The sequence below is a fragment of the Protopterus annectens genome, chromosome 10.part0 (genome assembly GCF_019279795.1).
Source record: "Protopterus annectens isolate FY-2018-M chromosome 10.part0, PAN1.0, whole genome shotgun sequence".
Lineage (NCBI taxonomy): Eukaryota > Metazoa > Chordata > Ceratodontiformes > Protopteridae > Protopterus > Protopterus annectens.
In genome coordinates, this window is record NC_056744.1 from 696,631,834 (window position 1) to 696,776,012 (window position 144,179).

The window sequence follows — 144,179 nt, forward strand, 5'->3', positions numbered from 1 at the left end:
CTTTTGGTAAAATCTCAGATGCATAGACATACTCTTTATTACAAGAACTCTAAAACTAAACAATTATAAAATCAAAAACAACCAATATAATAAAAAGGCTTTGGAGTGGCCATACACTGAACATGGTATTTGCTTTATCAGTTATCTCTGCCTTCGAAAGGCATTCTTGCTGGATGAGGTTACTGGGAAATTCATTGGAGACGGTCATATTAAGTAAGGCTATGTGGAGAGAAGTTACCTGCATGGATATGTGGAGAACTTTGTTCCCTCTACCTTGTGATTTTGGAGCCTTATAAACTAATACTAAATTAACCAAGTGACTGTAAGCATATAAATATTGATTAAAAAAAAAATCTGCCATCAAGTTCTCTGCAACTCTCAAATGTATTAACCCTACTTGTTTTTACAAACTATATTGTATGTATTCTTACTTTTTAATCTTTATTTGCATTTTGTAACCTATATTGTATTATACTGTTTTTGGAGCTTTTATTCTGTAACCTATATTGTATTATACTGTTCTTGGAGCTTTTCTCCCCGGGCCTCCACTGAAAATGGGCACTTCTTGGCCCAGTGGACTTCCCCGGTAATCAAACTGAAATAAATAAATATATAAATAAATAATACTTACTTGGTAGGATAGGTAAGGAGCCAAGACTTAAAGTCTTTGGGATGATTAGTTCTAACAGCAGTTCTGCCTCAAAGAAACCTTTAAAGAGAGCATCACATGGATAAAAGAATAAAACAACAAATTTGGCAAATAGTTAATATATACAAGTCTTTTAATTTTATTTTTTTTGCTTATTTTTACTAGTTATTGCGTCTAGCAATTTATACATAGCACTGTTTATTGCCTGCTGCATACTTTTTACTGTATTTTATTGCTCTAAACTAATCTGCATGGTTAAACTAGAATTGTCTGCCTTACAGGGCCTGATAAATAAGATTTTTATTGTCACACTGTTTGTAAAGCTTTTTAGCTAGTGTGAAAGGTATTAATGCCAATTTTTTTCTACTTGTTAAGCACCTGTTTGCTTGTTCTGATTTCCTGCCAAGGAGTGTATCATATAACTGATTTGTTTGCAGTTAAAAACATTCTGTAGAGTCTCCTTCCTCCTTTATCTGTTTAAAAACTTTCATTTTGTGGCTCACTGCTGTTCTTTCTTCTGCTGTGATAAACATTTCTGTAGTGTTTACTGTCTAAAAGAGTGTAGACAAGTAGCTGTAGTATTGTTCCCCATCCTCCCTCCATGTTGTTGTCTTGCTGTTATACTTGGTAGCTTTACAGTTGCCCGCCCCTACTGTAAATTTGATCTGGAACACTCCTCCCAGTCTAGTGTCATTAGCTAATTCTACCTAATACAGAGAGAACATTTGAGAAGGCCAACCCACTTAGTTTCATAACCTTGAATTGTCTTCTGCTTCTTCTCCCTCCCTTTCCTTTGCAAAAAAAAAAAAAAAAAAAAAAACTTTGCTAGAATCTCCCTGTGTTCTGCTTAACTGTAACAAAAACATGCACACTTGTTTCCTGCCTTTCCTGTAAGTAGTCTAGTCAGATACAGATTTGCTATATCCAGGACTGTCTGTAAGCTTCTGAGCCCCCCCCCCCCCCCCAAGGCTTTCTGTGTTGGAAGGAATCCTGCTAGCTTATCAGTGGGAGTGGCAAGCACTAGGTAACCTATCTACCACATAAGGAGTGGTTCTGGCCTAGAAATTGTAGTTATTGGTTGTTTGGGCAGTTTTTCCATCTCTCTCAACTTTCTGATTTAAAAGCCCACATTTGCACTTGCCCCCACCCCCCTTTCCTGTAACTAGTCTAGTTCAGATACAGATTTGCTGTATCCAGAACTGTTTGTAAGCTCCTGAGGCCCCCAAGCCTTTCTGTGTTGGAGGGAAATCCTGCTAGCTTATCAGTGGGAGTGATAAGCACTAGGTAACCTATCTACCAGATAAGGAGTGGTTTCTGGTCCAGAAATTGTAGTTATTGGCCGTTTGGGCAATTTTTCCATCTCTCTCAACTTTCTGATTTAAAAGTCTGCATTTGCACTTGTTTCTTTCCTGTAACTAGTCTAGTTCATATACAGATTCTTAGTTTTAGCACTTGAATTTGCTTATTCATGCTCAGCACTTGTTCAGAACTTGTAAACACTAAATAAGCTACAAATTACTACAGCACTCAACCTTTCTCTTTATCTAGAGGAAAACAGTTTTTGTACTTACTTGCTTAGAGAAAAACAGCTCTTGTAATCACTTTCCTCACTTGTCTAGAGGAAAATAGTTTTTTATTCAGGCATAGGTTCATAGGTTAGTACTAGGCTAACTGCCCTTGCGAGCCATTTTAAGCCTAGCCGATTATCCCTTGTGAGATTCAAACCCTGCACCTTGTGTTTGTAAGGCAAACACCTTAACCATTAGGCCACCCTCCCAACCCCATGTCCAAGGATCAGCTCCCAGTGTTCTCTCCTGTCTATATGATGAATCTGGGCATCTTGTGGCAATGTAGCAATTGCCTCATGTACTCAGACAACCCTCTCCTCCTACCACCCAACACTGCAACCTGTGAGAGATGCACTCATCTAGCCAAATTGGAGGTAAAGCTCTCTCCAACCAAGACTGAACTTGACAATCAAGAGGAGAAGGTAAACACTTGCACCACACAGCACTCATCACATAGTCCCACTAAACCTACACCACCAAAATCCACACATATAAATACAAAAATATTTGTGGAGGTTCTCAGCAATAATCTGCTCAAGCAACAGAGACCTCCAAACAAGAAACACAAGCAACCTCCACCCCCCCAACACAACCCAAATGACACATAGCCCACAGACTCAGTGTGCCACTCAACCACAGCCCATAAAGCAAAACAACGCACCCAACGCACTAGTCATAGGTGACTCTGTAGTCAGGCACACTGATGTCCCACTCACCAGGTTAAACAAGGAGAAGGTTACTGTCAGCTGTCTGTTGGGTGCCTGGATCCGCCACATAATGCACGCATTCAGGTCACTCCACAACAAGTACAAATATGACTTTGTCATTGTCCATGTTGGTGTGAATGACCTGAGACATACCTCCCTGGACTACATGAAAAGACCCGCTAGACAGGGGTCCAGGAAAGTAAATAGTGTGGGAAGAAATAGCCAGAGAATTGTTATGGCTTGGCTTGTATAGGCCGTAGGGCCGATAGCCTAGTACCAACCTATGAACCTATGAACCTATAAGAGACAGGGAAGAGTTCTCTGATCTTGTAGCCCAGGTAGGTATGACCCTAGACCTGATTAGCATCCTGCCATCACCAAGAATGATACCGCAATACAAGGACAAAATGATTGATTTCAACAATTGGCTAAGTTTCTGGTGTCATGCTAAGGTGATCCATTGTCTGTCTGTCTGGGATGACATGGTCGACAGACCACGATGCTTTGCCAGAGATGGACTGCACCTGTTACCCCTTGAATTCCAGATACTGGCTAAGGCTCTTGCTGCCCCTATAGTGCCTTTTTTAGGCAACGTTCAAATGACAAATTCACCACCGTAATAGGAACAGGCAAGCAAAAACTGGGGGTAATGCTACTCAATGCTAGAATTCTAAATCTGAAAACGCACTCCCTCAGGCACTCCTTAAAATGGAGAACATTGATATCTGTGCAGTTACTGAGACCTGGTTCAGGGCTCCAGACAGCACCCTACATTACCAGGGTATAACTCGTACCACACTTTTCGGCCATCTAACCTGGACCGAAGCACCAAAGGCGGAGCTGTGTCCATATTTATTAAGGATATCCACACCTCCAGGCTAGTTGCTCAGCATAATGCATCCGAGGTTATCCAAGTGCAACTAACTCTGGGCAAAACTGCAATCCAAATTGCAGCTTGCTACAGATCCCCCAACATGTCCCAGGATTCCCATTCCTTTTTTCTTGATATAGTGGAAACTATTAGGGTTCAACCAAACACCCTAATAATGGCTGATTTCAACTACCCCACCATTAACTGGGAAAACTACTCATGTACCAAATTCTTTGCTCAGCGCTTCCTGGAATTCATAAATTCCAATGCCCTGGATCAACTTATCTACACCCCCACCAGGGGCAACAATATCCTAGACTTAGTCATTACCAACATGAGTGACTGGTGTTCCACACCTGAAGTCAACTCCTCGTTGGTCAGATCTGACCATAAGCTAATCACCCTAGATATCCACATCCCACCCCCACCTCACATTAAGGAAACCATGGTAAAAAATTTCTCCAAAGCTAACTTCATGCTTCTTAAGACAGAAGTGGCGAACTTCATGACACCCATGCAGATGGACAATGCAGTTACAACTGCTGAATCACACACAAATGCATTCTATAAGCACTTAAACGAGTGCATGGATCATGCTATCCCAAACTGAACAAAATTGCTATCCTCCAAAAAAAGGAAGCCAATCTGATCGTCCCCTACCATAAACAAACTCTACAACATAAGGAAGAAACTGTTGCAAAAGAGAGTAAAATCCCATGAGTGGAGGAGTTCCCTGGTCAGCCTCAGTAAGAAGCTGAGATCCCTTATAAGATTCTCCAAAGCTAGCTACAAAAACAAAATTGCCACTGATTCCAGGGACAACCATAAAGCATCCGATAGCTATGTCAAGAATCTCAGTGGCAACACCCAGATCTGCTCTGAGTTACAGCACAATGACACAGAAATTACAGAACCAACTGATATTGCCAAAATCCTGGCAGATAGGTTCAGTGTTAACTTTACCCCCCTCTCACCCCGTAAAGGGCCCATATCTATACAGGAAGAATGCAGAGCCCCTGTAATCACAACTATGCAGGTAAAAGCTGCACTCTCTAAAGCCAAAAACACAACATCCATGGGACCAGACAACATCCCAGGCTGTGTTTTACATGAACTTCAGAACGAACTGGCTCCCCACCTAAGCTCTATGTTCAGTCATAGCCTTACATCAGGCTTTGTGCCCACTGAATGGTGCACAGCAACAGTTATCCCACTCCACAAAGGGAGAGCCACCACTGATCCTGGGAACTATCACCCTGTTAGCCTGATGAGCCTGATCTGTAAGGCCATGGAATGTATCATCATGGAACCCATAAATAAAGACATTGGTAAATTCTGAACATGGACCCCACCCAGTTCGGGTTTGTGAAAGGCAGATCATACCTCCTGAACCTGATCAACTTCTTTGAGGCAGTCACCAAAGCCATAGACAAGGGTAAGGTGGTTCACACTGCCTATGTTGACCTCGCCAAGGCTTTCAATACCATCTCCCTTTCTGGAATTATAGCTAAACTCACTAAACTAGGTATAAATCCCTACATCACAAGATGGGTTGCCAACTGGCTCACTGATAGAACCCACACTGTAAAAGTTGCAGACTCCAAATCTGACTTCAAACCAGTGACAAGTGGAGTACCACAGGGTTCAGTCCTGGGACCTCTCCTGTTTGGTATCTACTTCTCTGAACTACAGGCTAACACAGAAGGCCTTTAGTTAATGAAGTTCACAGATGACTGCAAACTAGGAGCCATAGTCAATTCCCCAAATGATGTGGACATCCTACAAAAGGGCTTAATTGAGGCAGATACCTGGTGTCAAAGCCATGGCCTCAAGCTTAATGCCAAAAAGTGCATTGTCATCCCCTTTGGTAAAAACTCTGTACCCATGAGCTACCACATAGGTGGTAGTCTACTTAACACCGAAAGTGTGATAAGAGACCTTGGGACACAGGTGGACAGTAGTCTCTCCTTTGATAATCACATCTCCACAGTAGTGAGGAAATCCTTCTATGTGGCACACCTCATCACAAAAGGGTTCTTATCCAGGAAAAAAGAGGTCATTGTTTCCCTCTACTCGACACCCATTATATCCATTATAGAGTACAACGCCCCTTTTGGAATGTACCTCACAAGACATCTGCAGCAGCTGGAAATGCCACAGAAGTACCTCACAAAGAGGATTACTGGACTCAAACAGATGCCCTACACTGACTGTCTCAAAAAATTCCAGCTTTACTCCGTAGCATATTGCCTACTCTAAGTTGATATTTTCCTAACATATAAAGCTATGTCAAACCCAGAGCTGTTGGACATGCTACACCTAAGGAAATTCCAATCCTTCTAACCTACATGCTCTAGGGACCTAAACCTTGTCACCACAATAAATAGGACATGCTGGAGGGATTGATTCCTTTCCTAGAGTCTTCCCATACTCTGGAACAAGCTACCCATCTATGTCAAGCAAAGTTCCTCATTAGCACTCTTCAAGAAAAATATTGATGAGCGGATGGGAAATAGGAAATACACCCTGGGGATCACTTCTGTTGCTCTGCTCGACAGGGGCACAGGAAAATAACTTTCTTGGGTGGCCTAAGCCAGGGAACCTATAAACCTATGAATTATTTTAAAAGGATGTCCTTGTCTTCACTGCTACAGTATTCTTAACTATATGGGATTCCTTGCCACGGGAGCCCGACATCTGGCCAGTCTTCCAAAGACTTATTTAAAAGATATGCCAAACATCACCATACGTACCCTGCATAATGTAGGGCATAAAGGTGATGCTCAGGTTTACCAAAACAGAACTGATTGCCCCAGGAGGGATACTAGTCCAAGGAACTCAAGAGGTAATGCATACATCTAGGAAGGTAAAGAACTAGGGGGATGGAGGGAGGAAGCAAATACTGCAGCAGTGAAGGCAGGGACATTTACCGTTATGATAAGATTTTACACAACTATACTATGCCCTTACATTCACTGTTGCAGTATTCTTAACTATATGGAGAGTGCCAAAACTTAAGAGGAAACCAGGGAGGAAGAAGGGGCAGAAGAATCCCCTAAAAAAAATGTACAACTGGACTAGCAAAACCAGCCCTAGCTCTGGAGATACCATCTAACTTGTGCTTGGTAAAGGTGTGTTTTTGTGTGTGTGTGTGTGTGTGTGTGTGTGTGTGTGTGTGTGTGTGTGTGTGTGTGTGTGTGTGTGTTCAATAAACTTTACTGTTTAATTGAAATGAAATGAGGTAACACATTTTTTGCAAATTATACAGTAATATACAGGCATAGATCTCCCCTCAATAGCCTGTAGGACAGAGTATAGGGATAGAGCCTTGAGGCAGTCTAAATGGGACATGTTACTTATGCCCTGTGTTCTTTTAGTGAGGAACCTCTGTGGACATTCCATTTGTTGGATATGCCTGGTTAGGCACATACCAAATGGGGTCTTTTACTTAATTACATGTTTGATGAATACCAAATACAGTGGAATAATGGCTTCCTTGGACCTAGATGCCATACCTTTGTTTACAAGTTGCACAACATAGAATGATTTACTTGCTACTGTAGACACATGATAGTCAAAGGCTAGATTGCTGTCTGTATGTGTTCCCAAGTCCCTGACTACTGGCTCAGCCCATAGGGGTGTGTTGTCAATATGATAGTTACTAGGGGTGGATGACTTCCCAAAACATACTATTATACATTTCTTGGTATTTAGTTTTAGTCCATGGCTCTGACATCAGTTGTTTGTTTGTGCCAGCCCTTCCTGGAGAACATTTATGTCAGTTGAGGATTCAATGACAGCTCCAAATTTGCAATCACCTCCAAATTTAGTCAGCCAGTGGCCAATGACATTAGCCTTAATATCAGAAAAGTTAAGGACAAAAAAGAGAGCTCCTAGGATTAATCTTTGAGGGACTCTGCTTTTGACTGGCATCTTTGTAGATGTGAACTTCCCATTTCTAACTTCCTGGGTCCTGTCTGTGAGCCAGCTGGTTATCTACTGGTTGAAAACCTAAGGATTTGTACCCATTCATTTTGACTTTATCAACAATGCCTGAGTGGGGTATTGTGTCAAATGCCCTTATCCATTGCTTTGGTGACTTTCTCAAAGAGGTCCACCAGGTTGACTAGGCATGACCTGCTTTTGATGAAACCAAACTGGGTTGGATCCAGTGTCTGGAGATTTCCTATGTAATTACTGATCATTTTCATAGGTTCATAGGTTCATAGGTGTGTACTAGGCTAATGGCCCTGGAGCCTTTACAAGCCTAGCCCATAGAAGTACCCTAGTATCGTGCCGCCCAAAGTTAGTACCCAGTGCCTCTATCAAGTAGAGCCACTGGAGTGATCCCCGGGGTGAACTTTCTATTTCCAATCCACTCATCAATATTTCTCTTGAAGAGGGCCAGTGAGGTGTTCTGCTTGCCATGTATGGGAAGTCTATTCCAGAGCATGAGCAGTCTCTGGATTATAAACCTGACATGGGTGCTGTGGAGTTAGCCACCTCTGTTTTTAGGAGCCCAAAGTCAGCTTTGGAGACGTTTTTCATGGTGGTTACCTTTGCAGATCTAACCAGGGAGGAATTGACTATTGGTGTAGAGCAATGGTTGCCCATGTTAGTAACAACCAGGTCAAGGATGTTGCTTCCTCTAGTGGGGTAAGTATGAGCTGGTCCAGGGCATTGGAATTGATGAATTCCAGGAAGCTTTGGGCCAGTGTATTGGTGCATGAGTAGTTTTCCCAGTTGATGGAGGGGTAGTTGAAGTCACCTAGTATGAGAGTGTTTGGTTAGACCCTAATAGTTTCCAGGGTGCTTAGGAACATGGAGTGAGAGTCTTGAGACATGGTTGGGGACCTATAGCAGGCTACAACCTGAATTGCCGTCTTACCCAATGTTAGTTGTACCTAAATTATCTCAGATGCATTATACTGGGCTACTAGTCTGGAGGTGTGCATATCCTTTATGAATATGGAGACACCACAGCTTTTGGAGCTTCAATCCATGTTCTGGGACTGAAAGGTGTGGAATGAGTTATAGCCTGGTAGCACAAGGGTGCTTTCTGCTGCTTTAAACCAAGTTTCCCTTACAGCACAAATGTCGATGTTGTCTGTTTTGAGGAGTGCTTTGAGCATGTGCATCTTGAGATTTAGACTTCTAGCATTGAGCAGCAAGACCCTCATGATAATTCTGTCCATGGCATTGCATATGAGACTACTGAGACTTATGTGTCTGTAGTTTCCAGTGTCTGTAGATCGCCCACCTGTTTGCCTGGGCCCATTGATGCAGTGTTCTTGATCTTACACAGAGCATTGAGGACCTGTTCCCTAGTGTATTCAGGTGAAGTTATATTTGATAGTATTTCCTGAGGGAAGGTTGTGGGGGTGGGGGGATTAAAGTTGGAGCTGAATTTTGTTGACCAGTAGGTTTGTTATATATTCTAGCTCAGTACAGGTGACTCCATTAGCAATGAGCTCTGCACTCAATTATGTATTCCCTTTGAGGTTGTGGACATAGCTAAATAATGTGGTTGTCTTTGGCCTGGGAGGCCAAATTTTCCTCAAACTCACTTGGATAAATATTTTATTTTGATGCTTTTGCATACCTGGACATTTTACTGAAGGAGTCATTTGGGGAAATGTTTCATTTTAGTGCTTGTGCATACATGAACATATTACTGAAGGAGTTGTTTGGGGAAATGCTTCATTTTAGTGCTTGTGCATGCTAGGGGATGTTACTGAAGGTGTTGCTTGGGTGAATGCTTCTCTTTGGTGCTTGTGCATACTGGGGCATGTTACTGAAGGAGTCGCTGGAGGAAATAATTAATTTGTGTGCCAGGGAAGGGCTTGTGCTTACATGGTCAGACTGCAGAAGTGAACACTGAACAAAATAATTTATTGTGTCATTTTAGTGCTTGAGCATGTTTAACACAAATTAATGAACAAGGTTACTGGGTAAATAATTAATTTGTGTACCAGGGAAGTGCTTCTGCATACTTGAACAAATAAGTTCACAGACTGCAACTCCAATATCAAAGGGGAAGCACATGTGTGTACCACAGGGATGTCGGACTATGAATTGCAAAACCACCCCATTAGCATGCTACACTTTACATTTCTTACTTGCATCCATTATTATTAGGCCTTGTGCATTAGTGTAAATGGCCTCTATTAATTGCACCTTCGCTACACTCATTCATAAGGAACAGGAATACCCCTACTACATTTGCGCAAGCAACTATGAATAACACCCTATGACTTTATATATTCATTTTATGACTAATGCTTTCTTAAAATTAAGATATAACACTTCCTATGTACATAATGTACGTAGCATGTCCTCAGGAAGTGTTGAGATAACTACAGAGAGGCAGAAGCAAGAAACAGACTGATCACTAGCTCAATTAGATCAGTTAGCTATGTAATTTTATATATTCTTTTAATTTAATATTCACCGGTGCACACTATTTTTTATTCATTCACATTTGAAATGTGATGGTATACTTGAAAGTTAACAGCACAGCATATTTTATTTATCTGCTCCTTTATTCTTTGAAAAGTGGATGCATTGCCTTGTCATAATGATTTTAATAATGCATGACCAAGACCATACAATAGCTAAAACATTTCAACAATAATTTATTCTTAACAAATTAAAATAAATAAATAATTGTACATAATAATAACACCTGCACAGTGCTATGCTCTCAGCAGCCAGGACTGCTGATATTTTAAGGGCCCTTAAAACCTTTTCTTCCAGTGAGTACACCTACGACATGATTATAGTCCATAATGGAGTGAATGATCAGGAATGAAAACCCATAAAAGACATGCAGAAGGACTTGCTCCAATATGATGTGTATGCTTCCATTAAGGATACATGTTGGTCTTGAGTGGTATCTTCCCTTCACCACAAATGATAGCTAGACTGAAATAAAAGATAATTTTTTCAACAATTGGCTAGGTAGCTGGTGCCATTCCAAGGGAGGTCCAACACGTGTCTCCCAGGACAAGATAATCGATAATCATACTTTCTTTGTCAAAGAAATACTATACCATTTATATAAGAGCTTCCCCACATTGGTCAAAGTCTTTTCTACCCTCATTGTGTCTTTTTTGCCAGAGTTCATCTAATGAACCTCAACCTAACCAACAAATAATATCATAACCTTGACAACATCAGGGTAGGACTTCTCAATGCCAGGAGTCTTATAGGTTCATAGATTCATAGGTGAGTACTAGGCTAATGGCCCTGGAGCCTTTACAAGCCTAGCCCAAAATTTTTTCCTTGACACTGTGCCACCTGATGTTAGTTCACTGTGCCTCTATCCAGTAGGGCAACTGGAGTGATCCCTGCGGTGAACTTTCTGTTACCCATCTACTTGTCAAGATTTTTCTTGAAGAGGACCAGCAAGGTGCTCTGCTTGACATGAATGGGAAGCTTATTCCAGAGTATAGGCAGTCTTTGGGAGATGTACCTGTCCCTCCAGCATGTTCTGTTGATTGCGGTAGTGTGGTTGTGGTCTCTGGAGCGTGTGGCATGGGGGATTGGGATTTCTTTAGGTGTAGCATTTCAAGTAGGGCTGGCTCAGACATGGCTTTGTAAGTCAAGCAGAGATCACTTCTTAGTAGATGATAAGAGACTGAGAACAGCTGAAGTTTCTTAAGTCTGTCCATGTAGGACATGTGGTTAAGATCTAGGATCCTTTCTGTGAGATACTTTTGTGGCCTGTCCAGCTGTTGTAGGTGTCTGGTCAGGTACATGTCAAACAGGGCATTGTATTTGATGATTGGTCTAACGAGGGATGAGTAGAGAAGGATGATTACCTCTTTCTTTCTGGATGCGAATCCTTTGGTTATAAGATGTGCCACTTAGAAGGATGTTCTGACCACACTGGCAACATGTTGGTCGAAGGTGAGGTGGCTGTCGACCTGGGTGCCCAGATATCTTATGGCCCCTTCAGTGTTTAGTGGGCTCCTATTGATGTGGTAATTTGTGGGAGCTGAGTTTTTACCAAAGGGAATGATAATGCATTTTTTTGCCGTTAAGCTTAAGGCCGTGGTTCAGACACCAGTCAATGGTCTCAGAGAGGCCCTTTTGCAGGATGTCTGCATCACTTGGGGAGTTGATAATGACTCCTAGCTTGCAGTCATCAGTGACCTTGATCAGCCAGCATCCTTTTGTGTTGGCCTGGACTTCTGAGAAGTAGATGGCAAACAGGAGAGTGCCCAGGACTGAGCCCTGTGGGACTTCACTCATGACTGGTCAAAAGTCTGACTTGGAGTCCACAACTTTCACTCTGTGGTTCCTGTCTATGAGCCAGTTTGCAACCCACCTAGTGATATAAGGATTGATGCCTAATTTGGTGAGTTTATCAATGATACCCGAGTGGGGAATGGCATCAAAGGCCTTGGCCAGGTCGAGGTAGGCTGTATGCACTGCCTTACCCTTATACACAGCCTTGGTGACTGCCTTGAAGAAGTCAGCCAGGTTCAGCAGGCAGGACCTCCCCTTGATGAAGCCAAACTGTGTGAGGTCAAGAGTTTGGAGATTGCCTATATCTTTGTTGAGCAGGTCCATGATTCCACGATAATGCGTTCCATAGCTCTGCATACCAGACTCTTCAGGCTAATGGGGCTAATAACAAACTTCCTAATCTGGGAGCCCTTATGCATCTAGAACAAGTTTCAGTTTGTGTAATGACTGACACATGGTCCAAATGCAATGACGGCAGCCCTCTCTGCCTGAATTCAGTTGGCTATCATACCTTCTAGCACACTGGGAATGGTGGCAGGCTATTTTCACCAAGGATTTCCTCCTTTCCAAAGTGATACCTAATGAGCTTGCAGCTGAGCTCACTGAACTCCAGTTTACACTAGGTAAGTCAGACCTCAACTTATTTGTTACAGGTCACTTCCTATAGCCTCACATGACCACTATAAGTTTCTAGTATTCCTACAAAAATCACTATTAGAGATGGATCTCTTATTCTTAATGACTTCAACTATCCCTCTATAGGCTGGAGTACTTATACTCTTAATGTCAAGTATGCACAATAATTCTTAGGCTAGGTGAATGAGAATTTCCTGGATCAAATTATCTGTAAGACTACCAGGAGTGGAAATATCCTAGAGTTTGTTCCCACAAACTCATATTCAGACTGATTCCTGCCCATGGTTTGTCCCACAGTTGTTAAGTCTGATCAGAAACTGGTTAACACCACCCTCAGAATACCCTCTCCCATCATTACCAACACCCCTCTATTTAGACTTCAGAAAAGGTAGCCTTCTGCAATCACAGACTTCTTCCATGCTAACCCCAAAATAGAAACACAGGGAATATGCAGACACATGTGCCAAAGATCTTTATGCTCATTTAGATAAATGCACCAATATAGCTATCTATATCAGGACCAAATATTCAATAACACACTCCCTGATAGTTTGGAGATATAAATAAATTTTATAACAGAGAAGCAAGAAACTGCTTAAATCAGTGGTTTTCAACCTTTTTACACTTGGGAATAGGTGAAAATAGGAGAATTATTTTGGAGACTGCCAAGGCAGAAATAAAAAACATTATTTATAAGGAACCAATTAAAACAATCACTGTTTGAGCACTATATGCCAACAAAGTAATGTCACCAATTGAGAACGATATAGATACATAGTGTAACCTTAGAAATTGAGTATAGTAAATGAGAAATGATGATAAATCATTGCCAAGACATGAAGTCTGAAACTTCAGTCCTTTTTATGAGGAACAGACCAAAAATGTGGAGCAAAAATCTGGATATTCAGCAAAAATCTGGACAGTTGATAGGTACGCTACCCACTTACCTGTTTTACACACACACACACACACACACACACACACACACACACACACACACACACACACACATATCTACTTCAGTAGATCGAACTTTTACAAGTTCAAACCACATATGGCCAAGACCATATGTTCGCACTTGTAAAAGTTCGAACACTGAAGAAAAAATAAATAAAACAACAAAAAAAACAAAACTAAACGTCTGTAGCAGGGGGCCTATGCCCCCCCCAGCACCCCCACATCCCCTTATTTAAATATACCAACTCCGAGATCGCACTACATTGTGGAAAAGGGAAATCTTCACGTTCCGCTCTGTACAGAGATCTCTATTCAGTCCGATCAAACTTTTACAAGTTCGAACATATGGTCTCAGCCACATGAGATTTGAACTTGTAAAAGTTTGATCTACTGAAGAGGACCCCACACACAGACCCACACACACACACACACACACACACACACACACACACACACACACACACACACACACACACACACAGACACACACACACACACACACACACACACACACACACACACACGCACATACCTACAGTCCCATAGCTCTCAACCAAAAAGGGACAAATCACAACAGAATCAGGGACAAATTCAGAAATAATCAGAGACACTTTTTATTAGTATTATTAACTTCAGACATTGACAAAATAAAGAACATGAGTGAATATGCATTTTTCTAAAGTTAAAAAAGTCTGTAACTGTAATTATTGTCATTATATATTAAGTGTAATGCATCACCTTTTCTCCAAAAGTCACCACTTTTAGGTGGGATTAAGAGGGACAGAGCTAAAATTTCAGTCAAAATCAGGAATGCCCCTGAAAATCAGGGACAGTTGAGAGGTGTGACCTACCTACCAAACTACCTCCTTCTTACACACACAAACACATATGCCTCCCTCCTTCCTTGCTCTTAAACACACATACCTACATTACACACACACACACACACACACACACACACACACACACACACACACACACACACACACACACACACACACACACACACACACACACACACACACACACACACACACACACACACACACACACACACACACCCCTACCTCCCTCCCTCTAACATACACACACACACACACACACACACACACACACACACACACCTACCTACCTACTTTTTACATACACACACCTATCTACCTACCACTTAAACAAACACACGCAGACACACACACCCACATACAAACATCTCCCTCTCACTTGTCCATTCATGGTCTGCATTTCAAGCATGTTCTAGCATTCAAATTCCATGCACACAGAAGATGAAGACTTAAACAGCCAGTCACACAGATGCGACTGGTGTTGTGCAACTGGACACAAAGCATGTTCTTCTTAAAGAAGGATGCCCTTAAAAAAAATTTAAAAAAAGTCTCCCATTTCACAGACCGGTAGGAAATTTCTGCCAGACCGGCAGTTGAAAAACCCTGGCTTAGATTACCTTTTAAGACCAGAATCTCTCATCACAATAAGAATATAAAACATCTCACCATGAAACTGAAAGCAGATATTAAGGCTAGCAAAACCTCTCATAAATGATCCCAAAATTTGCTTTTGAAGCTAAGGACATCACTATTCAAAAAATATCTATAATTTGCCTTACTTTTCAAATCTTAATGACATCAGCAACATATTGGCTAACAAGTTTGTTACAAATTCCTTCCCTTAAACTATCATCCATATCCCAACCATACATGAACCATCACCCTCCGCAATCTCCAAGGATCATACCCTTGAAGTGCTCTCCAAGATCAAAAATATTCCTTTAATAGATTCCAACAGCTTTCTAGGTTGTCTTATAAACAGTATCAAGTAGTATCTTGCTGATCCCCTCCTTAAGTTGTTCAACCTGATCCTTATCACACGCTATGTTCTCGATCAATGATGCACTGCAGTGATAATGCAACTTCATAACAGTGGCTCCTCCACTGATCCAAATAACTATAGACTTAGCCTTACTAGTCTTGTCTGTAAAACCATGGAATGAATCATCACCGGCCTCATAAGCCAGGACATTAAGAAGTTAATCAGGCTTGACCCACAACAATTCAATTTGTTAAGGATGGGTCATAACTTCTTAATTTTATGCATTTCTTTGAAAAGATCAATGATGAGTCTTTTTATGCTGCCTACCCTGATCTAGTAAAAGCATTTGATATCATACCACACGATGAGATTGTAAAAAAGCTAATAGCCTTAAGCATCGATTCTTATGTGGTGAAATGGATTGAAAACTAGATCAACTACAGAATGCGTGTTGTCAGGGTAGGTGATGCCTTCTAATTTAAGGAAAAGGTAAACAGTGGCATTTCCCATGTGCCCATATTGGGATCACTCTTTTTTTGGAATTTATTTCTCTAAACTCGGCACTGACAGTAAGGATCTCTGATTAAGTTCACTAATGACTGCAAGCTAGATAATTCTCTTCATTTGGAATTATCATGCATTAGTACACGGGGCACTGAGAAAGGATTCAAACTAGATGCTAAGAAATGCAGCAGCATCTCCTTTCAAAGACAATAAATTGCTACCACTTACTGTACCCTGTTCTCTAATGTGTTGGTCATCAGCAAATGGGACATCTGGGTAAATTGCTGCCTCTCCTTTCATCACCATGTAGTGACCTTAGTCAGGAAGTCCATCTACATATCATAATTAATTCCCTATGGCATCTATTCCAAAACTAAGGAAGTTATTGTACTCTGTACTCTACCCTGTTAAGACCCATTCTATAGTATAATGCACCCTTTGCATGTATCGCACTAGACATATCAAAAACCCCATAGATTCACAGAGGCTCCTAACAAAAAATCATTTTAGGCCTCAAAAAAATTGCTGTAAAGAAAGGCTGGAGTTCCTGTCCTTGTGCTCAGTGCAGAACAGACTCTTGAGGGGAGACATAGCCTATTAACTGAGACGTCCTTTTTCTTAATGTGTCAAACAGTATAACCAACACCAGAAAAAGACATCTGAATCTACATCAGATAATAAATAAAACTAACTGGAGAGATTGTTTCATTATGTAGCATCTCATCTTGCTCTAGAATAGAGTCCCCTTGCATATCAAACAATGCCATTTCCTGTCTGCCTTCAAATGTAGCTTAGACAATTGGATGGGTACCCTAACATTCATTTCTGGAATTACAAGCCTTTCTGTTATTGAAAAGATTGGTAGAGCCTGAACATGGTTATTGATAAGGCTATTGTGGCATATGGTCAAAAAGCCTTGTATTTTCTTTGATTAGAAGATGTAGAAAAAGCCACTAGGTAGAATCCACACTGGTAAGATCATTGAGGAAGAGCTCTATGTTTTAAAATAAGTTATGCAGGGAGTTCGAATCACTGGATGAGAAGACCATTCCAAAGCTTTATTAATGGGAATGAGCATAAAGGTACCCATGCCACTGAATACCCAGGAAGACCTCCAATGTAATCTGGTTGGTAGATCTTAGGATTTTGCTGTATCATGTTTTTCCAAAATGTAGCCAATATGAGAGCATATACTTTGCTGAGGAACAGTCCCGGGTCCCAAGGATAAGGGTCCTCTTCTCAAGTAGCAAAAACAACAGCAAAGCAGCAAAGCAAAGACAGCAAATACAGTGAAGAACAAAGACCAGGAATCCAATGAATAAAATGTATTCCTCTCTGACGTCTCGGCATACACTGCCTTCTTGGAGTACACCAAGATAGCAGTTTATGCCGAGACGTCAGAGAGGAATACATTTTATTCACTGGGTTCCTGGTCTTTGTCCCCTTCTCAAGTCCCTGAAAGCAAGTGCAACCTTCTACAGACTGCAGTGTTTTTGTGCAAGTCTAATTAGATAACACATTACTATTCTTAATGGAGTACTTGTAACTGGGCAAAACTATTTCTGAAAACCTTCATAGCTACTGCATTCATGCTGGCATCATCTATTCTTACCTCATGCTAGCACTGCTCCGCTGTTGTGCTCCAACAACATTTTGTTCCTTCAATCACCATATAACTATTCATCCATTCTACTAAGCTTATCCATTATTACAAGTCTCAGTGATTTTATTAAAGTTACTGGAGCTGCATGGAGGAAAACGCAGTTCCGCTTTAGGTAAGATGGACACGTAAAGTAATGAGAGGTGCTCAGGATCAAGTGAGAGGTACACAGAGCAATATATTTCAGAAAAGGAAAGAAGACTGATGGAAATGTCACAGTCTTGGAGCTTGATGAAACTAGTATGAGAAGATAGAGCTTCAACTAGTAATAGAAGAGTTACAAAGGTTAATAATACTGGCTTGGAAAATGGAAGGCATAGGGCACAATAATATAAGGATGGCCCATAACTAGAAGAAAATGGCATGGAGTACAAACAAGGATTGATTGACAAAAAGCTGATGAGGTTAAAGAAGAGATGCAGGGTATAAGAAGGGGTAAAAGAGAAAACCAGTGAGCGGGTAAAAAATGTGTAGGCAGTGATGCTGACCTGTGTTAGGGAAGCTGAAAGAGTGATATCTTCTGCAGAAAGAAGTGGAATTGTGATATATAATATCATAAATCATAATGGGATGCAATTCTTGTGGGATGAACTTATACCCCATCAAATATTTGTCACCATAAGCAGTTGTATGAAAATAAGAGCTGTGTAGAAGGAGGTGATGAATAAAAAGTAAGATGGGATACAATGAATATGGAAAAACTGCAGAAACATAAAGTGAAGTAGATCAGTAGAGAGGACAAAAAACTGGGGATATGATGAGATGTATTACTGGTCTAAAGACTGGGATTTTGTCAGTAGGAATTATAATAGAAATACTACTAAAATAATAAAGATAATTAAGATTAAAAGTTGCCCTTTTCTACTTGAACCTGCCACTGCAGACACAAATATTGTTTATACACAAACAATAGAAAGATCAAGCTATAAACATCACAACGGATGCTCACACTTGTCCTAAATTCAGATTTTTGTTTGACTTTTACTGAAATGCATATTTAAGGTATTGACAACATACTAACTTGTTTTGATTTATGTCAAGTACACATACCCAGGGTAATATTAAAATAAACTGTGGTCTTAGAAGAAAACTCAGAAGTTACCTAGTTCATTAGTTCTTAGTTTGATGCATCACCTCGAGAGCAAAACTATAACCCCCCCATACTCTGCACTTATCTGGCCTGTAATGGAGTAGAATGCCCCATTTGGCATGTACCATACTGAGCACCTGCAGCAATTGGAGACCTCAGAGGTTTCTAACAAGGGGCTCCAGCATATGCCTTACACAGACTAAAGTCTCTGTCACTATACTCCGTATCATATAGACTTGGAGACAAATTGGCCTAATGATCAGTCGGACTCAAACCTAATGAACTTCCTGCATATCTGTAAATCGAATGGGACAAGGCTACCCTTTCCAGGGATCTAAATATGGTCTGCATCTTAAATGGAACATTCTGGAGGGACAGTTGTCTCCTAGCAACTGCCAAGTCTTTGGAACAGACTACCAATTTGTGGGAAGGAGAGCACTTCTGAAACTGTTCAGGAGGAACCTGGACGAGTGGATGGGGCACTCTAAATTCTTACCGGGAATACACCCCACAACCCTCCTGAACATGTGCTTGCATCATTAAATGTAATCTTGGCTACTGACTAGCATTTCCATGGTATTACAGTGCAGTGGGATGAAATGGCTAGGCTAAAAATGACCTCCAGGTTGATAGCCTAGTAATCTCCTGTGATCTTGTGATCCTGTGATCCTGAGAAGGTATTTATTAATTTTTATCAGACTTTACTGTGTCTTGACTGGAAATATTTCATGTACCAACAATAGAGCTAGAATTGAGATAAAGAGCATTATACAGATAATTACGATAAATCTTAGATGATGCAGGATTCATCCCAGTTAATGCAGTTTACTTGTGATAATAAAGACTGAATAGGTAACATTTGCTGGGAGAAGATAAGTACTGTATCATTCACAGCTAGGTAGTTATTAGTGGAGGTATATTTCAGTATATCTTAAAAGGATATTTCTTCAGTTTCTTTAAATGATATCCTTCATTTATCTGCTAGTTTGTTTGCAAATTTTCTAGGCAGGAGAGATGTGGCCCTTAAGTACTGCACATCTATACCTTTTCTTACATCTAAACACATATGTTTACAGATGGTGCAGTGGTGTAGCAGTCACCTCACAGCAAGAGGTTCTCTGGTTTGATTCTTGGCTGGAGTGCCTTCTGTGTGGAGTCTGCATGTCCTCCCTGCATTTGTGTGGGTTTCCTCCGGGTGCTCTAGTTTCCTCCCACGTTTCAAAGACATGCATCTGAAGCTTTTCTCACTGGGCCTCTGCTGAAAATTGGCTTTGTTCTAAGTCAGACTTTCTTGGTAAACAAATGTTAAATAAATATGTTGTACATTGCTTCAGCATACCTTTGTGACATTGATATCCTGCAGTTAAGACACTGTCCATTCTGAATCATAAAGGTAATGTTTCAGAAGGAATGTGCATGCTATTCATTAAGGAGATGTTCAAAGTCTGAAAGTGAGGCTCTGTTTTTAATAATATTTTTTTATGAACTTGCTTCTAGTGAGTTGATAGTGGTCACACCTCTCAAGTATACATCATTATGAGGAACTTCCCATATTTTGAATCTAGAAGACCATATTCCTCACTGTTCCACACTGAAAGGGTCCACACATTCAGTTTTAAGAAATTTTCAAACACACATCCATGGTAAATAATGCTGAATTATATTAATTAATCAATAGAACATTTGCAACTATAAAACAACACATTTTGACCATCCTATGAGCTTCCTGGTTGAAGTTTTTAGTAAGCTGTTAGTATGTGTTCTGCATTTTGCCCATTTGTTCTATATTTTAAAGATGAAAGTTTGAGAGATATGACAGTGGCAAGTTCATCTGTGTTAGCTGCCTGTTGAACAAACCCTTTTGCAGTAGTGACTATGCTTTGCTACCTCTAAAATGAGTCTACCTAGCCAGTTGCTTTGCCTTTTTATAGTCTATTTTTAAAAATGGCATATAATGGTAAAGTCTGTATTGCACTTTACTTGTTTAGCAACTGTGTTCTCATCCATTTGTTATTCAATCTGTACTTAAATCCATTGGCCATGTTAGGCAATCTGATATGGAAGGAGTTAGCTGATAAAAACACAAACTACCACTCACTGCTTGTGATTGTTGAATAGACTATTATCCCACTCCACAAAGGGGAAGCCACCACAGACCCCGGGAACTACTGCCCATTAGCCTAATGAGCTTGGTCTGCAAGGCCATGGAACGTATCATCATGGAACTTATAAACAAAGACATTGGTTATCTCCAAACTCTGGACCCCACTCAGTTCGAGTTTGTAAAAGGCAGATTATGTCTCCTAAACCTGATAGACTTCTTTGAAGCAGTCACCAAGGCCGTAGATGAGGGTAAGGTGGTTCACACAGCCTATCTAGATCTCACCAAGGCTTTTGACACCATCCCCACAGGAGTAATTATAGATATGCTCACTAAACTAGGTATAAATCCCTATGTCACAAGATGGGTTGCCAACTGGCTCACTGACAGAACCCACACTGTGAAAGTAGCAGACTCCAAATCTGACGTCAGAACAGTGACAAGTGGAGTACCACAGGGTTCAGTCCTGGGTCCTCTCCTGTTTGGTATCTACTTTTCTGAAGTACAGGCTAACACAGAAGGTCTTTGGCTAATGAAGTTTGCAGATAACTGCAAACTAGGAGCCATAATTGAAACTCCTAACAATGTGGACATCCTACAAAAGGGCCTCACTGAGACAGATACCTGGTGTCAAAGCCATGGCCTCAAGCTCAATGCCAAAAAGTGCATTGTCATCCCCTTTGGTAAAAACTCTGTACCCATGAGCTACCACATAGGTGGTAGTCTACTTAACACTGAAAGTGTGATAAGAGACCTTGGGACACAGGTGGACAGTAGTCTCTCCTTTGATAATCACATCATCACAGTAGTCAAGAAATCCTTCTACGTGGCACACCTCATCACAAAAGGTTTCTCATCCAGGAAAAAAGAGGTCATTGTTCCCCTGTACTCATCACTCATTAGACCCATTATAGAGTACAACTCCCCTTTTGGTATGCACCTCACAAGACATTTACAACAACTCGAAAAGCCACAGAAATACCTCACAAAAAGAATTACCGGCCTCAAACAGAAGCCCTACACAGAACGTCTCAAACTCCCGCCTCCAGCTTTACTCCATCGCATATCACCTACTCAGAGGTAATCTATGCCTAACATACAAAGCTATGTCAAACCCAGAGCTGTTGGACATGCTCTACTTAAATAAATCCCAATCCCTCCGAGCTACATGCTCTAGGGACCTAAACCTTGTCACCACAATAAACAGAACATGCTGGAGGGATGGATTCCTGTCCCAGAGACTTCCCATATTCTGGAACAAACTACCTATCTATATCAAACAAAGCTCCTCATTAGCACTCTTCAAGAAAAATCTTGATGATTGGATGGGAAATAGGAAATTTGCCCAGGGGATTACCTCTGTAGCTCTGCTCAACAGGGGCACAGGAAAATAATTTTCTTGGGTGGTGAAAGCCAGGGTATCTTTTTGGCTAGGCTTATATAGGCCCTAGGGCCAATAGTCTAGTACCTACCTATGAGCCTATGAACCTATTCTTAAATACTGTTAGCTTACTTGTGTTTGACTATTCAAATTAGCATACATTATATATTGTCTGTATATATCTGTAAAAATTTCTGTTTTAAGAGGGAAACATGTTTTTTCTTGTTTTTGAAGTATGCTTGCATTATCATATGTGTTCCTTCACAGCACATATATACCACAATCATTAAGTAAATAAAATGCTCTTTTTATGAGCACAATATTTTAATACTCACTATCAGAGATATTTTACTCCATGTGAGATGGTTATTGTCCCATTAATAACTGTCAAACTGCTAGCCAACTCTCCAGAGTGCATGAGAAATCTGTTATCCAGATTTCAGATATTAACACAAAACTGGTCTATCTTACAAGACAGAAAACTGAAAATTCCTAAGATGGAAGACCTTTTGCTGGTAATGCTGCTACAGGTTCTTTTGCACTCATATTAACTGACCACTAGTAGATGGCTACAAGCATCAATACCTTTGAGATGTTAAATCCTAATTCAGAATCTTGAAAATACATATTTGGTAAAACATTATTAAACAGTCATTGCAAATGAATGTCTACTAAACAGCAGTTTTTTTCATTTTCACTGTGAGATACTAATTGTTGGTGAAAGTAGGAAAACAGCACTGACCTTCTTAAAACTCTTAAACATAAATCTACAATACCACTAGACATCGATGATGGTGATGTACCAGAATGATTATAACACAGTTATGGAACTGATCATGTCTAATGTAAAGGAGTACAGGCAAGAACCTTTATTTGATATTTATGAAAGTTACAAATATATACCAAATGTGATATATAAGAGGAAGAAGGATGATGGTTAACTTCTTGGATATAGTTATTGAATTAGTCTACCCAAAGGTGTTTTGAGAGTAAGATATTCATAAAACAATATATTTGTCAAAAATGATTTACATACTACAAGTAATCACCCACAGCTTCTGAAAAATAATAAATCTACAGGACAGATAATATGAAATTCCAGAATGACTTCCTTCATACCTACAAAAAGATCTGATATGACCAAAACATTGGTTGAGTTGAAACTATATACAAGAAAACTTAATTTAGAATTTATTTTCTGTGTTGTTAAACAGAAAGAGTATTCTTTGGCAAAGCCGCTAACGTACAACCCATCACTTGCTTTTACTCTACAAGACTTCTAGGATATTTGTGAAAAAGATATTCTCTGCTTTCCAATTAGAAAATGAATATATTTTATAACATTGATGTTTTTATAAAGAAAAGCACTGAATTGCTTTTTAACAAATAGGATTTAAAGTTTGTGCAGGCTAATAAAAGTGGAGGGATGGTGGAGATGAACAAAAATTATTACATTACAGCTATGAAACTCATTGTCTAACATAAATGAACACAATCAAGAACCTTTATTTGATATTTATAAAAGTTACAAATATATGGAAAATGTAATATATGATCTTTTCTGCATGATTATTTAAACCGCCAGGTGTATGAATTTTTCGCTAGCCCTCACCAAAAATAAGGGGTATATTTGCAATACCTAAAATCCATAAAAATTCTACTCAGCAGCCCTTTAGACCTGTACGGGAAGCCTCTGGAAGAATAATAGAATGACATCCTCGGATTTAGACAGCATTTTAATCTGATTGTGCAGAAACTAGCCTTTTAAACTAAAAATCCTTGGATTTTTTTGAACAAAATCATGGATTTTCCCCTAATACTGAAGACAAAACAATACTAATTACTCTGGGCATTGCCTTCCACTTTACTGGTATAGCTGTCACAGCAGGTGCTCACAGTATAGTTATTTCATAGAAGTACGATTGATAAGAGGTTTATGGGTGATTTGCTTCTCATTTGGATGGAAACACCTGCTGAAGCACAATGATTAATTGAACTAATGAACCAGACCACTACTTTCTAAAAATGTATTATAAGAGGAAGGTGGATGATGGTTAACTTCTTAGATATAGTTATTGAGATGGTCTTTGCCCAAGGGTGTTTTGAGAAGAAGATTTTCAATAAAAATACATTTAATAACTATTTGTATTCTACAGGTATTCACTCACATTTTATGAAAAATAACTCTTGGGGGAAGACAGTCTGCAGTTCCAGAATATCTATTCATCAAGACAATTTCATTAGAGGGTTAGAAACCTTGACAATGTTATTTGTAGACAGAGGTTGTAAGGTGGAATTATTAATTTCTTTTACAACAGAAATTTCTATTAGAAGGAATGATTTTCCTTTTATTTTATGAAAAAATATGACATCAAAATCTATGGGTGATTATATATAAAATAAATGTTTTCCTTGAAATGCCAATAGACAGTATGACTATTTGCACCATACTTTCTGCAAATAGGAAGGTAATGTTAGGAAATGAGGATTTGACAAACATAATTGGAAGTTATCCTTCTTTTGTGTATAATAAAAGTACCACCTTAAATCAGATTTTACAGAGAGATAATACTACAGTCAGTTTAACTAAAATTGAAAAAGTAAAAGGCACCTAAAATGTGGAATGCATTCTATCTGCAGATATGTATTGGAAGGGCCATTTCTGGATTTGCCCCATAACAGAAGGAGACATTTTATTTCAAATCACTATAATTGTGACTGTCAAGGTATAGTATAGCTAGATTTGTTCTGTTTTTGTTCAAGTTTTTAAACTGGAATGACTAATGGACAGTTATCTAAAAGAATTAAGGAGCACAACTATGCCATTCAGACAGGTCTGGGTTTAAATGACTTCTGCTATTTCTCAATCGACCTCTATCCAACCATAAATCAACCTTTGTCATTACATCCATTGACAAGACCAGTATCACAGCTGTACCCCATACTAAACTTTTAGGAACCATTATCAATAATGAACTAAAATTTATCCTGCATATCCAAAAAAGTATTAAAAAACATCAAAAACTAGGACTACTGCACAGAAATAGGAAAATTCTTACCCTGACACTAGACACTCACTGGCACAGACACTCCTCCTTCCCTCCCTACTCTGCACAGCCCCAATCTTTACCAATGTACAATCTACACTTTTATCTAAATTAGAATAAACTTACCACAAAATAGCCAAATTTGCTATTAACGTACCTTATAATTCTCACCATTGCCTTGCTCTCAACTAATTAAAATGGCTAGAATTCCCCCAATGTCAACTATCACAATTTCAAATCACATATTATATACTATACAATACAACACAAACCTACTTCCTGCCTTTCTCTCTCCTCCCTTGTATCCTTCTATACCCCCAACCATCCTCTCAGTACCTCTGATCAACAACCTCTAGACATCTATATACATTGGAAAACTACTTTCCAAATACTCTGTAGCCCAAGCCTGGAACAAACTGCCTTCATACATAACAACCATCACCCACTCCTCACACTTAAAAATAGAGAGTAAACAACACCTACTTAACAGTAAGTCTTGCCCCTGTTACTGCCCTACCTAATACCGCACACATCCTTTGTCCCCAGGATCCCTCATAAATACTAGACTCCTCCATTTTTCTTTAAAGTCACACAAACTAGGTCACTGCACTCACTTATAAAGACATAAATGCATATCACTTCTCTTACTATCATCTTTCTTTACAGTCACATTTGTTCCACTTTAATATCCTCACATTAGACACTTCATAAACTAAAACTGTCCTAATTTAAAAAAAAAAAAGTTTTACAAAAAAAAATGTTTTATGTTTCTCTGCTGTGTGGTGTGTGTGTGTGTGTGTGTGTGTGTGTGTGTGTGTGTGTGTGTGTGTGTGTGTGTGTGTGTGTGTGTGTGTGTGTGTATAATATATATATATATATATATATATATATATATATATATATATATATATATATATATAATTGCATAATCTATTTATATAGGCATTGCTTTCTGTGTACATATATTGCTAGATTACTTTCATCTTTACTCAAAAATAGTTTTTGTATTCATAGTGCTATGCTTTTTTTTAATTGTATAATCTCTGTAAGGTTTTCTCCTTGGGTCTCCACTGAAAATAGACTTTTGGCCCAGATGGACCAACCCGTTAACAAACGACAAATAAAAATAAATAAATAAAAAAGTAAATAAATTATATAATAACCAGCTTATGTTTTTATAAACTAAGTCTTTAAAAATTAAAAGGCTTATAATTTGGTTAAATATTTAAATATTTAAAAGGTGTTAATGTTTTAAATTATTTACATATGCATGGTACTTTAATTATGCTAGTATTAGCTGCTGTAATAGTCATGTGTTTATTATCAGCACTGTTATAAAAAAGTGATCTGTAATAACAGAGCTATTTTGAAGAAATCTCTTTCTATTAATTTTCAGTGATTGTCTTGGTTTCCTTTTTGGTGTTATTTTTCTGTTTTGTCATTTTGTTATGCCAGTATTTAACCTGTGCTTTGAATGTGCGAATTTTGTGAATCTATAAAATTGTTCTCAATATTTTCCCCCATTTCAGCTTTCTGTTTCAGCTTTCTCTTCTGCTTTGCTTTCAGTGACTTAGAATTGTAGTGTAACAGCAGAAATGTTTAGGATTAGACGAAAGTTAGTGGTCCTGATTCCAAAAGACTTACTCTCAGTGCAAATCACCACACACATTGAGAGCAGGTGTTTTGGAATATGATCCCCGTATGAAGCCTGCTTATAGGTAGGCCTTACACTGAATTAAGCCACTTCTATTGAGAGCAAGGCTTTTGGATTTAGGGAAGACTTAAACCGAGAGCGACTCTATTGGAATCTGTATCACTGAGTACAACAATAATTAAAGCTATCCAAATAATTATCTAACAGAAAATGTGCATTTTTTCTGATAACAACTATATAGCTGACAGCATAATCATATCTGCACAGGTGAATTTGTATACTTGTATTACTTGTATTCAGGACAGAATTATAGAATCGTGTGGAGTTCAAGGTACTCAGTCTTGTAACCATTATGTCTTGTTAATTCCTACCTTAGACTGTATTGCCCGTCTTAAGGTGGGCTAGGCCATTCAAGCCTGGGGTGAATTTATAAATACAAATACAAATTATCAAGGTCCCATTTTAAAGAAGATGGTGCATCACACTGCCTTAGCTGCAAGGGAAGCTGCAAGGAAAGTATGTTGCAGAAGTGAGGGATGCAATGAGTAGTGAATCTTCTCTCCACCTTGTTTTATTTATTTGAGGAAGCAAGTTTACATTCCTTGTTTTTGTATTTGTGGGACTGTTGGATTTGTGAAGGTACAAGAGCTACTGAATGCCACACGTACCAGTATAATTACATCAGAGTTCATGTAGGTGTAAATGATCTGATTTACACCTCCGTGGACTATATAAAGAGAGACACTATGAACCTTACAGATTCTCTGTCCCAGGCTAGTATGAGCCTTGCATTGAGCAGCATATTACCATCACCAAGGAAGATGCCACAATATGAGCAAAAATTATTGATTTCAACAACTGGCTGCCTTTCTGATACCATTCTAAGGGGATCCAATATTTGTCAGCTTAGGAGGACATGGTTATCAGACCACCATATTGCTTTGCCAAGAATGGTCTGCACCTTTCCCCTCTAGGCTTTTGAATACTGGCTAAAACTTTATTAAGCCCCATTAGTGCCTTTTTAGGCAATGCTAAATTGACAAACCTACTGACATTGCAAAGTCAACTCAACTGAACCTCAATGTGTTTATGCTCAATGACAGGAGCCTAAAAAAAAAAAAAAAAAAAAAAAATACACTCCTTCCAAGCCCTACACACTCTCAAGAATACAGAGATCTGTACAGTTACTCAGATATGCTTTAAAGCAGCATATATTCTCCCAGCAAAGTTTCGGTGCCTTTCACATTTTTAGAACATCAGCTGCATGGACAAGAGCTAAAGGTGATTTGATGCTCGCACCCTGGCCCAGCAATCAAGGAGCCTCATTCCTCACCACTAACACCAGAGAGGGCATCTCATATAAGAGGAAAGGATAACAAATACACACAGTAAAGTACAATTTCCCTTAAGTTCACACAGAGATCACAGTTAGTATGGGGCTGGTTACTCCCTTGCTCCCAAGGTCCCCAATAAGACTCTGCACTGGCACAGCTATAGGGTTCAGATCTCAGCCTAGCTGGCAAGCTAAATCCTCCAGTACCCTTTCTGTCCAACCAGTGCTTTGTGTCCCTGCCCAAGTACCTGACACACACACACACACACACACACACACACACACACACACACACACACACACTTTGAGATAAGTATTTATACAACTTCAGAGATACTCCTGGGAAAGGCTGACACAGATTCTCCAGCTGTGCCCCTTTTACCCAGACTACATGGTAGTAATTACTGCCACCACCAGCTAATAATTATCAGCTACCCAAAGGCCCTTAAAAGGGTGCCCAATTATTACTGTGCAATATTATTATCCAATTGGTAATTGTGACTAATCAGTCAATGCGTATTAGAGTGGCCTTGTACAATAAACTCTATAAATATGCAATGTACTCTATAACTTAACTTATCTCTACACAAACCAGCCACAGGTAAAATGTTTTTAAAATATTTAATAATAAATAATTAAAACAAAAGACAATACTACTACACCACAGTGCTATTCAAGAGTTCAGAGATCACACAGAAGCTTAAAATAATTCCGTAGTACAGTTCTGACATAACAGAAAAATACCTAGTCTAATCTTTATAGTCCTAGTTCTTTCTACAAGAAAACATACTTCTAAAGTAACTTACTTACATAGAGCAAGGCAGTGCTGAGTTGAATTTCAAGACAAAAATGCTTAATAATCTGTAGTTCTCACTGTTTAAATTACTATTGCAGTTCTGATAAAACATTACATCATCTTTTTACACTTCCTGGAGTACCCAGGCTGACACATTAACTACATTGACATTCTTAACATTCTCCATTTTGTTAGCTTGCAGTTGGTCAGGAACAGAGCAATAAAAATACATTTGTGTGTTTAAGTCTAGCAATTTAACTCTTGGTTAAAACAATAGAAATAATTTCTTCATCTAGACTATTCGGCACCACTGTTCTCTTGAAAGGGTCACCACATGCTTTTACTGGGTCAGTAGAGAGCACTGTTGCCACATTTTTGTAACAGCATTTCTTTACATTTAAAACAACAAGCCTGTAGTTTACATTTATATTTACAAATGATAGAATTATCTATAAAATTCTATCTGGCTAGGCTGGCAGCCTTTATCCTTCTCTACCAGTCTTCATACCCCCCCCCCCCGGAGAACTCAAGCTAGTTTTTCAAGTGACTCTTGATAAATGCCGCTTGAGAAGGTTAGGTGTATCTGAGTGTACCTCACCCCATTCCCTGTCTTGAGAGCCCATCTGCATTGGCATTCTACTCCCACTGCAGTGCCGCACTGACATATATGCTTGCAACCCCAGGCTCTATCTTAGCAACTTGACATTTTGCTGGCTGGCTCGGTTTAATCATGTTAGATGGTAGTGATCTGTCATAACAGTGAATTTCCTTCCATACAGATAAAGATGAAGTTTTTGCAGTATCCACACTATGGCTAGACATTCCTTTTCTACAGTTGAGTAGCATTCCTCCCTGGCTTGGAGCCTATGACTGAGTTAAACCACTGGGTGCTCTTCCCCCTCTGAAGAAATCTGGCTAAGTACAGCCCCCTCCCCATGGTTCAAAGCATCCACCTGCACAACAAATGTTTTGCTGTAATCTGGACTGGCTAACACAGGGAGTCCTCCCAAAGCTTCTTTAAGCTTCTGGAATGCCTGCTCACATGCTGGGATCCACACTACCTTATCTGGCCTGTTTTTCCTTGTCAGGTCTGTGAGGGAAGCAGCTATGGTACTATAACTAGGGACAAACATTCTGTAGCACCCTGCTGTCCCCAAGAATGCCCTCACCTGCTTTTTAGTAGCAGGTGCAGGCCATACCTGAATGGCTTCCACTTTGGCAGGTTCTGGCCTTATCTTACCACTTCCCACTCTATGTCCTAGGTATGATTCCTCTGCCATACCCACCTGACATTTGCTCGGCTTAATGGTCATCCCTGCCCTCTGTAGTCTGCCCAGCACCTCCCTGACATGCTGAAGTTGCTCTGGCCAGGAATGGCTGTAAATGGCAATATCATCTAGGTAAGCCAGGGCAAACCCTCCTGCTCCTGCTAGGATATTATCTAGCAGCCTCTGGAAAGTCATTGTGGCATTCTTCATCCCAAAGGGCATCTTTGTGAACTCATACAAGCCAAAAGGAGTCACAAAGGCTGACTTCTCTCTAGCACTGGGAGTCAAGGGAACCTGCCAGTAACCCTTGGTAAGATCAATGGTTGTAAGATACTTAGCCCCACCCAGCTGCTCTAGGGCCTCATCTGTCTTAGGCATGGGGTAAGCATCCGACTATGTGTGACTATTTAATTTCCTGTTGGCCACACAGAACCTTGTGCTGCCATCCTTCTTTGACACTAGCACCACTGGGGAGGCCCAGGGACCATTGGACTCTTGAATCACCCCTATTTCCAACACCTCCTGTACCGCTTCTCTCAGAGTCTGTCTGACTTGCTCAGGCACCCTACAAGGGGCCTGCCTAATAGGCCTTTGAGGTTCTGTATCCACCCGGTGCTCCACCTGGTGCTGCACCAAGTGGGTGAACCCTGGTTTCCCAATGAACATGTCCCCAAATTCCTGCAACACTGCTTGGATTTCTCAAACCTGGGTAGGGGATAGCTGCTGGGACATTGCTACTCCTTCCACTGAGGTGTCAGCCCGAGCCTCACTGAGGAGATCAGTCCCCAGATCTACCTCAGACTCCTCCTGCAATCCACTGCAAATGCTCAGCACAAGGGCCTCCCTATCATGGTAAGGTTTCATCATATTAACATGGTACAATTTGTGTCCCTGCCATCTGCCTAGCAGTTCCACCATGTAGTTAACATCACTTACCTTTCTTACTGCCTTGTATTGTCCCTTCCAAGCTGCTTGCAGCTTGTTGTGTCTGACAAGAATGAGAACCTTGACATGCTGTCTCACAGCATACTCTCTAGCTCAAGCATTCCTTTCATACCACATCTTTTTCTGTTGTTGGGTTTCTGCCAGGTTCTCCTGGGCCAAGCCCATGAGTTCCCTGAGCCTTGTACTGAGGTTTAGGACATATGCCACAACAGACTCCTTGTGAGACTCACACTCGCCTTCCCACTCATCTCAAATTAAATCTAGAGGTCCCCTCACCCTATGCCCATACAGCAACTCAAAGGATGAAATCCCTGTGGATTCCTGGGGAATCTCTCTGTAAGCAAACAACAGATGGGGCAAATATTTGTCCCACTCCCTCTTAAACTGATCTGCAAATGCCCGTAGCATGGACTTGATTGTAGTAATTTACCTCTCAACAAGACCATTAGTCTGGGGATGGTAAGGGGTGGTCTTCATGTGCTTCACCCCACAGGACTTCCACAAACAAGCCAGCAGGTCTGACATGAAATTGGCACCTCTGTCAGACAGTATTTCTTTTGAGAATCCCACCCTACTGAAAATCTCTAACAAAGCATTTGCCACCTTCTCTACCTCAATGGAGGACAAAGCCACTGCCTCAGGGTATCGTGTAGCATAATCCACTTCAAATAGGATATACTCTTTCCCTGTGGAACGTGGGGTACTCAGAGGACCCACAATATCCAAAGCTACACTCTGAAATGGCTCCTCAGTCACAGGCAAAGGCATCAAAGGAGCTCTCACCTTGTCTCCTGCCTTGCCTATCTTTTGGCACTGCTCACAGGTCCTGCAGTACCCTGTTACATCTCTGAAAATTCCAAGCGAATAGAAGTTTTGTATAATATGCCTCTTTGTACGTTTTATGCCCATATGGCCTCCAAAGGGAATATCGTGGGCTATGGCTAGAAGCACCAGATGGTAGGCTCTAGGCACTACCAACTGCTGTACTCTGTCACCTTCCAGCCCTCCCTCAGGGGTCCACTCTCTGTACAGTAACCCTTTGTCCCAGTAGACAGATTCCCCCTTTCCTTGAGAATCAGGTGCTATGATACGAATGTGATATCAAAGAGGGGAACATTGAGAGAGTGTGATTATTTGACTGTTGCCTCACTATATCTCGACATTCTTTTTATTCTTTCTTATTTCTTTTTGAAACATTCTAGTCTTCTGGGCAGGCATAAGAGATGATGCTCTGTTCTGGAACATTCTTATGATTTCAGCAAGTTACATTTGATTATGTAGCATACTTTATTTATTACTTTTGATTATGAAACATGACTTGTCTGGAGTTTTCTACTAATGTACTAAAACTCGCAAGGTTATTGGAATATTCCAATATAGTCTTTGAAATTTGCAGAATCATTGTACTTGGCAGGATTTACTGTTCCTTCTGGGGTGGGTGGCCAAAACCACAGAATGCTCTAGCAAGATCCTGCCTACACTCGGAAAGTAAAGATTCTCATGACTTGTGGTAAACAATCTGGTTACATATAGATGGGATTCTCCACACTCAGGCAGAAACCTCACCTGTGGAATAGAAGCACTGCCCAGGACTATTTTCCTCATGAAGACTCCTGCCTGATTGCAATGGGGCTTCCCAGTCAAGACTGAAGACAGGATGAAGCTTTCCCTTTATCGGTGATGTATAACTTTCTTTAAATGTATTGTCTAATCTTATTTTTTGCTAAACTTTTTATTCTAGTAGAATAGAGTGAAGTTACTTTTCTGTTTCTAACAGACAAATAAAATTTATTAGCTTGTTAGTTTTCTTGGTGTCAGTAGAAATAAAGTTTGTATTAGTTAACTTTTGGTGTATAGTGTTTTTATTTCGAATCCTGCTCATTAGGCAATACAGGTGCCTCTCTAGCTACCTGCCTTAGGCCTTGCAATGTAGGGTTTGAGAGGTGAGCCTGTCTCAACTCTGTCCTGGTAACCCTTCCCAACTCCCCTTCCACAGGAAGTCTGGCATCCTCTGACAGTGGTGCCTCACTGTCAGCCTGGGTACTACTACTCACCTCTACCTTTGCAGTTACCCTTTACAAGGGAACATCAGTACCCACAAGCAGCTGTGTCTCACATTCAGTCTCACTGCTACAAAGTAGCTCCCTTCCTGAAGTCACCACCTCACCAGTCCTGGCTGCAAATATGTGGTCTGTCTGGGTCTCCTCCAGGCTACCAGACTCACATGCTTGTCTCCTAGCCTGGCTCATGTAACTGCATAAGTACATTGTACTGCCTTATCCAAATCCTTCCCTCTCAGGACATCTGCAGGATGGTAGTTTAGTATGCCTGTTGTCTCAACACAACCTACTATTCGGATTTTGTCTTTCCCACTTACTGGCTCCCTCACCTTCGGTTCCCTACCTTGCCTCCGTGGACACCTGCATGCCATATGGCCCCACTGGTTGCATTCAAAACATTTAACCCTAGCACCTGGACATGCGCTTGGACTAGTGGCTTCCCCTGCTACTTGCAGATTCTGTTGTGGCAGTCTGTGCTACCCACCATGGGTTCCTTTACACCCATGAGCAGTACTGGGGGTCCCCTTCCTTTGCAAGGCTGCTGTGCTGGCCAGGTATAGGTCTCCCTTCTTACCCAACCCATCCAAAGTAGCACATTGTCTATCAGCTAACGAGATCCTCATGTCCTCAGGCAAAGTGCTAAGGGCTTGTTCCCTCACCAAAAGGTCTGCCAGCCCTTCAAAAGTGGTGACTTGACATCCACTCACCCAGCTATGAAAATAAGTGCTCAGTTCAGCAACATATTCACATACATGTTTCATCTGCCTTGCGTCTATGCTCACAAAACTTTTTCCTGTACATTTCAGGTGTTAGCTTAAAATATTCTAAAAGACATTTTTTACAGCAGTATAATGAAAACAGAGTCAGGCATTTTTGACAGAAAAGTTACAGCTTTTCCATGGAGTAAGGGAATCAGGAATCGTACCCAGAGCCTCTGGTCAACACTATACAGTTTGCATACCCTCTCAAACATATGAATGAAACTATCAAAATGATTCCCCTCTTTAAATTGCGGAAAAAATTTACTGACCTGTTGTGCTTCTGGGGTCCAGTTACTCCCTTCTCCATTACCTCCATGACTCTGGTGAAGAGTCAGCATTTCCCTCTCATGCCTCCTCTGACGGTCCTTTTCTTCGGCTTCTATCTCCAAACACTTGGCCTCCAACTCAAGTCTCTTTAGCTCAAGCTGGATTTCTGATTGTCCTCCTGGATGATGTTTTCTGATGCAGCTGTAACCAAGGCTTCAATCAGGTCTGCCTTAGTCAGGTTTCCATGCACCAGTCCCCTAGCCTGGCACATCTCCACCAGCTGGCTCCTTGTCAGCTTTCTGTACTCCTTGGCTGACATGCTGCCTGCTCATCCTGACTAACTAAGCTAACAAAAGAAATAACACAATTGTGATCTGAACTCTGAGTATTCATTGCGTGGCTGTTTTAGAGTACAAAACATCTTCAGAGATCACTGTACATAATCTACAGGATTCACTCTACCCTCATCACTACAAGCCAGTTAGTATTTGACAGCTAATTAATATGTGATGTGGATATCCACCACCACCACAAATGTGAAGTGGATCCCACCACTGCAAACCACATGTGATGCCCACACCCTGGCCCAGCAATCAATCCTCACCACTAACACCAGAGAGGGCATCTCATATAAGAGGAAAGGACAACAAATACACACATTAAAGTACAATTTCCCTTAAGTGCACACAGGGATTACAGTCAGTCTGGGGCTGGTTACTCCATTGCTACCCAGGTCCCCAATAAGACTCTCCACTGGCACAGCTATAGGGTCCAGATCTCAGCCTAGCTAACAAGCTAAAACCTCCAGTATCCTCTCTGTCCAATCAGTGCTTTGTGTCCCTGCCCAAGTAGCTAACACACACACACACACACACACACACACACACACACACACACACTTTGAGATAAGTATTTATACAACTTCATAGATACTCCTGGGAAAGGCTGACACAGATTCTCCAGCTGTGCCCCTTTTACCCAGACTATATGGTAGTAATTACTGCCACCACCAGCTAATAATTATCAGCTACCCAAAGGCCCTTAAAAGGGTGCCCAATTATTACTGTGTAACATTATTATCCAATTGGTAAGTGTGACTAATCAGGCAAGGCTTATTAGAGAGGCCTTGTACAATAAACTCTATAAATATGCAATGCACTCTAGAACTTAACTTATCTCTACACAAACCAGCCACAGGTAAAAAGTTTTTAAAATATCTAATAATAAATAATTAAAACACAAGACAATACTACTACACCACAGTGCTATTCAAGAGTTCAGATATCACACAGAAACTTTAAATAATTCCGTAGTACACTTCTGACATAACAGAAAAACACCTAGTCTAATCTTTATAATCCTAGCTATTTATACAAGAAAACATACTTTAAAGTAACTTACTTACATAGAGCAAGGCAGTGCTGAGTTGAATATCAAGACAAAAATGCTTAGTAATCTCTGGTTCTCACTGTTTAAATTGCTATTGTAGTTCTGATAAAAAATTACATCATCTTTTTACACTTCCTGGAGTTCCCAGGCTGACACATTAACTACATTAACATTCTTAACATCTCCCTTTTATTATCTTGCAGCTGGTCAGGAACAGAGCAATAAAAATAAACGTGCATGTTTAAGTCTAGCAATTTAACTCTTGGTTAAAACAATAGAAAGAATTTCTTCATCTAGACTATTCAACACCACTGTTCCCTTGAAAGGGTCACCACATGCTTTTACTGGGTCAGTAGAGAGCACTGTTGCCACATTTTTGTAACAGCATTTCTTTACATTTAAAATAACAAACCTGTAGTTTAAATTTATATTTACAAATGATAGAATTATCTATAAAATTCTATCTGACTAGGCTGGCAGCCTTCACTCTTCTCTACCAGTCTTCACAGGTGGCAGTGTCTCAGTATACATCAATAACATACATAGCTCTGGGATGGTCAAACAGGATGACACTTACCATCCATCCTAACATCATACTCATGGGAGACTTTAATTAACCCTCTATAGTCTGGGAATCCTACATGGCCTCAAATCTATAGGCACAGAGACAGGACAAATGTCTTTGGCCAAATAGTGATTATACCCACAACAGGCTCCAACATATTGGTCCCTAAGCTCACATATATGGGAGAAGGCTGCACACCCCCAATGTTTCAGCCTCCCTGGTATGGTCCAACCATAAAACTTTATCCTTTGAAATCAAAATCAGCTCTGTAATCCCTTTAAAGCCAATAGCAGTTAGGAACTATTCCAAGGCAAATTACCTTTTACTAAGTGACGGTTTGTCAAAATTGAATGCACCTCCAAACCCTCAGAACAGAGTCACCTGTGATGAATTGCTCTCAGAATCTCTGTGCAGTCATGTCAGTGGCTGCATAGAGGCTGCTATACCTACCAGAATTAAGCCCAGGACTAATCCCAGAAACAAACCACCCTTGTGGCATCTCAAATTAAACAGGATATATGACAAAAGAAAAAAATATGACCAAAATCAAGAGGTGAAATTCCCAAAAAGATAAAAACTCTGTTATCAAACTAGTCAACTTTGAGGGCTAATTAGGTGAAGCAAAACCAACTTTGAGGTTAAGCTAGCCTCCCACATGAAAAAATAACCATAAGGCCTTCATTAGCTATGTCAGAAACCTCAAGGACAGCACACAGCAATGTGATGAACTGATGATTAATGGTGCCACATTCACAGACCCTGACACTATAGCAAACCTGAAATTTAGCTCCAATTATTTATTCATCACCTTCAGGGATCTGAACAACATTCAACAAGCTTTCCTTTATCTACATGTGCAATCTATCATCCCTAATGATTATTCAATTATACAATTAATAAAAATCTTTTGCTTCTTTTGTTTCTAATAATAATAGCAACTTTTATACATTTTAAATATATTAATCACTTACTTTTTGATTTAGCCCAACAGGAAATAGTGTATTATAGTTTAAAATTAACTTAGCTTGTAATTCTAATAACTTACTTACATAATCATCACCCCTGGGTAGAAAAGGTTTAGCTAATACTGAAAAGAAGTCAGAATTGACATCCCCATGTGCTTCCATAAAGTGCTTAGCTATAGGACTATTGCTGTTACTGTTTCTGATATCCCCCTAGATGCTCTAATATATGAATTCTGACCCTACATTTAGTTTGACCCACATACCACATAGGCTTTGAACAATTGTAACCTATTATGTATACACCCCGCCTCCCCAAATTACAATTAAAAAATTCTTTGCAATATATTTTCTCCTATTGATTTTCATACCAGATATATTCCTTGTTTTAGGGCACACACTACAATGTCCACAGGAAAACATTCCAACCAGTTGCCTTAAAATACAGCTGGGCTCATACATATAATTCAATATTTCTTTCAAATTACTACTTCTCTTATAAGACAAGGTAATGTGCCAGGGGAATAAATTGCCAGTACCTACATCTTCACTTACAATATACCATAATCTATCACAATTCTCTCCAAGTAGTCAGAAAAAAGTGAAAATGTAGTCACAAAAAATATTTTTTCTTTTTCATTAATATCAACCTGCCTATTCTGACTTGGTTTAAATTCCCCTTAATCATATGTTTTCATTCTTGTATCCCCAAAACACATAGTTGTGCTCTATCAACCTGCTCTTTTATCAACCTGCTCTTTAGTATAACCCCTAACCTTTAATTTGTTTTCCACTTTTTTTAACTCCACCATTTTTAACTTAACACCACAGGTGTTATCAAATATCCTTTTAAACTCCCCATAAGGCAAATAATCTAATAAATGTTTGGGATGCATACTAGTGGCATGGAAAAAAAAATATTAACAGCTGTATGCTTTCTAAATCGTTTGTATTTTACAACTGCCCCTTCCACAAACAGAGTAACATCAAGAACATTTATACTATTCTTATTCAACTCATATGAAAATTTGAGACCATGAAAGTTATTATTCAAGGCCTCAGAAATTCCAATAATTCTTTCACATCCCCATTTACACATCAAAATCAAATCATCTATGTACCTTTTGTAAAATGCCCCATTATTCCCATAAAACTCCATTTGATATATAAATTGTTTCTCAAATTCACCCATATATAGGATAGTATAAGCTGGGGCAAATGACGCCCCCATTGCAGTACCCTTTAGTTGCAAAAAATCTCATTTTTGAAGCAAAATATTTGTGAGTCAAACAAAACTCTAATAGATATAACAAATAAAAAGTATGAGGACCCTCCCTGTCATCTTGTTCACAGCTTTCAAACCCCATCTATGTTTTATATTGGTATAAAATTAACTTACATCAGTGGTCACCCAATAATAATCTTGTAACTAATTTAAGTGTTTATTTTCATTTAACAATTCTTGAGTATTTGCAATATGGGCTGGTACCTTATTTAAAAATGTATTTAAGTGAAAATCCAAAAACCTACCCACATTTTGTAAATAAGACCCTACAACTGAAATAATGGGTGTCCCAGGAGGGTTTTGAAGGTTTTTGTGAATCTTAGGAATTGCATACATAATTACATTAATTGGCTTATTAATATGAACTTAATATGAATACTTTGTGCTTTTTGGTTTTCTTTGTTGCTATCAAAGTTTTTTTTGTTTTTTATTAATATAGCAAACCTGTTAGCAGACAAATTAATTTCCGACTTTACCTCCCCCACCCCAAACTATCCCCCAAAAATACCCTCAAGCATAACCCCTCCAACTATAACTAGGCAGCATGTACTGTCTGCACTTGCTTAAGCCAAGAACATTGCCTCAATGGGCAGTGATAGGATCCTAGGATACCTAATGAACAGTTTAAAATATGCCTTAGCTGGACCTTCAGAGCCATTATTTACCTAGAGTCTTAAAAACAGGTTTTGTATCACATGAATGGAGGACTGCAACGGACATCCCCCTTCGTAATGGAGGACCATCAAGAGATCCTGGAAACTGCAGACTCATTAGTCTGACTAGTCTCATTTGCAAAAAATGGAAATAATTATTATGGAAATTATCAACAAGGACATACGAGAACTATAGACACTGGATCCATTCCAGTTTGGCTTTGCCAAAGGAAGGTCATGCTTACTGAATCTAGTGGACTTCTTTGAAAAGTTCACTAAGGCAATGGATGAGGTGAAAAAGGTGCATACTGCCTACATAGATATGGCTACAGCATTTGATAGAGTATGCCACCCAGACATTGTCAACAAACTTATGCAACTAGGTTTAAACTCCTTTATAACATGCTGGATAGCTGGATGGCTCACTGATAGGAGCAAGGAGGTTAAAATCAGTGAGGCTACCTCCAAAAAGAGGCTATTCACCAGTGGAGTTCTGCAGGGCTCAGTGCTATACCCATTTCTCTTCGGCATCTACTTAGATATCAACGCCAATGTCAAAGGCCTTTGGCTAACCAAGTTTGCAGATGTTTGCAGACTGGAAGCAGCCATTGACCCCCCCCCCCCCCGGATGAGAATGCTCTTCAGGAATTTCTAACACAGGCAAGCACTTGGTGTCAAAGCCATGGCTTAAATTTCAACACCAGGAAATGTATTATAGTAAATATAGTATAGGAAAGTTTGCCATCAATAAAATACCCTTAAATGTTGATTCACTAGTCAGGGATCTGGGAACTCATGTAGAAAGTAACATAGCCTTTGAACAACATATGTCCATGATAGTAAGAAAATCGTTCCATGTTGCTCAACTTATATGCAGGAGCAGCAGGGCATCTAGGTCCAGAGAGGTCATCCTAACACTTACTCGGCCCTCATCAGACCCATCATAAAATATAATGCCCTTTTCAGTACATGCCTGACCAGATAAATGCAGTAATTGGAACATCCACACAGGTTCCTTACAAAAAGAATACAGGGAGTATACACAATGTCCTATGCTGATTGTTTCAAAGCCTTGTCTCTTTACTCAGTACCATACAGACTTCTGAGAGGTGATCTTTGATCTGGTATACAAGGCATCTTTAAACCCTATTTTGTTGAACCTTTTGTACAGCTGCATGACAAACAGCATCAGAACTACTAGACTGAAAGATCTCAGTTTCACTTGTGACATAAATAGAGCATGTTGGAGAAACAGATATGTTTCTCACAGAATTCCCATTCTCTTATTTAAGCTCAGCTTGGACCAATGGATGGGTAATAAGAATTTCACCCCTGGTCTGACAGTTATGTCTCTGATGGACACAGGTAGTCAGTAAATCACCCCCTATATAAATCAAATTTGTGGGTCACATTTGGGTTGTATAGCTAGGCTTATAATGGCACTAATAGTCGTTACCCTAGTAAGAACCTATGAACCTATGAACTACTGCATCTCTGATTGCTCAGAAGGCAAGGCATAGGTTTCCTCTGTGGAGCCTATATGACATAAAATGAAGGACAGTGCTTCTTGATTTTGTGGTAGTTTAAGGATTTTATGCCTATTGCCCTCTTTGCTAAGAACTCCTAGTGACTTTCTAACTGTTTGATATGCTTGGTGAAGTACATCCCAAAGGAGGCATTGCATTCTATAATTGGTCTTATCAATGCTCAGTACAAGAAGACAATGACCTCTCTAGATCTGGATGATACTCACTTAGAAATCAACTGTGCTGAGTAGAAGGAATTCCCATTAACCTTTGTTACATGATTATCAAAGGAGATAGAATTATAACCCATGTTCCCAAGTTTCTAACTACATTATTATTTTGAAGTGGGATGCAATCAATAGTAGTTACATTAAAATCACATTTTATAAAGTAAATAACAAACAGGTTTACACACTGAAGAATCTCAAATATGATGTTGCACACAAGATTAAAGTTTATTCTCCAGAAGTCTGATCAGAATTTGTCAGACAGCAAATTTATTATGTCACTCTGCTCAGTGAAGTCAGCGCCATTGGCTATCAGTTTGGCCCACTGATATGTGCTGCCTTTGAGGTTTTGGACATGACTGTAGAAAGTCTTGTGGTTGTTGTTAACCTCTGAGGCTACCTTGACCTCGTAATTCACCTTGTTGAACTTAATTAGTCCTCTTAGTTTCCTGTTTAGTTTAATTAGAGGTGGTGCTGCAGTAGCGTTGTTGCCTCACAGTAAGACGCTGTCCAGTTCGATTCTCAGCTAGAGCGTCCTCAGCGTGGAGACATGCATGAATGGGCGTACCTTCCTTGAAGGTTGTGCGTCAGGCCTGGCAAGCCAGTACGTAAAACATCAACTGCCAATCATTAGTGGACTGGAGTTCCGCTGTGGTGATCCCTAACTGGGAAAAGCCGAAAGACACAAACAAAGAGAGCTCCTATCATTGTGGGTGTTACTCTTCGTGACTTTAGCCATGACTTTTTCCTTTGGTTATATACCCTGTTAAGGTTAGGATTCCACAAGTGTGGTTTATTTTCAAAGTTTGTTTTGGGCTTACTTGTACTAGGTACAGCAACCTTTATAAAGCCATTTATGTGATTGTACAGGTTGTCTGTGAACAATTCCAAATAGGTTGCTGTGGACTCTGAGTTGGGAGAGGCACTGAATTTTGGAAAAGTATTACTTAATAGGGTGTAGTCTACTTTCAAATAGTTCTTAACTTTTATAGGGTTTGACGGGATTACCGAGTAGATTTTTATTTCACAGGGGACAGCTTTGTGGTCTGACCTCACCAGTGAGCATGTGACAAGAGGGGGTGGGAGTGGGGTGAGAGTGCAGCCATCTCCCAGATTTGTGAGTAGCAGGTCCAGCATGTTTGAACCTCTGATGGTGTGCACACTATCTGGTCAAGGGTACTTGTGTTAATAAAGTCCAGGAATTGTTGTGCCTGCGAATATGAGGCAGTGTATGTTTCCCAGTCAATAAAGGGGAAGTTAAAATCTCCCATTAATAGGGCATTTGGTTTAATGGAAAGTGTCTCTAGTAGTCTTGCTACAAGCTATGGGATTCTTGGAACATAGAGGGTGACCTATAGCTTGCTAGGATATGATATAGGACTTTGTCTATGGTGATTTGCATGTGGATAAATTCCAGGGCATCGTCCTGTTTAACCAACATACAGCTATGCTTGCTGCTAATATAGATTGAATACTTTCTACAGATTTAAACCATTTCTCGGTAATGACTCAGATGTCTATATTCTCCAGGGTGAGGAGAGCTTGTAGGGTGTGAACTTTCTTGTTCAGGTTCTTAGCATTGAGGAGTAACATGTTTAGGTTTCTTTGGGTTTTATTTGGTATGTCAGTAGGTTTGACAATTAGGCATTTCCTAAAAATGGCTCTAAGGGGGTTGCTAAAGTTTTAGCCAATATTTGAAAGCCTGGGGGAGAGAAGTGTAGGCCACCCTTTTAAAAGCAATGTGATCTGTTAACCATGTACTCCTATGCTGACAAATATTGAATCCCCTTCAAAAGACACCAGAAACTAAGCCAATTATTGAAGTCAGTCATCTTTTTTTTCATACTGTAGCATCATTCTTGCTGAAGATAGAATGCTGCTCAGTGTAAGACACATACCTGCCTGAGATACATATTCTGAGAGACCAACAATGTCTTTCTTCATATAATCCAGAGACTTATGTCTCAGGCTGTTAATTCCCACATGGATTATGATAGAATCATACTGGTGCCTGTGGTAAAGTACTTGACTGCATGTGTAACTTGGTGCACACGTTCATAGGTATTTACTAGACTAATGACCACAAGGGCATTTTTAAGCCTAGCCATGCATCCCAAATCTCTGACAAGCTCTGCTACCCTTGATAAGTGTAAGCATGGGTCTGAGAGATTAACCATTTACAGGTTACCTGTTTGCATTAGAGACATAGGTTCCAAACCAGGGATGAATTTCCACTTCCCCATCCAATTGTCCAAGTTGCACTTGAATTGGGTTTAGGGAGGAACTCTGATTTATGTGGATGGGGAGCCTGTTCCATAGATGGGGTAGTCTCTGGGATACATACCTATCCCTCCAGGTCCTATTTATATCACAGGCAAGGTTTAAGTCTTTAGAGTGGGTAATTCTGGTGCTGTTTTTTTTGTGGATATGCAGGAGGTCCATCAGAGTGGGGTCTGACAATGCCCTGTATGCCAGTCATAGATGTCCCCTCAAAAGCCTGGTGGATACTTGCTCCAGATAAGCAACTAACCATTATCTTCTCCATGTTCAGTCTGGTAAGTGGAGCATCTGTATGTTGCACAATACGGTCCCCTATGACAAGAATCCTGGGTAATATGTTGGCTTGCCTTATAGGCTTTGCTCTTGAGACTCCATTGGGTGTAGGAGTATGTGTTGGGATTTGTGTTGCTTTTGGTGAGTGCTTTTGAGATTGCTGAGGATAGGTGTTACAATTTATAGACTTAGGAGGTCTTTGAGGTTTGGGAAGATTACTTTTTAGTGCCTCAGCATAGGTTGCTCTATGTATGTGTGGCAGATGTAGTATGCATATTCTTAACTGCCTTGTTTGTATATGAGAGTTTTGCCTCCAATAAAATTGTGATGTTGCATCTCTGGCATACTGTGCTTGCTTATTTTTTAAGGCTTAGATGGTTGTCTGTGAACATGAGACATTGTGTCAAGATGCTCATATTACCAAGCTGGCTATGGAGAGATTTGGAAATTGCATATCCATGTTGTCCAGACCTGTATTTGGGTGGGATACTATAGATCATGGGCTGGGTTATACAGAGGTCTCCTTCAGTGGTCTCTGGGGTTTGGCACTAAACTAGTTTAGATTGTGCTAAGGTTTGATAGCAGTGTTGTTTAATGTGCAAACTAGCTGCTCTAAGCTTTGTTCTCCTCCCTGTTTGCAAACAAATGAACCAAGTCTGTATAATAGTCTGAGTCTGGTTTTATAACATTAAGAATTCGGAATAACGCAAATGCCACCAATCTGTAATAAACCAGCAGGCGCTCTTTTAGTATCTTCTTCTAACAAACTTACTGATTCTTTTATTACGGAATTAACGATTGCATGTCCCAAAAACTCGTTCTTATAATAGCTACACTTTTAATTCATCACTTAAGAAGACTTTTACTTTATCACCTGAAGGGATGGACAATCAGTATAATCAAACTTTTAACAATTTAACTACTACTGTTAGTCATTTTGAAAAGAAACTCACTAAACTATGTAGTCTGCAGTTGGGCAAAGCCTACTTTTAGGGATACATTAAGAACAAAAGGGTTCTGAAGGGTTTATGCTCTTCAACATTCACAAATAGTATTGAACCAGGCTTGGATTATTATAGAGACTTATGATAAAGTTTTCACCAAGACAGATCAACATTGCCATATTATTAAGAAAAGGCAATACAAAAAATGTATTAGGTGTGCAAAACAATTTGTGGCTAATACTGTCTATCCCCTCCCACATAAAAAGGGCATTCTCCAGAGTGATAATTTTACTAATCAAAATGATTTTAATAATGATATTCAAGTGTGTTTTAATGACACTGTCCCCCAGGGGTCACCCATTATATCATTCGAACCTGTTATTGATCGCAAGATACTGCTTAACTTTGATGACCATTTAGAGTTCCCACCACAAAGATTGGAGAGAACTGTATACCAGTCAGCTTAAGTAAACTGTGTGAGCACATTCTATGATTCCCAGCACCAACCAAGAGAGGGTGCAGAGAACAGGGGGTATTTTAAAGAGGAAAGGAGAAATGGAAGGCGGGGAAAAGGCAGGAGTTACAGCCTCATAAGGGAAGCTTAATATTATATGAATATGATGGCATTTCATTATCTAAAAATGATTTCAGGATATTTAATTAGTCTCTGTTTTGCCTGCTAAAAGATTTGATTTGGTTAACATGTGGTCAAATTTAAACTACTTGTTAGGAAACTCAGCTTAGCGCTACAATTTCAGGAATTAACTCTAGTCATGATAACTTAGTTTTTTTACAGAATACTTTTAAAAGAAAAATCAGTTTTACCCAGTAATTAATCCATTAGTTCAAGCCTTTTCTACTGCTTATGAGAAGGACTTCTATCAGCTTTTTTCCTCTTGTTGTGTCAGCTTGAGATACTATACTAACTAGGGAGAAAGTATATTATTGGATTCCCCTCATTGCAGCACAACAAAACATTAAAAATAAAGAAACAAGGGCAGGGGGAGTTGTAATTTTTGATACAATTTATTATGTTAGTGAAATGTTTTCCCTGTTACAAAATAGTGGGGTTAATTCCTTAGTTTCAAGAAATGAAGACAATATTGTTTATATGCAGATTGATTTATATCTAAATGAGTGCCTTATTCAAGATCAAATTATGCCAAATGTTCACATTTTTTAAGGAATTCAACACCTACTATGCCCACTATATTTGGTACTCCCAAAGTGGATAAAAATATGCAAAAACCTCCGTTTAGACTTATAGTATCAGCCTGAGGTTCAAAATGCATCCTTTAGCAGTAGTTGTTGATAAACTACTTCAACCCATTCAATCACAAGAGACACACATATTAAAAGACTCTTTGGATTTCTAAGCTAGATTCAAATCTGACCTTTCTGAAACAAGTATTCGATTTTTAACAATAGATGTGGTTGACCTGATTTCTTGCATCCTACAACAAAAAGGTGTGGAATTCTTTCACAAAGGTTTATTGGATTGTGATTTCCTAGCAGTTAAGGACATTAGATTAATTATGGAATTTTCAGAAATTGTTCTTACTAACAACCATATTTTCTTTGAGTGTGAGATATACCAGCAGGTAAAGGGTGCAGCTATGGCTGCAGCTTGTGCCCCTTTTTCTGCTAACTTGGTAATGTTTACTTGGGAAAATAAATTTATTTTCACCTCTGGACTTTAAATGTATTGGAAAATTCATTTGTGTTACCTAGAAAAAATATTTATTTTATGGACGGGACTGGAGAGTGAAATGACTCATTGGCCTTTACGTAAAGTACTACCAGTTTTTATGAGATTTACCTTTTAACAAGATGTAGAGGAAAATAAAGTATTTGGGCACAGCTATCTCCATCTCTGATTTAAACAGGAGATTTTTATTTACAGTTTACAAGAAGCCTATGTTTTTCCAGTGCTTGCTTCCATTTTTCAACAATCCTTTCACCCAGAAAAAGATCATTCTCAAAGGTCAGTTTATTAAGCTGGCCTGTATTGCTTCAGATGATAAATTATTTGATGAAGAAAAAAACATTCTAATGTACGTTTCTCAACAGCGGTTACCCATGATTCTTAGTTTTTAACATAAGAAGTGAAATAGCACAAGGACAGTATGAAAACTAAAACTCATAGTGGGTGTGGGTTTATGTAAATGGAAACTGCAGGCTTAAAACAGTGATGGTCACCATGGGGATATACATCCCAAAGTTCAAAATTGATTTGAAAGGGCATTTATACTTCAGTAAACTAAAGGTTCACAGATGGTTAAAGACATAGTTAAAAAATAGGAGAAGAACCACATTTTGTTTACAAAAGGAATAATAATATTAAACACTTGGTAGAACAAGATACCTTTAATAAAGTAAGCAACACAGAAATAAATGGGAGTAGAAAATATGGCTCATGTAACCAGTGTAAATATGTATGTGAAGATGAGTTTCTCAAATTGCAATATAACATGAATTCAATTATTTTTCCTTCCAAAGGACACTGTGGTACTAAGGGTATCTTATATTTTGCTATATGTTTTAATGCCCGGATGTTTATGTAGGCACAACCAAGAGGAAATTCAGGAAATGTATTTATGAGCATTGTAATGACATTCTTAGATCTAATACAATTAATACCTTATGTAGACATTCAGTCACCTAAACAGTTTTAAACTCTTCTCCTTTCTGATTTTGGAAAAGGTTGAAGTCAATCCTAGGGGGTAGCTAATGGAAGAATACAAAAGAATATCAAAAGCTATTGTGGCAATTAAAGCTCAGTGCTAAGACAGTGCCTATTGTTAATGCTGTATGTCCATCTTTCCATTGTTACAACAGAGGTGTGGTAAATAGTGATACATTTTGTTTATCGTAGTTCAGAATTTTTGTGTATTTGGAATCTATTTCAATATTTCTTAGCCACAATATATTAGCCTTGTTTATGTATGTGTATATATATATATATATATATATATATATATATATATATATATATGGATTCACTTCATAACATTGAAATATCAAAATACTGAAACTCAAAACACTGAAACCAAAATACTGAAAGCTCAAAATACTGAATCCTCAAAATACTGAAACTCAAAAACTGAAAACACATATTATGCATAAACTCAGCTTAAACAACATAAATCATAACAATTTCTACCAAATATATGCAGGAGGGCAAGCCCCCCTGCACCCCCCATGTGGGGGGCTGCACCCCACACCCCCTGCTAATTAAATATATCAACTCCAAGATTGCACATAGTGTAGTTAAGTGCAATCTTGGAGTAGATATATATAATTAGCAAGGGTGCAGGGGCTGCCCCCTGCATATATTGGTAGAAATTGTTATGATTTATGTTGTTTAAGCTGAGTTTACGCATAATATGTGTTTTCAGTATTTTGAGTTTCAGTATTTTGAGTATTCAGTATTTTGAGCTTTCAGTATTTTGGTCTTCAGTATTATGAAGTTTTGTCATTTTCAGTATTATGAAGTTTCAGTGTTATGAAGTGAATCCATATATATATATATATATATATATATATATATATATATATATATATGCATACTCTTTACTAATTGTGTAATTATTATAATTTGTCTTGGTGTGAAAGTGTTTTATGTAGATTTATGTATATTTAATATATTTTTTTCAAAATGCATTAATGATTCAGTTTTAAATATTTGTGATCACTTTAATTAGTTTCTAACTTAAAATTTACTGTGTTGATGTTTTATTGTTTTTTTTCCCTATCATGTACTTTTCCATGTAGCTTTTAAATGTGGTAAACTCCAGTTTGTTGCTTATGTTCTAATGAAGTCAGCTATTCAATTATTTGTAGGATGAAAGTGTGTTTTTACTCAACATTTTTTCTTGTGGAGTTATGGTGGTTTTAATAAAGCAGTTTCTGTTGGTATGAAAGCATCTCCCTGCTACTGATCAAAGACGCTTGCAGTACTGAATTGAATTTTTGTTCTCTGCTACAGTGCTGCAAGCCTCCAACTGTTTTGGGTGAAGACAGCTAAAAAAAGTACTGAAACACAAATCCTGGAGCAGAATTCACAAAACTGCCACTACTGCATATACAAAGGTGGTAAGATTTTAATTATTTTTTTTTTAATATGTTCAGTGTTAAGGTAAAGTGTACTGGTTGAGGAAGGGATGGACTGTGATATTTTAATATGTTTACTTTTTTATTTATTTAATTAATTAATCTATGTATTTATTTATTTATTTTCTATTTGTTGACCAGGTGGATGGGCTAGTTTATAGACCATTTTTCAGCCATGACTCAGGTTCACTAGGATCATACAAAACATACTTTAAGTTGTTTTACAATTGTTAGAATAATACAATAGGAGAAAGAGTATTACAAGAGGAAACATTACAAAGGATTTAACAATAATCAGTGAAAATTTAAAGACAAAACAAAGATTGCGCTCAGTGTTTATATTCTTATCATGGTACATCTTTAGCTTAAAGAACAAAGCTTGCATCCAATAAGTAAATTGATAAGGAAATCATTTACCTTATTATCATGTGACACAGATTGTTTCTTAAACAAGGGATGACAAACCATCATCCCTGAAATATTTACAACTAGATTTATTAATAATGTGCTTGTGCAGGGCTTCTTTGAATTCCTTAATTGTTGAAAGTGTGCTAATTTCATTAGGAATATGATCCCATGCAAATATCCAAGTCCTTAGCATGTGTTTTCACTCACTTTATTTTTAAAGGGGGGGGGGGCTGATAAATGTAATATTGTCTTTTTGGCTACTTTTTTCCTAATTTGCCATTTTGATCTTAAAGATAGGTAGTATCCCATATTTAGGATTTTAAAAAGTGAAACAGAAAGAATGCTTTATTTTTAACAGGGAGACATTGCACTTCTTTAATGAGGTTGCAATGGTGTGTGAGGAGATCAAACAAGGAGAATGTGGAGATCTTTTCAGTATGCTGTATTTTATGTGTATTTTTGGAAGAGTGTATTGAAAGTAATGCTAAGCCATATTTATGTTTAGGTAACAGAACATTCTTTGTAATAGCCATCCTGGTTGCAAGACAATGTAGATACTCTAATTAAGGTCCACTTTTTTACATTGACAATTTGAAGATTTTTGACAGGTATGAGGTTCCAATTTGGTTAAGGATGGGCAGTTCGTCACTAAAAGTATGGATTTTTTTAGCAGTTTTAAATCAAGCAAGCAAAGGAGTACCAGTGCAGGAATGTACTGCCCTTTTCTATTTACTTTCATATATAAAAATCACTATTCAGCATCTCAATTACTCAACTCCAAATTCTTATTAAAAATTATACATCAGCTTTCAGACAATGCAAGGATACCTCAAAGATACAAACATAACTTGGCTTCTACTGAGCAAATATTTTTATTCTCAGGATTCAAAGTAAGAGATAATCTCCCAAACAGCATAAAAAAATGTCATTCAGGAGAAGAAATCAGAGCAAAATTGCTTGAACTCCTACAGAAAACTTCTGCATGCATTCATGAAAGGTCCCAGCTCCTCCTATATTATATAAATTTCTCAAACATGGGTGCTCTGCTGATATACCTTTTACATACCCAGAAGCCCAGATGTATATATCATCCATGAGGCCCCTGCCTTCTTCAAAAGAGAACCTTGAGGCATGCCTTTACATTTTCCCATGGAACAGAGACTCTGATAAACAGTTGCATTTATGGAATTGAGCATCTTCTTGAATGAGGGTCAGAATCCACAGCAGGGAGATTATCTAGTGCATTTATATCAGTAGGTTGTCACTGACTTTTAGACCTGCCAAGATAATCTCTGGGACGTTTAGTCTCTATCAGAAATCAGATAGTGATCGATATCCTTCTTACTCTCTTCACAAGATAAGACAAATGGTCTTTGGCTGCTTCATCCTATCCATCCAGCAAGCCCAACCAGTGATCAAAGTTCAGTTCCAAACACCGAGTTAGTAGATGCTCTGCCCTTTTGCTATTGAGCAGTATGCATATTTTGTACATACTAGTTAAATGTATTGATGTTCAAGGCATTGTATATCAACACTGCATATAAATATTATATATATATTATTAATATATACTTGTTAATTATAGCACTGTTCTGTACATTATAAAGGCCAAAAATATTGTAAATGCTCATACCTGAATGCTGCATCACCTTATATTTAACCGTACTTGCCTGGGAATGGACCTCCTTTATCAATATGCATACACTTCTTTATGAAGTGCTGTAGATTTATTTGACATACTAGATTGTATAGAAACTTTACATACCACATTTTATATTTGTAATGTATTACAGGCTTACAGTCATTTTCCCATATTGCACTCAGTCAGATCCACTTGGCGCGAAGTGTGAAATATGAACGTTGAAAATGCCGAATACCAGTATGTCCGACTGACAAATATTGCCCTCTTCTTATCAATGTTAACACTTGTTCCTAGGTTTAGAGCCGTAGGTAGTTTCAAATTCAGGATTTATTTAGGGCATACCAGAATTCGACTTTTCAAGTTTTCATTGAAGCATTACTGTTATGAGATCACTTGACCGAATGCAATTAAGATAAATTAATGTAAACCTTGTTATATCATACTGTATGCATTGCATCTGTATTGCATCTGTTCATTCTCGTAGCTGCATTTAGTGCCTTTCCTAGACAGTGGCTGAAGTGGGTCTATTTCAATAAATTCTCTTCCACGGTAAACATGCTTAATATATACATGCATACATGTGTGTGTGTGTGTGTGTGTGTGTGTGTGTGTGTGTGTGTGTGTGTGTGTGTGTGTGTGTGTGTATATATATATATATATATATATATATATATATATATATATATATATATAAAAGTTTACAATCAAAATTGCGAATGACAGAATGAATTCCATTCATTCCTGTGAATCACAACACTGAAAAATGCAGAGGAAGAAAGGCAGTATATCATATTTAATGTTGATAATTCGAATTTGGCATTACTCAATATACTCCTTCCCCTGCACCTTTCAGAAAAGCAACAGATGTAGTTTTCAGCAGTACATACATACATACTGCACAACCCAGAAGTGCCCATTTTTGCAGGGGGACAGGCCTCCCTGCACCACCCACACCCCCTGCAATTTAAATATTCCAACTCCACGATCACATTATGGTGGAGAAAGGGGTAAATTTCCCAATCCGCACTGTACTATGATCTCTAGTCCAAAGGTCAACCACATATGTGCAAATGCACAGTGCATTCATTGAATCTGGGACATGAATGCATGTAAGTCGGCAACATGGAAGTCAGCCAACTGTTATTCGACATTCCCACATTTGCCGAACCTACACTCATCATTTTGATAGCAAACCTAGATATATATATATATATATATATATATACGTGTGTGCATGTGTGTGTGTGTGTGTGTGTGTGTGTGTGTGTGTGTGTGTGTGTGTGTGTGTGTGTGTATGCATCCCTATCGGATCACCAAAGGTTCAAAACTTCAAACATCATACGGCCAAAACCATATGATCAAAGCTTTGAAACTTCAAACATTTGAAATGGAGATTGCTGTACAGTGCAGAATGAGAAATTTACCATGTTTCTCACTTTTGTGTGATCTCAGAGTTGGTATGTTTAATTAAGAGGGGGTGCAGCGAGGTCTAAAAAAATGTATTTTCATTTTTTTTTTTATTTTAATTTCAAAGTTTCAAAACATTGATCATATGGTCTTGGTCGTATGATGTTTGAAGTTTTGAAACTTCAGTAATACATATATGTGTATATATGGGTCTAATTTTTGTGTTTGAAATTACATTATTTCAAACAAGATACGTACTGCCCCACTTCTGCGAAAGTGCACTTCACCGAATCACGGTACATTTGGGATAAGGGAATATATCCTTTTTCCCACTGTAGTACAATCTCGGAGTTGGTATATTTAAGTAGCAGGGGTGTGGGGGGCACAGCCACCCACATGGGGGGTGCAGGGTGGCTTGCCCCACTACAAAACAATGTTTTTTGTTTATTTTGTATTTGTTTTGCCGATTCGGTGAATCATTTTTTGCGAAAGTGCACTTTTGCTGAAGTGCACTTTTGCAGAAGTCAGGTCGTACTTTTGTTAGTTGAAGTAATGTAACTTCGACTAATAAAAGTAGACCCGTATATACATGCATACATACATGCATACATACATACATACATACATACATACAAATGTTTCAAGCATGGGCATTAAAGCCCTTCTAGCTTGCCAATATGCCAAAACACTTGTTCCCATAATAAATGTCCAGGCTATTCTTAAAAATATCTAAACTAGTACTTGCGTTAATGTAATTTGGTAGTCTGTTTCAAGCATCAGCTACTCTGTCAGAAAACCAATTAGTACACTTTATTCTCTAGTTCATTTTGATAACTCCATAACTCCAAACATTCCCAGAGGTAGTTGTCCCTAAATGTCCTATATACCTGAATAAGATCCCCTCTTAAATATCTATGAGACACTATACAAGTTCAGATATTTTAGTCTTTCATAATAACTTAGATTTTCACATCCATGGATGCCCTTAGTATATTTCCACTGTACTCTTTCCAGTTTATTCATGCTTGTTTTCCTATAGGGTTTCCATATTGTTATCCATACTCAAGTCTGGGTCTAATGTAACTAACAAGCAATTACTTCATTATGTTTGATTTCCTAGACTTTATAAATCTTTTTATACAACCTATAGTTCTATAACTATCATCAGCCAAATGGTTGATATGATTAGAAAAATTCATAGCTGAATCTACTGATATATCCAGGTCCTTAAATGACTCTACAGTTTCAATCACTGTGTGCTGTATTAAATAGTCACCTTTCAGTTTATGTCTCCCAAATCTCATATGCTTAGGTTTTGATGTATTTATCAACATATTATTCTCCTGTACCCAAATGGTCAATTTAGTCAAATTATTTTGCAGACATGCCTTATCTGTAACACTTGTAATCAGTTTACCCAATTTCAGGTCATCAGCATATAGACTGTAGAACACCTCAGATGAAAAAGTAAGGTCTGAAAGATACAATCCAAACAAGTAAGGGCCTAGTACAGAGCCCTGTGGGACACCTTGACTGTAACCATGGATTTCACCTGTCCAGTTGGTGTGTGATACTTGCCATGCCCTATTTGTAAGCCATGCAGCTATCCATCTTATTAACAGTATATCAATACCTAGTTGTACTAATTTATTGATCAGTGTTTTGTGCATGACCCTGTCAAATGCTGAAGTTAAATCTATATAAATCACATCACAGCACAATTTTTCATTCATAGCTGTTATTATATTGTTATAGAACATCATTTTACAGGAGGTAATAGATCTATTTTCAACACATGCATGCTGATATATGGTTTCAAGTCCAAACCTATCCAGTTCTGACAATAACTTATCCAGTATTGCCTTCTCCATTATTTTTGCACAACATGAAAGTAGACTTAAGGGTCTTTATGATTCTGGGTTTGTCCTACCCCCCTTTCCCTTAAAGACAGATTTAATATCTTTAGTTCCTTGACATTTTTCTGTTAATATCCATCATGTCTTTGTATCTTTATAACAGGGTGATGGTGGCATTTTACATATTTAGTGATTAATTCTGGTGGTTATTTTCTAACTTTCTATAAAAAATGAAATATATATATATATATATATATATATATATATATATATATATATATATATATATATATATATATATATATATATTTAAAGATGAATGTGTTTTGTTGAATATTTTAATGGACAGTATCTTTAATCTTATAGTTAACATGTGTTTATATTTATTTTTGAGTGGGGTTTTCTGTATGTAGTTGTTGTAGTCAACTTTTTATATACTGTTGAAATGTAGTGCTTTTTGCTTTTAGTGTTTTGTAACTCACAACATTCTGTTAGTTTATTTGGTGTGTTTGTGGTTATCTTAATACTTTGGCATATAAAGGGTTTGTGCTTAAGTAATAATGTATTTGTGCTTAAGTGTGTTCAGTTACTGATAAACCTAAGAAGCTTGCTGCTTTCTGGCTTCCTAATGGATAATTATTTCTAACAAATAAAGTAGTTAAGCTGTAAGTAACATTTAATGACATGAGCATAATATAATTTCTTTTTTTTTTGTTCAGATAATTTTATTAATTTTTTTTCCAAATAAAATAATGATAAACTTTTACATTTCAAGCAGGAATAAATTATAATGAACTATTTACAAAATTTACAAATGGCCTCAAACCAAATATGAAAAAAGGAAAAACAATCTGAAATACACATACAAAGAAAGTTACGCACTGTTAGAATAGGTAATTTTACTTCTTTTCCACTTAAGAAGGTAAATTGTGTCTGTTTTAAGTGAATTAATAAGGGAGAGAACATTATCCCAAGGATTATTAATCCATTTCTTAGGAAAGATTCTCATTTCCTTGACTCTGATTTCCAATAATATAATTTCTTGATGCTATGATGATGCAGTAATAGTATAAGGAGTATCTTGCTAGATGAAATTGCAATACTACTTAACTGATTTAGAGTTTACACATATGCAGCTCCTATCCATTTAAGTCATACTGCTCTGTTATGAATAGTATATGAGATCAGGTGGAATAGAAATGCAAGAAAGTAGGAATAACTTCTGAAATATTACAGGATATAGAATGAGTATATCAGAAGGCTGTTTACAGTTTAGCATATCTGACTAAATGCTTGTTTTAGTAACAAACTCAAATGATAGGTACTGATATATCTTATCCCACAGGCCAAGAATAACAGAGCTAAGACAACCCCATATTTTGATCTCTGAAAACATTAAGGTCGTGACTGAGGTTTTCCTGATGAAAAAAGATTGATATACTTTTCAAAAAGCAAGACACTCCTGCTGTTGAGATTTCTTCAGGCATCTTCCATTCAGATGCTATTTAAAGCATTGTAACTGCAGATTGATTTAGAAGCCAAATAATCTTGCACTTAAGTAGACCTAGGGTGGGAGGGCACTTGCCCAATAACGATAAGGAGGCTTTGTCATGTAAAGATAATTTAAAGCTAATTTACAAACAAGAGATAATGTGGTTGTTACCTATGTCCAAACGTCTTGAACCAGCAAACAGTTCTAGAATTTATCAACTTCATCTATGTAAGCAGGAGCTCTGCTAACAGCCACTCACCCTATATACCCCTTTTCCATTAAACAAACAGGAGTCCAGTAGCCTTTATATACACGCTTTAGTTGGTAGGTTAATAGCCTTGGAGAGCTGGTAAGGATGCGTAAGAGGGTAAGCTAATGATCTACTGCCACGTCATGCCCCTCAAACATAACACATTGTTCCTGCAATAAATAACTTGTCCTATCCCAGTTAAGCTTGGACAGTATGGTATAAACTAGGTTGGGTTCAGTTGCTTGACATAAGTCTTACACCTGGGAACAGTCCAAACACTTCATTACAGGTACTAAGTTTCCAGTTAAAGAATAGATGGTAAGGGGAGGGAAAGAGCTTGTGGCATACCTGTAAGGATCTCCAAATGTCTTCAGTGGGCAGGCTAACCTTTTCTTTTAAGATATCAAAGGGTGACACTATTAATAAAAAAGCACATTTATTAAAATAAGGGTTTCTTAAAGTAGCAAAACTCATTAAAAAAAAAACACTTTTCTGCAGGGACACGCATCCGGCTTTCCCTAACTTGGGAAATGTACTTTCCTCACCACTGATACTTACAAATTCTAACTCAGAAATTAAACTTTGGGAAAAGAAAACTTCTCAAAAACTACATTCTCAATATTTAAAAACAAAATTTTAGAATTGCACATTAATGACCATCTTAGACTGTCACTCAGAATTGTGTCAGACGTAAGCTTGGGACCTATACATATTTATATATGCATGCATATATTAGGTATAGATACATGCATAAGGTATAAATAAGTGTATGTGTGTGCACAGAACATACACATGTACACATATACCTATGTGTAGTACATATATATGTGTGTGTGTGTGTGTGTGTGTGTGTGTGTGTGTGTACACACACACACACACACATATATATATATATATATATATATGTATATATATATATATATATATATATATATATTTATATATATATATATATATATATATGAGTGTGTGTTGATATATGTATGAATACACACACACACACACACACACACACACACACACACACACACACACACACACACACACACACACACACACACACGTATACTAATGGAGATACAAATAAATGTATTTGTGAATGTAAAATATTCACTTGAATAGCTTGGAATTCAGTTTTATTTTCTTTCTTTAATTTTTTTTTTTTTTTTTTTGGTTTACTTCCCTATTCACTTATTTGTTTATTTCAAAGCCCTGGGTTCCATCCTACCTAGTGCTTATGGTGTGTATTTTCTCACTCTGACAGTTAGAGATGGATGACAGGCCCTCGGACAGCTGTATTCTGGGTACTATTTTTTTTTTGTTACTCACTGCTCTTTAGGTCTGCACTACATGAATGCCAACTTCTCAGATGTTTATTATTGCCATATTCTCACAGAGAGCAAGAAGTGGAAGGCTGATTAACATTTTTTTTATTTATGGTATTATCTGATGCTTCTTCCTTGGCTTCTTTGTGATGGGATTACAACAGTTGTAATTATCCTGTCTGCCCCTTCCTCAGGAAATCAAGCTTGGCATTAGTAGCTAACTGTCTCTTTTTCCTCCTGCCCAACTTTCTTCTATTTAGGTCACTTATTCAAACCCTGGGTATTAACAGTATGGATATGTGCCTTGTTCTGGCACTATCACACTAGTGCTATGGAGGGTGGAAATCAAAACCTGATATCCACATACTTGTTTTTTTATGATATGCTTGGCATCTAATCACTCAGCCTTAATATGTGATAGCAGTTGCAGCATAAATGCCATATGTTTCAAGTTTTATCTGTAGTAAACTACTTACTTTGTTAAAAAATAGGGATACCATTTAGATTGACCTAGAATCTCAGGCTGTTAAACATCTAATAACATTCTAAAGCTGTATTATTTTAATACAAGAAGTTTAGAAAATAAAAATGAGTTACTTCATGACTATCAACAAGAGAAATTGGATATAATAACAACAACTGAAGCAAGGGATACAACTAATTTATTCTTCCATCGCTATGAGAAGATTGCATGTCTTAAGACATACAGAAATGGAGGTGGAGTTATATTTCTTTTAATTGATGGTTTAACACTGGCTTAGAGATCATTTTTTTTATATACATTCCTTTTCTGGAACAGCCACTTCAAGATTAATTTGCTCTTAAGTAAAACCTTCCATGGACTCTAGCACTCAGAAAAGAATTTATTAAATTTTTGGAGTTACACGTTGAACATAGCTTTTGTGTTTTATCTGGTGATTTGGATTATCAAAATATAAATTGATTAGATTATTCTTAAAACAGGAAATTCAAAACTGATTTTCAGGATAACTTACTTCAGATTGATATGACTCAATTAATTTGTACGCCTACTAAAAGTAGTCATATTCTAGATCTTTGTGAGAAATCGACCATCACAAGTTGAAGGGATTAGTGTGGGTGTCACCATTATGCAGTTCTGACCACTGTTCAGTTGCAACCAGTATTTTGTTTTTTCCTGTTTTACAGTCAAAAGTTATTAGGAAATATTAGTATCATGAGATTGACTTTATGGTTACAAATAATTCTATAAATGCAATTGACTGGTCATTGTTATCAAGTACTGGGATGATGGAGGTAATTCTATCCTGGAATCTATTCTGAGTAATGCTATAGATTTTGTAACTTGCAATAAGGCATATACAACTCGTAATTCCATTACTGGTGGTTCACTGAGCTGTGCTGAATATATAAAGAAAGAAGAGACTCTTTCACAAATGAAGGAAAAGACCTAGCCCATATATTAATCTAGATTAGATTTTAATACCAAAAAATGTAAGGATTTATTAAATAGTAATAAACTTGAGTATGAAAACCATTTATCATTTTAATAACTAATAAACTGTTTTATAAATATATTAACTCTGTTACAAAGAGTTGTTGTTGTCTTTCAGATTTTCCCGGTTAGGGGTCGCCATAGCGTAACTCCGGTCTGCTAATGATTGGCAGTAGATTTTCACAAACGTTGAGGTGCCAGCTCAATTTTCAACCAAGGCATGCCCATTTATGCATGTCTTTCGAATGCCCACCCAACCGCGGGGAGGACATGCAGACTCCACACAGAAGGCACTCCCCACACTCCAGCTGAGAATCGAACGGGAGAACCTCTTGCTGTGAGGCAACAATGCTACCGCTGCACCACTGTGGATACTGATTCTATTTCATATTTTTTTAGATGGGGAACTGACAGCTGATGTTTACAGAATTGTTGATGAGTTTAACAATTTTTTCCCTAACTTATCACAATTTAGGTATATAATGACTAATTTAGATTTGGTTTCAGCAACTGATAGGAATTGTCCTACAGTAAATACTGAACTGATTTTTAAAGTATTAAAACGTTAAGAAATGAAACCTGTATGGGTCCAGACTTTATTCCAGTGATGATGATTCAGAGCTTGAGAAGTACTTTTTTGCTACTGTTATATAACATCTTTAATACTTTGCCTTATAAAGTACATTCCAGTACATTCCATTAGGAAATAATAACAATTATTTCACCTATTTATAAAAAGGGAGACAAAAGGGACTTGTGACCCATAAGTCTTACACCGATTTTATGTAAGTATTATGAAACAGTTCTACAAAATCTACTTTCTGGCTCAATAAATCATAACGGATGTATTGCTTTATATCAACATGGGTTTTGTCCTCATAGATCAACACTTACAAATTTAATGGAGTTCAGTGATCAAGTGGCTTGGGTTCTTGAGCAGTCATTAACAGTCAGTGTTATCTTCGTGGATTTGGCTAAGACTTTTGATACAATCACACATAGTTCAATAACTAATACATTAAAGAACTATAATTATATTCCATTTCTAATCAATTGGATTATTATTTGGTTGTCTAATCATTCTCAATGTGTAGTAGTCAAAGGGTGTCACTCCAACTTTCTCTCTGTATTATCTGGAGTACCATAAGGCTCTATGTTTGGCCTCTATTTTTAATGTAGTACATTCAACTAGTCCTAAAAACAGTCAGTATTGACAAGCTATACTGATGATTGTAAGTTTGGATTTATTAATGATAAGGATGGGTCTTCAGCATCTGTATCGACATTTTTGGAATGATTTTCTTCTTATTCAAACAATGTAGGACTGGAATCCATTCCTGATGAGAGTAAAATAATGTATTTTTGCAAACATGGAATAAGACCAAACTTATTTTTAAGTGATCCATTTTAATCTGAAAGCGATTGCTATAAGGATCTGCATATTTACATGTAGTCTGATTTTTCTTTTTTATTTTATGTAACTATTACAAAAAACATTATTATTAATGGAATATGCATTTAGATCTTTATCTATATGAGATGAAGAAAGACTGGTTAATTTATATAACATGTACTGTGATCTGCTTTAGAATATAATAGTACTTTTTGCCAGTATAATAGGCCTCAATTAGTGGGACTAACGCCTGTTCGATGAAAACTTAGTAAACAGATATCCTCAGGTCATAACTTATTTTATTTTGATTGATGCAAAACTTTAAATTTATTTACAGCCCATTATAGGCATAGAAGAGAAAAAGCTATAAGACCATATAATATTTTTAGGGCTGAATTGCTACAGCTTATATATAATATCAAACTCTTTTTAACATGGGAAGACATTGATATGATAATATCAATATAAATACTTTTTATTGTAAAACACAATTCAGATGGAATTATATAACTCAAACAATTCCTAGAATATGGAATCATAAAGAAACCGATATTAGGTTGTTACATAATACTGAGTGTTTCAAATGCAAATTTGCTCACTGGATAGGAGATAATGTGTTTGCAATTGATTTTAATAAGTCAGTGTTCTTTATGGCCTAAGGGCTGGAACACTGAAATAAACCTATGAGAAACTTGTCAAATGCAACAGCAAAAACAGTGCTGTGCCCTCCCTCCTACCTCATAGTGATCCTAACAGTAGGTACAACTTCTTTACCATTTTGTGTGCTGCCACAGCATTGGTAGGTGTAAGAAATGCACTCTGGCTGTCATGGTTCACGGGTCCCAAAATTAAAATAACTGACATTAAACAACTTATCCGCAGTTATGACACTAGCTGCACTTCCCCTATCTCTGTGGGACTGAATATGGAAGCCTTATGTTTATATTTGTTGAAGATGACATTATCAATTCTGCTTCAGTCTGTGAATGGTGACTGGAACAGTAAAATAGCAAATGAAGCAGTATTTAAATGTTATACATACTAGTTAGCCAATGGCATTTATTTTGGCTCTAGATGACTGTCAGTGTTAATGTGACACTCCAACCCCATGTACAAAAATGAGAAAAGGGGTTGTGGGTAGATGGATGAATAGATGGATGGATGGACACACATTCTGTAATGCAGGAAAAATAAGCAAAGGCAGGTAATTCTTCATTTCACAGTTAAGTTATTAACTTATGTGTTTCTATCGGTCCAGCAGCATGAAGAGCACTTCTGTGCAATTTCTAGCTTTCTATACTTGTATGTAAAGCCTCCTTAATTGATGCAATTAGCTTGCAAGTTCAGTAGCAGATCATAGCAGTGCTTTAATGTGTTATTATCGCTGGATTGTTCTTCTTTGAAGTAGGTTGTAAGGTCATGATCCTTTGATGTAAGTATTGCATGATGCTGTAGTAGCACAATGAGTTATATAGCATGTAGTTTCCAATGCCAGATTACAGAATTTTTTTTTTAACTGGATGTTACATGAAGTAATTGTTTCGCTGAATGTTTGTTCAACTTAATATTGTAATTAAAGCTTTTGCTGTTGTTTTTGTTGTTTTATTTGTTTTGTTAATGTTCTGTTTAAAGTAAAAATACCAGAAATGTATGTGATACTCAGAATAGCAACTATGTACATGGCTATATTCTAAGTCTGAGGCTGAGGCACCTTAAAGTATTCCTTTGCTCTAGCAATTGCAGTATATTTAAGAATCATAAGTGTCCCTCATATGACAGGGGGGTTACAAATGAGGGAAGTGCATTTGTAAGAACACTTTAATGTTATTACAGTGAGTTTTCCAATTACACATCAGACTCCATGAAATAGTTTAATTTTGAACAATTGTCTGTTACTTTGTCGATCTGAATTTTTATTATCCGTGTATGCCATGTTTATTTAATACCGTGTACCCAGAAAATTCCTGTTTAGTGATTTAAAGCATTAGCATTTTTAATATGCCTAATGCAATTTCACATTTTGGTGTCCAGAATGTTTCTCCTTCTGAGAATGTTTAACTGTGTGCTGCAGTTACACATGAAAAGAAATGTAGGCATGGCCTTCCATTTAAAAATGTAGATATTAGTCCTGCTTTCTTTATTTACTTTTATTTGTTGTCTGGGTTGGGGATTTGGTAAAAGACATTTTTCAGCAAAGGCCCAAACCATTGACAATCTTTACATGACATAATGTCATAAAATTGATACCTTACCATTTTTAAACATAAGCTAGGTATTATGTCATTGCAGCTAGCAAATGTATCCCCTGCAGATTTATACAAGGTCCCACTAAAAATGTGTCTTATAATTCCCAGCTACCTTATTAAAATATTTAACTTCACATCCATTCAGTATATGTGACCATTTCTAGTTTTGTTATCTCTTATATAATCCCAGCTAAAATTCTAAAGTCATTAAAGTTCAACTTATGTTACCTGCAATAACTAAAACTCACAAATGGATTATAGGGAATGCACCTGAAATTTAGAAAGGGAATATAGTCTCAAAAAAAGAAAAAAATATATATTGGAATACGTGAAAAATACTGTTATAGAATACAGTGACAGAGACTTTAGACAAAGAAACATAAGGCAACATTCATAAAAATCTGATCATAGTATGAGCTACTGTTGACAAGTGTCTTTCATTCCAAAGCAGCACTGTACTGGAGAAATGAACTTGAAATGAGCATGCTCACCATATTCATGAACATAGTACACTCTAGCATATATGGGAGTTGTACTGTGTGACAAGTATGTGGTAAAGCACCAACAAAAACAATGCAGTCAAAGTGATGTAACTGGACAACAAGAACCCAAAGAATAAATAGAGGCATCCTAACCACTGCAATGTATGTGAAAACTAACACATCACTTAATTTTTTTACACAAGTCACCGACTGTTTCCCTAGAAATCTACTATCCGATATCAGAAGGGTAATTGCAGTCTTCTGCTGTCTAATTATCCTGGAGTCAGTAAGTAATAGATGGAGTGAGAGTTGCTATATTTTACAGTGGAAATGGTAGTTGTACATTTCAGCCAGTCTAATAAGGGTGTGGGGCTGAATAGGTGGGGGATTCAGGGCAGTTCTAAATAACTCATGTTATATACTATAAATGCTGAGTTTGGAGAGGGATTTTGAATGAAGCAGCTAATATGACTGGGGAAATCGGAACCCACATAAGAAAGGCAATTATCACATGCAGTCAAAATAAAAAATGGGAAACATATTTCAGACTGAAATGGGAAATTGTAATAATTGTTTAGCACTTTTGTCTTCACCAGTATAAAACACTTCTTCAAAACGAGTAAAATCAACTCCAGACTAGAAAAGAACAGAGGTCAAGTGCCAGCAGAGATATTCATGCCGACAGAACAGCAGACGTACCTGGTAATGGAATAAATGCAGCTGTTGATTCAATGAACAGCAACAGATCTATTGGGTTCAACGTTTAAAATCTTTGAGAAACTGAAAGATCACTTTGATTCCAGTAATAATGAAGACACAATCACTGTTTCAGTTTCTATAACAGATTTATTCGATACTATTAACACATTGGAAAAGAAATGCTTTAAGTATTCAGCCCTTTCATGGGCAACTTATTTTTTAATGTAATAGAATGGTGCAAAAGGGGCAGCAGATGCAAACATTTCCAAATGGTATTATAGCAGTTATTAGCATTTATTTATTTATTTAGTTAGTTTATTTTACATTTGTTTACCAGGATAGTCCGACTGGATACATGTCCGATTTCAGCGGCAGCCCGGCGAGAAAAGTAGAGATTAGTAGCAGCATACATCAGCACTACCTTGAAATAGTGCAGTTATGTTTCTTTGTACAAGGCCCTTATTTATCTGCCAGCTTTCTTGCACAGATTCTAGGCATCAGCTATGTCTTTCACAAGTATAGAACATGTGCACATTTTCTTACTTGCAGACACATATAGCATATTGTGACTGCACACTTTGTGACACTGATGGTGTTAAGAAATTGTCCATGCAATGTTTCCTAACTTATGTTTAAATGGAATGCACATGCTAGTCATTTTATGAGGCATTGCAAGTCTGGAAAAATGTGTTTTCATGAACTTATCTCAAGTGTCTTAATAGTGGAAAGTTAAATTGATTTAGGTGCTTGATGAACAGATGCATTTTACAATGGCAACTTTTGTATTTCATCCCCTTTAAAATGAGTCAGTCTAACCAGTTACTTTGTACTTTCACAGTCTATTTTTAGATATGATGTATAATGGTAACGTCTGTATTGCACTTTCTTTGTTTAGTGGTATTGATAATGGAGTCTTCTGCCCTGTTACCGAATCAGCTTAGGCACCTTGATGGGAATGGAATTAACAGAAATGATCACTCTTTGCTGATGATCCATTAATATTTCTGTCTAATCCAGCGATATCTCTTCTCTTACTCATTTATACATTAGAATGTTTTGATAGCTTGTCCACTCATGCGAGCGCACACACACACACACACACACACACACACACACACACACACACACACACACACACACACACATATATAAATTATATACAGTCCAGGTACAACTGTAAACATTTCCATTTTAAGTGGAATTCTTATATTGGCCTTGGTTATGAGGTACACATGCATCATCATAGAAGAGACTCTACCCACCACACCTATAACAGGATCATTAAACAAATTAAAGGCTCTTTTAGGAGCACAGTATTTTAATACTTAATATCATTGACACCAATGTAAGATGTTGGTTCTCCCATTAATGATATTACCTAAATAGACTGACTCACTACATAATTTACATGGCAAGGAAAAATCCAGAGGCATGCAATGATACAGTTGTTGATAAGTTGATACTAAAACAGAAAAAGGTCTGAATCAGCACTGATTATAAAACTTACTCCTGGCCATCTAATTAAGGTCAATCAATTCAACATCATAGCATCTATTGGAAGCAGTCATTATTCAATAAGTCCCTATTAACTTGTCCAGTCCATGTTTCAGTGACAGTCTTTTCAGCCACCTAACGTGGAGAATGGTTATTCAGTATGGGAATACAGCAGCTTAAAGTACTGGAGGCACCTTCTTACCTCCTTAATGCATTGTGATTTTAATTGATTTAACAAAAACAAGAATAATTTCAGGTCAGATTTGTTCAGATTTCTGCAAGCAAGGAGCTTTCAAGCCTTTCAGTAAAACTAATAATTATGCACCTAATATTAAATACCCAACCCCTTCAAGCACAAGGTAAACATTTAACTACTCTCGAGTTCATAATCATTTTCTTTTCTTTATTTTATTTGAATTTAAGATAAACATGGGGAGATGCTATCTACATTTTACAAAATGTGCAAACACATGATTTCAACATGAGAGTCTGAGGTAAGAACAAATAAATGGAGGTAGAGAAAAAGAGTGGTAGACTTTAGAGAAAAGGGGGGTACAGGCACTACGTGATGCATGAATCCCAGGATAAAACAAGTAATATAACCCCTGAGAGTAGGAGATATATAACATGGGCTTGGTGACTTCTTTATGGAGGAACTTGCAGTGAAATCTTCTTTGAAAGTATGTAGTGACTGAATTTTAACTGGGAGAGAGTCCTAGGTACAGGGTGCGAGGTTATAGAAGCTATGTCGTGAGGGGTAGGATAGGAAGCTATAAAATACTGTCTAGTCCACCCTTGTCTTGCTCTTTATAACTCAATCAAAAACAAGGTAGTTATCTAGATTTTAGACCTTAACATAAAACTTGCCTATCTCACAGAAGAGTGGTAAATTCCAAGATGGGAAATGTTTTGGCTAGAGATGGTTTTCCAGGTTCTTTTACCCTCCTACTGATTTCTGACTGCAATGTTTGAACTGCTATACCTTGAATATATTAAACTGTAGCTCAGAATCTGGTGCACATGTATTTGGTCATATCTTCATTCATAAATGCTTATTAAATTGCTTGATCAATTATTAAACAATTACTATAACTGAATGCCTGTTAAGCAGAGGCTCTTTCTGTTTTCACTATGAGATATAACAGGTTGGTCAAAACAGGAAAAAAAAAACAAGCTTGAAGCTCTAGACAGCAATTAAACAGAAGTCTGTAACACCACCATATACTGACAACTTACTCAATATGTTAAAAATGCAACGCAAATATCTAATGAATCTAGTACTAGATTCCCTAATAGAGACATTCACTCATTTTCATATCCTCATCTGTATTCAGATAAGCATCTGTTGCTGTGTTGTCATCCTTAATTGTATGTGGCAAGGCAGGGCTGGAAATATTAATTTTCAAATCAGGCAGTACATAGCTGTGCAACAAAAGCATGTGCCAAATATGTAAATGTTTTTGAACATTGTAAGAATATAATACATATATCCTGCCTTCAGGATGGCGCAGTGGTAGCATTGTCGCCACACAGCAAGAGGTTCTCAAGTTTGATTCTTGGCTGGAGTGCCTTCTGTGTGGAGTCTGCATGTCCTCCCTGCGTTCATGTGGGTTTCCTTTCCGGTTTCTCCCACATTGCAAAGACATGCATCTGGAGCATTTCTCCCCAGGCTTCCATTGAAAATTGATTTTGTTCCAAGTTGGCCAGTAAACAAATGTTAAATAAATAAAATAAAAAATATATCAGCTTGCTCCATTATTTTTCCCATTTTTCTCCTTTCTACTTTAGCTTTTTTTTTTTAGTGTCTTAACATTTTAATAAAATACATACTGCAGTGGTGGTGCTGTGGTAGCGTTGTCGCTTCACAATAAGATGTTGCCCTGTTAGATTCTCACCTAGAGCGTCTTCTGTGTGGAGACATGCGTGAATGGGCGTACCTTCGATGAAGGTTGTGCGTCAGGGCCGGCAACTCGGCACGTAAAAATCTACTGCTAATCATTAGTGGACCGGCTTTCCGCTGTGGCGACCCCTAACCGGGAAAAGCTGAAAGACACAACAACAACATGACAAAAGCTGAAGAGAAGACAGAGTGCAGAAATAATAAAAGTTATCCAAATAATCACCTGACTGACATGGTGTATTTACTGATTAATAATGCTGTATATAAATGACTGCATAATCATGGGAGAAATTTTAAAACAGTACTTGTATATATATATAACAATATCAGAGCAGCGTCAAAAACAGGTACATATCCACACGAAAGAATTAAGAATGCAGTGTGCCCCACATGGTTAATGCTCATTGTACAGGAATGACATGACTATTATTTTGATATTATGAATAGCAGAACCTTACTCACAAACCCCAGCTTCCAATTAACGTTGGGAAGAATCGAGGGTCTGTACTTGGCCCACTTCTATAATTTTGGAAATGCCAGCCACATGAAGATAATTCCATGATTGCCCTATCCAATAATGTTCCAGAGTCTGTTAGTGTAACCTACAAGTGTGCTTCCACTCCATCGAAAAGTGGCTAATCTTTATCTCTGTTTCAAGATCCCTAAAAATAAGGCCATGCTTTTCACCCCTAAGCCAGTTGCCACTCTTCCAGCAAACAATGACCATTTGCTGGGTACTGTTTCATCTAATAAATACATCATAGATGACACCTGGTTTGTACCATAACTGAAGAATTATCTTTTTGAAATATTCCCAGACTCATTCTTCTCAAGCAGCAACATTTCTAGTTACAGATAAACAACTCCTTAGCTAAAGGCTATGCAAAATTGGACAAACTATTCAAGGTAAAGCATTCCTCAAGGAGGATGCCAGCATCGCCTCAGCAAGATGTTTATATATATGTGTGTGTGTGTGTGTGTGTGTGTGTGTGTGTGTGTGTGTGTGTGTGTGTGTGTGTGTGTGTGTGTGTGTGTGTGTGTGTGTGTGTGTGTGTGTGTGTGTGTGTGTGTGTGTATATATCCTTCCTCAGTGTACTTTCCCCATCTACTGACTAGTGTTCTCCAGCACTGTTACACACTCTTGATCAAGTATAAAACAAAATATTTAGATGTGCTACAGGACATCAGAGTAGAACCCATCTTTGTCAAACTTTATATGACCTACACTGGCTTGAATTCAACAATCATCTGATATCACTTAATTCTTTTTGGCTTACCCAATCCCTTGTACACTCAGCTATCTCACCTTATCATGAATAATCCCTTGGAGGACCTCTTCTCAGAATTTCAAGGCAGTTGTCAACCTTCTTGCCACCATTCCCAAGTTAAGCAATGAAAACAGTGATTCAAAATTCACAGCACCTATTGCCAAGCAATGAAATGCTCCTCTTCAGTATAAGAACTAATCCCAATATGTTTTTCCTCAGAACCCTCTTAAAGGCTTAATGAACATACAGTGTAGACTGACATTATTTCTTTAGTTTATTTTGCACTATCACTCTTTTCAAGCAAATACCCCCCTGTGTATTATTTTGGCGACTTCAACTACCCAAACATAGACTGGGAGCATTACTCTAGCTCTAACACCCTAGCCCAAAGGTTCCTAGAATTTATAAACTCAAATGCTATGGAACAACTTGTTACTACTCCCACAAGAGGGGAAAACATACTGGACCTGATCATCACCAACATGGGGACTCTATGCTCCAGACCAGAAGTGTATCCCTCACTGGTAAGATCAGACCATAAACTAATCTCACTGGATATTCACATCCAGACCCCACCCCCTGCCCAGAAAACCACAGTGAAAAACTTCTCTAAAGCAAATTTCACACTCATCAAAACCGAGGTGGAATCCTTCAAAGCCCCCGGGCCTGTGGAAAATACGGCCCAGACCGCAGAATCCTTTATAAACGCATTCTATGAACACCTTCAGGAATGCATGGATCATGCAATCCCAAATAAAACCAAGACCCAATCCTCCAAAGGCAGACATCCTGTCTGGTGGACCCCAGCCATAAACAAACTATACAATAGAAGGAGGAAGCTACTACATGATAGAGCAAATCCCAAAAAGGGAAGGCATCTCTGATCAGTATTAGCAAAAAACTGTGGGCACTCATAAAATCATCTAAGGCCAGCTTCGAGAGACAAATTGCACAGGACACTAAGGATAATCCCAAGGCTTTCTTTAGTTATGTTAGGAACCTGGGTGGGAATTCCCAGATATGCTCAGAATTAGTCCAAAATGACAAAAAATACACCGAACCAACAGACATTGCCAACATCCTAGCTAACAGGTTCAGCACAAATCCCCCCCCCACCAAAAGGGCAAATATCTATCCCAGCAGAGTGCTGCCCCCCTGACATCTCAGATGCTCAGGTAAGAGCCGCCCTCTCCAAAGCAAAAAACACAGCATCAATGGGACCAGACAGTGTCCCGGGCTGCATCCTACATGAACTCCAAGAAGAGCTAAACCCAAACATAAAACTACTGTTCAATCTCAGCCTTACTACAGGATATGTACCCAAAGAGTGGCGTACAGCAGCAGTGGTCCTTCGCCACAAAGGTGGTGCCTCAACGGATCCTGGAAACTATCGCCCCATAAGCCTGACTAGCTTAGTCTGCAAAGCTATGGAAAGGATCATCATGGACCTCATAAATAAAGATATTGGGAAATACAGACACTGGATCCTACCCAGTTCGGCTTTGTTAAGGGAAGATCCTGCCTCTTAAACCTGGTTGATTTCTTTGAAACAGTCACCAAGACCATTGTCGAGGGGAAGGTGGTCCACACAGCCTACCTGGACCTTGCAAAAGCCTTCGATACAATACCCCACTCAGGCATTATAGATAAGCTCACCAGCTTAAATATAAATCCCTATGTCACTAGATGGGTTGCAAACTGGCTCAAGGACAGAACCCACATGGTTAGAATTGCTGGAGCCATGCCAGACTCCAAACCAGTTACAAGTGGCGTCCCACAAGCCTCAGTCCTGGGACCTCTCTTGTTCGGTATATATTTCTCGGAGGTACAGGCCAACACGGAAGGACTGTGGCTGACCAAGTTCACAGATGACTGCAAACTGGGCGCCGTAATTGACTCTCCAGCCGACACAAGCATCCTCCAAAAGAGCCTCATAGAAACAGACAACTGGTGCCAGAGCCATGGCCTCAAGCTAAACTCCAAAAAGTGTATAGTCATCCCCTTTGGCAAAAACAAAGTGCCCACAAATTACCACATAGGTGGTAATCCATTAAGTACAGAAGAAGTAATTAGGGACCTGGGGACCCAAGTTGATAGCAATCTCTCATTTGACAACCACATGGCCAAAGTGGTTAGAAAAACATTTTATATAGCCCACCTAATCATGAAGGGATTCACATCTAAATCAGGGGAGGTCATCGTGCCTCTTTACTCATCCCTCATCAGGCCCATAATTGAGTACAATGCCCCTTTTGGGATGTACCTTACCAGACACCTGCATCAACTGAAAAGACCCCAAAAGTACCTCACCAAGAGGATCAAAGGGCTCAAACAGATGCCATATGCTGCCCGGTTAAAGAAACTCCAGCTCCACTCAGTGGCATACCACTTGCTCAGAGGCGATCTGTGCCTGACATATAAAGCCATGTCCAACCCAGAATTAATGGACATGCTACACCTCAGAAAATCCAAATCCCATCGAGCTACGCGCTCGAGAGACTTGAACCTCAGCACTGAAATAAATAGGACATGCTGGAGGGACAGATTCATAACCCAGAGGCTCCCTTCACTCTGGAATAAAATCCCAGTCCAGGTTAGGCAGAGTCCCTCATTGACTCTCTTCAAGAGGAATCTTGATGAGTGGATTGGGGATCGCAGATTTACCCCGGGTATCACTTCTGTGTCAATGTTAGACAGAGGCACAGTATACTAACCTCGAAAAAGGGCATAGCAAAATTAATTTAAAATGGGTGGCGAAAGCCAAACACACTCTGGCTAGGCTTATAAATGCCCTAGGGCAGATAACCTAGTATGAACCTATGAACCTGTGAACTTATGAAGACAAGCACCAGCTCTACCACTTCTTTTGTCATCAGGTGTATGTCCATATTATGTGAGTTACCTTGTTCCTAAATTGTTATATATTAAAAAAATTGTAGGTCTTCTTTCTTTTACAGTGAAGTTTTATAATTGTTTTTATTTTCTATAAAATTCTTTATTAATTAAGCCTGTATTAATATGCTGTATATTTTCTTTGTTTTTCTGTCACCAGTATAATTCTGAATCTGCTCCTTGTATTATTTTATAGTATGAAAACGTCTCCATACAGTTCACAGTTGGACATATCGGTCAAAAATGTAAATAAATGCATTCATTTAATACTACCAGCGAGTACAGCTGACCAAGAACAAGAAAAAACAAAACAAAAACTGAATGATGACTCAAGTTTATAGTGATACTCTTCAAAAAATAGCATCCACACTCTGAAATTATCAACAAATACTTGATTATATACAGTTTCAGGAAAAAGGGCCAGAGTGCAGTTCATTAAAATGGTATCTCTAAATGCAGAAGCAACTAAATCTAATAATAACTAAATCTAATAGTACAGACTGACACTGATAGTAACAAGATGCAGAGCATCTGATTATTGGTCACAGGGATTTTTTAACCTATACTGCTATGAAAGGAAGAGAAGTTCAACTCCTTCACAAGCTGACTCTTTTGTAGCCTGACAGTATTATGACAGCATGCTTGGCTGTAAATAGCACGTTATCCTGATTCAGGATCCATGCAACACAGAGAAGGTATTTTCACAGTTTACGTGGGAGTTCACACTGTTTTCCAAACTCAGATCTGCAACAAGATGGTGCAGTGTTAGCCTAGCTGTGACTCAGTGGCCTTTGAACTTTCTCAAGAATGACCAGTGTTTTCTCTGCTTTGTGAAAGACTCATGCCTGTGTATTATACATGCTGACAGCAATGTGTAACTCAGTCCCCCAGATAATTATGACAATCATCTGCTTAAATGTCTTTCTAAATTACTGCTAAGACATTTTAAAAATAGCAGCTGTGTATATTTCTTATTAAAATTAGTATAAAGAATGTAGCATTGTAGTTTATAATATATGTTGGGCATGCCATCATAGATAAGAAATAATCATAATGCACATCTATTCATGAAGCTTGAGTATGTTTTAGTCACGTTATTTAGATTGTCTGCTGTATTCCATGAATTGTGTTTTTCATCTAATCACAGCAATTCAATATACTGGACGTTAGCCAAAAAGCAGTTGACAGTTGACTTAGAAAACAGATTAAGAAACTGATCTTTTGATAAATTTGTATTCTATTCACCTAGACTTTTCTGACTGCAGCACATTGTTATTTTAGGAATTTTAGTAATCTTAAAGTTACAATAGTTAAAGGTTAGATAACTTTTTTTTTTAATTTGCGAGAAAAGGAGCTTTCAGGAACTATTTTCTCTAAGAGTTTGTATGAATAATGGCCATTAACTAACTCATGGAAATCAAAGGTAGTAATGCCAGCAAGTATGTTGAAGGTCTTGGTTTGAATTCAGAATAAGAGTTAATATTTTCCTTTAACTTCTCTGATTTAGGGAAGTCAAGGTAATCAACTTTTTATTCAGGAAAATAATTTTCAATCATGCATCTGTACTAATATTTTAATACGTCATTTGGATTGGGTATACCTGTATGAAGTGTTGTGTAATTTTTGAAAAATGTTAAAGGATCTATATTTTAAAACATATTAAATTCTCACATTAATGCTGCTTTTGTCAAAAAGCGATGTTAATGATATTTATATAATAAATTTTCATGGCATTGCTATGATAACATCACACTAGCAGAAAGTACGTCCTTGATCTACCCCACCCTTCTAACTGCTCCTAACAAATATATACTGACTGAAGGGTGACACTGTATATGAGTGTCAACCATATAAAAAGTTATACAAGGTTTTTAAAATGAGTTTCATTAACTTAATTAGAAGACATAATTTTGCAGAGCTCTGTCCCTTACCTCCAAAAGTAAATACCCATTATTAATTTTTTTAATGTCAAGATTACTAAAACTCAAAAGTGAGTAGAATCTTACCCTTACTGTTGATCAAAATCAAGGAGCTACTACTTCCAACATTTGTGGAGTATTACACAAATGCACATTTTTCAAAGCAACATCTTCTCTTATATATAAACAGCTGCATATGTCTTACGTGGAGACTTTGATTCCAAAGTGATTCAAATTTTACAGCCTTAGACAACACAAGGTAGATATTTAAGGTTAAGGTAGTGACATTTTAATTCTTTTTTTTAAATATGTTCACTTGTGGAGTAGGGTGTACTGCTGGATGAAGGGAAGCACTGGGATATTTTACAGTATTTATTTGTTTGCTCAATGAAATGAATGTTTATTCATGTATTTATGTTTTAGTTGGCTTGGGCAGTAGACTAATTCCAGCCCCAGCCTTGTAGTTAAATCAGTACAAGAAACAGTTGCTCAGTCTTGTACAAACAGCAGTGGTGCAGTACAAGATCAAGATAATATCAGTCAAGGTGCAATGCTTTCATATTGTTATGTTGTGTGTCTGAAGTGTTTTAACAAGTTAGAGGGTTCAGATTGGTTATGGGTGGTAGCTCATCTGTAAAAGGATGGATTTCTTTCTAGGATTTTTAAATCCGGTGAGCAAACTGATTAACAGTGCTGGAGGATACTGTCCTTTCCCTATTTATGTTTATACCTAAAAACCTCTTAAGCAGCTTTTGCACTTCCACAGCCTAAGATACGGTTTATGGATGTGGTGAGAGAGAACACACAGGTGGTTGGTGTGACAGAGCAAGTTGCAGAGGACAGGAAGAAATGGAAACAGATGATCCGCTGTGGCGACCCCTAGTGGGAACAGCCAAAAGAGAAGAAGAAGAAGAAGAAGTATTTTTCCTAACAGTGAGTACAAAAGGGAGACATGGTGAAAGGCAGGAAGTACCAATTAACATATATTTCATGAATAATAATTATTGAACTAGCCTCGTTTAATTATGTAATTAAGTGCTATATCCATTGACTAATCTTAAATATAGTTTAATGTAACTAAGACTAAACTAGAAGGACATACTTCATACAAGCAGTAATATTCATCTATTGATAATACACATAATTCACAGTAAATGAGTAAGCAGTAAGTTGTCAGATGAAATCAATATTGCTAAATTACAAATGCACCATTCTAGTTGTTTGTGCATTTGTTCAGAATGTTTTTAGATGTACACTTTCACCATCCCATTCAAACACCTAAAAGGTTTGTACTGATAAGAAATCAATAAACACCAATCAATTGTATCTGCTGCTTTAAGCCTTTGAAGTACAAACATGGCATTTCTTCTATTATTACAAATGAGCCTGATAACTTGTGAATAAGAACAAGTTTTTCTGAGTTATTTGACTAGATGGAATTTAAGTTAATGTTAATCCTGCATAAGCATCACAAAATTACTTTGTGGTCTGCCGGTAAGAGATAAATACATTGGAAAATGACATCTCAAAACTCTAATACTTTGCTCACCATTATGGAATGATTGATAGCACACTTGAAAAGACCACAGGAATGTAGGGACTTTAATTTTAGGAAGTCTGCTTTTAATAATAATTATTTATATTTTCCTAGTTTCCATTTCAATTTTGTTAACACTAATATCTAGATAAGTCAAATCATTACCAAGTCCAGGTTAACAAAAGAAAATATTATTGAGATGGAATTATTTTGTCACTTGTTAGAAAACAGAGGTTACAAGTGTTAATTACTTGAAAGTGTTGTATCTCAAGTTACTAAAGAGAGAAACAGCAAACTTAAAAGTGTTGTTTGGTTGTGGGTTCACAGGCGTCACTGAAAACATATTAATAATGCAGCTATTGTAATGCCAATTGCTTTTTCTGTAGACACTAATTTTATTAAAAATCCACAATGTATAATTGCAAATGAGATTTTATCTAAGTGTATATGAACAGAGACATAATTTGAGTAAAAAAAAAGAAAGCAATATGAACAACTTATTCAAAATAAGACTCAGTACTAAGTCTGCATGACAAAAATAAGAAGAAATGGAGAGGGAAATGTGAAAATTGTGTATACTGCAAATCTTTTCCAGAAAGTACGTATATAGCTTTATCAGGATTAATTAAGACAGTGCAAGTTAAAGGACATTTTTATTGTGTAACTACTTTTGCAGTTAATCTTGCTAGTTGTTTAAAATACATTTCCCTTTATTTGTTGTGAACAAAAATGCAATTACTTTTATGATGACAAAATGAAATACAGACTAATACAGAAGTTATATAATCACTTGTAGCCCCAGGGAAGGTGATTTTTACTTATTATTGAAAACCAAAGACATTATTTAGCAATTATATCTGGGTGTAGACCACCCACTCAGTGATTATATAACTTTAGAGGGTTATTTGAAATTATGCCCTATGATATGAAATGCAATGTGATTGTTTTTTATTGTTAGATGTTCATTGACATGTGATATTGAAAATGTAATGACTGTTAGAGCACACTTCTTGTTTTTTGAAGAAGTCTCATATGCACAGGGATAAAACTAATTTAAAAAATAAACTCTAAATATGTTCATATCATTAGAATATGTAGTATTTTATTCAGTTCCATTACTTAGGTGTGGTTTGTTTGTCAGTTTATTTGGAGTTTATTAGGTGAATACACTGCATGTAATACAATATATTAATGTACTTGCTTAGTAGTATTTGTCCTTTCCCCAGAGTTGTATAATCACACTGTTAGCATATTTAAGTAACTTCGTAAAGGGGAGTGTCCATCACTGCAAAATGCTATATGGTGTATTATTCATAGGTTCATAGGTGTGTGCTAGGCTAATAACCCTTGAACCTTTACAAGCCTAGCCTATAGACATGCCCTGGCATCGTGCCACCTGACATCTTCTTTTGTTTCTTTATTTTTATATTTTTGTATAGTTTTTTAGTCCCATACCTATAGACCATTGTAATTTGCTACTGGATATTTGTTTCTCTTCATCATGGTTAGACCAATCTGATGAACTGCTGTCACACAAGCAGCCATGAGAAGTGTTTCTGTATGCCTGTTTCTATTTTGTTTAGTTTTGATGGCATTCAGTATTTATTTTGTGATGTTTCTGGTTTATCTACTTAATGATTTGTTGTTTTGACATGAATCCTTCCGTTTGACACAACTAGTGCCAACCAACCTAACAAGTCAAACTAGGTGTCTCTTAAGGCTGTATGATTTGTCCAGTGCTTTTTTTCATTATGCTACATAATATACTTGTCCTGCCCCATGCAGAAGACATGGTCATATGTCAGAGGAAGTCACTCCTTGGTTCTGTCACTAAATGACAATAAATAAATAAATAAATAAATAAAACTATAATTGTTGGGTTTACTATTGAAATTTCAAATCAGCTTTGGTTGACTTGAAATGCTGAATACAAAATTTCGAATTGTAACCCAGACCAAAACTGCATACATTGACCACCATGGTTTGATATATTCCACATAGCAGGAGGTGACGTCATTCACTTCCTGCTATGCACATTAACATACCATTGAACTCTACAGCCAATGGTATGTTACTTCTAGTATTTTGCAGGGGGGCACCCTATGTAGGGGGCACTGCCCCCCACACCCCCTGTACATTAAATATGTCAACTCCGAGATTGCACTACAGTGATGAAATGGACTAATTCCCTGTTCTTCACTGAAGCATGACCTCCCTGGACAATGTCAAACCAAAATGATTGACCTACACTACCCATTCGCTGTAGTGTAAGTCGATCGATTTTGGGTCAACATTCTGCCTACCTGGGAAACCTCCTTTCGACCATGTGCCAGTTGATCGAGGCAGTTTCAACATTGCCATAGTACATGTAATTTTTGGTCCTGTAAAGCATTTGTTTTGGTTTCTTATTATGTTATCCATTACTTCATCACTTGAGCTGCCCTTCACTCAGTGCAACAATTTAAGCACTTAGAATTCTCGCTTCACCAGCAATTCAACCTTCAGCACATTTTAGTGCTGTATATAACTTATTAATTTGTCTTTTTGTTAACCAGAGTAGTGCACATAACTAAGGGCTATTTTTAGTGTGACCATGACCAAAGTCATATCTATACAAAATCAGAATATAATATAAGTCTTTTCTGACAAGACTCAAGGCCTACAAAAATTACAAGCACTGTTGGTCACTCTCTGCTGACTGAGGAAATTAAATCTAATTTTGTCTGTGATTTGTGCAAACTGACCAAGCTGCTTTCTGTTTTACCTATTCCATTTTGTATTCTGTTTTAAGAAATCAGCTTGGCCTGGTGTTTTTGTTCAATGTCATAAATAGCCACTTAAATTCCCCAGGCTATATATTTCACATATTTTTTCATTGGTTAGTTTATTGCTTGAGTGATACTTAAATACACTGAAAATATTTGTGGCTTTGTCTTTTCTGATAAGACTAGAGGCATGCAAAACCTATAATCATTGCTGGTGACTCCCTGCTAGGTGAGGAAAGTATTTATTTTTTGTTGGTGAGTTGCTTACACTGATAGAGCTGCTTTCTGTTTAACCTGTTCCATTTTGTTTTCTATTTTAAGAAACCTGCTTACCCTGGTGTCTTTGTTCTATGTGGAAGTTAGACACTTTAATTACCCAGACTGCACATTTCATGTTTTTTTTCCATTGAGTAATTTGTTTCTTGAGTGATAGTTAAATATATGGAGAATGTCTGTGGCTTTGTTATTTCTGATAAGACTTAAGGCCTGCAAAAACTGCAAGCACTGTTGACACCCTGCTGGGTGAGGAAAGTAAATCTATTTTTGTCTGTGAGTTGCTTAACCTGATAGAGCTGCTTTCTGTTTTACCTGTTCAATTTTGTTTTCTGTTTTAAGAAATTTGTTTGGCCTGGTGTTTTTGTTCTATGTGGCAGAAACTAAATTGCAAAAACTACAAGCATTGTTTGTGACGCCCTGCTGGTTATTTTTCCAATCCACCCTCCCATTCCTTGATTTCTTTTTTAAATGTGGTGATTTTAAGCTGCTCACCCTCACAGTAAATTGAGCTTTATAAGTGTATCCCTTTCTATACTGCTATTTATAGCCTGAATTATTTATTTGCCTTTCCTTGTGCTTATTTTGGAAAAAAAATCATGTTGCCTCTAATTGTCTGTTCTACTGATTTACTTGCTCTGAATTTGTTATCTAGCTAGCTGATGGATAAAGTAGTGTATTCTTACACTCTACCAAGCTCTTGTTTGTGTTTTTACATCAAGAGGACAGGGGATTCCCATCTAGTGGCTGTGGGTGGTAGCCTGGCCTGTATAGGTTGGGGAAACACACTAAAGATTCCTGCATGTAGTTGTTTTATTGAGAGGAGGGCTTATTGTTTTTAGAACCTTTATAAATTCTACCAAATTGAGTGGCTCTTGGCTCATTTACACAAAGTGAAGTACTTTTATTAAATAATCACATTTTTATAAGCTGTTTAAAGTACACTGCTGTTATCCTGAATTACTTATCACCTTTGCTCAAGTTTAAGTTTGTTTGTGGTAGCTTTACTCAGAAAACTCTTTCACTGTGATTTTACATTAGAAGGATTGGGATTATTCATCTAGCGGCTGTAGATATTTACCTAGTCTATATGATTTGGGAAGCACAAAAAAGGTCTCTGAAAATATTTTTTTATTGGCCAAAGGACTCAGTAGTCAGTTTTCTCTATTTCCAGTGCTGGTGTAAATTCAACACATTTATACTGAGCTGCTTGCTGTGTCACTGTTCTGCACATATGCAAACATCTAGAAACAAAGCTTATTTTTATTTTACTATGAAAGTTTACAGTGCTATTTATTTATTTTTTTTGTTTTGCACTTCTTTAAATACATTGTATCTAGTGTTTCTTGGTTAGCATTTAGGCATCTGTTTGAGGTTCCTTAACACTTGGGCTGCCAAACCAATCATTTTACATTAAAAGGGTCAACGTCTGCACTCTTGTGACAGGAAAGGGCTGATTTCACTTATCTGTGCTAGGAATTGCTGGTGGAAAGCTCATTGTGTGCTTACCTTATTGGCCTTAGGGTGTAGTTAGTGTAAAACTTGCTTTTTTTCTGACTGTATATAAGCCTCATATTTTCGAGAAGCTGCTCTTCTTGCAGTGTCTGTTACTGGTGCCTTGTATACGTGCAATCAGCAGAAGTTGAAATTTCCATATAAAAACCACCTCAGAACTTTACCTCAGTCCCGCATTACTCACAGGCAACTAATTTGTGTAGTATGCAGCATTTGAGCATTTAGTTAGTCAATTTAGGTCTACCTTACCTTATTATAGCATGCAGGCCTATTGCTGCTCAGAACATATCTGGTTTCGCTGGTGGGTAGCATCATTGGTTAGGTTAGCTGCAGATTACACCAAGTACACACTATTTCCTCATTTAGTTACAAAAACCAAGCACTCCTATCACTTGCATCTACACATTAGGACCTGCAAGCATGGAGGGACACTTTCCTGCTATCTCTGCATCCAGCTTGGTGGACATGGGCATCCTGAGGCAAAGTAGCAATTGCCTTATGCACACTGACAACTACTCACTTCTCAAACAGACAAATACAGTACATGAGAGATGTAGTTACACATTGACACTGGAAGCTAAAATCTAAGATACAGACACAAAAGGCAACAAACAGGTTGTCAATGACTCACACACATCACTCACTGCATCCAAAAAGGACCACAAACCTGACCCACATATGAACAGGTGCCCGCATGTAACTTACCCAAACCTCAAAGTTTTCTCAAGCACAGTCTTAAGAAACTCTGCATGCACACAAACAAAACAATTCCCATCACAACACAAAGCAACATCACATTGTGTCTCCACTACCAAGCCAATAAGGCAAAACACTCTACAACTCAATTTTCTGGTTAGGGGAGACTCCAGGCTGAATAATGGGAAGGTTACAGTTAAGTGCACACAAAAGTCCTGGGAACATATACCAAGCAGAAACTTGCTATACCAAATAATTCTTTGAAAAATGTTCTCCTTGAGCAAAAGATTTTCTCCTTAAGCAAGTCTTGTAGAATAAAAACACAGCTTTATTACGAAAATGCAGTAGGTAAGCGCTTTCAGGGGACTACATCCCACTTCATCAGGCCATTACAATAGCAGTACTATCCACTTATTTATAAGGCAAGTTAAATTGGTAATACCAATTAAATAGTAATTACCCATTCATTTTAAAGAGATATTAATCTCTACTTGAATCACTTGCATTGTTTCTATTCAAACATTACTAATATAAAAACACATATACAAGCATATAAAAATATAAAATACATACATAAAAATAATAAAATACATACATAAAAATAAATCATTTAACTGTTTCCCATGTCATACTTCAATTTCATCCTAAATATGCATCATTCTATTATGAACTTCATAACTTTTTACGTTAATAAGACCCAGTATGAATAGGAATTATGTTAGTAGTAGTATTAACCATGTGAAATTGAAGTATGACATGGGAAACAGTTAAATTATTTATTTTTATGTATGTATTTTATAATTTTATGTATGTATTTTATATTTTTTATATACTTGTATATGTGTTTTTATATTAGTAATGTTTGAATAGAAACAATACAAGTGATTCAAGTAGAGATGAATATCTCTTTAAAATGAATGGGTAATTACTATTTAATTGGTATTACCAATTTAACTTGCCTTATAAATAAGTGGATAGTACTGCTATTGTAATGGTCTGATGAAATGGGAGGTAGTCCCATGAAAGCGCTTACCTACTGCATTTTCGTAATAAAGCTGTGTTTTTATTCTACAAGACTTGCTTAAGGAGAACATTTTTTACTCAAGGAGAACATTTTTCAAAGAATTACTTGGTATGGAAGTTTCTGCCTGGAATATGTTCCCAGGACTTTTGTGTGCACTTGATTATTTGAGGACTTTTTTCTGGGTTAACATTTTTCCAGTTTGTTTCTTCATTTTTGTGAGTGAAGGTTAGTTAGTTGCCTGTCAGGGGTCAGGATTCCCCAGGTCATGCAAGCACTCATTTCACTCACCCTTAAGTTCCAGTATGACTCAGTCATAATTCACATGAGCGTGAGTTACCTGAGATGTATCTCTTTGGGCTATAGGAAAAGGGAGCTCTCAGAATATGTGTCACAGGCAGGTATGAGACTAGCATTATTCCATTTCCAAGGATAATGCCACAAAACCAGCAGAAAATGACAATTGGCTTATCTACTGGCACCATTCCACTGGGGTCCAATACTTGTCAGCCTGGTATGACATGGTTGACAGGCCACGCTGCATTGCCAGGGATGGTTTTCACCTGTCACCTCTAGGCTTTTGAATATTGGATAAAACATTATCCATCCCTTTGGTGCCTTTTTAGGCATTGCCAATCATACAAACCTTCTAACATAACAAAAGCTACTCAGGAAATCTAAAGGTGTTTCTGCTCAATGCTAGAAGCCTCAACAAGAAACGGCACACCCTGGATGCTGTCCTCACCTTGGAGAATGCTGACATCTGTACAGTTGCTGAAGCATGGGTCAAAGCCAAGGAAAGCACACCAGCAGTGCATGGCTATAATGTCTTTCATATATTCTGACCACCCACTGAACATGAAAGAGGAAAAGGTGGAGGTGTGTCTATCTACATAAAGGACCTTAAGGCTGGTCAAACAATATGACATTCTTAAGCTACTGCATGTCCAACCTACCATGGGAAAAATCCAGTACCATATTCTTGCTAGCTACAGGTCCCTCACCATGAACCAGTAAACCCATACATCATCCCCGAAGTTACTAGAATCACTCATCATAAAGCCCAATATCATACGCATGGGTGATTTTAACTACCCCTCCATTAACTTGGAGGGATACATGACCACTAACATGCAGCCCCAAACATTTCTTGACTTTATAAATTCAAATGTCCTGGAACAGTTAGTCTGCACTCCCACTAGGGGAACAAATATCCTAAATCTAGTACTCACAAATATGGGAGAGTGCTGCACCCCCATACTATGATGTTCTCAGTAGTAAGCTCAGATAACAAAGCTGTCTCCCTTGAAATAAAGGTAAAACTAGTCCCCCCACCTAATCCCTCAAATTTTAAGAGCTTCTTTAATGTAAATTGCCCCCCATTAAGGGACAGAGTAGCTAGTTTCCAAGTTCCCCAAATTCAGAAAACACAGAAATCTGTGCAGAGGCTACACAAAAGCCCTGCATGCCCATTAAAACAATTGCATAGAAACAGCAGTACCAGACCAAAATAAACTCAGGTCAAATCACAAAAACAAGCCAACCTGGTGGACTCCTGGTATTATAGGTTGTACAACAAAAGAAAGAAAATCCTGTTGAGAAGTAAGATGGAATGTGCACAACAAAGCAAAAGGTCCATCATTAGTCTAAACAAGTGAATCAAGGAACCAGTCCAGTCTTTGAAAGAAGACTTTGAAGTAAAAATATCCTCTAAAAGTTAAAGATAACCATATGGCATTTTTCAGTTATGTCAACAATCTTAAAGGCAACACCCAACAATGTGATGAATTAGTTGTAGAAGGCATCATGTATACTCATGCTCAGTGTGCATGCATGTCTGTGTGTGTGTGTGCGTATGTGTGTGTGTGTGTGTGTGTGTGTGTGTGTGTGTGTGTGTGTGTGTGTGTGTGTGTGTGTGTGTGTGTGCATGTGTGCGTGTGTGTGTGCGTGCTTGTCTGCATCTGTGTGTGCATGGTGGTTACACTAGGTTGACTGTATGCATCTGACAGCAATGAGCTGAAATATTGTTGTCTCATTATTTGTACATTTATTCATTCACTTGATCACAATTAGGCACCTGAAATGTATAAAATCAACAAAGTGTATGTGTGTGTGTGTGTGTGTGTGTGTGTGTGTGTGTGTGTGTGTGTGTGTGTGTGTGAGTGTGTGTGTGTGTGTAGTACTGATGAATTAAGCTACTGTAGCCAATTATTATTTTTAATACAATTTGATATCTGAGGTGTACACTGTTGGCAAAGTGGTTGTGATTGATGGGTACAGGTCCTGTCTGTTAATCAAACCTGCTGTCATTTGATCAAGTTGACCTGTCATTATTCTCCTTTGCAGGAAAAATGTGTGTTGTTGTGATGTAATACTTTACTGTGGATAATGTCTGTGTGAATCAAAGTTGAATTGTATTACAATAGCCATTATTTATATCACAGACATCTGAGGTATAAGCAGCTCACAACCAGTGTTGTGCTAGTTACTTATAAAAGTAATGTTACTATTACTAGTTACTTTTAAGTGAAAGTAATGCATTACTATTAATTATTACTTTTCTAGAAAAGTAATATATTACTATTACTAGTTACTAACTAAAGTAACTAGTTACTTTTGAGTTACTTTTACATAAGTATAGTTTATCAATTCTCATATTCAGATTTACTCAAACAGTACTTGTGTGTGGGGAATGCATGCTTACTGCACATGAATACAAGTGTATTAAAGTTATATGCACAGCGTTACAAAAATGATGAATAGCATTTTACAGTTTACAAAGTCCCACAAACTAGTCTTTATAGTCAGGGAGTCACAATTTAATACTTAAACCAAAGTACATACAGCCAGCAACACAAGAAGCAAAAATGCTTACAGAAAATGTCATATAGGTCTAACCAAGTCAACCAAAATATCACTTTAATTAGCTATTCACAATGACTACACAATGAAGCCAGCTTACAGAAAAGTATTTCACAGCTATCAGCTGCTGTGCACATATTTTATTTGTACTTGAATGCACCAGCTACCAAGTTATTCTTACAGGTACAATTATAAAACCATTCAAGCTGTGCAGCACATTTTATTCTTTGTCTGCATGTATCTGTTCCCTCACGCTGCATCTAAAACCCCACATTTTCCCCACTCTAAAGAAGTACACTCATTTGGTGAGCTGATGTTATCATTAGTGAATGACTGCTAAAGACTGGTTTGGTGACATGGCATGATCCATATTTCAGCATCTCGGTGATTTGCATAATGAAACTGAGGACCATCAAAAGAATCTACCTTCTAGTGTGTGCCATTTAAGACAGTAATGTGAAGGATTTGGGGAAGAATAACACATCACATGCAGCCAGTGCTTGAAAATCCAGAATGTTTGTTTATACAGTTCTTTCCACAAATCTTCTGCAATAATGAATTCTGCTTTACCATCCTTTATCGCCCTCTTTGATCTTGTACTTTTTTGTTGAGAGGAAGAGGAATGACAGCTAGGAAACGCCCCTCCTTCATATAGTCCTCAGGCATACATACAAATACATACAGCATATATGCACCACTAACATTATAAAATGCATGAGAAGTGATAAAGGAATAAGTGTAGCTTACATATGTAAAACTTGCATACACTAAAGATACAGATGTAACACCCATCTATGTCAAGCAAAGTTCTTCATTAGCACTCTTCAAGAAAAATCTTGATGAGTGGATGGGAAATAGGAAATACACCCCAGGGATCACTTCTGTGTCTCTGCTCGACAGTGGCACAGGAAAATAACTTTCTTGACTGGCGTAAGCCAGGGAACCTTGTTGGCTAGGCTTACGTAGGCCCTTGGGCCGATAGCCTAGTACCTACCTATGAACCTATGAACCTATGAAAGCAATTAACTCTGCCAGTCATAGTGAACAAATATGTCAGCAGATTGCAGACAAGTTTTAAACTTTTGAAATGCAAATTACTATTCCTTTCAATGTGCCCATATCTTTTTTATATAATAAATTACACAAAACATTTTAAAAAATTATTAGACTTAGCAGAAACATGTTATAGCAATCCAACAAAATATGTTTACCTTAGAACCTTATTAACACTTTGTGATAAGGTGAAGCCTCCATAATAAATTTTACTTATACACAGTATAAACTATGTACTTTTACTGCATCCCCATATGCATTGCACTACTTTTGCAAAAAGAATATTCCTTTAAATGCAAAATATATCCTTTGGCCTTTATTTGGTATCTATTTCTTAGCTGACTGCACAGACATCTTTTATTTCAGGGGAATTTCTCCTAAAGAAATCAAGCCTTTGCAAAAAAATCTGAAACAATCCATTATGACATTCCTACATCAGTGTATCTTATTCAGATTTCTGAAAAAAAAAAAGTACATATTAATAGAAAAATTACATTAAACACAGCTGAGCCATCAGGTATCTTTGTGGATGACACATATTATTAGTTTAGATATGAACATCTATAATTCTTTTTAAGATAACATTTGTAGCAGCACTGAACTAGATGTTAAACTTTAAAGTGCTCTCTCACCAGTTTCACAGTAGTTTCAAACAGCTAATGGAAAAAGGCCATGACTAAAGAGCTTGTGGTTGTGTTATAACTCACAGCATTACTACATGCATCCTTAATTGCACAGTCTTGCAGAAATTCCATTATCTTATTATTCCCGAAGGGAATTTCAGATCTCACCTTCTTTTTTAGGTTGTTTGCCTTGGGTCTGAAATGTCTGTCAGTAAATCTTCTCTTGTAAGTTACATTATCTTGACAATTCCTTAAACTGCATGCAGTAATTCTGCAAACTAACCTTCTACATACACCAGAATAAATATAAAGCAGGAGAACAAAACAGTATTTCTACTTATGCAGCCAGAGTTTAATATATTTTTCATTCAATCAGTGATGACCAGAATGCCTCATGAAAAATAGTGCATTAAATCACAATCAAATACATTTACTTTTTTTACCATGGATCTTAAGTCTGCTTCTTAATTAAATATTCATTTTTTTTCAGTGAAGTCCAGGTAAGAGGTGTGCATATGGTAATAGCATGGCCTGGTAAATTGATGGATGAATATATAAGCTCATCAGTAAATTAATGCCGTCTGCATATGCTTCTTAGTTATACTGTTATTACCAACTACAGTTTTGATGAAACGTTGTACTAATGTGCTCAAGTGGACTTCTTGCTATATAAATCTAGGCAGTTTATCACAGTGCAGTTAAGAAAACAATAATTCTTAAATCTGTCAAAAAAGCATTTATGACTTGCAATACTTGTCCATAATATTCATTCAGTTTGTCTTAAATATTCCTAATTTATAAGAGGTGTAGTGACACAAGAGTGTTCCTTGCAGTAAATAAAATACATAGACGGTGGTGATTATGTATGGAAATCTGCAAAATGATAACCTTTTATGTATTTCTGTGACAACAACACTCAGCAATTGCATTTAGGAAACTTTCTGTCACGTTTCTAAGTTGTTAACACTTCCACACACACACACACACACACACACACACACACACACACACACACACACACACACACACACACACTGCTAGCTCCTAACTGGTAGACATTACTCATCTGTGAATCAGGTGACCTAGCGATAACTCAGTTACTGTTACTACTCTGCATAGGAGAGTCTCATGCTGAAACCTGTACTGAAATTATTAGTAAGCAGCATTCTTATTTTTTCCTGAGCAAGAAATCTTACATTACACTTTCAGAACACTTCTAATAAACAAAACAAGCTTTAACATGGGAAATAGAGTTTAATGTTGTTCACCTAAAATCCCTTCAGATTATGAGCTAAATCAAAGACAATAAGCATAATCCAGACCAAAGCCAAACCCCAAAACAAGTGCACAATGAAGGTGCTGAAGGATCCAAGCTTTTATTGCCAAAGTGGACTATTTGTTGAATATCTACCATTACTGAGGTTTCCTTTGCACAGTCATACTGATTTTCTTCATATAGGATCTCAGTACATGTAATTAATTTCACATGGTCAGAACCCTAGGCATTATGAGGATTAATGAAGGGTAAAGAGCACCAGGTTTGTAAAGTTAAGTGAAATTTGCATGTACGTATTATAGGCTATAGTATGTTCTGAACTGATATATTGCTAAACACGTAGCAGAAAGCACTTCAATAGGACCCCCAGTGATATTTTGCTGCACTTGTAATATTAGGAAATATACTGACCATTCAGTTATGCAGGGTCTTCGTAACAGGTAATCTTGTTTTTCCTCATAAAATAAGCTAAAATGGATAAAACACTAGATATGCCATTCTGCTGTATTTGTGTTCTCACTTTAATATCTCAGCTGCTGCCTGTGACACACACACACACACACACACACACACACACACACACACACACACACACACACACACACACACAGAGTAAAAAAGCAAAGAAGCTAACATGTGATATTGCTGACTGCAATCATACATACTGAGATAGGAGGCAACTACTGAAAGACTTTACCAGAGGTGCCAATGATCCAGCAGAATCAAATGTCTAACGTCAAAGTCTGAATGATAATAGTTTTGACACCTCACAATAAAAAGAGCATTGAAGACAATGGTGACAGCTATCTCAGCACTGTGACTGGCTCCAAACTGGAATAGGAAAAGATAATGGATGTTATTATCTCTTAAATATGAATCCACGCCTTAACACAGTACTTTTCAAGAACTTTACCAACAAGGTTAGGTCTTGAGATAGATTGATAGTTTTCCAAATTGTCATGATCTAAACCCACTTTTTGAGGGCAGGAATCATTAAAACCTCCTTTGGCTGAGTTGGAAATACTTGATCTTTAAGAGAGGTGAGGACAACCTGCTGTACAACTGGAGTTAGGACATACAAACACACTAGGATAAGTCTGGTTGGACACGGATCTAGTCTACAATTAGTAACAATACAGATATGTGACATTTTCACCAGATCAAGAGGTTTAGGTAATGGATTAAGTGAATATGTTTATTCAACAGAAATATTTTAGCATATAGCTATTCAATCTATAATTACGTGCGAGTGATTGAATTATACATATCCAAAACACAGCTTTCTTATGCCTGACAAAACAAAAAAAAAAATCAGGGAGTTCGATGGGTACACTTGGGTTTATCAAGCCATGACACTTCAGCTGTACTATGACACACAGTGTCCACCTTATACAAGATGCAAAACATGGAGTAAAATTATGTTTGCAAACTATTGTACAAAACAGTGCAACATGGTAGTGCACTTACATATCACCAATATCCCTACCTCCAAGACTGCAGAAACTTGGAGAAATGGAAAAACATGAAACCGACCTTTCCCTCTCTTCTGCATCCTTACAACAAAGCACGTAAATCTGACAAAAAAGCTCCACTATATTAATGTACTAACAGCAGCTAAATGCGATTTAAATACGATACCTCAAGATCTGACACTATAACAACAGACACAAAATCAACAGCAGTGCACTCAGCTCTTCTGTATTCAAAGTGAACTCCATCATCTGATTTATATGTGCATACACACACACACACACACACACACACACACACACACACACACACACACACACACACCTTTCCCTGAACATAATTCCAGTTTCAGTAAAAAATAAAAAGGTTTCCTTACCCCGCTCGCTTGCATTCAGTCAGTTAAATCCATTCAGTGCCGTTCCTGCTCGCAGAGCATTTGAACAGCCAGAAATGTGTACACGATGTGAACTCCTTGAGCTCAGTTCTGACAGGCTGGTAGCCCTGACGGAGCTGATGTCATTGCACATGTGATGACATCAGCTCACAAAACACAAAACGCAAAAAGGAAAAAAGAAAAAATAGGAATTTGGAACACTGAGTAATGCAAAATGTAATGCATATTTGCATTACTAGTTATCAAAAAAGTAACATTACTATTACTGCATTACTTTATTGAAAAGTAACAGCTAATATTACTAGTTATTAAAAAATGTAATATGTTACAATAACCCATTACTTTTGTAACGCGTTACTCCCATCACTGCTCACAACACAGCTGTAACTGCTGAATATGGATGACGTCTGTGGATAAAAGTAACTAATACTACAGTCATCTTCTTCTTAAAGAGCAATTATTCTGGCATTGCAAGACTAACATGAATACATCTGAAACAAGTCAGAATACTATACTGTCATTACTGTTTGTATAAAACAAAGTTAAGATGGATTGCTATGGCCATTATTTACATCACAATCAGATCTCTGATGTGTGTAAAGTCAACAAAGTAGCTTTAATTCCTGGGTACAGAGCTTGCTTGCAAATGAACGTGACAGAAACTATTATTAGCTCAAGTTATTCAGTCAGTAGTCTGGCTTTGCAGAACTAATATGTATTTGCCTGAAGACTGTTTCAATACTTTAGTCCAGCTACTGTTTGCATGAAACAAAGCTGAAATGTATTACTGATGATATTTTGTCATACATATCTGATGTGTGATTATAAGTGGTGGAATTGAGGCTGTCTGTGAATACAAATGACTATGCTGTTGTGATCAGGTTAAACATTCCTTTGTCTTGATTTACAAAAGTAGTGTACTTCTGCATGAACAAATTGAAATGCATTACTGGCACTATATTTAAACACAGTCAGTAGTGTGACTGTCATTGATGGGTACAGAGGCTATCTTTGGATGACAATGACTGTATGAGAGGTGTTGAAATGTATATAGAAGTAAGACATTGGCATTGATTTCTTTCACTTTTCATCACACTCAAACACCAGCATTATACACAAAAAGTGGTCTGAGAAGAATGTACGTGATGCAAACTAATCACTAGCATAGTGGTGCAGAGAGTAGTACTGCCATCGCACACTGCTCAGTTCTCTGACTGAGATCATGTCTGTGATACCTTGTGTGTGCTGTTTTCATGACTTTTCTGTCTTTTGTGTAGGTTTTATTTAGGTAGTCTGACTTCTTCCTATTCCCAAAGACATTACATGGGTCAATTAACATTCCTTACATTTCCCTACAGGTTCTCATGCAGTATGAGGATGAGTGTGTGTGTGTGTGTGTGTGTGTGTGTGTGTGTGTGCATGCGCGCGTGTGCTTCCGCATGTGTCAAACTTGTTATTGATCTTGTTTGACAGGAAAAGTATCAAAATGTGTATGCATATTAAACATTTATTACCATCAACGTTGTCTGTGGACACACATACACACACACACACACACACACACACACACACACACACACACACACACACACACACATGCACACACACACACACACACACACACACACACACACACACACACACACACACACACACACACACACACACACACACACACACACACACACCCACACACATACCACACATGCAGTACCCAGTATTTGTTTTTTCATTCAAAAATAAAGAAAAGTTTCATCACAGAACATCAATATCATCACAACTTCGTTGGTCCACCAGGACCCCAGCCCCTCCCCCATACTGTAGAAAAGGATTTTTACAAAGGTTTACTATGAAGGCCCAATCCTCACCCTCTCCTCTAGCCTTCATCTTGTCTAAAACTGGCCTATCTGATAGTGTACACAGACTATTACTACAGCATGCATGGGGGCTTTGGACAGTGTGGTCATTATTTCCATAACTGTCCTTGCAATCAAACCCAAGAGATGTGTACAGAATATCTGCATAATTTGTCTAGGTACTGTGTACTGCCTAACAGAAAGTTGGAGTACATTATGATAATCATTGTTTCAATTTCATCATAGTCAAAAATTAAATGTATATAACGTTGGATAATTTGGGGGTAAGTGTAAGGTGGCATGCTGTGTACATATGTCTGACAGCAACATTATGAAATATATTATTTTCACCATTTCATCTTTCACATTCACACAGGTCTAACATAACAGGGGTACACAGAAGAATGTTGTCTTTCAAAAGTGGGTAATGAAGAAGAACCCGAGTCAGATACAGCAATAGATGACATAGGCAGCATTCTATGGTTTGTGTTGATTGGGGGGGGGGGCTGAGTTGGCTTGGCATCATCAATAAAAAATAAAAACCTCTTCTGCAAATATCATAAATTGGAAGACATCTGTAAACACCACAGGGTGATGTACAATTTAAAATAAAAAAATTAAATTCAATCCCAATATCTCTAATCATTGTAGAAGTAAAATAATATTATGCACACTGACAGGTTTGAAAACTGCTTATGGTAACTAGGGAGAAACCACCAAGTTATGGGACACTAAATGGTTGAGGGGGTTGCTGCTGGGTGAATGAGAGGCTGCTGTGGGGGTTGCTCCAATCTATTACCCTGCATAGGGCCCTATTTGAGTATGATCTACACCTGTGGCCATATGTTTTTTTTTTTTATTTCATCCCAATCTAACTCCAGATCGTAAAGTGACTATTTTGGAGGGATAGGGAAGCAGGCTGTATTCTCAAATATGATGTATGTGTCATTGCAAGTATTTGTCAGCTCATTTTATTGGGAACTGATCTTTAATCAGCTTAGAATATTACAATTTGTATATAACTTAAAAGGAAAATCTAAGACTGAATTTCTTTGCTGACATGATTGTTTTTGCTCAAGCCATCATTAAATCTAAAGGTTGGAAAAAAATCTGAAATGCACTTCAGAGAAACTAGAATCCTATGGGTCCTAAGACCCCTGCTTCATTCAGGTACATCCTTGACAGTTATTACAGTGAGATTGTGACAGTCTGTTGAAAAGATGGAGGAAAATCTAAAGAGTATGGCAAAGTGTAAAAAAAATACTCTGGGTAATGTGGGGAGGCTTGAATGGAGGAAGACCAGGGAAGGGGTTATGCTATGAATGCAAAGCATGCATGTAGGAGGGAGTCACAGAGTCCTTTAACTAGGGCTCCATTTTACCTAATTCTAGTCCTGTTAACAGTAATGAGACATTTCGTGTTTGTATAGCCAAAAAAATAAATGGTCAGAACAAGTGGATACTAAAGTGGTCTGTGGATGAAATTGACTGACTCAGCTATTGCTTGATCACAGGCAAACTGTCATCGACCAGCAATGATTTCCCCTTGTCCTGCAGTTCTCCCTCCACTTTGAAGTCACCAACTCTCAAGAGTTTAATATCTGCTGTTAACCAGTGACATTTCTGATCTCTGAGGTTTCTAAGTGTGCTTGGGAACAATGTTATCTGAATTAAATTGATATGGTTTAAGAGGAAGAATAAAGCAGGATCCAGATATTTTCTTTCAAAGCATAGCCGGCCTTAGGCCTAGGCCAATTAGGCGGCTGCCTAGGGTGCCGCTGTATCAAGGGCGTTTTTTCATTATTTATTTGGTGTAGGTAGACCAGGATGTGGGGCACCAGGTGGTGTGGTGGGGGGTGCCATGGAGCCCTTTTGCCTTAGGCACCAGTTGACCTAAGGCCACTCCTGTTTGAAAGGAAGCTTCAGTCAATGAGCTCCAGTTCTAAAATCATATCATATCAGTTTACACCCTTTTGGAAAGAGACTTGTCCTTTACCATTGCTGACAATGACATAGGTTTTGCTTAAGGTCACATGGCATCACTGGTCAATGGTCACTCAGCTTTTCACAAGGATAGTAGTACCTCTGCACTATCACAGAATGCTTATGATTGTAACACCCAATAATACACCATTGCACTAGCCTTTTGGGTTTGTCAACTATTTGAGTTTGGATAGACAGTGATATAAATTGGTTCATTTGTACTCATTTCATGTCTATCTTGTGCAGAGTAAATTCTCTAGAAATGATGATTGTATTCCTGATCCTGTCAAAGCTAATCTCTTTCATCATCTGTCTAACAGAGTCTGGAACAAGGAAGAGAGTATGTAACCACATCAATCTACAGCTTATGTCTTTCTAAGACAAACTGAACCAGAACACAATTAGGGGGTTCATCACTTGTGGATGTACTTTTATGTGCAATGAAAACTTTTATGTTACCATTCTTTTTTGGTAGAAGGTGGATACCTTCACCTTCCTAGTTCCAGCTCAGTTATCCATGGAATGATTAAGGTTATTCTGTGCACAGCTTGAGAGACAGAGCAAGTTTTTTTTTAAAGAGGGCATCATGATAACTAGAAAGGTTAGGATATGAGAGAGAATCCAAGGGAGAACCGATGGCTTGTCACATCCTACTGTGCCATTAGTTGAAATTTCAAACCAGGAAGACCATCTATTTCCTGTTATCTGCATGGCATTGCTTCAACACTAGCTAAGCTAAGAGAGTGTGAGATAGAGAGAGAGAGAGAGAGAGAGAGAGAGAGAAGGTGTGTGGTGATTGCTCAGACATCAAGGGGTGTGAGGGCCTTTGCCCACTGTAAAATATGTTTTTGCATTTTTTAAGCTTTTGGGAGTTTTGCCAGTTGGAGCTTGTGATCTCTCTAGGATTTAGACCTTTTAGAACATATGTAAATTGAATGGCACAAGGTTATGTGTAGTGGACATAAATCCAAACTTCAAGCATGGGACTGTTTTGAAGCTATTGATGCTTAGGAGATTCTACTCAGATTCCTCTTTAAGCCCCAAAATGCTTGAATAGGGACCTCTTTGGGGCAGGATTTACCTCAACTATCATGGAACTTCTGGAATTTTAAAGGACAGATGTAGAAGGACTACAAAACACAGAGATGTAAACTTAGAGACCTGTTGGCTACCACAAAAAGAATCCCATATACCTACCACCAAAGCTAACTCCATCATCACAAGAGGAGTGCTCATTACAGTCTTTCCGTATAGATGCCCATTAATGACTACTAGTCCTTTATTAATTTCAGTAGGCTACAGGTACTCAGAAATATTGCATTTGCAAACTTATAGTCAAGCTCCACTCCTTCAGCACCACTCTGTGACTCTTGGTAACACAAAGTCATTACCAGTTTCCTAAGCATCTAGCTCAGCCTACTTGTCATTATACTACAGGGTTCTATACTCAACACAATGTTTATTTCAGCTTCCTTCTCAGGAATAAAACATTTACCTGTGTCCTCTGATTTTCATGTTCTAATAAATTCATTTAACTCCACCAGACCATTCCTTAGAATGGCTTTCCAAAGCATTCCCTTCTTTTTGAGAGGATGATAAAGTATCAAATGTGTTTTTACTAAATATCATTTCCCTAATACCATAAGATTATTTTAAATACAAACTGGTTATCCACTATCTCACAAAAAGCTATGAATAGTTGTGAAACATAAGTAATTATTATCCCTAGTCTGGTTAGTCAAGGGAAAAATTATCCTTGTAGGAATTAGATGTCTATTCATTTATCTCAAAGAGTTTTTACTTATCTCTGATGTCTTGTTTGGTCTGTTCCAGTATAACCATGTATGAGTGTTCGCTTAAGTAATGCATTATATGTTCATAGATAAGTACTAAATAAGTACTAGGCTATCTACCATTACACTATGAGGTCAACTAGCCTCTTTTACCAGTATTTCTTTTTGCACTTTTTAGGTGATCGAGTCATTTGGTTCGGTCTATATACCTTAAATAAACAAGTAAAATAAACATAAAAGTTAGTGAGCTACAAACCATTATCTTCAGATTCTGCTGGAGAACAAGCCAGTTAGTATTATCAGTGCTAGCTCTACATGGGTTTGATAAAGGCAGGGGTGAAGGTGTAGCATTCCATTGCCTATAAGGCGTGGATTCACTATATCATCACATTTTGTTAGTATTTTGCAAAGGTTTGGAGTTAGTAGTAGCCATGATGCACTGTGTTTCACTGTGACTGCTATGAGTGCATTGCAAGGATGGTCTTGTTATACCACAGAAACTTGTTTGAGGTGTTCTGGGATGGATTACAGAGTTTCTTGTTGCATGAGTGGCTGGTACAGGAATCTTTTAGGACCACTGCCTCCACTTCTGTGTGATGACCTTGATGATGACACAAACAAGGTTTTGTAATTTGCATTCTTATTTTTCATGCCCTAAGGGTGGTTAGAGTACGAGAGCCTAGTGAATGATATGAGGAAGTTATTTCATTTTGAATGGGCAGGGCGACCATTGATGTAATGTAGTGATGAAATATGTTGAGGCTAAAGTCGCACAGGTATATAAAAACCTTTTAGAGGTATCTCGCTAGATTTATGGAAAGGTAGTCTTTCGAAAGAATGGAGAGATATTTGTGAGTTATTTTCCACTGCAATTTTGGAATGTACATAACACCAGTAAACAAATTAGTACATTTTGCATCATGAATTCAACCTTTCCATGCACTCTCCATACGTGGCATCTTACTCTGTCTCATCTAATTGCTGTATTCAAGGATATCTGCACTGCTATTGAAGGTGAAATCTGGCTAGAACTACTCATTTCCTTATATACTGAGACTGGTCCTCTGGATATGATCTCTGGTCAGTATTAGTCAGGATAATGACTGAACTGACAGATACATTATTCCTATCTCACCTTCTGTACATAATCTCTGTTCAATATTAATCAAGTTAATTGCAAATCTAACTGATATATCATTACCACTCACTTTATCTACCTATTTCCTTGGAATCTTCAGTATGCCATTAAAGTTGTCAAATGAATTGGTACGGATTATTTTACTAATTTCTCAAGTTCCCAAAATTTTCTATTTAATCAAACGGAAGCACTTGTTTGTAGAAGAATTGTGTGTGGTGAAGTATGGCCTCTTAAGAACGATTAAGTAGGTCTTTAAGTTACAGAACAAATCCCCCATCTGATTTATGGTTGGATTAGCATAGAATCATCTGTGGGAATGGAAATGGGGCTGGAGACTACACAAAGTCTTGAATATATCAGTTTTTGAACTGCATATGTAATACCTCTAGTAGGTATGAATATTTCCATCTATTAAGAGTCATTTGCTAGAATACTGGACTATTTTTTTTTTCATTCCACTCTATCAGAATACATTGCATAGATTTCTTTCATGAAAACTATTTATTACTAAATTATTTGATACAATTTAGGAATGACTTAATTTCTATTACCTGTAGTGATAACATTTCTTATGTTACACCATAATGGAATTTATTGTTGTATCTGTTCGGAAATTAGGTTCATAAGTTCATAGGTAGGTACTAGGCTATCTGCCCAAAGGCATTTATAAGCCTAGCCAGAATATGTTGGCTTTTGCCGCCCCCTTAGATTAGTTCCCTGTGCTTCTGTCCAGCAGAGCCACTGACGTGATCCCTGGGGTAAACATTCTGTTTCCCATCCACTCATCAAGGTTTCTTTTGAAGAGTGTTAGTGAGGAGCTCTGCCTAATGTAGATTGGAATCTTGTTCCAAAGCATGGGAAGTTTCTGGGACAGGAATCTATCCCTCCATCACATCCTATTTATTGTTGAGGTGATGTTTAGACCCCTAGAGCGTGTAGCTCGAGGGGATAAGGTTTTCTTTAGGTGGAGCATGTCCATCAATTCTGGGTTGGACATAGCCTTGTATGTCAGGCAGAGATCACCTCTGAGTGGGCGGTATGCAACCGAGTACAGCTGGAGTTTCTTCAGTCGAGCTGCATAGGGCATCTGTTTGAGGCCAGTGATCCTCTTGGTGAGGTACTTCTGTGGTCTTTCCAGCTGTTGCAGGTGTCTTGTAAGGTACATCCCAAATGGGGCATTGTACTCTATGATGGGTCTGATGAGTGATGACTAGATGGGCACATTGACCTCTTTTGATCTGGATGCGAACCCTTTTGTGATTAGGTGGGCCACGTAGAAGGATTTTCTAACCACTTTGGCAATGTGATTATCAAAGGTGAGATTATTATCTACGTGGGTACCCAGATCCCTTATTACATCTTCCATATTTAGGGGACTACTACCTATGTGGTAGTTTGTGGGTACTTAGTTTTTTCCAAAGGGGATGACTATGCACTTTTTGGCATTTAGCTTGAGGCCATGATTTTGACACCAGGTATCCATCTCAGTGAGACACTTTTGGAGGATGGCTGTGTCAGCTGGAGAGTCAATTATAGCCCCTAGTTTGCAGTCGTCTGTGAACTTGGTCAGCCATTGTCCTCCTGTGCTTGCCTGTACCTCTGAGAAGTATATGCCAAACAGAAGGGGTCGTAGGACTGAGCCAAGGGGAATGCCACTTGTAACCGGTTTAGAGTCGGACCTAGCTCCTGCAACTCTCACCATGTGGGTTCTGTCCATGAGCCAGTTGGCAACCCATCTTGTGATGTTGGGGTTTATGTTCAGGCTGGTGAGCTTGTCTATAATACCAGAATGGGGAATGGTGTTGAAGACCTTTGCGAGTTCTAGGTAGGCTGTGTGTACCACCTTTCTCTCATCTATAGCCTTGGTAACTGTCTCAAAGAAGTCCACCAGGTTTAGGAGGCATGATTTGCCCTTAACAAAGCTGAACTGGGTAGAGTCCAGTGTTTGGAGGTTCCCAATGTCTCTGTTAATGAGTTCCATGATGATGCGCTCCATAGCCTTGCAGATCAAGTTAGTGAGGCTTATAGGGCAATAGTTCCCGGGGTCTGTTGTGGCTCCACCTTTGTGGAGCGGCATAACCATTGCTGTGTGCAACTCTATGGGTACATAGCCTGTGGAGAGGCTGCGTTTGAACAGTGTGTTTAGGTGATGGGTTAGTTTGTCTTTGAGCTCGTGTATGATGCAGCCTGGGACACCATCTGGTCCCATTGATGCTGTGTTTTTGGCTTTGGAGAGGGCTGTTTTAACCTGAGTGTCTATGATTTCAGGGACTCTACATTCTTCTGGTATGGTGATGGGCCCTTTTGGGGGTGAGAAGGGGTGAAGTTTGCGCTGAACCTGTCTGCCAGGATTTTGGAGATATTGGTCGGTTCATGTATTTTGTGCCATTCTGCACTAACTCTGAGCAGATCTGAGCATTGCCACTTAGATTCTTGACATAGCTAAAGAATGCCTTGTGTTTATCTTTGGAGTCCTTGGCGATTTTTCTTTCTTAGCTCACCTTCAATGATTTTATGAGGGATCGTAGTTTCTTGCTGATACTGATCAGGGATGTCTTCCCTTCTTGGGATTTTACTCTTTTCTATACTAGTTTCCTCCTGCTATTATATAGCTTGTTTATGGCAGAAGTCCACAAGACTGGTTTCCTTTTCTTGGAGGAGTGAGTCTTGGTTTTGTTTGAGATGGCACAATCCATGCATTCTTGCAGGTGCCCTTAGAATGCATTAGTAAAGGATTTGCAGCTTGGACAGCGTTATCCTTCAGCATGGGGGCTTTGAAACTTTTCACCTCAGTCTTAAGTAACGTGAAGTTTGCTTTTGAAAAGTTTTTCAAGGTGGTTTCCTTGTCTGGGGGTGGGGGCGGAATGTGGATATCCAAAGTGACTTGTTTATGGTCAGATCTAGCCAGTGAGAGGTTGACCTTAGGTGTGGAACACCGGTCATCCATGTTGGTGATGACCAGGTCCAGTATGTTGTCACCTCTGGTGGTAGTGTTGACCATATGAACCAGGTTGTTTGAGTTTATAAATTCTAGGAAATGTTGGGCAAGGGAGTTAGTACTTGAGTAGTTCTCCCAGTTAATGTTTGGGTAATTGAAATCACCCAATATTAGGGTGTTTGGTAGGACCTTTATGTTTCCCAGTGTTTCCAGAAACATGGAATGGGGTCCTGGGACATGGTGGGTGATCTGTAGCAAGCTACAATTTGAATTGCAGTTTTGCTCGTTGTTAGTTGCACGTGGATGATCTCTGAAACATTGTGCTGTGCCACTAACCTAGAGGTGTGGTTACCCTTGATGAATGTGGATAAGCCCCTGCCTTCCGTATTTCGGTTTGGGTTCTGTGGCCGAAATGTATTGTATGAGTTGTAGCCTGGTAGTGCTGGGGTGCCCTCTGGAGCCTTAAACCAGGTTTCTGTTACTGCACATATATCAGTTTTCTCCATACTGAGGTGTATCTCGAGTGCATGCATTTTGAGGTTTAGATGTCTGGCATTGAGTAGCATTACCCTCAGTTTTTTGTTAGTTGTGCTATTTACGGTGGTGGGTTTGTCTTTTGAGCCTTGCCTAAAGAAGGCACTATGGGGGTGGCAAGAGCCTTGGCCAGTATTCAAAAGCCTAAGGGTGACAGGTGCAAGCCGTCTCTAGCAAAGCAGTGTGGCTTGTCGAGCATGTCATCCCAGGTGGACAGACACTGGGTCCCCTTTGAATGATACCATTAACTTAGCCAATTGTTGAAATCGAGAATTTTTTCTTTATACCGTGGTCTCGTTCTTGGTGAGGGCAGGATGCTACTCAGGGTCAGGGTCATACCGGCCTGGGCTATGTGATCAGAGAGCTCTTCCATGTTTCTTTTCATGTAGTCCAGGGAGGTACGGCTCAGGTCATTCACACCAACATGGACAATGACAGTGTCATATTTGCACTTGTTCTGGAGTGACCTGAATGCTTGTGTTATGTGGCGGATTCTGGCACCCAACAGGCAGCTAGCAGTAACCTTCTCCTTATTCAGCCTAGTGAGTGGGACATCAGTGTGCCTGTCTATAGAGTCACCTATTACTAGTATGTTGGGTTTGTTATTTTGCCTTAAGGGCTGTGATTGCATGGCACACTGGTTTTGTTAAGTATGTGTTTCATGGTTTGTACTGGGGGGTGGAGGTTGCTTTTTGTACTACTGGCTGAAATGTATTAAAGATTTTTGTTATTGAACAAAGAAAACACAAGTAAACTTGAAAAGCTATTGCAATGTTTGATGCAACCATCCATATAAAAAGGTCAAATATATCTTATGAGTTACAGGTAAAGGGTTAACTACCAACAAGCAACAAGTAGCAGTGACCCTAGATAGAAAGAACAAAATAGGCTATTATCTGATATATTCTAGAGCATTGAATTATGGTAAGTAAAGCAGAGTTCTGGCAGAAAACAGACTGCCTATGTTTGTTGTTGATTTATATCATTCAACATCTCAGAAAAGAGGCTAGCTGCATATTGGAATGAGCTACAGGTTAAAAGTACTAGATGTTTTCCTATCAGTGCAGTTCTAGGTTTTTCCATGTAATGTTTTTCCATCCTGGGATTGGACATCCTATGGGAAAGGTGGGTGAAAGAAATATGGCAAGCACCACAATTATCTGGCTATCTGCAGATCAGATGTAATAAAAAGGCATGACACCTTTTCTGAATTAGCCCATGTTGAGACAATAACATAGTCATATAAATTTCAAGTATTATAAACCTATCCGGGGCGGCTCATCCCATTGGACTGCAGGACTCAGCCCTCCCAGGAAAAGATGTGGAAGTGGAGACATTTGACATGAATAAAAAAATGTATTTGTGTTATGTTGTCTAACACTATAATAATGTTGTGCTTCTGAGCGAGTCCGCAAAGTCTCAGAACTCGAACTGCGCATGCTCGTCGAGTTCCGGGTTTTTTTTAATTTTTTTTAGAAGAACTTATCTATATGACTGCTGTAAAGGCAGTCCAGATTAAAGAAAAGGCATCAGTGTGATTCCCAGAAGTCTATGCAGTTTAACCACACAGTAAATTAGAAGAGGGTTAGGACTGCCACATCCGCAGGCACGTACGTGACGTGGACGGCTGGATTGCTACTGACTGGTTCTCGCTCTCTTCTCAAAAAAAAGAGAATGAGAAACAATCAGTAGTTCCACAGTACTTTTGCTGCTGCTGCTCAGCTGAAACAGCTTGTTTGCTTTTTGGCTTTTTGCTTTATTACGGAGAGTTCAGTTCAGTTCTCAGAGTTGATTCCTATCCTATCCTAATCCTAACTTCGTGATCGTCAGACAGACAGAGACAGACAGTCACTCATTTTTAACTTAAATTTACAGAGGTAGGTGTCCGACAGATGTATAATGTTTATTTTATAGATTGGAAGGAAGTTCGTTCGGCAAACGCTAATTCCAGTAGTGCTGCTATAACATTTCTATTTCTGACCGTAACTGTTTTAATGGCAGGTCATATCTGCAACTAAAGAGTGTTACTCAATTACATTTCACAGTCTATATTTGTTGGTTTATAACATTAAGAATGAAGAATGGAAAATGATGTGATAGTTTGTAAACGTAACAGTTTATTTTTTAAATAGGATCATTGCTCTCCATCTTCCAGCAGACACACTATAAACAGTTGTGGCCTTAACATGCTGTGTATCTGTGTAGCAGTGGACACGTTATTTTATTTGTGCATCACACTATGCACAGCACAAACAAAACCGTATATTGCTTGCCCTAAAACACAATGCTTAATTTAAAACCATGATACATCTGTAGCTACTAAAAAGAGATTTAGCTTAGATACAATTTGCTTAATAGTGTTATAAAAGAGAATAAGCCGTCCTTCACCACCTTTCTGCTCATGAGTTAAGACAAAGACCGTTTTTCCTACTGTCTTTCATATATGCACAGTTTTGCTATCAACTTTCTGACAAAATTGTCAATTACTGCCTGCTTTCTTTAGCAGTATACCTAATAAGCGAAACAATACCTCTTAACCAAGGTGCAGGCAAAATGTGCTCGAGTTTCTGATAAAACAATCTTCCAGCATAGAAAGTGCATTCGTTAACACGTACAAAAAATGTGATGCTAATAAAAACAATATGATTTAGCATTGTTTACTATGCTTAAACCTGAACGCTGAATGTGTCACACTCTTTATGTATGGGAATTATGAGTTTTAATTAAGTAAAATTAGGAATTGTGTACTCCAAATGAGGTACAGTTGAACTACCAATAAGCTGTCCTCAGTTGCATAAAAAACATAAAGTCATTGTTTTCTGCTGTTGGGGACATTCTGAATGTGTTCTGATGCAGTAACAAAAACTGCTATTTTTGGTTCATATTACATTTTAATTTGGCTGAAGGACCTCTACTAGGAATAACATCTGTGGTAAGACTTCTTTTATTTAAAGTAATACATCAGTTTTAATATAATAATGTCTATAGTATACATTAGGAGTGTAGTTAGGATTTTTGAAATTCTAATCCATACCATCTTCCAGAATGTTGGCTCAATGCTACAATAGGGAATTGCCAGAAATTTCTGATCTGTACAACAGTCGTCTTCTGTGCTGGAGCCACCTACAAACAAGACTTTCTTTTTTTGCCTATGGTCTGAATGAAAGGTGCAGAAAATATACCAAATTATTAAGCTAGACAGGATAGCTAGTAGTGTAACAGGCATATGCTACTCTGGAAATGGATACTTGCCTTGCTGACTTGCTTGTCCTCTTTACATATTATTTATGCATATTTAGCTGAAATATTTGGTGCTCTTATAGTGGATGAGATATTACCCTTTTAAAGATTAATTTGTTCAACGTGGTATAGATGAAATATACTTGGGTGCAGCCACAATATATACATATAAATGTTTCCTGTAAAAAAAAAATTGCTGGAATTTGGGATTACACTACCCTTTACAGCTATGGCTATTCAATATGTTCTGTTTTTGTTTGGTATGTTTTTGTTCTGAAAGCTGGCAGGGAGGACACTGGGAGTGAGGATTCTTTCACTTCCTAGACTGCACATTAATAAGCATGCAGACCAGCATGCAAATTATTATGGTAGGTTAGTAACCCAGCATAATTCTAACCTTTTAAGTATCAGTAGCCATTTGTCAAGTGTACTGTATTGTTTGGGACTAATGTACAGTAGTAGTCTACTTCTTTGTACCATGCTATTTTCTTTCTATTCTGGTAAGTGTGCAAAGTATCTCCCCATCCAAGGTAGACACAAGTGCTGCAGTGTCTTTTCATCCATCCTTGATTTTGCAGAATGTTCTGGTTTTCTGTCATATTTTTATACTGTTGATTTATGCTTCTTATTATTCAGAAAATGTATGTTGTCGCAGTGCCTGTTGCTCTGTGTTTAAGTAGCAGTGCTTTAATGACCATCAGGTAAGCTTGTCTGAGATTGTAAGATGCAAGTAAGCTTTAGTAAGCATACTGTTAAAGAATTATCAACATTGAAAGCCTTTTTGTTGTTGCCATGCAGAGAATATTTACATAACTAGATAAAGTATAAGCCTTAGGTATTGAAATGCATATGACAGTATTTGTAATAAAGGACAGGATTACAGTATTTTCAGAAGCTCATTACATTTGTTTGAGACATGCAGTCATCTTTGCAGGGTTTATCTGTAAACTAAACAGAATGCCAATCTATCGTGTGTGGTCCATAACCTGTGCAGTAATCCTTTAAGCAATTTATCTTGAGCTTGTTTGTTGTTTGCAGTTCATTGTTTGCTTTGATCATGTTTTCCCCATGAAACCATGAAACAAGTAGTTGTTGTCAGGCAGCAGGTCTTTTTTGGAGAAGAAAATTTTTTATAAGTGGGGGTAATCGGTATCACAGAGATTGCTACTCTCAGCATGTTACTTGGCACTTTTATAAAGCTGAATACAAATTATAATTAGAAGTGCAGTGCAAGGAGAAGTGGTTTGAGTTGAGTGCTGCTTGTTTTTTATACTTGATTTCGACTGGCATTCCAGTAATGGATTTAAAAAGTAATTTATTTTTTCATGCCTCACAACCTTTTTGTTTCCATCTAGACATTAAGTAAGCTGTCATGTAGCCAATGCACTGAAATATTTTTTTTCTTCTCCACTTCATTTTGTCTTGATTGGACTCTCATAATAACGGTTTGGCACCCAGGGAAGTGTATATAATTAAAGTCACAGTTTTTGGGGATTTGAGCATAGCTCCACCCCTTTATAGTTGGCCACACCCTTTTCCATTGGCCCCACCCATTCAGCTGTCTCCTGCAGCCCCACTTTGATTTGAAGTCACCAGCTGCCACTGAGACCTATTACTTGATAAGCATTGTGTATAAAATCAAGATGAAAATCATAACCCAGCAAAATGACATAGATAAGCATCGTGAAGTACTCTATATCAAAGACATTAGTGCCAGCAAGTTACACTGCTTCAGCAGAATACTGGACTATATTTTTTCATTCCACTCTATCAGAATATATTGCATGGATTTCTTTCATGAAAATTATTTATTACTAAATTATTTGATACAATTTAGGAATGACTTAATTTCTATTACCTGTAGTGATAACATTTCTTGTGTTACACCATAATGGAATTTATTGTTGTATCTGTTCGGAATTTCTTTCTGTACTACTGGCTAAAATTTATTAAAGATTTTTGTTATCAAACAAAGAAAACACAAGTAAACTTGAAAAGCTATTGCAATGTTCTCTGCAACCATCCATATGAAAAGGTCAAATATATCTTATGAGTTACAGGTAAAGGGTTAACTGCCAACAAGCAACAAGTAGCAGTGACCCTAGATAGAAAGAGCAAAAGAGGCTATCATCAGATACATTCTAGAGCATTGAATTATGGTAAGTAAAGCAGAGTTCTGGCAGAAAACAGACTGCCTATATTTGTTATTAATTTATATTGTTCAACTTCTCAGAAAAGAGGCTAGGTGCATATTGGAATGAGCTACAGGTTAAAAGTACCTGATGTGTTCCTATCAGTGCAATTCTAGGTTTTTCCATGCAATGTTTTTCCAGCCTGGGAATGGACATCCTATGGGAAAGTTGAGTGAAAGAAATATTATGGCGAGCACTGTGACGCCAGTGCCTTGGCCCAGAAATTAAGGAGCCAATGAGGGGCGTCTCATATAGAAGGAAAGGATAACAAATACACACAGTAAATTGCAATTTCCCTTAAGAGCACACAGAGATCACAGTCAGTCTGGGGCTGGTCGCTCCCTTGCTCTCCAGGTCCCCAATAAGACTCCCCACTGGCACAGCTATAGGGTCCATATCTCAGCCTAGTGGGCAAGCTAAAACCTCCAGCACCCTCTCTGTCCAACCAGTGCTTCATGTCCCTGCCCAAGTAGCTGACACACACACACACACACACACACACACACACACACACACACACACACACACACACACACTTTAAGAAGAGTTTATACAACCACACAGACACTCCTGGGGAAGGCTGGCAGAGGTTCTTCAGCTGTGCCCCTTTTTACGAGACTATATGGTAGTACCAGCTTCCACCACCCACTAATATTTATCAACTATTCAAAGGCCATTAAAAGGGTGTCCAATTATTACTGTGCAATATTATTATTCAATTGGTGGTATAGCCCAGGGCTAAAGCTATTGAAGTGGCTTTGTACAGTTTTACCGAAGGCATGCAAGTACTCTAAAGATCTTAAATAATCTCTACAAAAACAGCCACAGTTGAAAGGTTTTAAAATATTTAATAGCAAATAGTCAAAACACAAGACAATACTTTTTACCACACAGTGCTAGTCAAGAGTTCAGAGATCACAGAGAAATACTTAAAATGATTCAGTAGTACAGTTCTGACATTACAGAAAAACACTTAGTCTAATCTTTCTAGTTTCTAGCTATTTCTAAGAGAAAACACAAGTCTAAGATAAACCTACATATAGAGCAAGACAGTGCTGATGAGTTGGATGGTCAAGACAAAAATGTTTAATTCTCTCCAATTCTCTCTGTTTTTAAAATCACATTTTTGGTTCAAATTGCATCATTCATCACACTTCTCTGGGTTCCCAGGCTAACAGAAACTACATTTACATTCTTCACCTCTGGGCAGAAACCAGAGCAATAAAGGACATTTATGCATGTAAATTCTGGCCATTAACTATGGCTTTAAAACAATAGGCAGGATGCCTCACTCTAGACTTACTGACTCCGATTTTTTACATCAAAGGGTCACAACATGCTTTACTTGGTCAGTAGAGTGCACTGTTGATACATTTTTTCCAGTTCCACATGTAGCACTATTTTTACCATTTAAGACAACAAGCTTGTGGTTCACATTAATATTTACAGATGACAGAATTATCTCCAAAATTATATCTGTCTAGGCTGGCAGCCTTCATCTATGTTCACCCAATCTTCACAAGCACCACAATTATTTGGCTATCTGCAGATCAGAAGTAATAAAAAGGCATAACACCTTTTCTGAATTAGCCCATGTTGAGACAATAACAGTCATATAAATTTCAAGTATTATAGACCTATTACTTGATAAGCATTGTGTATAAAATCAAGATGAAAATCATAACCTAGCAAAATGACATAGATAAGCATTGTGAAGTACTCTATATCAAAGACATTAGTGTCAGCAAGTTACATTGCTTCAGCACAGTTATCTTTACCCTACTGCTTTGTATTATCATTAAAGTCAGAAATTGCAGTGTTCATGTGATGTTCTTAACCTAGATTTAGATAATGTAATGCACTTTTGCAGATATATATTCAAACCTATATGGCTAGCCAAACTCCATGCTGTAGCAAAAAAGAAAGAAAAATAAAGCCCTGACAGTGACCCACACTACCTAAGATCAACTAGTGGGTCAATTGCTAGAGGACCCATGAAAGAAGAAAGAGGGAATGAGTGGTTAATGGAGCCTCACTTGTTCTGGGGTCAGGGAATGATGGTTCAAATTTATTTTGTGTGTCACTTGCAAGCAGTGGGTTGCAGGCATTAAAATGATCTTAAACTAGGGGCAACATTTTTGTGCTACTGAACTGGTGATGGAAGCCTTCATTCTGTGCAGACAGAACATCCATATAATGAGGAGGAGTAGATCAATGTGATAATGTGAGTACCTATGTCATCCACCTAAGGCCTAAGGAGTGCTGTTGTGAGTAACTGGAACATTTTAAGATAACCTTCATCAAAAATGATGCAAGTTATTTGGAATACACTATAGTTTAAAATTAAAACATAAGCTCCTATCAGTGCAGTTCTCATTTTGTCCTTGCAATGGAGGAATCCTCCTTGGAATGGACATCCTATGGGAAAGTTACACAAAAGAAATATTGTATTGAGCACCACAATTATTTGGTATGCTGTAGAGCAAAGGTAACAAAAAGGACCAGAAACGGTTAAAGATTACTCTGAGACTTGGACAACTCCACTTTAAGGATGATGAATCTGGCCCCTCAGGCTGTCTAGAAAAGAAAACATCCTCAGGCATAACCACAAACTCCTCCTCACCTACATGAAGGACAACCACCTGCAAATCAGTTCACAATCAGAGCAGTTAGGGTTCCCAGCATTTGAGAATAAATGGGATCAAGATCTCTACAAAAGCCGCTGATGGCTTGCAATCACAGAGGGAGAAATAGTATGGAAAATGACAAAAAAGGGAAAAAAATAAAGAGTGCTATTTTATTTATTTATGTTTTGGAGGATTTTTACTAGAGGCTTAGTATGGCAATTGATTGTGCATTCTCCAGTTTAAATGAATTTCTTCTATTTGGGATGAAATCTGTTTATGTCTGTTTAAATGAAGATTGCAGTGCATTTTCATAGTGGCTTCTATTTATATTTAATGTATGTATTGTAATGGCAAGGTGGATAGTAATTATTTAAATTAAGTGATTCTGTAATTGTTATTTTAACACACCTTGTTGTGCTCATTCCAAGAAGTTTCCTCTGCTTTGATCCTTTTACCATAGAATTCATGAATACTTCCTCAGAATTTGGAATATTTTCTTAGGTTATTCTGTTGTATGTTGTAGGATTTACTAGTGCTGATGATTTTGTGTATTTGTTAATTAGTTGTCTACATACGGTGCTGTTTCCTCCTGCTTCTCTTTTATATGGCTTACAAGCCTTGTCTCTTTCTGAACTGGGTTGCATTATAAATGGGTGGTTCTTCATAAAGGTCAAGCTTTACCTTTAATTCCCTGCTTTAGACCTGTTATTTTAGAATATTATCTAGAACATTGTTAAAATAAATTGCATTAGTATCTATACTAGGCAGGGAGTTTATTATAAAATAATTTTATTTATGATAACCTAACTTCTGATCTACACAAAAGAGATCAAACAGCAGACAATTATTCAAATGTGGTCAAATGTCCCACTCAGTGATTAATAAATATATAAGCAAATGAACGTCATAAAATAAGCACCAGGAAATTACAATACAACAAACCAGCAGTCTGAGTTCTTCCAGCCCTCCAGCAGCACAAAGTTAAAGTCCAGCAAAACAAAGTCAAAGTCCTGGTAGTGCCTTTACTTACATTGTTTGCTAATCAATAAAACTGGTATCATCTTCACGTTTCAGATTACTGCTGTGATATGAAAATGTCATTCCATGGGGTAAAAAATAAATAAAATGCTTGCAAATGATGGAGCCAACACCACAAAAATTCAGTTTAGCATTTTCATTTTATTCCTTAGAAACCTATTCAGAAATGTATGGCTTTTAAAACATAATCTTTAAATACACCTGCATAAATGGATTTTTTCACTTTGCTCATTAATTACAGGAATACTCAAACAGCTTTACACATAATCAGAAAATTAAAATATACCAATTCATATTATACATGTAAAACTCTAAGCACAACATCTTAAAGATTTTGCTTTAAACATACATTTCATGTTGAAAAATTCCCCCGGATTTACTAATCTGCCATGCAGGACTAAACTAGTCCTGCATGTAAGTGGCAGTTTAAGAGGAGGATGGCAGCACGCCATGCATAATAATGAAGGCAAGCTCAAAATCCTACACTGAGCGTGGACAAGTGCAGGGGACGTGTCTGAGAGCAGAGATCTCAGAATAAACATGTCCCTGCAAAGTAGAAAGGAAGAAAGTATAAATAAAGGAGCGAAACCTTTCATAGGTGTCCGGATATCTCCACCAACAGTCCCCATGTGTTCAACAGCAACAGTACATTGAAATAAAACAAATAAATCCTTGTATTTATTTTTTTAAAAACCCCGTGTACAGCTAACCTTAGGTGCGCGGGTTTGCCCATCACTTAGCTACGGTTAAAGCAGCTGAAAAAGCTGAAGAGGATAACAAGGAATATATATGTAAAAGAAGCAGCACAGCAATAGTGTAGTGGTTAAGGCATCCGCCTAATGAACAGGCATTCCCGGTTTGAGTTCCACTGCAGTGCATATCATTTTCCATGTGAAAACTGTATATGAGCATATATTTATATCTTTTTGCTGTATAACCTACATAATAACATTTAAATGTGAACTGGAGTACTGCATGAAATGCACATGTGAAGTGTCAGTGTCATAACGAATAAGGCACTAGTAAGCAGGTTTAAGCACAAATAAGCAGTAGTAAGCATGTCTAAGTGTGTTTGTGTGGGGGTAAGCATTGCCTACACAGATTAAGCAAAGTAGAAGCTAACTGAGTGTAAGAAACTGTATCCAGAGGCTGGCAGTGCTTACCGTCGCGCAAACCCACGCATACCCACTTACAACTGCTTTAAAGTGCCTTAATCACTCTGTAGCCAACGTCTCTTGTTCTGCCCAGCAACAAAATAAACTGCCTCTACAAGGCTCAAACCCAAGACCCTTCACTCCATACACAAAGTAATTTACCACTAAACCATGTCAGATATACATAACCTGAAGTTTTCACAAACATATCATGCAGCACAATGAGTCAACAATACAGAACATGTGTTATTATCATACCACATAACCTGTTAATGCAAGAAGTCTGGACAAAGTATGCCACACTGTGGGTACAAATAGGGATATATGTCAACTAATACTCTGATATACTTAAAATGTTGCTAGTTACACAGTTATATGTATTAGAGCACATATGTAGAAGGAGATGAAGTCTGAAACACAAAAGTGTTGCCACTAGTTACTGAATTCAATGCTGAGATCATCCATGACAATTGCTAAGTGAATGAGGAACAGGCCAAAATATGAGCCGAACATGCATGGACATATGGACAGATTTATATATGTAAATGCAGACAGATAGCTATATGTAGATATATATATATATTAATGTATGACAAATAATCATATAACAGCAATTGTATATAGATACATACAGATGTTCATATGTATGTATGTATATATATATATATATATATATATATATATATATATATATATATATATATAAATATATATATATAGATATATATATATATATATATACATATATATATATCTATAGATACATATACATGGATATAGCCATATGAGATATATATAGGTACATACACATATACACACAAAAGGTATGTAGAAGTAGTCAGTAAGTACTGAGTGCAAAGTATATCCCTCAGCCACAAGCCCTTCAACTGGAACCTGTGAAATGTGTAGTGTGGCAACCATTCCCATCAATGAGAATACTGACATTAAACATATACCCACCCACAGTTCAAAGGACATGACACGACACACAGGTATGCATACACAGATAACCTTTATTCCTGTACTATACAATAATGTATGCCAGTACTGACACCACATAAGGTTTGAATTATGTAATCAGTCATGAATGCAAGGCCCACACAAAGCAGTAGATGCAAGCAATGTGTATATATACCATACTATGCTGTCCAGGCCAAGGCCTTCAGTTAGTACAACAGTAGAAACAGGTTCTGCCTTCAGGATACGTAACAATCAACAATTACAGATGTAGTTCAGCAGCCTCCAATTACACCCTGTAGTCAAGCCCTAGGGGGAAAAGTAGCACTTGTCTTAATGTCACAGTATCTTGTACATAACATTGCTTAACCTAACATCTCACTATCACACTGAATGACCCTCATCTTAACAGTTATTCCCCTGGAAAAGGTGCCATAGCCTAGGTTAATGACATAGAACCCCCCCCCCCCCATAAAAGGCTGTACAAGGACAAGGAACACTGTGTACCACACACTTACCTCTGGAATGTACAAGGGCACATATGTGGTCTCCAGCAGTTGCCCCCATATATATGGACTTGGCCCAACAATTGGTGTGGGAGTCCATGACCTGACTGGGATGATAGCAGTAATGCTAGCAGTAAATAATGATAGGCCATTAACTAACAACCCTTCCTGTATCACAGCAGGACAAAGACTGGCATATATGTGGAGGACAGAGACAGGAACATAGGGCCATATTTGCATTATTGCTGTTACACACCCTGGAAACTGCTGGTGTTATCAGGATTCGTTGCAGCATACCCTTATGCAGGAATATGACATTGAAATACAAATGAATGTAGCCATGTACTGATAGCACTCAACAGACAAAATGCCACAGATATATTTGGGAAAATACCAGTGTGGTGCACAGACAAAAGCTAACAGCCAATACCTCTGGTATAATACATATAGGCCCACAGTTGAGAGCTATGCAGATAGACAACATTCCATGAAAAAGTATCATGTACACAGAAACCCTGTAAGAACAGCAAGATACATTGCACACAACAACACTACTCACGCTGTCTGTAAGTCTGGAACCTTACCCAAATGTGGATTTGGCATATGTCTGCAGGTTCTGCTGTAAGAGGTATTGCTACCTGCTGTCTGTAACACTGATGTCCACACACAGGAAGGATGTCATCCATACTGTAAAGGTGAAGGGACAATACCCACAGAAGGCAGCAATTTATAGTACAGGGTTGCCATGACAGTGGTTATCTGAAGTACTACACAGCAGGCATCATGCAATTAACAACTGGTGGACACTGACTGGTGTAGAGGCCACCACCTGATCATGTGCAATACCAAAAAACGCATGCTGCAATCTATTCAAACCAGTTCAGTCACTTTACTGGAGAGACTGAGAGAGGGAGAGAGAGAGAGAGAGAAAACCTTCAAGAAAGTTCACAAATCTCAGGGTTGTGTTACAGCAGAAACAACATAACAGTTATGTGAAACAGATACGCATTTACTGGCATGTAGTATATGAAATAGAATAATAGGATGTATACTGTGAAAGGATGTATATGTGCCATCAGTACTTGTTCCTGTAATGATGTTGTGCTCAGCAACTGCACTGGACAGTAGTGTCAGTCCCTGTGGGCAGTGGGACATACCTGCCAAATGTGCAGACCAGCAGTGAATGGCAAAGATGTGACCCATGATATCTGTGTTCTGTAAATTACTGTGGCCAACGGCTGGTGGAGGTATTAATTCTGCCATGATAGACACATGGGTGAGAGACCACACCACCTGCAAGTCAGTCATGTTAAAATGTAGCATAGCATGCCCAACTGCCATAGCAGTATAATATGCTTATCTAATGTTGGTCACCATATACACCCACCTAATGTTAGTCTGTGTTAATATGTGACACCTGTCTGTGTTGTAGTAAGGCCGAACAGTTCAGCTGTGAAGTAAAGAGGGTACATGAGTGTGGTCCAGATGTTCGTATGCACCCCACACGCAGATACATATATGTGTGTGATACATATTCACAGCTGTGTATGTGCACAGAACCTCGGACAGTTCTACATTCATATAGGTATATAAACAACACAAAATGATATCTACACATATATGCACATATGTGTGTGTGTGTGTGTGTGTGTGTGTGTGTGTGTGTGTGTGTGTGTGTGTGTGTGTGTGTGTGTGTGTGTGTGTTAATATATTTCCCCTGCCATGACATGTGTGAGAGAACATCACACATCAATACACAACATACTTACACATCAGTACATGGCTGCAAGATGGAGTGTGGAGTGTGGTGTGTAACCCATGTTGGGAACACATTGCAATTGTATGAGACGGTGGGATATATATGTTGGTGAAGGGTATTAGGCACATATTGGTATGTAGGTCTGGTTGGGTGACAAACAAGACACCATACAGGGCTGGTATATGACACATGTGGTGGTTAAACACTGTGGACGAGTAGTTACATTTGGAATTTGGAGGCCATTCAGCCCTCACATGGAAACAAAGGGAACATGGTGCCCACCCATGGACAGTCACGACAGCATCTACATGGACATAAAGGTGCCTGGATTGTGCGCTGGGCAGGAGGGACATGCATGTCGAACCTTGTGTATGTGTACTGCATGCCTCCAGGTGATATAGCACATACCCCAGCTCTCTGTGGAGCTCCCTATGCACAATACCCATGACCTAAATGGGTGACAGACACATGTCTGTGTGTGCTCCATGGGGTGGGGACTTCATCCCCTGAGGTGGTTCCACATGAAGGTAGTGATGGAACAGTAGATAATGAGGTTCATTGGTGGGTCACGGATGTGATGTGGACTGGTAACATGTGCACATTAGGTTGGAGTGGTGTTCTTGCTGGCAAATAACCCCTACACATACTGGTGTGTAACTGTCATGGAACATATGTGGGCTGTAATAGTCCACACAATCCCAGAACATGTCCAACAGCATGCATAGATATCCCCAATACCACAGAATGGCAGATGTGTAGCAATTACATAGCAGGCCTACCACATGCATATGTGGAAACATAGTGACAGTGACAATGGCATGCAGGTGAAATACCCTGTAACAGCCCAGCAACTCTTGTGTCCCCACAGGGAGCATGTCTATAACCACATAGCAGAAAGTGTTGTACCAATACAATATATGGCTCAATGGTAAACATACCGGACACATACCACTAGTGTAGTATGAACATTATGTTGGAGCTGATATGGTGGTGGGAGACTGATATGTGTATTGTATTAAGGTAAACTTGACATATGAGTTGCTCAGACATATTTCCATCATTATGTCTTTCAGGAAGTGTGGCACACCCGAGGAATCCCACCTACAGTGCCGCTGAGAAGGAGATTATAATCACCAGCATCATCCACAACTATCAGCTGTTGTTCTCACGGACAAGCCAGGACCAGCAGGAGAGAACAGCCATGTGGACTGATGTGGTCTGCTGGGTGAATGAGGTGGAAATCCACAGCCGTACTTATGAGCAGGTCCATCACCATTGTAGTGACCTGCTCCGCCAAGTACGTCGACGTGCCGCTGCCATGTGGGGGTGACCACCTAGCATAACGGGGGGACCATAACATCCATCCCCCCTCACCAGAGTGGAGGAGCTGCTCATGAGCCTGGTAGCACCTGCCCACCCGCAAGACCTACAGACTTATACAGTCATGGAGGTGGGTGCTACTCACACACCAGACATGGAGCATGCAGGTAAGGTTCCAGGGCATATCAGTAGACTACTGTAGTGTATGCATCTGTACAGGTAGGCCATGCATATGTGAGATGTGGGGTATGTTGCTGTGTAGTACCGATAAGCAGTAATGCATAATTTGTAGTGCAGTGGACTTCAGCTGCTGTTGTACTGTAATATTGCAACCACCCTGTAGCAATGCCACAGCTGTGGCCACTGACATCAACTCTAGCCCATCTCAATGTAGGTACCTCTGGGATACTAGCAAGGCAGCGGCCGGATGCCAGTGAGTATGGTTTAAGGTTATGCTTGGCAATTCACTGTGCATGTCATAGCTAAGGTGTAGGCCATCTACACATCTAACACACCTACCCATAATGCATGCTGTACATGTGCACTGACACAGCACACACCTCACTAATGGAATTACCAGCCTCAAATACATGCAATACACAGTCCATCTCAGACAACTGTGGTTACACGTCTGTGCACATTGCCCAGGCACAGCTGACATCTGCCCAACATGCACATCTATGTCATACACAGAGCAGTTGAACATGTTACATATAATGACATCCCACTCCCTCTGCTAACACACAGTCCAGGGTCCTAAACCTCATCAACACAATACACAGAACATACTGGAGGGATAGGGCTCTGTCCTGGAGAATCCCCACACTCTGGAACGGACTACCCATACATGTCAGGCAATGCTACTCATTGGCCCTCTTTACAGAAACACCTGGCAGTTGGTTGAGAAATGGGGAATTCACCATGGGTAGCATGTCTGTGCCACAGCCTGACAGGGACACAGGGGAATAACATTAGTGGGTGGTGCATGGCTGGGAACCCCTGTGGCTAGGCTTATGTAGGCCCCAGGACCAATAGACCAGTACTCACCTTTGAACCTATGTGTACCACAGGCAACATCAGCCAGGGCTCAATCATGGTCAATAATGGTCTCTACACTCACCATAGGTACAGTACATTGTGTCTGTGATCGGTCTAATGGTAGTCTATCACTCATACATGCACCACTGATGATGACATATGTGAATACACATCAAGCATTCACTAAACACGTGTCCACATGTGATCCAGGAACACACAGAGGCTGTGAGCAGCAGTGGAAACACAACTGATACACAGATATACATCCTGCAATGGTGTGTACACCCATGAGGTATGGTGCACAGTACAAGCCAGGGTGCTGAACAGATGCACAGCAATGCTGTGGACATGGGTGCAGTGAGTTCCAGGGGGAGGGCCATCACCTACAAACAGATGCCGTGCATCACAGCCATGTATAATGTTGGTAATGGGGATTGACTACAGTCGCACTGCATGCTGTTGAGCCCCACATGTCCTGCATGCTGACGTGTGTAATTACAGGTATGTGTGTGATACTGTACTGCACCATAGCCTACTATTGTGTGGTGTTATGGGGTTGCAGGAGCTGTCTGTAGGTGCTGTCTGGCGGAATGTATGGGTTGCCATGTATGTCGACTGCATGTGTGTATGTCTATGTGTGTGGCCATGTCTGCACACACATGTGTGTGTTTGTGTGTGTGTGTATGTGTGTGTGTGTGTGTGTATGTGTGTATGTACTGTTTAGCAGTGTTGTACAGGTCTTACAGTCTGTTCCTTGTTTTCCCTCACAGGTGGTGAGGTGGGGCTGGGTCCCCCCTGCAGGGAATCTGATGTCACTGATACACACAGTGACCATGAAGATAGGTGTGTTAAGGCACAGGAGGAGTTGTCAGAGGCTGCCGCTGGGACACCAATTGACAACCCACACATATTCACCCCATCCACGGACACAGTCACACTGCCTCTACATACCTCATCACCATTGGCCTTAGCTGAGGGACAGCCTACAGTTGGCATTGGCCAGGACAGTGTGGTATCTATGGCACTTGTATCAGGACACAGCAGCCATAGCCAGATTTCTGGTGGGGTATCACATTGGCAGATGGTTAGGGGGGCTCTTCGGAGCACTGCTGGTCATCATGCCCCTGGCAGACGTGCCACATCTATTTCAACCACATGCATGTTCCAGACTGTCATGGAGGCACAGGCACGAATGGAACGGTACACCAGGTGGGGTCTAAGGGTGCAGAGGGCTCATCACACCTCTGTAACTGACAGCATCTGTGACCTAGCAGATGCCATCCGTAATTACACCGAGGTCATGGATAGACGGTGGGGTGAGACATTGGATCTCATCCACAATGTCATGTCCATGCATCAGAACAGGACGGGATGATTGTGACGGCCACGTGGATGTGTGCCAGCAACACCAGCAGCTGGAGGTCACCGTGGATGTCCAACCAGTCACAGCCACTTCCGTAGTGGCAGTACCAGCCCCAGCACTGTGGGGGGGGTTGTCCACAGACCATCATAGCAGACAATGTACACGTGGCCCTGGCCAGTACCAGGAGGGACCTGGATCCAGTGGACATCTGTCAAACTCGGGGGACAGTACTCGGTCTGGCTTTGTACCTGATACTGCCTGTAGCACCCCTACCAGGCACAGGCCCCATGTCCGTGGCTGGAGACGGTGAACTGCAAACCCTCCCAGGTACATTCTGCAGCTGTCCCACAATTCCCTGTATAGGGCAGCCACATGGAGGAACTGTGTGCATGCAGACACACACACATAAACAACGAATGTAGGGCAACCACATACCTGCACACACGACATCACCAGTGGCCCATAACAATACTCAGCCCCCTCACACACACACACACACACACACACACACACACACACACACACACACACATTGTCAATTGTATGGCTCAGCCTAGGCCTCTGGAAAACCAACAACACACCCTGTGCATATGATGATACCTGTGCCACTCCCTGACATCCGTAACATTGATGCAGGGACAGGCTAACATGGTGCTGATGCACAGGGTGATTGTACAACAGCATAGCAATGGAGTGATGTGTAGCATGTTGTCAGCAGTAAAGTGAAATGCTAATATCTTGGAAGGTGTAGCTGTGCAGCCATGATGCATCATAGCTGTAATTAACAATATTGTATTGTTGTCACCAGTATCTGTTCTGATTGTCTTGTGTTTGTCCATGTGCCACATGGCTGATGGGTGTAGTGGTGTCAGCAGGCCTTCTACAGTGGACACCAGTAAGTGTAGTGGGTGGTACACATGCCATGGCTGGGTACAACACCCAGTGCCTTTGCTTTGGATGCAGTGCAGGTACAAGATTGTACACATGGAGGTATGTCCCCGTGCAGGTAACACATGTGTTGCACATGTAATCCCACCAAGACAGGATAGGCACAACCACACAGTGCTATATATATGCAGTCTGCAATGTGGATAACATTGAACATGCTAACAGCAGGGTGTATGTCCCTCTCCCCACTCTACTGTGATCCTCACCTAAGTAACATGTGTGTGCCAGTGCCGGTGGCATAACCCTACCCTTAGGAGGGTGTGAGGTGCTCAACTACTGTGAATGGTGTAAACAACAACTAACAACCTGGTTACATACACTATAAAGTATTACAGACAGCTATGTGGGGAGAATAGATGCAACAGTAACTGCAATAATGGCAGTTGTGTCCACAACAGCCACATCCAGTGAGTTATAGCAACCCCAGTACTGCTGCACACCTCAACAGTGTGGAGGAGGGCATTGACACATCTATGACCTGTGAAGGACTGTATGTCCACGGCATGGCACCTGTGGTATGTTGGCATATGCCAAGCAGTCCTGGTGGAAACATATTCTGTGAACGGAGGTAGATCCCATAACAACTACACGCATTCCTACAAGTGGGATGGTGTACAAAAGCCTGCTATGATCTACATAGGCATTGTGCACCTCCTAACCCTCATCTACACCTGTCATGATTGAGTAAAGGAGGCATACCAGGTTCAGGTTGTATTCTCTGCCTTTGACAAGTCCAACATTGGTGGGGTCCCGTGTGTTGAGATTACCAGTGACATTGGCCATGGGTTCATTGTTGATATGTTCCATGTCCCTGTAGACCAAGGTCATCAGGCTACTGGGTGGTAGTTCCCAGCTGACATGGTCATCCTTGCCAACATTGGTGAATCCATTGTCAGGTGTAGGGCTATGGATCGTATGAGGGATCCCAGCTACTTACTGCACCTGCCCAGGAGGTTCCCCCAAGCATGACATGTCACTTGACTGTATTGCATGATATGTTAGTAATGCCAGCCTTACATCCTACAGGTGGGATGGAGTACTGTTAACATGTACTGCCCTTGTCATGTAGGGTCCTGTTTATGGGATCTGCTATGGTTGGTATTGTATTGCAGGCCAGACGTATTTGGCTGGGGGGGAATACCTATCCATGCCAGATGTATGTTGTTTTGGGTCTCTCAAACCCATCAATGGTGCATGTGGACATATATGTTGTGGTTATGTTCCCAGTTCCATCTACAGATGTATGTCCATATATACCTATATTGATATATATGTGTTCACCTTTGACAGGGAGACAATCATTCCTTCGAACGGCACTTTCTGCAAACGGAAAGGACTAACCCGTCATTTCTTACTGCACCACAGTTAAAAACACTGCAGTTCTAAAGGCACCTTCACTGACTCTCAAACTGCAAGTTGGAATACATATCGTAATGCCAGCGGGCATGACTCCCTGCACCCCCCCTCTGGGGGGTTGGGCCCCTCACAACCCCCCTCAAACTCCTTGTGTGCACTACAGTGAGGATAGGCAATTATTCCCCATCTCCACTATAGTGGCATCTGCCACCAAATTGCCTAATCTGCAATGAGCAAATGCATAGTGACATTCACTCATTGCACATTTGATGCATGTATTGCAAGATTGTGTAATGCTGAGAACATACTTTTGGCCTTCCAGCTTCTGGACACATGGATTTTTCCTTTTAAAAGGTGAGCCATATATATGCTGATATATATGCATTCCTAGTGCTGTATATATGTGGACATGTATATATATATATATATATATATATATATATATATATATATATATATATATATAGATAGATGCGCATCTATGTATATATGTATTTATTGGCTTATATATATATATATATATATATATATATATATATATATATATATATATATATATATATATATATGGATGCATGCGTACCTATGTATATAGATATGGTATATCCATTTAAAGATGAATATATATATATATATATATATATATATATATATATATATATATATATATACACACACACAAATACAGCTACATGGCGGAATACATTCCCTGCAGTGTTGTTTACCTGCACTGGAAGATATGTATGTGAAAACATCATGAGTGCACATATGTGCCATGGCTTAGTGGTAAATCATTTTGTGTATGATGTGCAGGGTCCTGCTTTCGAGCCTTGCAGGAGCTGTTTATTTTGTTGCTGGGCAGAACACACAAACCTGCTTACAACTGCTTTAAGGTGCCTTAATCACTCTCTATCAAACGGGCCATGTTCTGGCCAGCAACAAATTAAACAGCTCTTGCAAGGCTCAAACGAAGGACCCTGAACACCCTAGACAAAGTGATGTACCACTAAGCCATGACAGCTACATAGATATTCATTGTTTCAGAAACATATCAGCCAGTCCTGTCATGCAACAGTACAGAGAATGTATACCAACATCTAGATGTCTGTGTGTGTAACTATATTACAACCTTAACAGATACAACATACCCATATATATATATATATAGTTATACATATGTATAAATATATATGTTTTTACTAACTCTATATACATATATATCACTATCTATGCAGATATACCTATACCTGCTAGGAGATAAATATATCTATGTAGGTATATATGGCCATACATCTGTAGATAGCAACTGCAGATTAACAAATACACCTATGTCCACATGCACCGTTAATGGGGTTAAGAGGCCCCACACACTATATGTCTTGTATGCATAGGCATCCCCTCACAGGTAAACACATGCACCCTGCAATACACTACCAAGTACAGTCTACCTCCCATAGGACATGTTATATATGGAAGCCATCAACGTTCCCAGGATACTGATACACAGACATATATATGCAGATACAGATATACATATATATATATATATATATATATATGTATATATATATATATATATATATATATATATATATATATATATATATATATATATATATATATATATATATATATATATATATATATATATATATACTAAAAAACTTCTAAACTTGAAACATTACAGAACTCAAGTAAAGAGAGCCAATCCAAATGCGCTTCATCCACTTTAATATGTTGGACTTCCTTAGAAAAGTGAAATGTTACACCACGATTCCATTTATAAAGAGTGCCAGAATGTAAGTTTTACATCATGAGAATGTAAGCCAATGTAAAAGGTAGAATAGGATGCCATGAATAATGTATGTTATAACAATGGAAAACAAAGGAGTCATATGCTAAACCAGTTACAGATTCATGAATATGAATTTAACAACAGAATGCAATAGTAAAATATGAGAGGTAAGCAGCAGAATAATGAAATAAAACTAACTACACATTCACAGGCAGATATATGTACAGTAAGATACATATGTAGGAGGTGCATACAATATGGAACAGCCACTATGCCTACAGTTAACACCTGAACAACTGGACACTGTATGGGCGACACATACTAATGCCAATCATTGCCTGCAACATATACCCATAGAAAGGTCATAAGAAAGACACCACACACAGATTTGTAGAAATGGGAATCCTTTAATTGTGTACTATAACAGTTCTATATGCCATATCATATAGCTGTTCAAATACTGACAACCATATAAGCCGAGTACTGCAACAGTGAAACAGTTACACTAATACAGTAGTCTGGAAAGATTCACAACTGTTGCTGTCCAGGCCAAGCCCTTCAGAATGTACAATAGTGCAGACAGACTGGGCCACAGGGTACCACACAATCAACAATATGTACTGCAGGCGTGTAGTTCAGCAGCCTCTATCTACACTCTGTACAAACTCTGTAGGAGGTAAAGACGTTTTGTGATCAAATGGGTTGTACCCAGTACATAACAAGGAATAACGCACAGAACAGTGTGTATGGCAGGAGGCAGTAGGCTTGCAGTACCCCAGGTCATGTAAGTAATGTCAATATAGGTGGAGTATACGGTACTGTACATCCACATACCTTGTGGCAGCTCACCCCTGATACCCCCACATTTTGTAACAGCCTAGGTCATTTATAGTGCTCCCACCTAGACTCAGTAATACAAGCCCGTATACCACTGTTACATACACTGGCCTCTGCAGTGCATAAGGGTGCACTTGTGTTGTGTAGGTGACACCCACACATATATGGCCCCAACCCCACTGTATGTGCGTGGGATACAACAGCAGTGGACCAATGGCAGCAAGGGCAGTGTGATATACTCACAGCCCACTGCAGAACAACCCCCAACAGCATGACATATGTGCAAAGCTTAGTATGTAGATGGGGAGGCAGAGGCTGGAACACAGGCATATATGTGGAACACTGTTGCCATACACTAAGCAAGGTGTTGGTGTTACAGGATAGTCTGCAACATACCCTTAGTCAGGGAATTGAGGTTAAATATAGACATGGATGTAGCCATGTACTGATAGCACACAACCCAAACACTGCCAGTGTAATATCTAACACAGGACCTGTGTGGTGGACAGACAACACATGATAGGCATACCTCTGTCCAGCAAGAGGTTAGGCCCAAAGTAGTGAGCTATGCAGACAGACTGCATTCCAAGGTACACTAGTATGTACACACGCACACACACACCCTGCAACACCAGTACTATGCAAAGCATTACACAACTCTACCCACAGTCTGTCTGTAGTTCCTGATCTGCCTACAAATATGTGTCCACTCTGAGTGTACAGGTTCTCCTGTAAGAGGTATTGCTACCTGCTGCCTGTATCACTGATGCCCACACACAGGACAGATGTTCATCACACAGGAAATGTAAAGGGACCACACCCACATGCTGTAGAGAGTTATAGTGAGTAGTTGCCATGACAGTGGTAATTCAATGCAGTATGTGTGAAGTGCAGTAGAGTTATTGGCCACTATATGTAGAACTTTGGACACACTCTGTACAGTCCAGAGGTATACACATGATCCCTTAGTGCACCACATGTGTACCAGGCCTGACAATATGGATGTAGACAGCCATGTAGATGGGTATAACACATAATGACTGGTATACATTTGGCAACATAGGTGTTGTATTCACACACTCTTGTCTGGCCTGACACATAATGACTGCTGGTACAGGGGTGCCATGGACACATACCACCCACTAGATATTGACATACATCTGTACAGAATCCCACTGCACTGTCTGACATACATGACGCTTAAGGAAGGCCCAGCAGTAGTACAACTGGCAAGTATCTGCACATAACATCCCACTGGTTAAGTACACTAAGCTGCTAGGCATGTAACAATGCACTGTGCAGGTTACAGGCAGACTGGCTCAACACTGGCCTACATCTCGTATGGGGTAATGCACATGTACCTGCTTATATAGCAGCCTCAACAGCCATGTCACAGCACAGGGTAAGATACACCTGTGTGACAGTGCATAACCACAACCAATGTGAACACAGCCACATATGGTAAACTAGCATAATATTACAGTATATGGACTATCTTTTCTACACCATCCTCATATGTGCCACTCACAGAATGACCCTACATATACTGGGCTGCTACACAGTTTGTCATGATGGCTGTCTGTGGTATGGGACATGTGTGTGTATGGCCCTACAAACATGTATGGCAAAACGGTACCGTAGAATGGGGCAGCATGTAACATCTGAGAGAAAAGGAGCTAGAACAATGACATCTACCACAGTCTGTACACAGGCTGAAGTACATATTAACAATACACACACTGCCGACATTCACCATCCCTACACAGACCTCAGTACTGTACAATCATCCACAGAATCTCCAGCTTATGTCATGAAATATAACGACTACTGTAAATAACATGTGTAGCAATCTGATATATCACTGGCTTGTTATCAGATATGATGACACTATTTATGGTGTACAGCACATATGCACCACTTCATGCACACCATATGTACAAAGGTTGACAGTGGTGTGGCTGACAGCACATACACAGGGCCAGTATAGACATGTTGCTGTGATAGCCCCATATATTTTCCATTGTAACAGGGTTTGTTGCAACATATGTCCTATGAGGGATATGAAATCAGTAACTGTCACAGCCTTCACCATCTACAGACTGCAATCCTCACACTACCTTCTGCATTCCATGGATTGATGCACTGTGGCTAACACATGAAACCAGAAGCACAACACTGCCCAGTCTGCAGATGACCCTGCAGATGGAGATTCCTCATATACATGGAACTGACATGGGAGGTATTGCGACATGTATGACGGGCATATCCAGACAAACACTGTTAAACCAACATTACTCCAAATGCAGTATAGTAGCACTTACTTTTTGTAGTCAGATCAGGCACATCCCCCTCCTGTTGGTTGCCTTCTTTCCACAGTGTATGTTACAGGTAAATCCCCAATCTATCTGGGATGCTGTTTGCCGAACATCATATCTAGTTCCTGCTCACAGTGACTGCAAAGGCCCAACACCACCATGATGTTACTAGGTATTGGAGCGTGTTTCCATGCAATTGGCTATGGGACAGTTACCACAGCTGTTCCACATGCAATCAGCTAGGGGAGGGCTGCAATTCATGCAGAGGCCATCAGCTGATCATGAGCATCACGTAACATACACATGCTGCTGCCTAAGCAAGGAAGGTGTGGGTCTCCACATCCACCAGAGAGGGAGTAGGGGAGGGAGACAGAGGCAGATATATGTCAGGGAGGGGTGGGAGGGTAAAACTGAAGTATGTTTGTGTAACACACCTACCAGCACAGGGTATCAAACCCCGACAACTATGTAGTGCTATCACAGTTTAATGCAGTTATTGGATGCACCACATGGGTCACCTGATGTGGGGCACTGAGAACATATATGTGAGGGTGAGTGACATCTGCAACAGGAATATGGTAGATATACGGTAGGTGTCATACACATGCCTGTCTGCATGAACAAGTGCCAGTGTCAACACAGGCACACTCACACAGGGATTCACACACATTGACACACTTGGCAGGACTAGGAGTGCAACTCATCAGTAGTGGGATTGCCACAACACATCAATGTGCAGGTATCACATACACCACATGGGTCATACAGAGGCCGTATGGGCCAAGAGTATGAGGAGATGTCAGACATCAGACAGCATTCTTCAGTATGCCCTGGGGGGTTGTAGTGAGTGTAGATGTGGACATACGCACCATACAACACACACACACACGTACACACAGGGTGCCAGTTCTGACATGCATGGGCACATGTCTACATGGGTGTGTGGTGGTCAACTGTGCCAGCAGGCTGTACAAGGGTAGGCAATGGGTATACCATGGCATCAGGCCACATGACAATGGTCTGCATTGTGGCTTAGGCCTGTAGTTACTGCAATTGCCCACACAGGTGGATATTGCATCCTCCATCCAGTCAGCTGGGTGACTATTGTGTGTGGCCAATGCTGTACACCACATGCCATGTATGTGTTCCTTACTCCATTACATGGATGGTGTCTGGGATGTGCACACCTCCCACATGTATGTAAAGTAACATGTGGAACTGTACCTGGGGTGTCTGGCCCATGTTGTGAACACAGATTATCATCAGATGTGCCAGTCTTGCCCACCTGTGGCAGGAACTGGTAATGGGCAGCAGGTTTACCCTTCACCTACATTGATAGCATGCCAACAGCATTCTCTGATGTCAGTGTCATCTGTCCATACAGGGCATGTTGTTAGGCATGGTATGTCCATTGTGAGTCACATGTGGAGGCATCACAGGTGGTGCAGGTGTCCATTGGGGAACATGGCGGAGGTACACTGTCTGCATGTACATGCATATTGGACATATGGGCAGGGTGATATGCCCTCTGTAGCCAACTGCTCTCACTGCATAGTTACTATCAGTGGCCAATATGCAGTGTACTAACCACATATTGGCTGTTGCCTAGGCATGTGTGTATGTATGACACATGGGTTGAGTGTGTGCTCTGGGTAACAGTGGGGTTGCTAATTTGGATTGGTTGGCCTTGATGTCACATGTATGGGTATCGCTTTGCACCCCAGCCTCCCAGCTAATTTACATCTGTTATCCCTGTATGGTTGACAGTAGGGCCACCATATAAGTAATGGGCAAAACCCCCTCCACATTGGCCACAGGTGTCTCACACACACACACACACACATATCTGTCATGTCTTGGAGTTGAACCCCTACCTAACTAGTTTATTATACTGCAGCACTATTCAGTTATAGTACGCACCATGGAAATTACTGGAATACTTTTTCCCCAGTGATTGACATCAGCAGGATTACCAAAGTAGGGCATTTCACCTGTACTGCGAGTGACTAGTCTAAAATGCATTGCTCCCTACACCACAAACAGTGAGACACACACAAAACATCTACAATTGCCATATGTGGGTATAGAACACCTGACCATGGCCTATATCACACTACAGCATGTAGCAGTTATAGGTCGCACCACAGGAATTACAGGGAACTTTCACCCCAAAGTAGTATTTCACAATGAATGACAGCAGGATTGGCAAAGTAGGGCATTTGAATTGTACTGCAAGTGAGTAGCCTATGATGCATTGCTCCATACACAGACATTGAAACACACACAAAACATCCAGAACTGCCATGGGTGGTGATGGAACCCTACCACAGTTCTAAATCAAAATACAGCAGTATACAGTTACAGGACGTGCTACAGACGTTACTGAGCTATGACTTTCCCAGAGGTGTATTTCTAGGTGAGTGACATCAGCAGGCTTGTCAACACTGGGTATATGAATTCTAAGGAGTGTGTCTAACCTAAAAAGCACTGTTCTTCACAAACAGACAGAGACACAAGACACACAGATTCACACAAACACAATTGCCAAGTATGTGGTTAGAACACCTATCTAATTACTTTATCACACTACAGCAGTACACAATTGCAGGACACGCTAGAGAGATTACTGGGTTATGATTTCCCCAGAAGTGTATTTCTAGGTGAGTGACATCAGCAGCCTTGCCAAAGTTGAGTATATATATGGTACGGGGTGTGAGTGGCCTAAAAAGCATTGCTCTATACTCAGTCAGACACACACAAGCCAGGTATGGGGTTAGAACACCTACCTAACTACTTTATCACACTACAGCAGTATACAGTGACAGGACATACTACGGAGATTACTGGGCTATGATTTCCCCAGAGGTGTATTTCTAGGTGACATCATCAGCCTTGCCAAAGTTCAGTATATGCATTGTACGGGGTGTGAGTGGCCTAAAAAGCATTGATCTTTACTCAGTCAAACACACACAACCAGGTCTGGGGTTAGAACACCTACCTAACTACTTTATCACACTACAGCAGTACGCAGTTACAAAACACACTATGGAGATTTCTGGGCTATAGTTTCCCCAGAGGTGTATTTCTAGGTGAGTGACATCAGCAGCCTTGCCAAAGTTGTGTATATGAGCTGTACTGAGTGTGAGTAGCCTAAAAAGCATTTCTCTATATACAGGCAGAGACCAAGACACGCACACAAACACACACTCACACAGTTGCCAAGTCTGGGGTTAGGACTACTACCTAACTAGTTTATCAGTACAGCAGTACACAGTTATGGGACACGCCATGGGGATTACTGAGCTACAGCTCTTCCAAAGGTGTATTTCACATTGGATGACCTCAGCAGGCTTTTCATGATATTGCTATGGGGAGGTCAGTGTGTGCATGGGCCGTAACACATTCATGTAGGGGTTGACATGCCAATAAATGCATATATACACACATATATATATATATATATATATATATATATATATATATATATATATATATATATATATAAGCCAATAAATACATACATACATAGATATGCATACATCCATATATATATATATATATATATATATATATATATATATATATATATATATATATATATATCACATGTCCACATATATACAGCACTAGGAATGCATATATATCAGCACCTTTCAAAGGGAGAAATCCATGTGTCCAGAAGCTGGAAGGTCAAAAGTATGTTCTCAACATTTTACAATCTTGCAATACATGCATCAAATGTGCAATGAGTGAATGTCACTATGCATTTGCTCATTGCAGATTAGGCAATTTGGTTGCGGATGCCACTATAGTGGAGATGGGGAATAATTGCCTATCCCCACTGTAGTGCACACTCAGAGGGGGGGTGCAGGGAGTCATTACCCCCGGCATTACGATACGTATTCCAACTTGCAATTCAAAAGTCAGTGAAGGCGCCTTTAGAACTGCAGTGTTTTTAACTGTGGTGCAGTAAGAAATGACGGGTTAGTCCTTTCAGTTTGCAGAAAGGGCTGTTCGAAGGAATGATTGTCTCCCTGTCAAAGGTGAACACATATATATCAATATAGGTATATATGGACATACATCTGTAGATGGAACTGGGAACATAACCACAACATATATGTCCACATGCACCATTAATGGGTGTGAGAGACCCCAAACAACATACATCTCATGTCATAGCTCCATTTTGTAGATTGCAGAAATGTACTCGGTTACTAATCGAGTACATTTCTGCACACTGCACTCGTCCTGTACGGACAGCTTCCAGCTTCCTGGATCACATATTACCCTCATTTGCATGGTTTTCACCTGCAAATGAGGGTAATTTGCATACAGGAGCTCAGTCCAGTCAGGATTAGTTGAAGAGCTCACGTGCATGTCTCGGGAGCTTGTTCCTGGATCGCACATCGGCCATATTGCCGAAGATAGCTCTTAAAATAATCCTGCATGCTATAAAGGGCTTTGTAAATCCAGGGGATTAACTTAATCCAGGAGAAATATCAACACTTAATCTGATCTGCAAAAACCTTTTTTTGTTCCAACAGCATGTACAGATCCCCTTCCCTTCTGTCATGTTCTAAATAATCTAGTATGTGAAATGGAAAAATTGTGACATACAGTGAATCTTTATAAAGTGCATTAAAGTTAGATTTCACTTTCATAATATACTGATGCTCATAAGTGTATAAAGGAAGTTTCCTTATCATTGTCCCCATGTTAAAATTAATGTCATATGTAAATAGCAGCATAAATTATTTTTGTTTAAATTACAATTAAAATCTTGACGTATTAAAAATCTACAGGGATAAGCATCAACTTCTCTACCCTGTATTTTGTAACTAAACTGTTCTGTTCGATTTCTATTCTTACTCCTGCTATCTGCAGATTTGGATTCATTTCCTAATATTCTGTACATGTCGAAGGTTCCCAGCATTGCTTCTCAGTTGTTACTAATAATGGCATTCATATTGCAGCTAATGGTACATGATCCTTTAAAATCTTTTTCTTCAGTTTCTGTAGTCAGATCCCATTGAAGTGGGACCTTAAGCAGTCCTTGACCATTATGACTATTCTTTTTGTACTTACACAGTTGTTATCTTTGTGGAACATAGTACAAGGATACAAGCTGATCTCATTGCGGTTGATCATGGTTTGAGACACAATTCAAAAATTGTTAATAATTTTGGATTCAAGCAACGTATCCTTTTTTTGATTCTTTTTCTGTGGTGTTTCTAAGTTTAGAACTTGAAAACTTGGAAAATGGAATAGTCACCGTTTGTAAGTTTGTGTCAGTGATTTCTGTGTTTGACAGACTAATTTCTTTCATTTTAAAGATACAGATGTCATTAAGTTTGTACAAAGAACAAATGTCATATGTACCTTTCTTAGACAGAAGAGTGAATGTGACAATGTCAAGGGTCAAATATCTACTGATGTTAACTTCATTAATTATAACAGTATTTGAGGTATGATGTGATGAGTCTAAACAAAGTGCCGGTGATGGACATGCGCTGTTAGATAAGTTGCATGCACATTTAGTTGTTGTTGTTGTTGTGTCTTTCAGCTTTTCCCGGTTAGGGGTTGCCACAGCGAAACTCCGGTCTGCTAATGATTGGCAGTAGATTTTTACGTACCGAGTTGCCAGCTCTGATGCACAACCTTCAACGAATGTATGCCCATTCATGCATGTCTCCACACAGAAGACGGTTTAGCTGAGAATCGAACAGGACAATGTCTTACTGTGAGGTGACAATGCTACCGCAGCACCACCACCGCAGTATAATGACTTAAATAAGGCAGTCATTATTAGTGCAAAAGGGGTGCTGCTGTGTAAAGTACTAATGGGTTATGACTGAACTATTATAGTCTGAGTCTAGAATCAGCAGCCTGATTGTTAATTTCAGTGTGCCTGTATGGACACAAACCAAACACAGTAAGTAGAAGGACACACTGCTTTTCAGGTTAGATCGTATAAAGTGTGGGTCCATTGTCTGAGCCCTGCTGACCCGTCCAAAATCTTGTTGGGTCAACTTTTACATTTCAGTTGACCTATAGACTATTGACACATGGTGGAGGGGCTAAAAGTAAAGAGAGGTTTTCTAGCTATAGCTCTAGCTAACCAGGTCCACTTCTGAATCTACACATTGTGTGTAAAAGGCATTGGAAGCAATACTATTTTTAAGTGAAAAAGACATTGGAATAGATTCTATTTTTATGTGAGTTTGCAAGGCAGGAAGGAATAACACCTTACATAACTTAGCTTACAAAGTTCCAGCTAGGTGTATGCATAAGCAGCCTGGGCAGCAGTCTGGTGTCGTGTACAGATCCTTGTAATCCTTAGTGGGTGGTGATGAGAATGGAGAAACATGGGTATACAGCTCCTCATGAAGGGGACTTGGGAAGCTTGAAGCACACCTGTGCTCATGATGTCTTTGATAATATTCTGAGTTTATTGCTTACATTTTAGTGACCTCAGTTCTGTGTGCTATACAGTCCTGCACTTCATTTCTATAAGGCAGGTGTGTGTGTGTGTGTGTGTGTGTGTGTGTGTGTGTGTGTGTGTGTGTGTGTGTGTGTGTGTGTGTGTGTGTGTGTGTGTGTGTGTGTGTGTGTGTGTGTGTGTGTGTGTGTGTGTGTGTGCGTGTGTGTGTGTGTGTGTGTGTGTGTGTGTGTGTGTGTGTGTGTGTGTGTGTGTGTGTGTGTGTGTGTGTGTATGTGTGTGTGTGTGTGTGTGTGTGTATGTGTGTGTGTGAGTGCATGCATACACATGTATAGGTGTGCAGGCACATAGCACCCACATAAAAAATGTATTAAATTCCGACATCAGTTAAAAACTCTCTTGCCACATTCTACAACATTTTAACTTCTGCTGTCTTAGTTTGCAGGGAGTGGCATTGAGAAAAGTGATTTAAATGTGGCCATAATGTGAAGTCATAATTGACATATCTGACATATATATCTATGCATGTATATATGTCTATGGGTCTACTATTGATGACCGAAATCCCAAAAAGTCGACTTTTATATGGCCAAGACCATATGATCAACTTTTGGAATTTTGAACATCCTTTAAAAAAAAAACACAAAACAAAACCTACCTACAAATTGCTAGCAGGGGGGCAAGCCCCCATGCACCCATACCCCCTGCAATTTAAATATACCAACTCCAAGATTATACTACAGTGCGGAATATGGAAATCTTCCCATTCCGCATTATACGTAGATGTCTACTCTGAACATTCAAAATTCCAAAAGTCAATCATATGGTCTCGGCCAAATGAAAGTCGATGTTTTGGGATTTTGATCACCTGTAGGGGGACCCACACACATATATATATATATATATATATATATATATATATATATATATATATATATATATATATCTACTTCAGAATGTCGACCGTTCAGAATGCCGACTTTCAAATGGCCGAGACCATATGATCTATGATCGACATTCCGAAATACCGAAATCCTGAAATAGTACCATTTACCTACCTGTAAACACAGTAAAACTGTATTATGCAGGGAAGCAAACCCCCTGCTACTTAAATATTCTCACTCCGAGATCACACTAGAGTGCAGCAAAGGAGAATCTCCCAGTCCCACACTGTAGCGGGATCCCCGCTACCATTTGTCAGCCTTTCAAACATTTACTCATATGGTGTCGGCCATATGAGTTTCAAACATTTGAAAGTTCGAACAAATGAAGGGCTCCCATATATATATATATATATATATATATATATATATATATATATATATATATCAGGCATAAATGATAATTTATTTCAAGAGTAATGTAATAATATAAAGGAAGGACTGTGGCTGACCAAGTTCACAGATGACTGCAAACTGGGCACCATAATAGACTCTCCAGCTGACACAAGCATCCTCCAAAAGGGCCTCATAGAAACAGACAACTGGTGCCAGAGCCATGGCCTCAAGCTAAACACCAAAAAGTGTATAGTCATCCCCTTTGGCAAAAACAAAGTGCCCACAAATTACCACATAGGTGGTAATCCATTAAGTACAGAAGAAGTAATTAGGGACCTGGGGACCCAAGTTGATAGCAATCTCTCATTTGACAACCACGTGGCCAAAGTGGTTAGAAAAACATTTTATATAGCCCACCTAATCATGAAGGGATTCACATCTAGATCAGGGGGAGGTCATCGTGCCTCTTTACTCATCCCTCATCAGGCCCATAATTGAGTACAATGCCCCTTTTGGGATGTACCTTACCAGACACCTGCAGCAACTGGAAAGACCCCAAAAGTACCTCACCAAGAGGATCAAGGGGCTCAAACAGATGCCGTATGCTGCCCAGTTAAAGAAACTCCAGCTCTACTCAGTGGCATACCGCCTGCTCAGAGGTGATCTGTGCCTGACGTATAAAGCCATGTCCAACCCGGAATTAATGGACATGCTGCACCTCAGAAAATCCAAATCCCATCGAGCTACACGCTCGAGGAACTTAAACCTCAGCACTGAAATAAACCAGAGGCTCCCTTCACTCTGGAATAAAATCCCAGTCCAGGTTAGGCAGAGTCCCTCATTGACTCTCTTCAAGAGGAATCTTGATGAGTGGATGGGAGATCGTAGGTTTACCCCGGGTATCACTTCTGTGTCACTGTTAGACAGAGGCACAGTATACTAACCTCGAAAAAGGGCATAGCAAAATTAATTTAAAATGGGTGGCGAAAGCCATTCACACTCTGGCTAGGCTTATAAATGCCCTAGGGCAGATAGCCTAGTATGAACCTATGAACCTATGAACCTATGAACCTATGGTAGCAAAATAACAAATTAAGGATAAGTGCTTTCAGGTCCTAAGACCCTTCTTCAAACCCACTATAGAAGTGTTGCATACATATATTTAACATACCTAACAAACAATAAAATATTACCATTTTTTTGCGCCAAAAAACATAACCAAACATTACATAAAAATTAAATTATGCTGAAAGAATCGGAATTTAAAAGTTGTCATTGGATAAAGCCACTCTAAAACTATACCACGGACATCATTATTTATCTGTTACCAATCATCTTATATATGTATATATATATATATATATATATATATATATATATATATATATATATATATATACATATATATATATATATATATATATATATATATATATATATATATAGGGTCTAATTCAGAAGACTGATAAGCCAAAAGACTGCATCCCAAAAGACTGAAAATTCAGAATACTGAACACATTTTTAATGCAGGGGGCATGTCCCTCCTGCAACCCTCATGTGGGGGGGGGGGCTGCACCCCCACACCCCCTGCTAACTATGTATACTAACTCTAATATCCCACAACAGTGGAGAAAGGGCAAAATCCATCATTCAGTATTATACACACATGGATCTACTTCAGAAGACTGAAAAACCAAAATCCTGAATCCAAAAAACTGAAAATTCAAAATACTGAATGATGGAGTTTGCCCTTTCTCAACTGCTGTGCGATATTGGAGTTGGTATGTATACATATGTATGTAGGAATGTGATCTGTGTAATGGTAAGTAGTGAAGATGTTGTGTAGGCAGAGCTCTAATATTTAATGTGAATGCTTTATAAGCAATTCTTTTTTCTGTATGTAATCAAGTTTAGTGTCTTTCAGTAAAATAAAAAAAAAATAGGCATCATATTAAAGAGTCAGATAGGGCCCTGTTAGTAACAAAGTGAGAAGAATATTTTCCTGGTGATAGCAGGCTGGCAACTCAAGCTGTAACCTGAAGAGGACTGCCACATTGGCTAAACTAGCAACCTTGATAAGCAAAAAGTAAATTACAGCATAATATTTTATTGTAGTGAAATCGCATACTAAACATGCAGTCCTGGGGGTTGCAATGAGAAGTTCTCAAAACTGGCAGTACCATCTTTTTTAAGCAAGAAACATCTTTACAGGAATTGAATACTTTTGTAATGTTGCTTAGGTTATATGATATATAGCAATATATATGAAGTATAATGTTTGGTAATGTGTTAATGCAATTTGATTACTTTTGTATAAATATAAATTTGTCTATGTCACAAGTGATAATTCAATAAAGGTGTGTTTAAAAAAAAGTGGCAGTACCATCATTTCATAGCCTGTTATACTCTGTACAGAAAAGAACATTAAACTGAGTGGCTATTACATTTGACGGAAGGAGCAGGTAATCTTGAGACCCAGGAGAGTGGGATACCATTCTTCAATACATATGTCATGCTGGATAGAAATTAATTTAGACTAGGAAACCTTATGTCCTGTTTCACTGGTAAAGATGACTATACTATTTGGAAGAATTTCAGTAAAGTATTTGCACTTGCGGGTTGCTGTGTCTTTCGGCTTTTCCCGGTTAGAGGTCGCCACAGCGGAACTCCGGTCCGCTAATGATTGGCAATAGATTTTTACGTGCCGAGTTGCCAGCTCTGATGCACAACCTTCAACAAAGGTACACCCATTCACGCATATCTCCACACAGAAGACGCTCTAGCTGAGAATCGAACAGGACGTCTTACTGTGAGGCGACAACGCTACAGCAGCACCATTACAAATTAAAAGAAATCTTTTCAAACTGTAATATTAGATATCTGAATTGCAAGGACCTCATTGCAAAGCATCCTTGAGCAAACATGTTAACCCTTATTCCTCAAGTTCGGTTTGTTTTATGATGCTGTTGGATAAGAGTAATGATGTATCATTAAATATTTAGCTAACAGCCTTGATAGTAACAGTAGCAAAAACAGATTGTCACATGCAATAAAAAATAAACAGCTTTCTTACAATACAGCAGTTAAAATATGCTAGACAGACATTTCCCTTGAATTTCTAAAAAAAAAACAATAATGACTTTAGATACCATTATTCATAAAATAAATTCATTTTCCAGACAGGTGGATATTGATTTTTGATAAAATTAATTAAGATAAGAGAAATCCAGGTTAGTGTAATTTAAGAGAAAACTTATTACTGACTTATGAGGGCAAAGTGAGGTAGGAAAATTCAAGTTATTAGCAGTAAAGGAAGAATAGCTGAAACTTGCAAAAGCATGGCAACTAAGATGTTCCTTAGATTTTAAATTAGTTTTACATAATTCGTTCATTCTTCAAAAGTAGGTCTATTTTAGCCATTTGAAGGTGCTTGGATCAAGAGCCTACCAGGGTTCAAGGCTACAAAAAAATAATAATCTTGGACGAGATGGCATAAGATTCACACACACACACACACACACACACACACACACACACACACACACACACGTGCACATACACAGAGGACACATGGACTCCACACAGAAAGTACCCCATCCAGGAAGTGAGGCAGAAACCCTAACCATTAGATCTGTGTGCCATGTGTAAATATTACTATGTGGAAATGTTTTTGTGCTCATGTGCATTTTTATTATACAGTACATTGATGGATGTTTGTTAAAATATAATAAACATAGATGATGACAATTATTAGATTAGCAGATATATTTTTATTTCATGGCAGCAAGAAAAATGAGGTGTCTTAAATCATATTATGCTTTTTAGAACCAACCTACTGCTGTTGTTAGACTTACTCTTTATCTAAAAGCCAAGAAAATCTCACAATTACTACTGCATTCTTGCTCCAGCTACAGTTTGAAGAAGGTATGTGGAATCTCTAGAGACTAGTCTATTTGAATTTATTTTCAGGTTACAGCCTTTTTGGTTCAAGTGATCAGTTTGCAGAATGGCAAAATTGTGTTATGTCTTGTAAAAAAAATGTATGTTGCAATGTTCTGACTTATGGGAGCTATGGTACTCTAAAGCCTTATACACTTGTCAACTACAGTTTCACAGCTGCAGGCATTTTATGGCTATTTTCTGAATAGGTCCTTTTTCATGAACCACTTCCAGATGTCTTTACTAGTCTCCTTACTGTTTGGGCTATTCTCTGATGAAATCAGGGTTATGTGACATCATCCATTGTAACTTATCATTATTTCCTGTTGATAACATTATTTAAAACATATGCAGGGATGCTTCTGCTATTAACTTCTTACTTAAATCGTTCAGTTTGCTACTAGTATGTAAAAATAAAACCATCACATGACACTCATGGAAAATTTCCTTCTGGTCATTCAAAAAGGAAGTGTGTATGAAGTAAATAATGCAATCAAACTTTATGAATTTCTTCATATCAGATGTTGCATATCAACATGAACTGAAAGGAATCTTTTGCATCCCAAATAATGATAATGATAATAATAATAATAATAATAATAATAATAATATTATTATTATTATTATTATTATTATTATTAAGTAGACTTAGCAGAAAGGAAGTCAACTGAAAGAAAATATAAACAAAGGTGTTTTATAGTGATTAGAACTTTGTCGAAACCCCCTAAAGGGAAGTACAGTTTCTGTGCAACAGAAAATTAGCCTTTATATTTTTTGCTGATAAAAAAAAACAGTGTTAAACATAACTTCAGTTTCTGTCTGCTTCAGTTACTGTAATTGAAGTGAGGTAATTTGTGGTGCTGACATTTGTTCTCATGTTTTATCTTTTTAGGAGTTTTCCTTTTTGATCCTGTAAAATGAGTGCTATGCAAGCCACTGGATTGAAAACTGCTAGGGAAGATATTATAAACAGATATTAATTTCTATGATAGGGAAGTACATCTCAAACAAACAGTACATGGTTATGCTTCAAATGAAGACAAGCATTATGTATGGCATTCAACAAATTTAAGTAATGGAATAGAGTTTTGCCATGTTGCAATCTACTTACAAGTTCAGAACATTTTCAAAATGTTAAATATATATATATATATATATATATATATATATATATATATATATATATATATATATATATATATATATCAATGCATAATCTCATGTAACTCAACTATGTACCGTTAGTCTCGTCCTCCTCAAGTTTTGCTCTGTATATAATTACTTGTTATAAATTACCCTGTTTTTCTCTATTATATGCTGTACTTTTATTTTCAGTGTAAAATTTTTACTTGGGCTGTAACTGAAAAGTGTCAGCCTTGATTAGATTGTTTCACTATCGCAGTAAATTAAACAGGTCAATATTTAAATATGTGTCAGCCTTTGAATTAACATTTTTTTTTCTTTTAAAGTCATCGTACAACTTTAAGTATCATTCTTAGCAGTTTATAGTCAAGGACCATAAAGTAATTTAATGTTTTATTTATTTTAGAACAAGCTTTTTAGAACTTTATCTGTCCTGAAATAATAATAAATGCAATAATCACCTTCCTGTAAGTGCAGATTTATATACATTCTTTAGGTAAATATAAAATATAGAGACAAGAGCATTAAAGTCTTTTTCTCTTATATAGTCAAGTAAGATGAGTAATTCAGTCCAGTTTAGTAAAAGCTTAACTGATCCAGATTAGTCCGTAAGGTATGAGGAATGTACAAACTACTGGCACATTTCATCCTGTTGTCCTCGGTTTGAGTCCATCAAGACAATCTTGTAAACTGTCTGATTTTGAGAAAATTATTTAATCACACTAGTGAGCATGGATCAGTACAGAAAGAGGTGCCTGTGCCTCCAGTAACAAAAATAAATCAAACCTGATAATTCTATAGATTCACAGTGAACATAATATATATTATTACACATATAGAACTTCACTTGACTTGTTACTAATTCATAGGAGGATTGATGTAACAAAACAGCCTTCAAATTGGAGAAACTGGAAAAGGGGAAGGAAAAAATCCAAGTAAAAATGTGATTGGTGTGAATTGGCATGTGAACTAACTTATAAATCCATTTGTTATAAAATAACTGATCATTTTATGGTCTGGGCATAAGCAATCATTGCAGACTGTCAATTACTTCTTCTTATCACAGATTCCCAAATAATTCTTTAATGATGACATTCATGGACCTGTAATGAGTAATATCCAGAATTCTGATCTATGAAATTAAATATCTGTCTGTCTATTTATCTATCTATATTGCAGTGTTTGCTTCTGAAGTCTGAACATGAATGCCCAATAAACTTTGTTGCCGACTTACAATCAATATCCTGTTAGGAATTTACTTGCATCTTACCTTCTGGCAAATGCCCTTGGACTACCAAATGAAAGCCAGATTAACTGAAAGCAGATAGGGTTTGATACTTTCATATGAGCTGAGGCCATAGCTATGTAAAAATAAATACATAAATAAACTTCCCAGAACTTCATATGATTGGCCACTCATCTCTATTCTCTTACAAAAGAGACAGTACTACAGTCAATAAAGTTACTTGAGTAAATGCTCACATATGATGAATGTACAAAATCCCCTTTAGATAATGAAATACCATGAAATGTTGAGATGTACAAAAAAAAAAAAAAACACAAAAACTCAGTGCCAAAAACTATGTTTCACAGGACCACAAAATGAATTTAGACATGTGTCTGAATAGCTTTAAGCTAATCAAACCAGCAGGTCATGCTCCGAACTTAACATAGATCTTAAGAAAGTTTTATTTTTTAAAATGCTGCAAAATATTCTCCTGTACAATCCAAAAAAAAAGACATGGTAAATCTTGGTTATTCTTCTTAAAATGAGATTATTATTTATTACATGATCTTTTCAGAAGTTAAGTGAGCACACTTAAGATTGCAAGCTTACATTGACTCATCTGATGTGCATTACCATAAGGGTGTGAGTAAAATTTCCTGCTAATAAACTAAAACAAGTCACATAGATAAATCAATCTGTAAAATCTACAAGAAAAAAACGTGTCACGCTAGGGTTTTTGCTGTGTGATTCCTTAAAAATGCTTGTGCTGGAAGCAGAGGGTTAAACTTCATGTTTTGAAGATGTACATAGTTTTGTGTGTTTGTTCCAAGTTAAGAGGGAATGGGTTGTTTTGTATTTAGTTTCTCTGTTTGAGAGCTTTCATTAAAACTATAAGTCTTAAAAAATGTGACATAGGTTCAAATGGAGATGAGAAGAAACAACTGTACAAAAGATCAGCCTGCCAAACATTATTATATGACTGTAGCATAAAAGCTGTAAATACACATTCAAAAAACTGTTTTCTATAATAGGTGGGGATATTTTTTTTATCATGATGGCTATGCTGTCTATATTATCCTGGAATGTGAATGGCCTTAAAGGTATAGTTAAAAAGGAAAGAGTATTGCATTATATTAAAAAATGCAGAGTGCAAATAGCAATTCTGCAAGAGACACATTTGGAAAGAAATTAGTATGTGAATTTGACAAAGAGAGGATTTCCAAATGGATATTGAGCAAAATATCAGGGACAGAGGAAAAGGATAGTAATTATACTAATTGATAGAGGGACTCAAATAATAATAGATGAGGAAAAAAAGACAAAAAATGGTAGAACTGTGGTAGTAAGGGGCTTTTGGTAAAGAAAGAGGTATACAATGGCATGTATTTATATTCCACTGAAAACTGTTATTATGGAGCTTAAGAAAATTTGGGGAGGAATAATTAGCTTTCAGCAGGGAATATTGCTTTTAGGTGGGGACTGGAAATTGGTTTGCAATAGTGAGGATGTATCAAGGGGACCTAGAAGGGACAATATAACAAAAGAGAGTATATTTCTGAAGACATTTTTGAAAATATTTGTTATGGTAAATGTGCATTCAGTAGTGGGAACTCAGACAGAATCTACATATTATTTACATATTATTACCCAAGGTACAATAACTAGGCTAGGCTAGATACAATTGTATTTCAAAGGAATGTGTGCACTTAATTGAAAGCTTTAACACATGTCCAATAACAGTTTGTGATCAAGCACCAATAAAAATGTAGACAAAAATGCAAGGTAATGAAGAATAAAGAATTCACTGGCACTTCCCACCTACCTGTTAAAAAGAGAGAAATTTAAGGAATGGGTAGTGGAAAAGAGAGCTATTAGGGAATATAGAAATATCCTGAAATGTTATAACTAGTGACTAGGATAAAATGAAAATGGAGTTTAAAAATGGGTTGAAATAAAAGAGAAAGAGATATGGTTAAAAAGTAATAGAAATTACTTAGAGGGGATTAACGAATGCTAAAGTGCTGCAGAATAAGGGGAATCTCACAGAACAAGAGGAGGAGCAAATGCAGAATTCTAAACAGAAAATTAGGGAGTATCTCGATAATGTGCATCAGTTTATAATGATTCTAGTTAACCAACAACTCCAGGGTACAAAACCTTTTAGCACAATGGCTTAAGCAACATAATACTAAAAGGGCTGTCACCAAATTAGGGAACATATAGCAGGAAAAATAACCAAAAATCTTGTAGAGATTTTAGAGATATTCCAGAAAATGTATGCAACTTTGTATAAATCAGAAAAATTTTGAACTCAGGAAAGAGTACAAATGGAAATATTTATGGAAGACTTGATTATGCTAAGGTTACAGGTAGAAGAAACTCAACAACTAACAGTTAAGATAGGAGGTGATGAGATAAAAGCAATGACATGTAATCAGTCTTCAGGAAACTCTCCAGGATCAGATGATATTCCTACAGATGTCTCAGCATTAAGAGGGAAGGAAGTGATAGAGATCTGGAAGATTTTCTTTAACAGTATTTTAAAAAGATGGGAAGCACCAGCATCTTGGAAGAAAGCTGGGTGGCTGTGTTACCTAAAGCTGGAAAAAAACATTAAGACCCAGCCTCATATAGACCCATTTCAACTCTAAACCATGATTCTAAAGTGTTTGTGTCTATAATGTCTAAAAGAATGGCAAAAGTATTGCCAAAGTTGATAAATAGTGTGGTTTTGTGGAAAGGAGACAAGTATTTGAATTTAGTAGAAGAATAATAATCCAGAGGGAAGCAAAATGTAAATAAATGCCTCTGTTGTTGGTGGGTCTTGATGCAGAGAAAGCATCTGACAGAGTAAGAAGAAAACTCATGGCCAAAATCAGGAAAAGCAACTCCCTTAAAGACAAGTGCTCTCTTATACGACTAAGAAATGAAGAGGGTCTAATTAAGTCCAACAAGGTCAACTATGAGGTCAAGGTAGCCTCTCAGGTTAAGGACAATCAGAAGTCCTTCTTTAGCTACATCTGGAACCTTAGAGGTAACACACAACAGTGTGCTGAACTGGTGGTGAATGGTACCACTTACACCAATCAGGGTGACATAGCAAGTTTATTGGCTGATAAATTCAGCTCAAACTTCATCCCCCACTATCCCCCCTTCCTTAGCTCCATCAGGTGAAATCACTTTCAACATAATTCCCCCAGTTATCATCAGGGACCAGATGCTGTAAACACTCACTACAACCAAGAGCACTGCTTCCATGGGTCTGGACAACATCCCTGTTTGCCTCCTGAATATCCTAAACATGACTTATCAGGACCACTTGAGGCAGTCTTCAACTACAGCCTTACAACAGGCTACATTTCAAACGACTGGAGAAGTGCAGCAGTCCTTATCCTCCACAATCTTGACCATTAACAGACCCAGCAGTCTAATAAGCCTAATATGCAAAGTCATGGAACAAATTTTCATGGAAATGATTTAAAGGGACATTGGCAACTCATACCAGTTTGGCTTTATTAAGCAAAGGTCATGCTGACTTAACTTGGTAGACTTCTTTGAGAGGGTCACCAAGCTAATGTATGAGGGTAAAACAGTGCCTACTGCATATCTTGACCTGGCTAAGGTATTTGATACAATACCTCACTCAGGCATTATTGACACGCTCTCTGAATTAGGTGTAAACCGTTACATAAGTCATGGATTGCTATCCGGCTCACAGAAAGTACCCAAGAAGTCAACATTAGTAAGACCACCACCACCAAGAGACTAGTCTCCAGTGGAGTACCCTATGGCTCTGTGCTGGGCCCACTCCTACTTGGCATCTACTTTGCAGAAGTCAAGGCTAACGTTAAAGGCCAAGTTCATAGATGACTGTAATTTGGGAGCTATTATAGATTCCCCCCAAGACACAAACATCTTGCAACTGGATTTAACACAGACAAATGACTGCTGCCACAGGTATAGCCTAAATCTGAATGCCAAAAAATGCATTATAATGCCCTTTGGGAAACATACACAGACACAGAGGCAGTGATGAATTCTCAAATTTGGGAGAACACCCAGATAAACACATATACACACTTTCTTTAAGCAGCATTCATGTCAACACAGACATGCACACACAAACATCCACATTCACAGATACACACAAAGATCCTCATGGCCCCACTGTATTAGTTGTCGTCATGGCATGAGCGGCAACTCCTCTCATAACAGTGAATGGATGAATTCTGTCAAAAGATGATATTCACTTTTTTTCTCCTACAGAAGATGTTTATTCAATATAGCAATTCTGTGAACCACTCCGCTGAATTAATTTGGGAAGGTCTTCATTTCTGGAGGGAAGTATGTGGTAAATTAACATTAGCCACTTTCCAGATTGTCAGATTAGCTTGCACCTTCCACAGTGAGACCACTCTCTGCACTCTGGCCAATGTCTGGGTAAACCATAGGTGGAGAGCAATCTCTAAATTAGAAAAGCTTAATATAAAGAAGACTGCCCATGGTATGTTTGCAAGAATGCAAAAACTGTTTTCACATAATCCTTTATGACATGCAGACATACTCATAAAATGTATTTTAAGTGAATGTGTGAAACCAAGAGGTAGGATAACTATCAACTCAAGGTGTCTGGAGTATCAGCTGAGTGATCCTAAGAGTACTGCATTAAAAAGAATGAAGCAGCAACAGCTCTGCACCTATGAGCACTACATTAAAGTGGCACAAGTTCTAATAGGTTTATTGGTTCTTAGGTAATTCCTAGGCTAGCTGTCTTTGTGGGCCATTTTAAGTCTAGCCAATTTCCCTTTTTGTGTTTGAATTAATAATAATACTAAGTGTTAAATCTACACTGCTAGGAACTGCATGAAATGGGATTTAGCTGAAAAAGCATTGGAAGCATGACTACAAAATTCCCGTGACAATGAAATTAAGAAGAAAGCAGTTAGGAAACATTGGGAAACAGAACTACAAATGAAGAATTTAAATGAAAAAAATGTGTTTAAAATTGTAAAAATATCCATTTATGCATGTATGTACATAACTATTTATTATTTGTTCACCAGGTTAGTTCCCACTAGGCCACTGGCCTTTCTTCAAGGAAGACCTAAGGTGATATTCATACTGAGTAGAATAAATCTGGCCAGGGCACCAGGGAAATGTCACCACTGTTTTCAGCAGTGGCTCATAGCTGGTTGCTGTTAAGGAAGGAAGTGGAGTTATTTATTCTGTCCATGGAAATGCTGATTGATACAACTCCTCTTGAGTTAATGTATACACAAATTGCAAGTTAGGGAGGCTACTGCTTTGTTGCGGTTATTGATGAAGGGAGAAACAGAAGAAAATATTGGGAAGAAGAGGTCTTGGGATGCTGGTTGAGGAAGTAGGATTTGGGGACATCCACTGAGATGAAATTATCAATAGACAATGGTTTTGCAAATACTGTGCCTAGAGAAATGGATAGTGTAGTAAACAGCTGTGAAATAGCTATAGCTTTCTCTGTGGTCCAAATAAAGGAAGCTCAGAAGCAGATCAGACCATATGTTGCTGTAGTTGCACAGAGTAAATTGGTGCAGTAGAAGTCAGTGACAGTTGTGCAGATTCCTGTGATGAGGGTTAAAATAGGTACTGCTGTTAAAAGATACATGTTTTGGACAAGATCTTTAAAGCATTGAGTTATAAAACTTGGGGAATGTAAGCTTAAGCTCTGACCTATTTGGGATCAGAAACTTTTTGTGAATTTGAATCTGTACTGTTGGCAGAAATGTTTTTAACTTGCACTGAGAATAAAAAATAGACTATCCATAAAATGACCCTTTTGCTCCCCATGCACAGAATTGAGAGCTGACCCATAGGGGCCCATCACTTAGAAAACCATCAGGGATTGCTCATTTTTCTCTGTAAGGCTTTACACTCACATCACCAGTTTAACCCTCTGAAAGGGAACAATTGCACCAAATTGATGATTGCTCCTATAAGCATTATCTAACATAAAGTTAAGGTTACCTATGCTAAAGTTCATGCTACAGCCTATGTTCTCACTTACACTGATTGTTGTCTGTTCCTTTTTTATCTCCCTTCTGCTCCTGGATATGAAAACAGCTTGTATGCTTTCAGAACACATTAACATTTAGCCCTAAGAAAAAGTGCACTGGCTATCTTTAAATAAAACAAAGTTGGAGACTGTTCTATTAACTTTATTAAAGTATTAAGGTTGCTAGTGAGGTTGTTACCTCTTATTCACTTCCCATAATTTTAAAGTTAATTTTTTCATTGAACTGCTTGCTATTGTACCTTTGAATTTTACATTTCCTCATCAAATAGTACTCAAAATTGTCAGGATTAACTGATTGCGCCTGCAGATAGCTTATCTCCATGGAAATGTACTCAGTAATTAATCTTTGTAAATTTCACTCAGAAAAGAATGCATCTTGATTCCACTGAACATTTGCCAATGCAAAACAAACAAGTTAATATCTTTGCAGTTGTCATGTCTTTCATCATTTTGTCTTATTTTTAAAGTATACATGTTCATAAAAACACCTGTTTAGAGCTTAGGCTAATGGTAGTAATCTAAGCATTCTCCTTTCTAAAATAAAAACAGAAAATATCCTAATTCTACACATAATATAATCACTGTACATTTACACTCCACCCGAACCCCAGTAGCCCAAGATTATAGCATATAAACATTAATCTTGCTTTTTTCCAGCCTTTTTCTCTTGTTAAACTGTAAATCCTATATTTCGTACAACTGCAAATAATATGTCTTTACTTTAATATCTTTATCACATGCAACAGTTACTGAGAAGACTTCCCCCATTTAAAATAGCATTGACTACATATTACACAAAACTATTTTACTGTATATATAACATGCAGTTTATATCATGAAATGTTTTGTATAAATACTAATAAGTACAAAAAACTGTTTAACTTACAGTTAGTTTTCTCCTTTTTAGTGTCCTTCTAAACATTAATGATATAAAGTGAGGTATGTGCTTTACTGTCCACCCACAAGTTTAACAAAGTCAGCAAAATTCCAGTGTTTTTCAGCCACTTTTTCTTGCAAATCCACATTTCACAAATGTTCTAAGATGCTTTATAGCCTTCTATTAATTCACTAATTTCAGATTTGCTGGTCTTCTTCCTGTTCAGCTCCATCTCCCAGCAAAAGACTCTGGCTCAAGTCCAAGGTAATGCTGATTCATCTGGTCAACTCCTATGTTTCTCCCTCAAGCATTTTCCTTTGGAGCATTTAAAAATTCAATGGCAATATCTCTCTA